This window comes from Sylvia atricapilla, chromosome Z, assembly GCF_009819655.1.
Source record: "Sylvia atricapilla isolate bSylAtr1 chromosome Z, bSylAtr1.pri, whole genome shotgun sequence".
Lineage (NCBI taxonomy): Eukaryota > Metazoa > Chordata > Aves > Passeriformes > Sylviidae > Sylvia > Sylvia atricapilla.
In genome coordinates, this window is record NC_089174.1 from 53340973 (window position 1) to 53474260 (window position 133288).

The 133288-nt window shown below is 38.8% G+C and overlaps 2 protein-coding genes across 4 annotated transcripts; both read right to left on the reverse strand.

The window, feature by feature from the left end:
- Positions 1-62258: 62258 nt before the first annotated feature.
- PSAT1 (phosphoserine aminotransferase 1) lies at positions 62259-78055 on the reverse strand. 2 transcript variants are annotated; one of them, XM_066339082.1, is made up of 9 exons: positions 77842-78054; positions 75610-75670; positions 75024-75093; positions 73733-73938; positions 72085-72257; positions 70894-71063; positions 67150-67278; positions 64534-64671; positions 62259-63921 (listed from the first exon to the last, which is right to left on the reverse strand). In XM_066339082.1, exons 1-9 carry the CDS (start codon positions 78016-78018, stop codon positions 63816-63818), a joined length of 1230 nt encoding a protein of 409 aa, XP_066195179.1. In that variant the 5' UTR covers positions 78019-78054; the 3' UTR covers positions 62259-63815. The 2 variants fall into 2 exon arrangements, with proteins under 2 accessions (XP_066195179.1, XP_066195180.1); XM_066339083.1 differs by lacking the exon at positions 67150-67278 and having other exon boundaries at positions 77842-78055.
- Positions 78056-82761: 4706 nt separating this feature from the next.
- Positions 82762-107484, reverse strand: CEP78 (centrosomal protein 78). 2 transcript variants are annotated; one of them, XM_066339079.1, is made up of 17 exons: positions 107450-107484; positions 104871-105147; positions 104483-104658; positions 103834-103906; positions 103213-103316; positions 102278-102452; positions 100379-100492; positions 100061-100125; positions 97269-97377; positions 96634-96651; positions 95532-95667; positions 94577-94622; positions 93409-93552; positions 88660-88737; positions 86723-86889; positions 84852-85005; positions 82762-83586 (listed from the first exon to the last, which is right to left on the reverse strand). In XM_066339079.1, the coding sequence occupies exons 2-17, from the start codon at positions 105121-105123 to the stop codon at positions 83059-83061; spliced, it is 2340 nt and encodes a 779-aa protein (XP_066195176.1). In that variant the 5' UTR covers positions 105124-105147; positions 107450-107484; the 3' UTR covers positions 82762-83058. The 2 variants fall into 2 exon arrangements, with proteins under 2 accessions (XP_066195176.1, XP_066195177.1); XM_066339080.1 differs by lacking the exon at positions 96634-96651.
- Positions 107485-133288: the final 25804 nt, after the last annotated feature.

Below are 133288 nucleotides of genomic sequence, written 5' to 3' on the forward strand. Positions count from 1 at the left end.
ACCTTTTACAAAAAGAAGACAGGAGAGTTCTGCTCTTTTCTTTTTCATAGCAATCATATTTCCAGAACCTTACACTGCTTAAGTTGTTTTGAAGCCGTATATCACAGTCAGCAGCAAAGTTGCCATTCCTCCGGTGCTTACACTATTATGCACGTGCAATTCATAAAATATTTACATACGTTGCCTCTTTTCTTGGTTTTGGAAAGCAAAATATGGATAAACCATAAATTTCCTCAGCAGCATGTGCAGGCAGAAACACATATGTGAGGTAGGGTAATTAGTTTATCTTTTATCACCTTGTTGGTAAATTAGGGGCCCTCTCACTACATCTTGATTATGTCTGCAATTATCTGATACCAAATGCTGCTTCCACCGCCTCTCCACTACTTTTATTCTCTTTTTCTTCTCTTGCTGTCTGCTCTCCTTCTTTCCTTAGCTTTTTAATAGCTTATAACCATTCTTTGTAGCATACTGGCTCAGAGAGCTCTTTCAAGTCCCAGGTGCAAATCAGTAAGTTATAGTGATTCATAAAAATAAGACTGTTATCATTATTGTTCAATTATTGCTGTGTCTGAGGAAAGCTTCTTCAAGTGCTGGAGTTGTCTTCACTAATATTTATAATCTGCACTGAAAAGTGTTAATGAATGAGTGGGTGTACATTCTGCTGAAATGCAGTGGTATTTGATTTATACTAAGTCCAGGTCTGATTGTTAAAGCTAAATCCATTAAACTGTCTCTTAGATCTGCTTTAATGTACTTCTCTGCATACAATAGAGTTTAAACATTACTTAGCTTTTCATTATAGGTTGAATATTTTTCTTTATTAGATCATCCTATGATAAATGGGACTTGGGATATTTTGGAAAATAGCAGTTTATTAAAGCTTCACTTTTCAGAAAAAAAAAATTATCAGCATGTTTGCTAAAAAATAATCAGTTGATGCTGAAAGTCTAAGAAGAAATTCAAAATATTCAACCCTAGTTCATAAAACCAAGATGTTCAAGGAAGAAATTTACACTTCATCTTGGGGAAAAGAAATTCACAAACAGTTTTCTTTTGGAAAGAAAAAATATACTTTGTTTACCTAAGCTGTCACCTTCTAAGTGCCTCCAAGGGGGGAGATTTTTCTCTAGCTCAAAATTGCTCTCTTCTTTAAAAAAAAATTAAACAAAAGTGTAAATGGGAAATTCAGGGTAGGGAGAACATGGAGAACATGTAGGAAATCATCAGCTTCCAGCTCAGGTTAGGCATATCTGCAAAGGCCATTGAGTATTAAACACACAGACTTGACTACAGCATTTCTTCTCATCTACAAGAGTTTTCCATTCACAGTACATACAAAGCCAGCCCAGGACTGACAAGTCAGCCTGTGTTGTATTTCTGATACTGTCTCCAAGCAACACTTCAGTTTTTCTTATTCTTAGCTACAATCAGAAAGAGTTTCTCTGTCACTATTAATCTATTCTTTTCAACTCATTTTGCTCAGGAAGTAAAGCATCAGTAAAGCTTTGTAGGTTTGATTCTATCTTAAGAGGAGTGGTCAGCCATTTCATAGAATGTAGCTCATCTACAAGTTGATAATCCTTTGGTGGAGGTGGAAACAACGTAGCCTTCCTTCTTATATTTCCACTATTCTTCTAGACAAATATTTAAGTCCCAAAATTTCTATCAAGCCAATAGTGCCATCCTCTTCTCAAACATCTTTGGGCCCTGATATTGTAGCCTTCTCCTCTCTGCATTTTCTTGTTTAAACTCATATTACAGAGCTTCTTCACCAACTACCAAACAGTTTTGTACAGAGGGTGAGGGCTCATGCATAGTTATACCTTATTACCTGCCTGCCACATGCATTAAACAAACCAATTTCAAATCTAGTACTGTCACTGCTGTGTATGACATGTTAGAGTCAAAGCTGTGACTTTACATCAATGCAAGATCACTAGAAGCACAAGTTTATCAGCTCTCTGAGGGTTTCATCTTTCTATGCATTCACAAAACCCACATAGTATATGGAACATTAGAGCTAAAAGCTGTCAGTCTCTGAGGATAGAGTTAGACCTGGAAGTCCAATGCCCATGACAAACCCTGGACACATGTCAAAAGGCAGCTCCTGTGCCTCAGAAAGGATAAATCTCTTGAGCAATTTTTATACTGTCCCTCACTTGGAACTCTGCCTAGAAATGCAGTATAGATCCAATTGTATAAATTGCTGTAAATTACAGAATCACTAGGTTGGAAGAGATCTTCAAGATCATCAAGTCCAACCCATGCATGCCCTAACACCTCAACTAAACCATGGCACTGTGCCACATCCAATCTTTTTTTTAGTCACCATGCAGGGAGGGTGACTCTACCACATCCCCAGGCAGACCATTACAATACTTTATCCCTCTTTCTGTAAAAAACTTCTTTCTAATATCCAACCTACATTTCTTTTGGCACAGCTTAAGACTGTGTCCTCTCATTCTGTCAGTTGCTGCCTGGAGAAAGAGACCAACCCCCAGCTGACTACAGTCACCTTTCAAGAGGTTGTAGAGAGTGAAAAGGTCACCTCTGAGTCTTCTTTTCTCCAGGCTAAACACCCCCAGCTCCCTCAGTCATTCCTCACAGGATTTGTGTTCCCAGCCCCTCACCAGCCTCATTGCCTTCTCTGAACATGTTCAAGTGTCTCAACATTCTTCCTAAACTGAGGGCCCAGAGCTGGACACAGCACTCGAGGTGTGGCCTCACCAGGGCCCAGTACAGAGGAGGAATGACCTCCCTGCTCCTGCTGCCCACACCATTCCTGATCCAGGCCAGGATGCCATTGGCCCTCTTGGCCACCAGGGCACACTGCTGGCTCCTGTTCAGCTGCTGTCACCAGAACCCTCAGCTCCCTTTCCTGCTGGGCACTGTCCAGCCACACTGTGCCCAGCCTATAACACTGCAGGGGGTTATTGTGGCCAAAATGCAGGACCTGACACTTGAACTTACTAAACAACATCTTATTAGACTCTGCCCATCCATCCAACCATTCCAAGTCTCTCTGCAGAGCCCTCCCACCTTCCAACAGATCATCACACACTCCCAGCTCAGTGTCATCTGCAAATGTACTAATGAAAGACTCAATACCCTCATCCATGTCATCAATAAAGGTATTGAACAGAACTGGCCTCAGCACAGACCCCTGAGGGACACCAGTGGTGACTGTCCCCAGCTGGATGCAGCACTGTTCACCACCACTCTCTGGGCTCAGCCATCCAGCCAGTTCCTAACCCAGCAAAGAGTGCCCCTGTCCAAGCCTTAGGCTCCCAGCTTTTCCAGGAGCGTGCTGTGGGAGACAGTGTCAAAGGCCTTGCTGAAGACCAGGTACACAACATCCACAGCCTTTCCTGCATCCACCAGGTGGGTCACTGGTCATAAAAGGAGACCTGGCTGGTCAAACATGACCCACCCCTGCTAAACCCATGCTGGCTGGGTCTGATTCCCTGGCCATCCTGTAGGTGCTGCGTGATGACACTCAGTATAAACTGCTCCATTACCTTACCAGGTACTGAGCTCAGGCCAACTGGCCTATAATTACCAGGATCCTCCTTCCCACCCTTTTTTGTGAATGGACATCACACCAGCCAGCTTCCAGTCATCTGGAACCTCAACAGTGAGCCAGGACTGTTGGTAAATGATGGAGAGTGACTTCACAAACTCATCTGCCAATTCCCTCATCATCTCGGGATGGATCCAATCTGGTCCTACAGATTTATGACCATTCAAGCAGCTCAGCTGTTCTCTCACTGCCTCCTCCTGGATAACAGGAGCACCATTCTGCTCCCTGACATCATCTACCAACCCAGGAGGACAGTTGTCCTGAGGACAAGCTATCTTCCCACTAAAGACTGAGGCAAAGGCATTAAGCACTTCCACTTCCTCATCTGCAGTTACTAAGTTCCCACCCATATCCAACAGAGAACAAATGTTGGTCTAACCCTTCCTTATATTTGTAAGAACATTTCTTATTATTCTTTACAAAAGTTGCCAAATTAAGTTCAAACTGAGCTTGGCCTCCCTAATTTTTTTCCTACATGCTCTTGCAACCCCCTTAAATACTTCCTGATAGATCTGACCTTCCTTCCAAAGATGATGCATCCTCTTTTCATTCCTAGGTTCCTTCAAAACCTCCCTGCCCATCCAGGCCAGATGTTTACCTCATCAACTCATCTTTCAGCACATAAGGACAGTCTGTTATGGTGCCCTCAAGATCTCAGTTTTGAAGCACACCTACCTTTCCTGAACTCCTTTGTTTTTAAGGGCTGCTTCCCAAGGAATCTCTGCATAAGTCTCCTAAATAGGTCAGAGTCTGCCCTCCAGAAGTCCAGTGTAAAAGTCTTATTGATGTTCCTCCTGATTTGACCAAACATCAAAAACTCTGTAATATCATGATTACTCTGTCCCAGACAGCCTCCAACCACCACATCTCCCACCAGCCCATCTCTATTTGCAAACAACAGATCTAACATAGCCCCTCCCCTTGTGGGCTCACTCATCAGCTGTGGCAAAAAGCTGTCCTCCACACAGTCCAAAAGTTTCCTGGACTGCCTCTTTTCTGCTGTATTAAGTTCCCTGCAGATGTCTGGTGGGTTAAAGTCACCTACCAGAACAAAGGCTGATGATCCTGAAACATCCTCTAGCTGCTTGTAGAATAAGTTGTCCACCTCTCCTTCCTGGTTGGGCGGATGATAACAGGCTCCCAGTAGGATGTCAGCCTTGTTGGCTTTCCCCTTAATTCTTACCCATAGGCAGTCAACTTCATCTTCATTAGTTCCAATATCCATGGCGTCAACAGCTTCCTTAATATAAAGGGCCAACCCTCCACCTGTTGACCCTTTCCTGACTCTTCTGAAGAGCTTGTAGTCATCCAGTGCAGTGCTCCAGTTATGTGAGTCATCCCACCACGTGTCTGTGATGACAACTACATCATAGCCCTGCTGCTGCACCATGGCCTCCAGCTCTTCTTGTTTGTTTCCCATGCTGCGTGCATTGGTACACATGCACTTCAGCTGGGCTGCTGATTTCACCCCTAGTTCAGGCTTATCACCCGAGGGCCTGCTTGCAGACAGCCCAGCTGCATCCCCTTCCCCCTTCAAACCTAGTTTAAAGCCTTCTCAATGAGTTCCACAAATTCATGAGCTAAAATCTTTCTGCCCTTAACAGAGAGATGGAGCCCGTCTGGTTCCAGCAGGCCAGGTGCCGTAGATGTTGCCCCATGATCAAAGAACCCAAAATTCTGCTGATGACACCAACCTTTGAGCCATTTCTTGTTAATGTGAGCTCTCCTATTCCTTTCACCATTTTTCTCAGGCACCAAAAAACTGAGGAAAAGACTACTGTGCCCCTGTCCTATCAACTGCTTGTCTCAGTGCCCTAATTAAAGTCCCTTTTAATTGCCTGGTGCTCTTCTTTTCAATCTCATCACTGCCAGCCTGAAGTAGCAGCAATGGGTAATAATCAGAGGGCTGAATCAGCCCAGGAAGTCTCTCAGTGATATCCCATACCAGGCCCCAGGGAGGCAGCAGGCCTCTCTGTGGGATGGGTCCAGCTGACATACGGGGCCCTCTGCTTCCCTCAGAAGGGAGTCACTCACCACCACTACCCTTCTTTTCTCCTTGATTTTAGAGGTGGTGATCTGCCTGACAGATGAATCATAATTGGGAGGCTCATTGGACAGATAACTTTCTTCTAAATCATCTGGCTGACTCTCTAGATCCTGGGGCTCATGCCTATTCTAAAGTGACACCTGGCTAGGAGATGGGAGTCTGGAGGAGTTTTTACTTTTATCACCCCAAGCAGGGACCCATTTCCACTCCCCTTCATCTACCAGGTGTCCTTCCATTGCTTGACAGTGGGAGGCATAGGCGTCCTCTGGCTCCTAGTGGGCTTCCCTCAAGGATGGAAGAGCTGAACTCCACCAATCTATTTCCCTTTCACTTTCCCTGATACTTCTTTTTTTTTAACTTCCTCCCTAAGCTCAGCCACAGTGAAAGGAGATCATTCACCTGTTCACACCACAGGCAGGTCTCCTCCACAGCACCCCTTGAAACCACTGATAAGCTCAAACACTCTGCACAGGAATGGGTGTGTACAGACACATCCTTTTTGGAGGGCTCCATTTGGTTACGTGCACTTGTACTAACTGCAGTCTTGGATAGCGTAAAAACAAAAAAACTCAAAAACCAACCAACAGAAACACAAAAAACAACAGAAACACAACTAAAAACCTGCACAAGCAGGAGGAAACCTTCAACGGTGCCTGCTTGCCCTGCCTGCGAGAACTGCCAGGCAAACTGCTGTGCCACACCCTCAGAGATGTACCACCCCTTAGAGATGTGTCACGCCCTCAGGGCTATGCCACACCCCTGTTTGCCATGCTCTAGACCTTCTTTTAATCAACCCACCCTCACTGGAGGAAAACAGCTATTACAGCATATTTGGTGAAGATTTATGAAAGTTCCACAGATTAATTTTGCATTAAGTTTTCAGAATTTCATTCTTCTGTATTGTTATATTCTGATCTCTTTGGAGCCCAAGAACAGAACTCAGTTTTGTACACGTGGGCCTGTCAGCACAGGCAGCCAGGGTATTTTCCCTTTGTAATGCTGGACTTCGTCAACATGGAAATATGTCACTTTGGACTGGCAAAAACCTTTGGATATATTTGAACTAATTTTTTTCCTAAACCTAGTAGGGAACTTCCTTTAAATCTGTACCTTAAAGCTGCTCGGGATATAAAGGGCTTTGAAATTACTTGTCTTTCTTACTATAAAGAGATTTTCCATTCTTTTTGTGTGTTTCCTTCTCTAGGTCTCACAAAATCAGACCATCTTCAGAGGGGACATCTTGTTTTCCTAGCTGGAACAGGCTTTGCTGGCTCTCAGAACTAGGTGAAAGGAATTTCCAAGTGATACAGGTCATTTATTGAAAGCACTTGAAGCTTTTTGCAGATGAATTTTAGTTCTTGATAGTACCATGAACCCTGCTGTAGTCTGTCTCCCAGAGAAGACTCCAAATTCTGCAAAACATTGTTGTGTCTGTTTAGTGGCAACTTAGTGGATAGAACTGATAACTGAATGTAGATTACTGAAGGTCAGTTCAGGTCACAAAAATTAGCTATATGCAATTCTGAAAATGTGATAAAATCCCATTAAAACCTCATGCTTTCATAACTCATGCTACTGAGACCTGCTGGTATACTTTTCTTTTGATTCACTTCTTTGACAGAGTTTACAGAAATACTTATCACAAAAACTAAATAATATAGGTGGCTAGAAGAACATGAACAGAAATCTACAAACATACTTTTTTTTCCATTGTTTTGATTTTATGTCAGCATTTTCAGGCTTTTAGACAAAACAATGAAAATAAAATAGAAAAATATTAAAAAACACTTCATCTCCCACTAGTTTCTAAGACAGGTAATAACTAATTAACTTTTGGGTTGTTGGTTGGTTGTTTGGTTGGTTTCTCTTGTTTTGTTACAAAGAATGATATTTCCTGAGCTCATTCCATTTAGGAGTGGAGGAGAAAAATAATGTCCATATCATAAAAAAACCACAGTAGATGCTGACCTTGGACTTTTGGGAATACCACCATTTTTTTTCCATGCTTGTCTGACGAGGTTTTAGTAGTGGAAGAGGCTACAGGGGTGAGTTCTGTGAGAAGCTGCCAGAAGCTTCCCCCATGTTGATCAGAGCCAAAGCCAAATGGCTCCAGGATGGACTTGCTGCTGGCCAAGGCTGAGACAGACCCCCCATCAGTGGCAGTGGTAGTACCTCTAGAAGAACATATTTGAGTGAGGGGAAAAGACTATTGTGCAGCAGTAGCCAAAAGAGTGAGAATATGTGAAAGGGACAAGTGTGTGGACACCAAGGTCAGTGCAGAAGGAGGGGCTAGAAGTACTCCAGGTGCTGAAGCTGAGATTCCCCTGCAGCTGTGGAGCAATCTGTGGAGGTCCATGGGGTGCACAGCCCCTGGAGAACCCCACACAGGAGCAGGTGAGGCAATGAGGAGGAGGGAGCGGCAGAGACAATGTGTGATGAACTCAACACAACCACTGTTCTCTGTGCCTCTGTGTAGCTAGAAGGAAGGACGCAAAGAATTCATGAGTGACATTGAGCCCAGGAAGAAGTGAGGAGTGGTGAAAGGGTGTTTTATCTCTTATTACCCTATTCTGACTTGACTGATAAAAATTCAGCTTTCTTTCCATGCATTTGTTTTGTCCATCACAGTAATTGCTGAGTGTTCTCTCCCTATTTTTACCCCAATCCATGAGTCTTTTGTTGTATTTTCTCTCCCCTGCCCAGTGGAGGAGGGGAGAAATAGAGCTGGTTTGGTATGGACCTGCTGTTCAGATGGGGTTAAACCACCACGCTTTGCTACCTCTGATTGCTGACTTCCTGCATCTTGCTTTTCAGTAGTTAGAACAGAAATGTCACACCAAATATGCCAGGTGATTTTGATGTTCCCATGGCATATTTTTGCCCTGCTGAACATGCCCCACGTGCCACATCAACTTTGCTTAGGTAGTAATTATGTTGCATGGTCATTCCAGCCTACCCAAATTTACCAGATCATCTGTTAATGGATATGACTAAGAAATTCTCCTCTGAGCAGAGACCAGATTTTAGAGTTCCACAATGCCATTCTAATTCCCAATTTTAGGGTTATTACTACACCTGTTAAAAAGCAGAGGTATCTGTATGTCTCCTCTTTCAGACATACTGATAGCCAGTGCCTAGTGTGAGAAAAATCAGGTATCTCTTATTACAAGATTTGTGATAGCACTTATTAAACAAATTGTACCTTTATGAAATTAACCTATTAATAGCAATAATTTAGATCTGTTTGCAGTACTGTGAATAGAAAAAAGCAAAAGCACAAATGTCAAGAATTAAAATCAAAGACAAAAAACTATATAAAACCTGTATTATTCTCTCACTCTTGTACAAAATTCCTCCAAGGGAATGTCAAGGTTCATTAATGAAACAGTGGAAGAAACTTGTCATGACAAGTTATTTTGCCCACAATTAACTTGCACAGGGAGCTGTCTTTGACTTTGGCTGTGCTAATTCCCAGAGAGGTCATGAGTTCCTCATCCCTGGAGGTGTTCAAGACCAGGCTGAATGGAGCAGCTTGGTGTCATGGAAGATGTCACTGCCTATGGAGCTTGATGATCGTTAAGGTCCCTTCCAACCCTAACCATTCTATGATTCTATGGTCCCATGAATTTGCAGTTATCAATTTGCTGCTCCCACCTAGTGTGCTTCTGTAAGGTCCTTTAAGGTCATGAGCATAAATACGCTGATGCTTCCATATCAGGGAGGTGTTTAAAAAAGGAAACATCTTTCTATTGGGTTTTAAAAAAGGAAACATCTTTCTATTAGGTGTGGGCTTTCTAGCTGAACATATATTTGCCATCTTACGGCTTGATTTGGTTTCCAGTGAAGGTTAATAATCTTCCTATTTCAATGGTAGACAGAACAGAATTTTAATTATCTTTCTATGGAAAAGAAAACTCTTGAGGCTAGTGAGTAATAGGAATACCTTGTACTTATGTGTGTCCTAGAAATCCCACTACAGTAAACCACCACAATTTGTGTTTTCCATGGTAAAACTCTGTAAAGTGGTTTTGTTTGCTTGGTGTTACTGTGCACCTTTAGAGTCTTGACACAACCAAGAGATAAGCATATTATTTAAAAAGTACTACAGGTAAGAAACAATAGGCAAGGAAACTATCCCATTAAAAGACTCATAATACATTCTGGAAGCCAAGCTTTTAGTAATAAATGTGCTTATTTTAGCTGAATAACTCTTTAAAATTCAACATTTTGGTAACAAGAGGGAATGGTTAATTTGCACTAGAGTTGCACTTCTCAGCCCAGGCAATAAAAAATTAGTGATTAAAGTATTAAAGAATACAAACAAACATGGAGAACATACCAGACTTGAGAAATAAATGGACTGTGCCAGTATGTAGTATTTATCACCTTTAAAAAAACCCATACATTCTAGGAAAAACAATCAGTAATATATTTTTTGTAGCATATATTTCTCCTAGTATATATTTCTGCACAGCTGAAGACAAAAAAGTAGCCCTCGAGAATATACCCATTCTCACCAGACACCATATTTTGATAAAAATTTAGAAATCAGGTCCTGATGGAGGGGACAGCTGGCAAAGAGTAACGGCCTAATTAGGAATTATGGGCACAGAGCAAGACAAAGAAAAACAGGAGTTGATCCAATATTTCCTATCATAAACTTGTCAATAAATCAACAAGTTACTGAATGGTTGGCTTTCCTTTTGCTGAATTCAGTCCCTCAGGTCCAAGAGCTTTCAAGGAGAATTCAATCCTAAAAATGTAAAGGGACAAACTTCCTCATGTAGGCTGCGAATTAGCCCATTAAGTCAGTGGGACCAACAGACCAGTGCCTTAGACAGTATTATTTATTTCTCATCATTTGTCTGTAGTTCTATATAACTTTATAAGGAAAACAGGTAGTTTGTCACCAGAAGTCCTTTTTGGTTATATACACAGTCACTTTGCTTGCAGCAATGCTTTATCAGTGTTGTACAACTGTCCTTATACACTGCTTTAATAATTTAGTATGCTGTGAATTAGATTGGGAAAATACTCATTAGAAGTGTCTCCAAGTATTATATCCAAGTCTGAAAAATAGATCTGAATTTACATGCCCTGTGTGTTAGTTCTTGCACAGCATCTAACAAATAAACCTAGCTGTATTCTCCCTTATATTTTATCTTGGTGTAACTCAGCTAATTTAATTAGCTAATGGAATGTCTGTTAGTATGTGTGTAGTGTTAAACATTAATTTTTCCTCAGAGGTACAGAATGAGTTTGAACAAGAGACCAGACTCACTGAAACAGGAAGCCCAAGGGTCATTTGGGACAACACCTGCAAAAACAGATTTCTAGTTCCTGCTAGGTCACTGAATCTCAGTGTCTTCAGTTAAAACTGGCCATTTAAACACTTCTGTGTTTTGGTGCCACATCAGCTGCAAGAACACACAAATTTTCACTATGGTCAACAAAGCTTTGTTAGCCCAGTGCTTGTAAAACCTGTTCCAGTAGCATTTTACTTGCATGTCTGCATACACCCAAAGACATCGGGGGGTGTGTGTGTATGTGTGTATGTATGTATGTATGTATGTATGTATGTATCTATCTATCTATCTATCTATCTATCTATCTATCTATCTATCTATCTATCTCTGTGTGTGCATAAATATATATATGCACAAGTGTCAAAATATGGCTTGATGTACCCACCTGTTAATTTTCATAATCCTGACCTATGATATTCTGCATGCATGAGACACAGGACTGACACAAAAAGAAGACAGTAAGGTTTAATCTTTTAAAAGTTACATCTGTGATTAATACTGCATCCAAAATGATAAAAGTTTGCTGGGCTCCTCTTTCTGTTGAAGTTATTGGCAGGACTATTCACAAAGCATCGTATTTTAAGAAAATAGTGCACTGAATTTGCAGTGAACTGACTCAAAACTTGTAGAGAAAGCCCTGCTCCCAGAAGTCTACTACCCTTCTCCCCAGTTCACCCCTTTTCATAGTATGCTATAAGATACTCCAGGTGTTTTGAATACATTCTGCATTATCATCACCCCCCTGACTCCCCTATAAAAGGAAAGTAAAAGGAAAAAATAAAACAGCTGTCATTAACTTATGGTTGACCATGAATTTGAAGCAAAATGTTGAAACCATAAGGTGCTCCTGAATGTCTCTGGTATAAGACAGAAGTTTGACAGGAAACCCCTATAAGTGTCAGTTCCCCAAAGCAATGAAGCAGAAAATAAAAGTGCTCCCAAACACATTTAAAATGATTCATCTCACTGTTTCACTTTGAAATTAGGAACAAAAATGGAAGCACTCCTATTCCCTATTGAAAGTAATCACAGTTTTATATCCTGCAGTATTTACATAGGGAGAGCTGTTTATTTAGAATCCTTGGTGATAAGGACATGGCAAGCTCATAACTTATTATATATTCTCTTTTCATTCTGTCTTTTTTGGGGCTAGAATTATGTATATTTTATGATAACCCAAAATGACTTATACATAAAAAATACAGACTTTAAAGATAAAAAGGATTAGTAGCAGGTAATGCATTTTCCATGAGTGGCTATAGGGCTCTCAGTTCCAGAATGTACAGGCTGCATACAAATGAATTGATAAAAGTCTGAGGCTGCGGATGGGTAGAAAGCCTCATGCTTTGCTGGAGATGATTCTTAAAGTTACAATAAATCAGACAGACAGTGTCGGCCTTTGAGGATAAACCTGTGATGGCTTGTTGTGCCTCTTTGAATCGCCTCAGAGGCCCAGGGACTAAAAAGTGCCTAGATGTCACATTAAATCTACCAGGAGGATGGAGCACTTCAAAGAGGAACGCAATCAGATCTGATGGAAAATACATTTTCTGAAAGCTACTGACAAAAAAGTAATCTTTGATGTGGATGTTGAATAACAATTGATATTGTCTTTCCTGACATTTTTCATTATTGCTGTCTTATACAGCCTACTTCATGTATTAAAGCAATATTAACTGTTTGACAGGGACAAATCCTCAAACTATCACATAAGCAATTGTTTCTGAATTGTCTTAGCCCACTGCCTGTAAAAGCTGTCCCAATAACTGCTTTTAAATATGACGGTATACTCCTCTCCTTGACTACCTAGACAGTGTCTGAGCCTTGGTATAATACAATAGATTCTAGGGGATATTAAAAATGGTTAGGTGGTTATGAGGTGTCATTTGATTATAAGTAAGGTGCAGCAGTGTTTTCTGAAGGTGACTTTTAATGAGAGGTCTATAAAAATTGAGTCCTTATTACTCCCTCTCGACAATACACATTTATAGCAAGTATGTCTACCCAGAAATTTTGAATCTCCTACAATTCTTGCAGCTTAAAAGAAGAAAAATAGAAATGCACAGGAGATATTTGTTATTTATGCAAAGGAATAAAAACTCTGTGGATATACAAAATGCTACAAATATAATGCCAATAAATCACCCAGTTTTTACTGGAGAGAAATTCAGGCAGATCTAAAATGTCACTTCAAAGGGCTGGAGCCCTCCTGAGGTTTGATGTCTTAACTCCCTACTGTAACAATGTGCTGTTTTATCAAAGATCGTTATAAATCTAGAGCCCCTAATTCCTAGATGACCTCAAGCTATTGATGAAGTAGATGGAAAGGCAGCTGTAGTTCTAATCAAGTTGGTATACATGGGTTAATTGCACTAGCACCAGGAAAAGGCATATGCACAGAAATCCTGAATCTGAGAAGAAATTACAACAGTGAGGTAATCAACTGCTCTCAGGCTGTCACATGTTACTGGCATTTCTGTTGTACCATAAAACAGTGAAGCTGTGGATGTCCCTGTTTATTTCCAATATTCTTGACAGTCTTCATTTTTTCATGCACCTGGAGGGTGGTTTCACCGGCTTTTCTCTCCCTTATCATGACTACGAGTATCAAAGCCACCACCAGAAGCCTGCTGCACTCATTTCAGATGATTGATTTTTTTTTTATGGAAGGGTCCCGTGGTAAGGTTTCCTGTTGAGTCCCACCCCAGGGCAAGTGTTTGATGGTTTACCGTTAAACAGTTGTATAGAATAAACAGAAAATAGAATAGTTTTTTTAAAGGATCCATGGAGAAATTGAAATAATATCTCTAGCAGGAGAGAGTAAGCAGCATCACTGACAAACTGCACAGTGCACAGCTGTAATGCATTAAATATTATAACTGAGCAAAAGTGTTTGAAAGAGAGTTCAGCTACACCTCTCTGCTACGCAAAAAACACAGTTCTGTTGCCCTTTGACAGGGAGGACAGCTTTCATTTACCACTCTTCTGCATCATTCTTTGCCTTGCCAGTGTGTAAGCTCTGGAAGGCAGTCATCCCTAGGAGGACAAGGATAAGTCATGCTGCCACTAACATTTCTGCCAAAACCCAGGTGATATGTGGCTGGTGCCAAGTTCCCAGATTTCCTGATTAACATACTTTGTTTCTGTCCAGAAGGCAGTTGCTGTCTTCTTATGAATCAGACACAATGAAACCTTCTTCTCTTGGATGACTTGCAATTGATGAATGACTCTACTCCCATCCAATAAATATATACATACATACATACATACATACATACATACATACATAGGAAAAAAGACATTCTCAACACCTTCCAAGGTTATTCTCTTATCTCCAAAGCCTGACTCTTGCCTTATTATTTCCAAGTTGGCTGAGGCAAAAAACATCCTATATATACTTCAATCTGAAGTCCTCATTGGCCCCTTTAGGACTCCAGATCCTTGACACTTCAACTGCAGTTACACCAGGAGGGATTTCTTTTCTTTCATGCTCTCCATTGCTCTATCCCTGGTGGGAAGTCATCCACTCCCAGGTTTCCTAACACCTTTCTTCTGAGTTATTGAAATGAGGCTGCTTGGCCAGCTGAAACTTCTTTGAAGTCAGGGAATACTTCAGATGTCAAGTCATGAAATTTCATCTCTCTTTACTTTAGACTGCTGCCTGTGTTTGTAAAAATCTATGAACTACTACCCATTAAAGTTCCATACACAGAGAACTCTTGGCACTAATTTTGTAGTCCTACAGTAAATGGGGAAAAGAAAACCACAGAAATTACTCTGTGGAAATATGAGAAGGATAATTGTTGTTGGGGGGTGGGAAAATAAAGACCCATTAGCTGGTTGGCAAAAATGTGTAAAAAGCTTTTAGTTTTGCTTTTATGTTATTGAGGTCAAGCTAACAATACTCCCTCTGCACAGATCATGGTTTGACAATAGAGGAAGTCTGGCTGGCACCGTTTTAGAAGTACTGTAGCCACACATTATAATGTAGCCAACCAGTAAGAACTCATGCCATTGCTTCACATTTGTCCACAGTTTTCTGATTGGTATTTCCTGGGCATGCAGTCTTTACAACAGACACACCATTGTCTATCTCCCTACAGCCAGCAGACATTTCATCCCACATGCTCTGACACTGACAGAAGCACTTGCATGTGCCCTCACGTCACTTGTGCTGCTGCTCAGTCTGGCAGAGTCTCAGAGCACACAGTTCTGACACTAAACATGGGGAAGCTGCCACTTCGCTTGCTAGTTTGGGGCTTAATTATATAAAGCACAAAAATAGATTGTGCTACTGCTAAGTTCAATAAATGACAGTAAGGAGCAATCAGCAGGTCAGTGTGTGAAAGAAATCCAGTTTTACACTAATGAGGACAAAGCAGCTGTGAGACAGCTGATTTCAAAGGCAAGCAGCCAGAGTGGTTGTCTGGGGCTCCAGCCTCATGGCGACCTTCTCAAAGATGAAATTTGGCCACACTGAAGAGTCAGGAAAAGGAGGAAGATCCAAGTTGTGACTTCTTCCCATGGTTTCCATAAGCAGCCAAGTTTCTCCTGCTGGGTAGCCAACATCCCACACAGCATCAGTACATCAACCACTATGGTTCAACCCAGTTCCATGTGGAAACCATAGTCCTCCACTTAAGCTGATCATTTTCATATGGAAAAGAACGGGAGTGCCATAACACCTTAGAGGCTTTGAATCACTGCTGCCAGAGAGGAGGGGCCCAAATATAGCACTTCATTTTGCTTATGCATTGGTTCAACTTCTGCACACACACCTCTGCATATTGAGCTGGGCTTAGAGATCCACAGCTTTCCTGAGCAGATCTGTGAAAGGATGCAAATTGCTCCATAATTACTCAGATGCCTTACGGAGGCCTGTGCACTCAATGTCCAATTTATAACCAATCAGCCCTGTACAACAAGCACCTCCACGTACAATAACAGCTGATTCTGTCTGGCTCTCAATTCTTAGAAGTTACAGCCCTGCAGGATGTAACAAGACAGTTTTATAAAGCTGTGCAAGTAAAAAGAATCATCAAGGTCACCATTTTCAAAAGCACCCAGAGCTGAAATGAAAGGCTAAGCAGATGGTGTGTGGCACAGAGTCAAACCTCTCCTAACTATGGTCTTTTTTTTTTTTTTTTTTTTTCCCAGCTTCTCTGAAAAAAAAGGGTGTGCAAAAGTTGTCTACATAAAATCAGCTCTGACTTTCAATATTTTACCTTTAGATCATTAAACCAATATCTAATATACTGTCATATTTTCAGAAACAATCTGATGAGCAATTCTTTGTTGTACCCTTGAACTGGTAAGAGCTTATAGATAAGTAGATATTTCTATGGCAGAGAGTTCTAGAATTCAAGATTCTGGATTTCTTATTTCTTTTTGAAAAATACTGATTTAAAGAGCAGAACTATTACAGGAACCCAAAGTATCATCTTCACACTGGTTATACCAGGATCAGTACTCTTCAGAACTCATTCTATTTCCTGTATCATCACTAACTTACTCTTTGTCTACTCTGTGGTTTTGGGTGTGGGTTTCATTTGTAAATTAAAGGAATTGCATAACTAGCAGTTAATTAACTACAGGGTAACAAATCCACTGCATGAACAATGTGGGTTGGCTCCAGCCATCAGCCAAACAGCGCTCCAGCCACTCCCTCGCTCCCCTCTTCTGCCACATAGGAATGAAATACAAGGAAAGGGAGAAGACTCATGAATGAGTTTAACCTGTGAAGCAAAAGCTGCACACGCAGGCAAGGCAGAGCAAGGGATTCCCCTGGGCAAGCGAATGTCGGGCCACTCCCCAGGAAGCAGGGCCTCAGTGCACCTAACACTGGCTTGGTAACACAGATGCCACAAGCCCAACTGTTCCTGTGCCATCCGTGTCCCCTTCCAGGCACCTGTCCACCCAGATCCTGCTCACTTGGAGGGCAAGGGGAGGATGAGAAACAGAGAAAGCCTCGGCACTGCGCAGGCACTGTTTGCCAGGAGCTGAAGCTCTCAGGATTATGTTATCAGGATTGTTTTCAGCACAAGTCAGCAAAGCAGCACTTTCTGGGCTGCTCTGAAGAAAATGAACTCCATCTCAGCCAGAAGCAGTGCAACGAGAAATGGAAATGAAAATGGAATTGGGATTTTTCATTTCTCAAGCTGCAAGGAGCAGTCATATTCTAGCAGAGCTGCACTAGCCCCAGATAAAAGTGGAGAATCTGGGTAGTATTCTGGCATCCAGAAGTGGCATTTTTTTAGTATTCTCCCAGGAGACTAAAGCAAGCATTTTTCCATTGCTAATATATTTCAAAGGTTGTTCTGCCCAGCAGATTTTCTTGATGGTATGTTCTTTCCCATATGCCTTTCCTCCTAATTTATTCCTCACACCTGATGGGATCTTCATGAAACTCTCCATTGAGGCCTCCATTGCCTATCCAGGTGGGGTAGAGAAGACACTACCTAGATGTACAAAGAGCTGTATCTTTTCTCCTCCTGAGGCAAACAGAGACTTGGAAAACACTGAGACTTATGCCCCAATAACATCCTGACATCTGTCAGCTGGGGAATATAAGACCCAGTTTTGATTTTTTATTTCAGATTCATGTAAATGGTTCTTCTGCTCTGTAATTACTCTGCTGATAATTACACAATTACTCTCATTTACAGTAATCATTTAAAAATGAATTGATGTTAGCCTAGTTTAATTTGCAAAATAAATTAAGCAAATTATTACTTGATTTTAAATCCAGTAAATCTACCCCTCCATTCAGTTTGCCTGCATGGTGCCATAGCCCACGGTGCTGCTGCTGGACATTACTGGCACTCATGACAGATGCCATTGTTGCAGTCTCACTATAATGCAGTAGGGGGAAGACTAGGGGGTGTAGCTGCCTCCAGTTGTGTGGCATTTTGCTCTTCCTGAACTCCTGCATAAGCTGGCCACTTTGATCTTTCTCATTATGAAGATTTATACCATCATCTAGTGGAACTCCCCTTAAACTACAACCTGTTAACTCTTCTGCTCTGCATTTTACACGCAGCCTGAGAAGGGAAGAGCAGGCAATGAGGTTCTTGTACTCAGGTTACTGAATATACGAGGATTTTTTGACATCTCCCACAGCAGGAAAATTTGCCATAACTACTGTAATTAAAATCTTGCTCAGTATTTGACTAATGTCACATTAAATCCATATACTGCTGCTGCTCCCCCTTCCCACCTATCTCTCAGTGCTATACTTTAGAATCTAGAGACAAAAGTACAGCAGTAACCACAGCTAAGTTTGTTGTACAGAGAGGAAAAATCCTAATTAGAAAAGCACATTATAAACCAAGACAATAAACTTGCAGCCTATGCACTCCACATCAGATGATAAACTGTCTGAATGAAAAAGGTATTTCATCCTAATTTCTCATCACATTTGAATAGATAGCATTTCCTCTTCTCTTGTGGCAATCACTCTTGTGTAGCAATACACATATGCTTTTATCAGGCATAGAAATGGGTTGCCATTCTCACAGAGCAATTCTCTCAGCTCTGAAAAAGAGCATCAAAGATATTTCCTTGTTTAATTCAGGAGTTCTCCCAGACATCTTCCAAATGAATTTGTCCTTCCTAATCCAGAAAAAAACAGGGACTCACCTGTAGTCCCATACTGCTTCAGGGCATCTAGAGGAGCTTCACATTGGCAGAAGAGGCACATTAATTCCATGGCATGGAGCTGATTAAGAGACTATATTAGAGGTAGTGTGCCTTTACCTGAGTGCATCAGTCAGGAGGTATATTTCCTGTTCAAGGCTCATGCCTCACACACTGGCTCCTGGCAGTGTCTCTCTCTCTCTGTAGCAGTTGACAGAATGCAGCAGACACCTCTCCACAAACCTGGGCAAGCTGACTAGGAAGCTGTTTGCCCCTCAAGCTCATGAAGAGCACATGGTGAGGTGCACACTGACTGCTCACCCACATATTGCTTATTTCTGATTTAGCTGTGGCTGTTGGACCATAAAGATCCATGGAGTAATTGCAATGACTATCCCAATACCAATGGCCCGTGAGGGCAGGCCCCATATCATGCCAGCATCTGTACCAGTGTCCTCTTCCCGTTTCCATTTCGTGATGCTACCCAGCGAGCAGCTACACCAGTGCTAGCACTGCTACCCCAGAGCTGGAGCAGCACCTTCTATTTCTTTTTTATACACACGGTTATCTCCCCACAAAATCTTTTGTTTCCTTTCTACTGTTGCAGCAGTAGCCAGTTGATTCTGCTGAGAGCCTTTCTGGGGAAAAGTGCTGACCATGCATCCATGCTGTGGATTAGTTTGCCTTGACTCTGATTTAACACTAACATAATTTTCTGTGACCAAGTGTCTGATGCCTCTCTCTCCCCAAAGGCATGATTATACCCCTTCAAGCCCTGGTGTACAAATTTCACAACAGTCAAAAGACAATGTAAAGGAGAATAGTAATCCAGTGTAACAGCACTTGTTTTATAATCGAGTGTACAAGAGAGCTCCAGTACAGCTGTTTCATCTAATCTGAAGCATGTGCAGTTCATATTAATAGTTAATTTAATCTGCTTTTAAATCACAGCAAGGTGAACATCAACAAAAAGGCGTGACCTGTCTTTCCTGGAGGAGCAGAGTCACGTTTCTCTCCTATTTCTCCATGTAAAAGAGCAGTGCTACAATTAAAGCACAATAATGTGCTTGTTATTCAAGTCAGGCATTAGTTCTAGTAATGGGGTGCTTGGTGGTGAGATGGATTTCCTTGTTAGGAGCTAAGCAGAGGATTAGCTGAATTCTCCATGGAGAAATCTTGATTTGTTCAAGGTCTTTCATGTTTTCTACAGAGAAGGGATTATGTCTACTTAAAGAGGGGGCTTGCTTAAAAAGCTACAAAGTATAAGAAAAGGATTTAGGGCAGTCGGGCCTGTGGTTAAGTAGCTGAGGGGTAGAGGGAGTTTTAAAGCAGTGGATTATTTAAAGCGATAAAGTTCAAAAAATAATTGGTTTAACACTACTGGGTCAATGCAGAGTAACATGCTGGAAAGGCAGTTAAGCATAAGCTAATATTCATTTTACTTCAGCTAATTATTGCAAGGATTCAGAGTAGAGGGTGAAAGAAGAAATGTTCTAGGACTTTTCTTTGGGGCCCAACCATGCAGCATAGTTCTGTACTCCTTTGCTTTGCTATAGATATATGTTGTGACATGCCTTACCCACCCAGCACAAGAATTGCAGGGGGCTCTTTCTGAAGCTCTAACACCATTCTCTTAATGAGGCCATGAAGCAAACCATTAAAAGCCTTATAGAATAATTGTAAAATTCACAGTCTTCCTGCAAGCCTCGTGTCTCAAAGGCAGCTCTGCTGCCTCTTCCTCCCCTCTTCTTCAATATCCTCTGGCAATATCATTAGTTCACTTTGACTACAATCAGACTTTTATGATCATCAGTGCCTCTGAAAAATCTAAGCAGAAGCATCCTGCCCTCCAGCCTGTTCAGGGAAGGGGCACAGCCCTTGGGGGCCTTGCCAAAAGCCTGACAATGCAGGAGGCACAGGGAACTACCACATTTCAGTAGAGAGCTCTACTGAGCGTCCTTGGCACTGAGGGAAGAGGTCCAGGCTGAAGTTCACCTTTTACTGTCACCTTAGTCATGCTGTGGGTTCTCAGCAGAGATCTGACGACAGCAGAAGCAAATCCCAGTGCAGCTGGAGACAGAGCCTCAGGTTCTCCTAGACGGACATGACAATCCTAATGGATTAAAGCAACTAGAGATATTACTTCCAAAGTTAGCATAGCAGAATGAGTCATGGCAATCTGAGGACAGAACAAGCACACAGAAAAAATGGATGGATGGTTGGAAGCAGCTGTTTAAAGCTGTTCAGGATGGACAACAGCTCAGTAAACAGACAGCAGTGAGAAAGAAGGTCTTTAGTAATTCACTGGGAGCAGTTCAGTGAGTTTAATGAAAGATAATGAAGAGATGTAAGCATTCACTGGGGTGGTGGTAGATATACTCTGCAGGCAGAAATACTCTGGGTTGGTTGTGTGGGACAGAGAAGAGGTAGAAGGTGGTAATGTAGAGTTCATTATGATAACAAAGCAATGAAAAGAAGAAAGCGCCTGGATTTGGGTGTCACATGAGGAAACTGGAATGGGCCTGTCTTTGCCTTGTATAATTTTCATATATTCACATTTGGCACACTGCATTCAGTCTACAGACCAAAATATGTTGACAAACAGGTGGGGAGTTTACACCACAGCTTCCCAAAAGCTGAGGTTCCACAGGTGAATAAAGAGGCAGAATTATAGGAGCTAATTCTGCATGATAGCCTGGCTAAGTGACACCCCAGTGCATAGTGGGAAGACTTAATAGGAGATGTTAAATATTCTAAAGCTAGAAAAACATAAGTAATAAATGGAGTTATTTAGAGAATGCATAAAATATAATTTTATTAATGGATACAGAAGATTAGAAAAATATGTTAAGAATGAGTGTCAGAAAATTTAATAAAGTAGCAAATATTCTCCCCAAGGGAAATTGCAAACTTGATTAGTCTGGAAGAGTAAAATGCGCACAAATTTAAGATTAAGAAATGTATATTAGAGAAATGCCACAGGTGGGAAAAAGGAGTAAATTTTTGTGTCTCATATGCACAATATAAGTCAAAGTACATTGGGATCTGGACAAAGTAAGATATTTGGCAAACATATGCAGTGTTTATTTTGGTAGATTCACCTAAGCACCTGAAATCCATTAATATCCATAAAGTCATCCTTGTAAGGGTTCAGCAAGGTAAGAGAACACATTTATTAGTATTCTGTGGGTCTCAAATCGACACAGAGGCTAAGAACTAAATCCCCAATGAGATCAGGCATTGCCACACTCATAGTTAGAGACCTGACCTAGCTCAAACTATGAGTAGGGTGTTCGCCAATAGAGTCAACATATGTTTACTTTTATTGTACTATCAATGCAGAAACATCTGCAGTAAACTGGTGAGTTTTCATCCTCTGCCATGGCCAGTAGACTAGATTCTTTAGACATTTGTCCTCTGCATGATTTCATTTCCAAAAACCAGTAAACAGAACTTTTATTTTATGATAATCCAGGTTCCTGGCTCTTAGTACAAGTTGCCTAAGTCAGACTTTCAAGAAAATGTTCCTCATTTTGTCTTGACCTAGTCCCCCTTCAAAGTGAAATATCAACATTTGCAAACACTGTATCATGAGGGGAACTAATTTTTTTTTTCCCTAAGTGCTTTGGATAAAAAGCAAGATAAAATTCAAAATACTGTTTTTTCTTGCAAGTTCCATGCCATTGAAGAAGTGAAAAGGTTCCTTTGAACAAAAGCCGTTGATTTATCCACATTTAAGTGGCTTCTTTTGTTCCCTGAAACTGCATATTTAAACTTTGCTATGCAGGAATTTATTACATATACCGGAGGGCAGAGCAGTCTTTTTTAATTCAACTGCTCTGCTCAGACCAAAGTTTTAGGATGAAGTAAAATTGAATCCAAATTATAGATAATTGCTTTTTTCTGTTTCAACTTTTTTATGAATTTAGAATAAATACAAACAAACATAAAAAGAACCATTCAAATGGAAGTACCAACTACAGTCATTGTTATTAAGACTGAGGTAAGAATATCTACCCCACATTTATTACCTTTTTCCTGGTAAGAATAATTCATGAGTATCTGACAACACTGTAAATTCCTGCTTTGCTAGCTCAACACAATAATTTGCCACCACTGCCTTCTTGCATCACACATGGCATCTCTTCTGCATGAATACCCAGCAGCTGTACTAGAGATGCCAACAAGTAGTCATTACTGGCATGGCAAAGAAGCATTTGACTGTCATAACTCCCAGTTCTCAAACCAAGCACACATTTTTCATACCCTGATTCATCTTCAGAAGTGAAAGTGACTGTGTGAGGGACTGCAAATAAGCAAAAGCATTCATACTGGTAATGACTTATAAGTACTTTGACAGATGGGTGGTTTTGTGATAAATTGAAAATCGCGTGGTGGTAGTATTTGTTATTAATTTTGATGCTTCGTTTTTTAACTTCAAATCAAAACAAGACTGGAAGGAACAACTTGGGTCATATAGTCACTATTTAGTCTGGTGTACAGAACACCAATTCTGCACAATGCTACTCACTAAGTGCTTTTGGAATCCTTTAGCAAACTAACACGCGCTGATACAGACTACAAGGGCCCAAAGAGAGTGACACAGGATGCCAAGCAAGCAGAACCCACCTCACTTTCAAGCACAGCCCTTCCTGTTCCTGGTGAGGTGTCTGAATGAGAAAATGCCTGTAGCCTTTTCCTCAGGTGTCTGGATGCCAGCCTGTCTCAGAAGCAATGTGGTGCCTGCTCCACAGAAACCTCACAGCCCTGCAATCCTTCTCACTGGAAAAACAGCTTGAAGAGACAGCCAGAACAAATCTTGTGTAGCCATGGTGACTAAATCCAGCTGGTATCTATCAGAGGGTTCATCCTCTTTCCCTTACATCTATAAGTACATAGCCTATATAATACATTTGACACTGTTAGGTATTCCTGTCTTTATGATTTTATCCTTCCTGGTTTAAACTGCCTTGGTTCTCATGTCGTCTTTGGTACTTAATTAACATTTAGACTTTCCAGAGCACTACCTCCATTGTCTCTGGAAAGGGACAGCATCCACGGAGAGGGACAGCAAAGGAATAAGGTGTTAGAAGGGTGTTTGAAGAAGGAAGACTAAAGTTTAAATCTGAATGCTGTTCAGCTGATTTAAAGAAACAAAAGCAATCAAATATCTCTGATCCACCTGTGTACCTCTGAAGAACAGGTACCACGAAAATTATAACAGGAAAAGAAACGTGCTCATTTGTAAGAATCAGTTGAATTTTACTGTACCATGTAGACAATGTCTGCATTTCATGGAATATCCAGGAAGAGATTCATCTCGAATCTTTGTCCTATCATTTCAACCATGTTCAAACTGCCTTTTTCTGTAAGTAGGCATCTGTGCCTGACGTATATATTTTTAACTGGACTGATATGGCACAATAGAGACATCCAGTGGTTTTTACATTATTAAATTCAGGACTGTCACTGAAGATATAGTACAGAGCTATTTCCATTAGATAATGGTAATTTTAATTTCACTTCAAATACAAATTTAAGATTTTATATTAATCAGCCCTAATTTGGGAACCTGCAGCAATTTGACATCAGTTATTTCATTTAATTTGCCACACATCTAACTAGTTTCAAGTGATTTATGTTAAACACAAGCTGAATTTATACCAAGGTGTGAATTCAGTCATAGTCAAAGTAAAGTTTTTGAAGTCAGTGGAGTATTGTCACGTTACTGTCAGAGGATATGGGCCTATCTATTTTAGAGAATCAGAAAGGCATGCAAAAAGAGAGTTGAAGATTCTTTAGAAGAACATACCAGTTTGGCTTGTACTTATTGTGGTCTCCATGTAGGAATGCTGGTAGACAGAAAAAGAGTGTGGGCTTACCCATCTTTGTTAACTCACTAAATAGCAGTAAATACATTATGGCACTTCAGGATGGAAAGAAGATTGCTGGGAGCCAGCAAAGATCTGGCAGTTGAGAGGAAGAAGGCAGCCCAATAGACAGAGACAGAGATTTAGCAGCTGAGTGATGGGGCCAGAGCTCTGGAAACACAGAAATAAAAGAGAAATGAAATTTTGAAAGCAGATGATGGGAAGAGACAAGCTAGCATGACAGTGAACTTTGGATCAGAAAAAATGATATCAGAGAATATGAGTCAGTTCTGACTTACAATCTGTAAAACTCTATTTAGGTTCAGTGAGGCTGTACAGAACATAAGTCAGCATCGCTTGGGTAGAATAAGATCCTTAAAAAACAAAGAGAACCCTAAAGCCAGCAGGCCGTAGAGAAGCACAAAGGTATGCAGCCTGTCAAAGAGGTTGCAAGACTGATTTATTAGAGTGCTGCCATTGCTAAGAGCTTGATGTTAAACACGTTTAACCCAGTAGGAGCCTTTCCATGGACTCCAGATCAGGCTCTGAAATTGCTTTACTGGTTGATAAAGTGAATAAGAGCACATATGTTTTGTATTGACAAAAGTGAGGAGGAATTTTTAAATTGCTTTAGTTGAGACAAGTTATTTACAAACAAAAAGCAAAGCTAGTGAATGCACAGTGCCCTGTTAGAAGGAGACAGAGGGAAGTTAACACTTCAGTGTTAGGTGGCATGAATGCAGCAGAAAAATTTAAATGAAATGCTGATTATATTTATGATTCTTACTGTTTTTTCACCCTTGTAATAGATACACATGCATGCAGTAGAGAAGTGAACACTAGTTTAAACCAGTGTCCTGTTCCTTGTGGTGACTACAAGTATTCAGCCAGGGAGGAGTAAGAAAAGGACAAGCATATACCTATGTCCCATTCTACCACATATTTGTTGGTCACTACGTACCTCCACATGAAACAAATTTTTAATACAACTGAACTGGGAATAAGCAGCACAGTTTCAGAGAGCAAAAAGCAGTACATTACATTGTGCCAGAAACATTCTCAGTCTGATCCTCTTCTTGCAGTTAGACCCACATGTAGATCTCTCAAGACCCTCTTATTCTGCAGATGAAGGAAAATTGCAAGGTTTTTTATATGCTTTGGAAAGCTACATATCAGGAGAAACTGTAAAGCATTTCTGCAATGTAAGAATTTGGCTTCATTCTCAGCCTTGATGTGCTACTATTCAACTGCTTGCAAGACCTTAATTTCTGCACTTGATTCCTTAAACCCAGAACTTTTCACTCAGACTTGTTAGCATAAGCCAAGAATTTCTCCACCCCTATCAGAAGTGCATTCACAGATCTGAATTTGAGGGCAAGGTAAATGGAGAGATAATTTCTTCAACTGCACAAAATAGCTCTGCCTGTACTACTGCTCTTTAATGTCTGCAAAGTGAGGCCAAACTTCAGTAGTTGACAGAGCATTGTGTTGACAGAGTCACAGGGCAATAATTTAATTTTTTATTGAAACACTTTTAAAAAATTCACTATGGGCACAAATTATAAGCTAACATTCACAGTGAAAAATAGATCACCAGGTTTCCAGCACAATTAGCATCCACCACACTCTTCTCAGGATACAACTGAAATATTACAGGTGACATTCAGCAGAAGTTTTTCTTCAGTGTCTAATAGGTCAAGAATCTATCACTTTTTTTAAAAAATTAAAACCTCTTCTCAGGCAAAATAAAAACACAAAACAAAACAAAATACAAACTAAACAAAACAAAGCCACCACAGCCTTCCTCAAGCTGCCAACCAGCTTCTCTGTATCAGCTTGGCAACACCAGTTTTAGGGACACTTTAATATTCAGTCTCCATGCTTATTCACACATTGCAGTTCTTTGGATCCCATGATTATGTGGCAAACTATTCTCTTTTCTGTCACCCTTATTATTGTGGGGAACAGAACTGTCTTATGTTTTCTGGCTCATTTCGCATAAATATCAAATGAAATATTGTTCAAGTAGGTACTGCTGAAGAAATCATTTGCACCTTTATTAAAAGTTAACAGAAGCTGCCAGCACAGGAATGCACTTATGTAACTAACTTTGTACATGGTCAGTAAAAACAAGTACTTGAACCCCTCACAGCTCAGAGTTTCATTACAATATGTATTTCTCTGAAAGCTCAGAATTTTTTCTTTTAAGGTGTCTTCTCACAGGCTGTTGACCAGAATAGAGAAATGGAGTCACTTCACAGGCTAGATATTTTCTTGGTTTCCATTTCCATTCTCTTAGATTTCAACATATGCTACACAAAAGAAACTCTGAATTCAGTAATAAAATTAGGTATTAAATGCTGAGTTAAATCTGAATACATTTAATTATTCTGATCCCTTGGGAACTGAAAATCTATTACTCATGACACAGACCAGAAGATTTAAGACAGAATTGTATTGCTGATGGGCTTTAATCCATAAAAGTAAAGACAGAGAAACAGTCTTTACAGAAACAGTTACTTGACCAGAGATACTTTCACCTCAGGCTGAGCTGGCCAGTCCTTATTTTAGCCCAGTCTTCACAGCATCTGTTTTGTGTAACATTTTAAACAGATTTCTGCTACATCTTCTTAGAAAAATTATTTTTAACATGTTTTCTTTGTTTTGATGGCTGGGCAAGAAATCACTATTGTTAGATTGCCAGGGTTTATGAAGATTTTATTAACATTAGAGTCCATTTAAAAGTAAAATTTCATATTGGTGAGAGAAGAAAATTTGCTGTAATCTATGCATTTATCATGAAAACCTCAGAAGGGAAACAACCCTTTTAAATAGAAGTCCTTTCATTCTATGCCAGAAGATGCTTACAAAAAAAACCCAGCAGTTGAATACATATGAAATACCATTCTCTTCCCTCATTCAGACTATAGGGCAGCCCAGAATACAGTTGGGGCAGCAGGAGAGTGCAACTAGCTTCTTTTCTGAGCTCATGGGTCATTTTCAAATATCCAGGGCTTTGAACCAGATTGTTCTATCTCTTGAAAGATCTTTAACCACTTCTCTTCTTCATAATTGTCAGTCCCATCATAAAATATAATCCTCTGGATACTTACTTGGATCCTTTAAATTATATGTAGTACAGTGGGTGGTATAGGAAAGTTGTATCCTTTGCACATTGTACCCCAAAAGGCACAATCCAGGCTGAAGTCTACCAGCATATATCTGACAGACTTTCATCAGCTCAGAAGCTGAGCACTCACTAGTGAGTCATTAGTGGTGCAGGACCCTTAAAGCAAAGAGAAATTCTTCTTTTGCAAATGAGGAGCCTTGAGCAGAGAGAGTGTAAGTGATTTCCCCAGGTCACAGGGAATCATGACACTCTGCCAAGAGCTCTCTCCGAGTCTCCTCAGATTTCAGTTCAGGGCACTGAGGTCGTTCCAGCTGTGCTCTTAATAGCCACCTCTATGGGACACTTGCAGTCTTTCTGGGTTTTGATTAATATGTGGCTAGTTAAGAAAAAGGCTAGAGGATTTTTCAAAGAATTAAATCTGCAACATATCCAGAGTCCTTTCAAAAAGCCTGCTTTGAATGGAATAGACAGCTACATCAGAAGATATATGCGATGATGAGTCGAAGAATGCAGGGCTCAGATGATTAACTTGTCATCCTAATTGCCTCTGGAAACAGAGGTAAAAAGGTATTTTATTTTAAAATTTTCATCTAAGTACCATCTAGTACCATCATGAAGAATGTTTACATTGTCTTTCACTCTATGTGTGAGTGGAAGAAAATTAATGTGAGGTTTTCATGTTTTCTGTGTGACAGAAAAATACAGAATCAAAAAAGTGGGTTTGAATCTATATGCAGGTGATCAAGTATTTATCACAGGATTTACATTTTGAAATTGATATAGAAGAGCAAACACTGACTGGAACTTTTCCCTAAAACCAAACCTAATTTTGATATTTGAAGGAAACTCTTTTGGTTCTGAAGGACAGAAGAGAAACAAGCAGATTCCCTGCTCCTTTCTGCTCCTGAATAGGTCTATATCAGTAATTACTTTTCATTCTGCCAGCTTTCACAGAAGTCTCAGGCCCATGTTTCAGAATTAAGAATTACACATAGTTATGAGACTTATTTGAATTAGTCCAAAACTTAAAAACAGACGGGAGTAGAACACCTTGACAGGTGTGGCACTGAAGAAAGAAGTCCTAAAAGTTTTAAAAAAAAAAAAAAAAAAAAAAAAAAAAAAAAAAAAGTTAAAAAAAAAAAAAGGTGCCAAATAGGGGAAATACCGGGAGCAATTATTTACCAAAAGTACTCATCTCAACCTTTTTTCTAACTAAATATAACCAAGAGCTCAGGGCTACACTGACTATGTGTGAGGAGCCAGGTTGTTTGTCTGAACCCTGGCTGTCTGTGGGGGAGGGATTGCACCGGTGCCATGTCCACGAGGCAGCCAGGAGAAGATGGAGGAAAGCTTTGTCCCTGGGAAAACTTTGCCTGGCCACCAGTCCGTGTCTGACACGGGACAGGCAGTCAGCAGGGGAACACCGAAGACACGGAACCCCAGAGACACTCTCCAGTCGGACGGCAAAAGGTCTCCAGGAATGGGTGCACTGGGACATTGGACAGGGCCGGAGGTCTCCTGCCAGCAGGGTGACTTGGAGAGGAGCCAGGGGCACAAAAAATAACTGCACCCCAAGGTACGGGGGCTGCTCTGTCCCTTGCCTTTTGACTCTTCGGGGGCTTTTCGAACTTGCTTTTGGAATCCTGCCTTTTGGCTCTCCTGCCCTCACTGGCTCTTGCTCGCCCTCACGTCGGCGCTGCCGCCCTGGTGTGTCCCCGACCAGCGCCCTGCCCGCTTCCTCCCAGCTCCCGGTCCCTAGGGCCAGCCCAGCCCGCCTCCGCGCCAGCCCACGGCCCGTCCCCGCCGCCGCCCTGCCCCGGCCCCTGGAGCTCCTGCCCGAGCCCCTGCCCCCGTGTCCGGCCGCCCGCGACAGCGACGGTCCCCGCTGGCCTCTGTGCCCTCCGCCTCCTCCCTCTGCCCCTCCCATTTTTATTCCTCCTGCTCTGTCTTCTCTAGCTCTCCTTAATAGGGTAATTTCTTTTTATTTTGTCTTTTGGTTTTAGGAGGGGTTTTTGGGGTTGTTGTTGTGTTTCTGGGGTTTTTGGGGGAGTGGTTCTCTTTTGTTTCGTGGTTTGGTTTGGTTTTGGTTACCAATAAATGGTTCTCAGATACAATGTTTGCCTTTTTTGGCTTAATTTCATTCCCAACCATCTATTTTTGAAATAACTCACAGTGGAACATGAGAAGTTGGTACTGTAAAGTTGACTGTAAAGTTATGTCAAGTAATACAATTCAGTTTGAACTCACACAGCATGACCATCAAAGCAATAGCACTTATGGAACAAGCAGTTACAAAACAGTTACTTGATGCTGGAATGATAATTTTATCTAATCTAACTTGATGAGATTGCTAAACTTGTGTTCTTGCTCAGCAATATTTCTTATAGAAAACTGACAGAAATATGCTTATATTATTAGCAAGTTATACCAGACTTTTCTGCCTCAGTCCACTCATGCACCCCTCTGCCCTGGTTTCAGCCCTTTCACAATTTCAGCCCCTTTTGCTTCCATATACATCCACTGCCACTTGAACCTTGTGCTTCTCAAACCCCCTGTCTGCAAAATCAATTCAAACCCATCCTGGATGCAGAAGAGCTATCACTTGTAGGGAGTTTTATGCCCTATTTCCCTGCTCACCAATGTGAAGACATCTGCCCTCCTCTGACTGTTGTCGTTCCCACCAGCTAGCCCCAGCTGCCAGAGAAAACCTGTCCACTTTGGGAACAGAAAGGGAAACCATTCTCTAGCCAACCGCTCTTCATCACTGCGTTAATAACCGTGTCCCCATCTGTCCTCCACATCCATCTGCTGTCCTCTGTCTTACACTGGGCTTGGAAGGTCCTTGGTGAATGCACAGCCCTTGGTGACTATACTTCTGTCATACTTCCGAAAAACTAATTAGATTTAGCCTTGATCCATGCATAACAGATAATTTAAGAGAAGGAGAAGGAGAAGTATTGTTATACATAGACATTCATCACCAGCACACCACACTACAGTCCTGGAAGGGCCACCAACTGTCAGCTCCTGTTCTGAGAAGCGTGCAGGAAATGGGGGATCTCACCTATCCCACTCCATCTGAGAACTGAACTAAAGACCTGCAGCCAGCTGATGGGATGTAAGTGGATTTTAGGGACTCTGAAGTCAGCCAAGGAGGGCATAAAATGGCAAACCAAAACACACATCTGAAAAGAAAGAGAATCTTTTGTATGAAAACAGTGTGGGATCCATTGAGGATTTGCATGTTTTCCTGGGGAGGGGGGGATGAAGTTGTAATTGATTTCTTTTTAGGGATCAGTGAATGTGGCAAAAGCAAGGACATATGTTCTAATGATAGCCAACATACTTAGTACCAAGTATCAGTGTGCTGGAAGTGTTTAGATTCAGGGGTATCTTTTCTGCCTACTTCAGTAATGGTGTATAAGTCTTTAGATTAATAAATTATAAGACCCTGATACCACAGTTTTAACAATATTTTGTGTTTCAGCTCTTTCAGCATAGTCACAGGACAGAGTGATATTTGCAGGACAGTGACCATGAACCATTGGAAATTCTCAGGATGACATCCTAATTTCCATGATTCCAAAAAAAATTTCTGTCATTCAAAAAAGATGTACCAGGAAAAAGGAAATACTTTTTCTCTCTGTTAATTTATTCTGATGAAGTCATCCAGTTGTAATATTCTCTTACTATTTCTGAAACCTGGAAATATCACAAAATGCACAAAGACAATCACATGAAATACAAAAATCAAAGGCACAGTATTGTGTTGCTGAACCCATTGGAATCTGTCACTGAACAAAGGAATCAGAAAAAAAGAAAAATAAGAAGACCCACTATGTTGGAAGAATAAATGTTCATGCAGACACACAAACCAATAAAAGCAAGGAAGTTCTGAATCCAGGTCACTGTGGAGTCTTAAACACAAGCCTATTGTGTTTTGATTCAGCAGATGCCCATATGGTCTTCCATTAAAAGGTCTCAATGCAATGGGCAGTGTTACCATACCATATGTGCTGATTTGAGTTACTGTGATGATTTATGCTAGCAAGCATAAGGATTTTTTTGCCTTCCCATTTTTTTTCTTGTTCTGTTAGCAGAAGCCTAGAAATGGACAACTTCATCATTGGGGGTTTCCAGCATTAATACTAAATTTGTATTAATGAAAAAAAAAAAAAAAAAAAAAAAAAAAAGGGAGCAAAAAAAATAAAAGACAAACAGAGCAGGACTTCATGTTTAAAAGTGAGGTTTTTACCCTGTAACTACAATTTTCCACCAAATGAAAGATCCCAGTTTCTATTTCTGCTTCACACTGCTTCTAATCAATTCCCTTCTAATCAATTCAAAAAAGTCAGTGGCCAAAAATGAACCTTATGGAAATTTAGCTCTCAGGAACTGAGCCCCACAATGCAGGTTTATTTCTCAATTTCACTTTTTAAAACAAAGCAACTGGAAAGAAAACCAAACATTAAAAATATCAGTGAGTTTAAAAATATCTTGCTTTCTGGGAGAAAGGAACAGTAATGTAGCTAAACATACACGCAATAAAAAACCAAGCATCATGTCTCTTTTCCTTCATAGTACAAACCAGAGCTATCCATGACTTTTCTACCACGGATCAGTTCTGAGTAGAAAGTCACCACAGAACACCCAACAAGCATGCCACTCATCCTGTTCTGCTGGGTGTTGCATGCTTTGGTGAAAGATTATAAGAAAGACAAAATAGCCCACTAAACAGAGGAGCAGATTTCTTTCTCCTTTCCATGCTGTTACAGCTCTAACTACCCCACCCCACCAAATGTCATTGTCAAGTGTAACTGCCTTGTGAAGACACAGGTTGTTATCTACAGACTAAACCAGTTGAATGATTAATTCAGCTGACAATTGTTGCTTTTCCATATTTATAAAATGTCAAGATAAAAATGGCTTATGAGGAAATTTCAACAGCAGAAAGACAGGAGGTATTCAATACCTTATAAAATCTTGGGCAGCTGCCAAACAGCCATAGCAATTGTTCTCCTCCAACTCAATGTGATCTTGCAACTCTATTTTCCTTACACCTTTTTCTAAATCTCAGAGAAACACCAGATGCTCCAATGTCAGATGGTGCTCTGAGCTGTTGATTTAAGAACATGGCGGGGGTGGGAATTGAGGTAACTCACCCAGTTCTATGTACATAGCTTTGTGTGTAGAGATGCATATGGACTGTGTATACAAACACACTGACATAAGGTTCTGGTAATTTTACAGATTCTTTCTTTATCATCAGAACATTTGCAATTGCCTATACACCGTGGGAATTAAATTAGAAATCAAAGAAATTGTCCAGATATTTTATAGAGTTGACTAGATAAAGCAAGGCACACTCTGCCAAAAAGCCAATTACAAGAAGGGTCCACGTAATGCACCCAAGGAAAGCCAGTGGAGGTTTCTGTTAGGGCCAGGCGAACTGAGCTGCACAAAGCAGAACAGATAGCAATTGAAGAAAGAGGGTAAAGCCAGAAAATATGTAGTTGCCCAGAAACATATGCAAAAATAAGTGCGTAGGGCCAAAGTGCTGGCTAGAAAGTCAGCTTGCTTATAACAAGCAGAAAAGCAGACTCATCTCATCCATTAAATGTAAATGATATCATTCCACTAAGTTACACTGAATCTATCAAATAGTGATCTTAACAGAATTGTTAATCATTGTCTTTTGAAGTTGTTTAAATCCTAAATCTATCAACTTCAGAGTGCCAAATCTCAGGAAGGACAGAGCTCTGTTTTGGTAGAGGGGATGACAGGGCCAGACAAATCCAATGTACTCAACAGAAATAGCAGAGCATCTTCATCCTGGAGTGAAATCCCTCCCACTGTAAATAACAATCAGTTATTTCACACCTGAAGAACCTGAACATACATAAGTCCATGGGACCTCATGAGCTTCACCCCAGAGTCCTGAGAGAATTCACTGGTATAGTTTCTAGGCCATTCACCATAATACTTTAAAGGTCATGGCAGTTAGGTGAAGTCCCAGGGGATTGGATAAAAAGGAAACATTGTGCCCATCTTTAAAAACGATAGGAGGACCCTGGTAACTACCACCCTGTCAGCCTCCCCTCTGTGCCTGGGAAGATCCTGAAACAGATCTTCTTCAAAGCTGTGCTGAGGCACAGGGAGGACAGGGAGGTGATTCAGGACAGCTGTCAAGGCTTCATCAGGAGAAAATCCTGCTTGCCAAACCCAGTGGCCTTCTGTGATGGGGTGACTACATCAGTGGAAAAGGGGAGGGCTACAGTTATCATTGATCTGAATTTCTGCAGAGTTTTTGACACAATCCACCAAAACATCCTTCTCTCTAAATGAGAAAGAGTCATCTTCAACTGTTAGATGGATAAGAAATAAGGCTGGTCACATCCAAAGGGTAGCAGTCAGTGTCTCAGAGTCCTGATGGACATCAGTGACAAGTGGTGTCCCTCACAGGTCCCTGCTGGTGCTGCTGCATTTTCCCACCTAGAAATGAAACTCAAGATAATTTTAATATGCGAGGTAATATAAAAGTAGATCTTTATTGAAAGCCTTCAGGAGCAATTATGGAAACTTATCCATAAAAGCCACATGGGGTGAATACAGTTTTTATATGTTTAGCAAATGAGCATAACTGACAGAAAAGCACGAGTTAGGAGGCCAAGTGAGGATGGAATTTCTCCCCACGTCAAGATCCTTCTCTCGAGCTCCTCACCTTGGTGCTAGCTTTACTTTTTTTATGAAGATGTAACTTGAAGGGTTGTTCTCAGCCTTCATTCCCAGGAAGAACCAAAATATGATAAGGGCTTTGTTCCCCTAGGGCTTGGTGCTCTCTCTGGAATTTGTTTTGTCTTTCTGCCTAGAGAAAAACCATGGGAAATTACTGAGAAAACTCGGCACTAATACAACAGGCTACAGAGCTACAAATATACATGTGAAGAGTAGAGAGAACATATAAAAGGAAAAAGGGCAAACCAAAACAGCATCACTACCGGTGCTATTTAATGTCTTCATTAATTATTTAAGTAAAGGTACTGAGTGCACCTTCAGCAAATTTGCTGGTGACACCAAGGCAATTGGTGCTATTGCTACATCTGAAAGACAAATGCCATCCAGGGGGACCTGGACAAGATCAAGAAGTGTGCCCATGGCAATCTCATGAGGTTTAAGAAGACCAAGAGCAAGGTGCTGCACCTGGGTTGGAGCAATTATCAGTTTCAACACAGGCTGTGGGATGAACAGATCAGAGCAGCCCTGCTGAGAAGAACTTGGGAGTGCTGGTGGATGAGGAGAGGCTGGACACGACCCAGCCATGGGCACTCACAGCCCAGAAAGCCAAACATGTCCTGGGCTTCATCCAAAGCAGTATGAGCAGCAGAGCCAGGGAGGGGATTCTGCCCCTCTCCTCTGCTCTGGTGAGACCCCACCTGCAGTGCTGCATCCAGCTCTGGGGTCCCAGCACAGGAAGGACATGGACCTGCTGGAGAGAGTCCAGAGGAAGCTACAAAATTATTTAAGGGAAGGACTACCTCTCCTGTGAGGAAAGGCTGAGATAACTGGGATTGTTCAGCCTAGGGAAGAGAAAGTGACCCAATTGCAGCCTTCCAGTATCTGAAGGAAGCTGTAAGAAAGATGGAGAGAGACTGTTTACAGGAGCATGTAGTGACAGGACAAGGGGGAATGGATTCAAACTGAAAGTGGGTAGGTTCAGATCAGAAAAACTTTTTCTCTGTGAGGATGGTGTGGCACAGGAACATGTTTCCTAGAGAAGTTTGGATACCCCATCCCTGTGAGTGTCCAGGCTGAGCACTGAGCCACACGGTGTATTGCAAGGAATGCCTGTCTTGGCAGGGGGTTGGAACTCCATGATCTTTAAGACCCCTTTTAACCCAAGCCATTCTAGTATTCTAAGGTTCTATTATTCCATAACTCATTAAGCAAGTCCTTTATTTGGCTACCAAATCATGGTGGTATATTTGGGATGTTGGGGTGGATGGATGGATGTCAGTTGCCCACCAAGCTTCCCCATCACTCCTGTCCTCCACAGACACAGGGGAGAAAATAACATGGAGTAAAAAAAAAAAATGTGGGTTGAGATAAAGGCAGTTTAACAAAGCAAAAACAAAGGTTGTGCATGCAAGCAAAGGAAAGGCTAAGTTTTATTCTTTATTTCCCATCAGCAGACAATGTCCAATTGCTTTCCAGGAAGTAGGGCTTCTAGATGCACAGTGGTGGCACTAAAAGACAAAAAAAAAGTAATAACAAATGCCTGCTTCCCTCTTCCCTCTTTCTCTTAGGTTACATTGCTAAGCAGATGCCATATGGTCAGTTTGGGACAGCTGCCCTGGCTGCTTTCTCCCAACATCTCGCCCATCCTCACTGGTGAGGGCAAATGTTGGAGAGCCTGTACTGATGCTGTGCCAGCACTGCTCAACAGTAGCTAAAACACTGGTATGTTATCAACACCTTTCTTGCCACCAGAGCATGGCATTACAAGGGCTACTGTGGGGAAAATTAGCTTCATCTCATCCAGAGCAAATAAAGTGTATCAGTCCAGCCATAGATTACTTCTTTCATTCATGTTTTTATTATGGCAGAATGCCTCACAGGGAAGCCTAAATAACTCCATTTTATCATTCTTAAAATAGAGTCAAATGTCATGCAGAACTTAATGAACTTGGAAAAGAACAGTAATCAAGCTGCAAAAAAATCTGATTTTTTAAATCCCTTTTTATTTGATCCTAATCACTCTGTGCTATAGGCGGTCAGTAGACACAGGATTGGAAGATAAATAAATGCACCCTGGCAGTTGCCTCAGCTGCCACTGCAAGTCCTTTCTGACACATAATTAGAAAACAAATGGAAGATTAGCTTAATAATATTCATTAGCATCTAGTGAAACCGAGAGTGTCTCATGTTCAAAGCATGTTGGGCTTTTAGATGAGTTTAAGAAAAGTCTGTATTTCCACCCTTCAGTTATGAGAAGACTGGGGGATGGGGGAAGAAGGGGAGGGAGGAGGGTTGAGGAGAGAGGGGGAGCAGGAACGAGGGAGAGAGAGAGAGAGCTTGCATAGGGTTAACCCCTTTCTCTCTTGCCCATGCTATTTATTGATGTGGTTTTTTTCCATAAGTCTTTCTCCTAATCTTCAGGGCAGGAAGAGTTAACAGAAAAGCAGGGCCTCCTTTCAGACATTGTTGTTTTTCCATGCTCCCCTTCTTTTTTTTTTTTTCCCTCAAATTATCCTAAGTAAGGATTTTAATGATATTCAGAAATCATGGCTGTCTTGCTGAATCGCTGTAGGACTGACCTCCCTTGACAGTTCTTAAATTATTCAGCTATCAAGGGCCTGCTAAACATTAAATTAAGCATCCTCTCTCCCCTGTCCTAAACCATTAAGTTATGCAAATGCACAGATAATGGGGCATATGACAGCTGGAGGCATTAATCAGGCAGCTCTGTCTCTGGGCTGTTGTTATGTAGAAACCGCATCTGCCAACAGACAGAAGAGACACAATTAGATCTCACTTAATGGAATAAGAAGAAACTACCGAGCTCTCTACACTCCTGTTAGGTTGTAGACCTGGGAGGGAATAAGGCACTTGGGAAATCTCACTAGCTTTCTGTTTCTCTTGCTCTCCTATTTTTTAATATCTGTTCTTCCAATTGAAATGAAAAATTACCTGTAATTGTTATCATTTGCAAACAAAGCCTGTCAGAAGACCCACCCGCTGTTTACAATGGATGTTTTTCTTGTTCTGTGCTAAACTTCTTTGGGGAATTTACTTTCATTTGTTTTTTTAACTAATGCTCTGTCTTTTGCTGGAGCAGGGTAGAGGGGAAAAGGAAGCAAATAAATGGGTCTCCCTTTACACCATTCAAATTACTGCTTTGAAAATGAACTAGCCTGCTCAATCACAGCGAAGAAGCATATTGCTGAGGCATGACTCAGTTTGCCATTTGTACATATGTCATGATTTCTTCCTTACTACTTGCTAATTATTGGAGACCAGTATTTGCATGCAGATATTTCTGGCACTTTTAGCACATTTTCCCCCACAAAATTTTTCCTCCTCTCTAATGAGGTAGGTGGGAATGGTGCCCAGAAGTTTTGAGAAGTCCTATGAATTTCTTAAAGAGGTATGGAAAAGAGTCTAAATAATTTAATGCAGCTTACTTTAAGGGCGACTTTAAAAATCCTTGTTCTAAATTTGGGCTGTGATGGAACATGGATTAAAAAGATACTGAATAAGTGGGTAAGTGTGCACACATGAGTCTCTGTTTTAGAAAAGAACTTTTTCATATACAAACTGACCTTATGTTGTCTGCTGGAATTTCTCATTATTAATTAAGTATCTGATGGAATTTTCTTACCACAAAGATCTTCTTTTATCCATGCTAAGCACTCCCCTTCTCTCTGAAAGAATATCTACTAAAACAACTTCATTAAATCTTTTAGACAAAATCTTTAATATAGGTATTTTCCCATGGAGAAAGCCCATGGAGAGGCTGGGCTGAATTAAAAATTCAGATAATGTGGTAATTTGTTTAATGAAAGCAAAGAATACCAGTCTTTACTGATACCTACTTTGATTTTTGGAAAGCAATGACTTTTTTTCTGGGACTTATGTTGAAAATGTTCCTTGAAGTAGTGGAACAAGTTAGTGACCATACATCAGTTTGTATACTGCTACTCAAATAAGCCCCTTACATGCAATCAGTAACACAGATCCTTTTCTTCTCAGCTGCCATGATCAGCTCTTCTGCCAAAGGTTTTACAAGCCAAACTGCTACCTAAACCTATTGGCTGAATATCTAAAGTTGATGTCTACCCCCACACACAAAATAGCCAACACCTCTTTCACTACGGAAAACCTGAGACCTTATGAGATTAACTGTCACCTACAGGTGAGTAAAGCTAGAACCCTATCTCTACGTAGGAGGAGAACAAATCTCAGAATCCAAAAATACTACATCTTCCTTAGCAATCCACTTAGGGGAAAAAAAAAGGAAGCACTAGGATAAACATTCTAGGTGGTCACAGCTGCCAGATTTCCACATTTAAAAGAAGAGAGAATGATAGAAAATGCAAGCTGCTTCTCTTATTTCTGTGACTGCATCTCTGACAAGCATCTGGAGATCTAAGACCTTAAAACAGTAGATCATGAAGCAGTACTACATTAATGATGTAGTTTTCTAACGACTTCCATTCATTTTGTTTTTCTTTGTTCTTTTTGCCTCAGGAGAACTGGGAACTTAGGCCAGTATCTTTTATCTCTATCTCCACTTTTTATGCAGGGGACAACTTTTCCTACTGGTCCAACAACCTTCAAGGTAGGAAAAATAGAAGCCAGGTAGAACATAACACCACCAAATCTTATTCCTTTCACTTTAATTTTTGATAATCACAGTATTTCAAACATGATTTAAGCTGCACAGATTGGTTGATGTGTTTGCTCACAATGATTATATAGATCATATAGACATATAGATCATATCATATATGATATCATATAGATATCATTTCTCATGTTTACTAAGTCGTCCCAGAGATCTGGATTGTGAAGGTCTTCGTAAACTTCACGGTACCAAGAATGACATGCCAGCTAAATAGCAGTTTCTTCATTATTGGGCTGTTGGATGGTTTCTGATTTGGGCTTGCAAATCTTCATTGGGATATTTTACTTTGAAATCAAGTGATATACAAGTAACATCTTAGCTTTTCTGTATGTCTAGAAGAATTGTGTCAAATCAACAATATGTGTATAAATCATTGTACACAAATTCTATGTATATAAATTGCATAAATTTCTGAAACCTTCACTGGAGAGGATGGGACAGATGCAGATAATCAAACCCACTGTTTGTCCCATACTGTATGCTTTGTGACATTTAACTACTTTCTAGTGCCAGTTCCAAAATTGTGCTGACTATGAAGCAGCAATCCATTAATATTAAATACAGTTATTTATTAAATTCCTCCATGCCTATGCATACTAAATTTTGTAATTCTTCATCAGTTTTAAGTTGTATTTTTCACAAGAACCTAAATAGAGGTATCTGACCAATCTGAGTGCTTGTTCTGCATTATGGTAAGATAGACATACATGGCATTGTAATTAAATACCTCTGTAAAAATTCCTGAATAATGCATATGTATAGAGCATTTACAACTGTTCCAAAATTTATCTAAGGTAGTCTTGGTCTAAGTACTACTTACACTCTGACTACAAATTTATGGTAGCCCGAGTGTAAGTAGTATACTAATTTATAGCCCTTTTCTGGCCACTGGTTTTATTTTGACAAACATAGGTGGGAATCACTTCCTGGGTGATCTTTTGTTGCAGATGAACTGCCCCAAGACATATGTGTATACATATTTATATATATATACATAGAATTCTATTAGCAGAGATTGGGCATATGAAGAGGCAAAATATTTCATGATGCAGATAATTTTTTCTTGCATGATGGCATTATACAGACACTACAGATCACAGCATACATCTGTGTTTTAAATAAGAAAGTGCATGTACAATTCTTATTGTTACAACAAAACAAACAATATTTTTTATTGGTTGTTCTCAATTTAATAAAATTTAATATAAAATTTTAAATAGGTTGCAGAAACCATCCGTGTAATCACCTTGGTGTTCATTCATCTCTGACAGAGTTGCAACCATGCAATGCTCTCAGGCTGCTTTAGAAAGGAGCATAGCAGTGCTATCTTCACAGTCTCTCAGGGGAAGGTGTATGTTCAGCAAGACTTCCTTAAGTGAGACTTGACAGTGAAGAGAGCAGCACTGAAATTGTTGATTTGTGGAACAGATATCTCACTCCTGTTCAAAAAAGCTTGCCCTCCAATATTATTTTAAATTGGTTTCTAAGCACTATAATTGGTAAGCACCATTATAATACGGTATTCTACCAATATGTGTAAACATTTGGCATTTTTTCTATTTGGAATAAAAAAAAAAAAAACTGTACTGTCATCTTCATATATGTTTTACACTGCATATGTAGGTATATTTATTCTGAGATGAACTGAAAGTTTAAAATGCTTAAAATGTACAAGAGCAGATAGTCCTATGCTAAATTTCTAAATTTGAAAACAGAATTTGCAACATGTTCTTCTTCTTGAATCTACAAATGCTTTTTCATGTATGCTGAGCAGTAATGTATATCAAGCTAGGATTGAATATGTGGATTACTTTTTGAATGCGACTTGACTATAAAGAACACAGTTCCTATTATGCATACATATGTACAAATATGCTCTTTGTGTTTCCCTGTTACAGTGTAATGACTGGACTGTTGTTATCAGACACAATTTTTTGCTACTTTATTACATGGGACAGAGCCCAGGCTGGGATGTTTCTCTGAGATTTAGTGCTTATTTTTAGAAATTCGAACCTTTTTCACATCTTTGCCAACAATTTCATGACAATAGGACTGTATTTAGTGTAGTAATTTAGCACAAAATTACATTGGTTTAGCCTATTAAGGCCGTAAACAACAACTTTCACTATCATAGGATAAGAAACAGGCACAAATACCTAGCAATTAAGGCTTATGTTCTAATTTAGGTCATCTACATCAGCAGAATTACTATATTGGTCTTCCATGCTAAGCTTATTTCTGATATTAGCTAGCTTGTACTCACTGACTCCAAAGCATAACTTGATAATTTCCTGCTCTGATGCTTTCATTGTTTGATCTGACTATTCAGTACAACTTTTTTTCCTCAAAATGTAAGAACTATCTCTATGTCTTTACTCATTTCATATGTTTTCAGGTCTGGGACATGATAGTTTTCAAGCTGCATTCATTTTCTATTGAAGGATATTATATGCATGTCAACATTTCATACAGATTCCTGTCTCTATTAGTAATCTCTGGTATGTTTGGGTTTTATTGTTCTGAAAGGAAGTGCATGGTTTTGCCCAGTTCTGCTCATGTCATCTGTCTGTGGACACCATTAGACCTTCCTTATGGTTGCTCAGATAATATATTTTCTTTTCAGGTCTGCTTTTTGCTTGGTTTTACAAAAGTCTGTTGTTGAGTTGCTGGTCTCTGATGACTTTTGCCTACACTTTGATAAAAGTTTTTCTCTCTGTCACTTACAAGTTGCCTGAATTTCCCTTGCCACAGCTCATCTTTATCCTCACTTTTACACATTCTGTCAATGATTGTATTTCCAAAGCTATAGGGATGACTGGCCACCTTTCTCCATTTACTCTCCTTTGGGAGTCAGCCTCCACCTGAGTACTCGTAACCCACCTGCTTCCAAGTGCATCCAAAGATCAAGCAGATCTGCAGTTTATTGTCCACGGAAAGATAATATTGAGCAATTTCCAGTCTGGTCCAGAAGAACAAAATCATAATTTTTGCTCACAGTCTATACACATAGGCAAACATTGTCAGCAGGTTTGCCTCAAGACTTCCTCAGTGTGACAGCTTCCTGGACACTTACCAGCAGAATTCCCATCACATCAAGAGAGGCATCCTTCTCAAACCTGTGTCAGACTGCTTCTGATCGTTCTGCATTTCACTGTCATCAGTCAATAGAAATTAATGCAAATTTACTGGTCTTCCACACATTGATGAGCTTTGATCAGTTGTTCAGATCCTTCCCAATAGATCAAGCACAACCAGCTTCTAATCAGGAAACAAATTTGGCTCTGTAATTAACAAAACTTTTCTATACCTAATTTCACCATGACAAGTGAGTTTTTTCCATTTTCTGCAGAGTACCATGGTACTGTCTTTTGTATGATTCCTCACGCTGCACTGCACTGAGAACTCTTACCCTGCACACCCTGGACTGCAGGGGATTTTCAAAAGTCTGTCAGTCTACTAAAAGTGTAATTTTCTAGGATGTGATCTGTGTGTCTTTTAGTAGTTGGCATGTGAATATGAACAGAATCATTTTCAGGGTTTACAGGTTTTGTATGAAATTTTTACAAATTTGTTAAACCATCCATTGGTCATTCACTTTCTATTTTCACATGTCTGATTGATTTTATAATACCCCAGGGAGCAACAGATTTCCAGTAAAAGCAAACTGGGTTACATAATTTATTTCACACACTTCCACCAGACCACTTACTGGTTTCTTTCCTCAAATTGTTTTATTTCTGATATTAGACATTGAGATTTTTTTCCCCTGTTTTTTCAGCCTGTGTTCAGTTCATAATCACTGCAATCTATTATCTATATAGTCTGTATATACAGGGAGATATAAAATATTCACATAATAAGATTTATGAGATAAAATATACCTTCTTTGCATTTTGTATAAAATCATCAGATATATACTTCTATTATGTATCTCATATATAATACATTTTTATATCTTGACACCCACATTAATTATAGATATCAGCACTTCCTGTGTGGAGAGAAGTTGAACTCTGAGCCCTCAGGCCTGCCTAAGTCCTGGGGCATACTGAAAATGATAATAACACATGGTTTGTTTTGCCATATTACTTAATTAATCCAGCTGCTCTTGAATTGCATTCTTCTTTCACTGGATATTAAACCAACTTGTCAATTGTAATTGCAGGGCTCCTTTTTCCCTTTTTATCTCATTCAGGCCAGTCCTACTGAGTCTGTCTTTTCTTGCATGATATTGCTTCAGTTCAGTCATTTTTAGTCTAAAGAAAATACATGGTATAAAGAGTTGAAATTTAAAAAAAGGCCCGGAAGTTCATGAAATAATACTTGTAATTCATACATAGACTTAATCAATATTTCAAAATATTTTAATTATAAAGCTGTATCTGTAGAAACATGAAACAACTTGTATAGATTATTCTAATACATCAGTAGTCAATAGCTTCAAGTTTTTAGTAAGTTTCCACTCTGATGTGTTAAAGGTGCATCAGTCTGTTAAAATGGGCTCACAGTGCAACTCTGCCACTTGTACAGGAAAACAAGTACTTTGAAGGAATATCAGATGGTAACATTCAGTACTTGCAAAGTTGCTTCTTTCTCTGTGCACAAGCACACAAAATTACTTTTATAAATTAGGTACATAGCTTTCTTGTCGTAATTTAATTTTTGCCTTCCCTCTTCTATTGACACTGAACAGGAAAACATGCAAATACAAAGAAAACATGAGCAAAGCGTTAACAACTTAAGGTAAATTAATGACATTATCTCCATCACCACTTGAACCACAGGAACCACCTGACATGGATATTCCTGGCCTTCAGAGAGACATGACATCATTAGCGTTATTTTGCTCACCAAATATTCTAGAATCAAGACATTAGAACAGCTCCCTTAAGAACACAGAACTTCAACATTTATCATAACTGTAAGCATGATCAGGCTCAAATAAGCAAACAGATGTGTAGTCACACAGTTTTGCCAGCTAGAGACCATAAATGAGCCTTATCCTTTTTTGTCCTTCTTACAGAATAGTCTCCATTTTTACTCCTTCTTGAAAGATAAGGTCCTCACAAGTCTATATGTCTAACACCAGTAAATGTTTGTTCATAAGCCAGGGAGCTGAAACCTAAAAACTACTGAATCAATGCTAACACATGATATGCTCATCTTGTTTATCTCTCTGTGCATGTGTTTTATTTATTTTCTAAAGCCTATTTAGTGTGCAGTCTCTGTGTGGAGTATTGTATATTTCTAAATAATGCAATATTGCTGACAGGGTTTACATGATGGAATTATTGATATTGATGTGACAGCCTTAATGTCTCTCTGCTTATTATTAAGAATTATCTTTGCTGTGATACAGAAAGTAGTATTCTTAATCCCCTCTTCACTCATCATGATTAGTTGTGCTGCCCTAAAACAAAATGTAATTCATTCTGAATAGTGACAGTGATCTTGACAATCAGTAACACTCATCCTCAGTGTGATATCCATTCACCAACTATTCCTTTTGTTCCCCTTTCTGTGAGGCAAAGCCCAGACCAGGCAGAAACCTCCATTACTCCCTTGAATCATCCCCCATGAATGCCCATGAACCGCAGCAGCTCAGTGAACATGTTTCCACATGGCACCAAAGATACTCCTACAGATGAGAAAAGGAGACTTAAGGATCAGTAAAGGGAGAAACTGAAATGCTAATGTTACCCAAAGTGAGGTTTTTTTTAATGTTTCTCAAGTGTTGTCTCAGCTAGAGCTCAGAATCATCATTTCATCCAGGCAGGCAGGAAGTGTCTACAGTTACCTTTTCTTAAAATTTCCCACTGGTGCAATGGTTTTCTCAGAGCTCTGCCTGCCTGTTTATGGCTAAGTTTTTTTGGCTGCTCAGAACCCAGCTGTCTAAAACTCCAGCAGATTGTGCTATGCTAATCACCATTGCCAGCAAAGATCTAATGCAGATCTGACATAGCAGTTGCTTCATTTTAGAAAACGGACTGTCGAGAGAATGGTACTGCCTCTGCCACATAGGCAAGTACCTATTCCCAGACTGCCTGAGAGCTCATTTTGCTATATATATTAAAGGTATGAGTACTGTTACAGCAACAACAGTTATTAAAAAATTCAACTGATCCACCACCAATTTACAATCAATATTGTTCTTATTTAAGAAACAATTCCCAATGCTGCTTCTCTTACCCAGAGTCACTGTGGATTCCCCATCACTGGAAGTGTTCAGCGTCTTGGATGGGGCTCTGAACACCCTTTCTCATGGCAGGAGGGTTGAAACTAGACCATCTTTATGTCCCTTCCAGCCCAAACCATTCAATGATTCTATGATTTTTAATTTTATGATTCTGCTAGACTACAATGAATTTCTCTACACTAAAAAACATTACTTTTAGTTTGTTTTGTTGATCTAAAGTCACAGAGATGCTGCATCTGTGTGGTCCAAACACAAACTTACACTAAACATCTGACTTGCATTTTCTTTTAAATAACATGGAAGTTAGCCATGTTTCAAGAGGTTTTAATTGTCCAGCAGAGTAATCCTTTATTTCTGTATATTTATTGTCACTATGAATTACTTTCACATGTGGAAGTAAGACAGCTCTTTGATGCAGTTTGGAAATTTTGATTTCCTAGTTACAATTCATAAGAACACAAAGAAGGCTGCGTGATTATGGATCTGAGAGCAGGATATAAAATCATCCAGAACTGAATTTATATCTTGAATACAGACTAGTACTGACCAATTTACCCAAATCATCCTCCCCTGAATTTAATTGTACAAATAAGTCTTTGGAATTATTTTTGCACATTTTTAGTACACCAAAATGTAAGGATTAATAATTGTTTTTATTTTAAAATGTTGTAAGCAGGCATAAAGCATAGAAGCAATATTTCATGGACAAGGTAACCAACTTGGTAGAGCCCACATAGAAAACTACCATTCAAAATTTTGTCCACATTATCCCTTTGTTGCCTTATCATATCCAGCTCTTTTCCACCATCTCTAAATCAATTGATAGGATTCACTTCCAGTCAGTTTTGTTTTCTTTACTATATGACTGCAATGAAAACTCCATCCTCTGACTCTTTGCTGGCCACTGTAAGCAGTCTCAGTTCACCTCTCAGCAAGTAGGAAACTACATCAGCAGTTAGAAAGATGAGCTGACCTTCAATCTCAGCAGACAGGCCTTGTGTGTACAAGGAAAATGAATTCTGGATAGGCTTCTTCAGAGATATGGCTAGCTCACAGCAGCAAAGCCAGGCATACTGTTGTACTTCTGCTGTAGGGAGAGAGGGCTTTGTTTCCCAGCTATCAAAATCCAGCGAGTTTTGTCAGTTCTGATCTCACTGCAAACTACAGAAGGCCATAAAAGTTGTGCAGTCATGGTTTGCTAATTTTTTTATGCTATGATGTTTTGGAAGAAAACAGTTTTAAAAATCTTTCTTTATCATATCAACTCTTTGCTGAGAGTTCTCAAACAACAGAAACCACTGCAAAACATTACATGCACATGGAAAATGATGGTCAATTAAAAAAAAGAAAAAGAGAAGAATAAGTACAACTTACTTCAGATATTAGTGATACAATCTGCAGAGACAATATAACTTCTATGTGATTCAAGGTAATTTTTCTATTGGCAAAAATTCTGCAGTATCAGCTATAGGCACAGACAAGGGAAGTCTATCTATGGTATCAGTTCCAGAAATAAGGTAAAAAATTATCATGTTTGAAGCAATTAATAAGGGAAAAAGAAGTAGGGTAAACTATTTCTCACCAAGTAATATTAGAGGGCAATTTAGAAAGCAATATGGTATATGATAAAAATAATTTTTAAATCAAACATAATACTTGTAAATCACCAGCTGTGGTTCTGCCCACTTCTTTCCTGAAGCTTAGCTTTTAAACATAGCTCTGCATCTATCTTAACCAAGTCTTTGTCTCCCTCCTGTGTTCAGACTGTTGTTAACATGAATTTGCCAGAAATTAAGATCTCTTTCAAATATTATAGTCACTGCTTTAAAATCTTTTTTTCAACACAAGTCATATGTAAAGCAACCTTAATGTTTCTCAGATAATGTAAATACTTCCCAGATAAAGGCTAATTCATATCTGATAAAAGCAGGTTAGAAAAAATTGGAAACAACAAAGTCAGTGTGGTCCCTTTGTGATTTTTGATTAATTATTTTTTTCCTGCTAAGATACTGAGTCTAAATTTTCTTGGTACTTGCAATATACTAATTTTCAAAAACTTATCCAAGACTCCAAACCTTTCTTTTTACTATCAGAGTACTGAATTTACATTATGTCATCAAACAATGACTTTCAAAAGCATTAATGTTGGAAGGGGGAGAAATGATTCATGCATAGAAGAAACATATCATTAAATCTTAAACTAATCAATTATTAAATTCTGCAATATCTTAGTAAAGTTGCCTGGGTTTATTTCCAAAAGGATTATATGGAGCTAAGGTGGATATATCATGCATTTTTGATGCACACACACCTCTGTGCTTCACTCATTAAGTAGTGTAAGCCTGCTTTAAAAGAACTATACTGATACATGGGAAAGACCCTCAAACATGTAATATAAAATCTACCCATTTATTTTTCCTTCATTTCCCTTTTATTTTCCTTTTTCTCATGTTTGCAACAGCCAAGACAACTGTCTTTGTGAAATTACCAGTATGTGGTCTGTTGTATTTTTGCAAATTTTAGTGCTGAAATGTGTTCCCCTTTTTAAGAGAATCTGTAGAGCAGAGTCTTTCTCTTTTGCTGTAAGGGAAAAATTTTTGAAATAAGGTCACATTATTTGGAAGGCACTCCATCTGATATTTTAATATTTGAACCTCCAGGGCTAGAAAAGTGTTTCCAAATAATAGACACCTTTTTGTGTGAACTGTAAGAATTTTGTAGAGGAATATTCCAAATATTTTATATATATATATATATATATATATATATATATATATATATACACATGGACAGCTACTGTTCATGTATTTGGCATAAAAATATTTTAAAGAAAAGTCATCATTTCAATCTAATGGAAATCTAGGATAAAACACGACACCTGTTGAGTTACATGTCTCTTACTCACTGTAAGTCTATTCCATCAGCAATGGCTTGTAATCTTCCACTTCTCCTTACTGCTATGTGTCTATCCCCTTCCAAAAGGACAATAAAACCTTAGATCAAACACTTTATTCGTATGTGCTTTAGCCACACACTCACCTCAAAGTCAAGCCTGGTAAATTCCTTTCCAATAAGCTGAGGCAGATGATCCAATTCAAAAAGTATTTAAAGCATTTAAAAAATGTCTTTCTAAATGAAAACTACTTTTGTAGCCCTTTTGTAGATCTTGAATATATTTTCTACCATTTCTGTTCCCACCTCCTGCCTGCTCAAGAGATCACAAAAATCTTCCAGATAATTCTTGCTTTGGTTTGGTACAATAAGAAGGAACTGAACAAAAAGATCTTCAGGCAAAAAATCTTTTATTTCAACCATCAGACTGCAAATAATTCGGTATAACATAGCCAATAGCTATCTAAAATTTGCACACTCTTATTATTATTATGAATTACTTAGCATATATTAAATCATTACCAGCCGTTCGGGGATTTTAATCTAAAATGCTACCTGATGCTTACATCTTTGACCCAAAGGAAGAGTCAAAATTTTTCTCCAGTGTCTAACTCTCAGTTGCTCAAATAGAAAATATTAGCAGTTTTCAAATTCTTCTATTCTTTCAGTCACTGGAATTCTCTCTTATTCAACAGTCTGTGATCTGATTTCTATCAACCTGTACCTTCATTGACTTCTGCAGAATGGCACAATCTCTCTGAAATTGTAACCCATCACCCTGGTATGTTATCACCATTCCTGTTTCAAGGATAAATGAAATAGTGTTGTTAGTTTTATGGCTTTGAAAATCCCTCCAATAGGGAGATAGGAGTACATTGAAGTATTTCTCACGATAACCTTTTCTTACCTAGCTAAAGAGAAAGGCAGTGTAGTAGAACTAGAATAAAGCATGTTTTATTTTACAGATTTTTCAGCACTTATCTTCTATAGCATACCTGAAATTGAATATATTTTATCTCCCTGAATCTTTGCTTTCCTCCTTTTCTGTTTTCTACTATTCAGAAGGCAAATGGAACCACAATAATGTGTAACCCATCCCAAGGGGGTGAATGCTAAGTAGGTTATGAGAAGAACAGGTACGGATGGGTGATTCACCTTTGGGGTGAGGAAGACCTCCCACACTTCTGTCACACACGTTGTCTAATGCAATGTGATAGAATGATCTTAGACAAAATGTAGAGTCAAGTAAGCTTCTCTTTGGCCTTCAGAGATGATTTTGCTCAAGTATTTAGGTACTTAGCCCACCACTCAATAACAATTTTGAGTAGTAACATTACCTTTGAAATAAGCAGTAATATGAGAGCTTTGTTTGGCAATATATGTTGCATGAATTCAGCTGCAGTTAGACAAGCCAAACTTTCAATTACTGCAGACACCATGGTGGAAAGAGGACCAGCATGTGGGCAGTAATTTTCATTGTTGTCTTTACTCTTGTATCCTTTGATAGCCAGCTGGTGATGGATGGGAAGCAGTGTAATGATGCAGACTCTCTCTTCTGAAAACCGTTTTGTACAGCAATCCAGATACTAATAAAACCCCATGAAATACCACATTTTTACGAACTGCTAAAGTGATATGACTGTTATACGTTGATAATGATAAATTGAAGGAGTAATTGGCAATAATTTATTACCCTTTTCCTTGAGAGAAAATTACTCATACAGCTAAATGATACCAATATATTATGAAAATTAAGTCATTCTCTTCCCAGGCTACTCCTCTTACAGCCAAAGCCATGTGTGCTGTTTTTGCATCTTTCACCACCATTCAGTTCTGAACTCCATGCAAAAAGGACTGCTCTTTCTCTTCTTTTTGTGGCATGATCCAGACAAGAATTACAAGATTAAAATCTTTTAACAGAAATAATAGCACAGAAATATTTTTGTAGCCTAAGGAGATTGAAAGGAAACATTTCTTTATACAGTATATAATGATACATCCTATAATGATGCAGCCTAATTTCCTGAACAAGTAACTGATTCAAGATAGTAAAGTAACAAATATCCTACTGAGAAAAAAGTTCAAAATTAATTAGAGGCAGAAAGAAAATATCTGAATAATTAAAAAGACATCTCTATTTGTTAAGTGTACAGGAATTTCTCTTTAGTTCTCATCTCTGAAGACAGATCAAAGATCACCTCCTTGAGATGAAAAAGAAATTTATTAGATCCTTACTTATTCAGTGGAATCATTCACCTCAATAAAATTTGTCTTCAGTCAAGTTTGCAATTGCAGAGATGTAATAAATACACAAATAGCATGGAATAGCTTTCAAAGAGCCAATGGAAAGCTTTTGATAGCCACACTGAGAGTGGCATGAGGTCTTCTGAGCATTCTTTTTAATAGGAAATGTTTAATTGCTTTTTATTGAGCAAAACCTTCTCTTTTGCTTGTAAAAGAAATTATTGCTTTCTCCCTCTGGTTCAGTCATAGGAAGTTAATAGTCCCTGTTTCCTCTGGCAACAGACACAGTTAATGACTGGAAGACTATCATAAACAGGCTTTATTGCCCAAATTACAATCCAGTTTCTAACCAGCCTTCTCATTTCAAATTGTCCTCCTGGCATTTTGGTGATTCTCTGTCTTTTTATCTGGTTCACAAAGACAGTTCTCTGATATTTAAAAACTTTACACACACACACACATCTTTTTTTTTTTTTTTTTTTTTTTTGTAGTAGTAGTAGTAGTAGTAGTAGTAGTAGTATTCACAGTGCTGAAAATGGTTAAGTTCAGTGCAAAAGGTATATTTATTGACTTCATGACACCAAAGTGCTTCTCAGCAGAAGTGATTCTTTAGTGTGCAGCAAAACCTGTGTGCAAATTGAAAAAATAAATAATTCCTTCTCTGCCCTGAAGCTGTTCCTTTTGGTGTAATATCTAAGTGTTATTATTAAGGTATTTGTATAAAACATATATAGGGAAATATTTGTGAAAACATAAAGGTAAGAAAATAATAGAATACTACATGCATGATAATTCTTACTATGACATCATAAATGCACAGTAAGATACGCAGTTAAACTAAGATCCCTGCTTTATAGTGCCATCAAAGAAGTTAAACATATTGACTAGGTGTTGCTGGTATTATGGTTGGAACACATCTTGAAATGAGGAGACTTGAAGAAAAATTAAAACAGATTTTCTCTAATTACTTAGCAATTAGCAATAAGAAGTGTTCAAAGCAAAACCTAAAAATTGTGTTTCTTTGAAGGGAGATTTCAGAAAGGAAGATTTTGAGATTGCAGACTAGAGAATTTCATTGCTATTGCACTTCATAACTTAGGTGTCCAATTTTCTAAATAGATACATCCAAGACAGACACTAACTCAGAGTGAAATACAGTAACAAGAAATGCAAAAGCCACATTCCTACAAGGACATAATTATAAGCACTTCAAAAACCTTATCAGTAAGTTGTATTGTCACAGATTGTCAGAGGTAACAAAGGTCTACAAAGAACATAGATTTGAAATGTGATCCAGTTTCGCCATGAGCTCCAGAAGCCATCACTGCATCATATTAAACAAGTCTCCAGAATTTTATGTAAATAAAAAATAACAAAACCAAGACAAATAGGACAGGGGAAAAAATCTTAAATCATTGGAAGTGGGAGAAAACAGATTACTTTTAATTATACCATCCACTCCTTAAAGCTCTGAAGCATCTGAAGACTTCCAGCTCTATGAGGCCACTTCAGTGATTCTGTCCTCTATAATTCAGACTGGTGATCTTTTAAATTTAAGTGTTGTATAATCATCAGTAGTATAACTACTGGTATTGTAATTCTGAAAATATATACTATCACTGCATCAGGATTTTTACATCTCATATTGGCATTTTTATACTCAATATAAATAATAATATATTATATCTTTAAAATTTTCATTGAACAAAATGCAGCTTCTATAAAGGATTTCAAGACTGACAGAAAAAAACCCATTTATGTAGAGTAGAGATAACATCTAGTTTGCTTATGACTAAGGACTCATTCAAGGGTATATCTATGTCTCTGTTGCAACAGGCACAATAAATATAGTAAATATTTTGTACAATCAGGCTGATTTATTAGAATGTCTAATTAATACTTATAGAGCATTTCAAAATCATTGACTATGGCATGCTACAGTATTGAATTAGAAATCAACAGCAGCAACTGACAGAAGACTGTGTACTCAGAGAAAAAATGGCGAGTCTTCCAAATTTGTTTATTTTTAGCTATAGTAAAGATCGTATAAATAAATTTGTTATTTCTAAAAAGCAAAGACTGAAGAACACAATTTTGTTTAAGTTTAGTTTCAGCCTCACTTTCCTTTCTGTGTCAGTATTCTCTTTGGCTCAGAAGTTCATTTTGTGCAGGGCAAGATACAGAACAATAATGCAAAAGATTGCATCTGATGAAAAATCCCTTAATATTTTTATTTCATGTTATTGCTGTGAAGTACAATAGGTGATTTCCTGAGTCTGGTACCACACCAGGGAGTCAGGGACCATAGTACACATACATGTTCTCCAAAAGAGCTGTCCGTCTTCCCAGTTTCTGCCAGGGAATTGGAAGCTCTTCTACAACATCAGCAACAACTGCACCACAAACATAATACAAGAGTTACATCAATCTGTGAGAAAAAGCCACTCTAAATTAGCCCTGCTGAGAAGCACCACTTTGAAGAGAGCTCTCCTTCTAATACAAGCCATCAGACATGAAATTTGTCACTCTGCGTCTTTCAGAAATCAAGGGCCATCATTTCACTTTGACAGCAGAGAAAGGAATTAGTCTCTATAAAAAAATATTAAAAAGACATATCTTGAGTAGTACATGAAAGTGAAGTTGAGGGCTAGGTTGTTGTCTGCAGCAGGTGCTTATTTCAACAATTCCAGCAATGGAAGAGAAAAAAGATATCTGAAACCAAACCACAGCCTTTTAACAGTGATGGAATGGCCACTCCAGCATTTCTACTCCAACATGTCCATCTTAAGATTCTCAGTCTCTATTTCAATCTGACTAAATCCTGAATGTCTTCACTGAGTGACAAGTAGACAATCAGCAGATTTGGAAATCAGAGCCTAACATGGGAAGAAGCATGGTATAAAGATAGCAGCTTGCAGAGCACCCCTTAAGACAAAACTGCACTCTGATTTTTTCAGATCCCACAGTCTAAGCATAACACTTGTTCAGCCCCATCCTATGTCTGCCCTACTAACAAAAAATGTCCCAGCACTCCATGCCCTGAAATGCAGGCAATCTGATAACTGTCAGCACAAACCTGCAAAGAGTAGATGGGTAACCTGAGGTTGTGGGAAAACAGGATAACTTGAGGTTGGTCTCTTTAAGAGGAGATAGCCCCTAGAAGAGATCACTTCTACTTGCTGTGGCACTTGAGCTCCCTCCTCTGGTCTGGAACACAACAGACTGGCATTACAGTAAACTCGGTAGCCTGTAGCTCTGTTGGAAAGTTTTAGACACGTGTTACAAGTCCAATGCTGTACAATTACTTTACACATACCTGTTAATGGGACCTTTATTTTTTTTAAGTGAAACAAAATCAAAACAGATTAATCTGAGCTCTCAGTCTTATAGCTAACATATGTTGGATGAGAAGATAACTGGTTTGGAGTTCCAAGAGTCATAGAAATTCAATTTATATCTACTTATTCCTGAACTAAAAGGGTATGTCCAGTAAGATATTACAAAGTATGGTCTAATGGACTATTAACAGAAGCATGGTATAACTGTGCGGCAGATAGCCTTTACTTTCTATCACTAAACACTTCATTAATGACCAATTAAAGAATCCCCCTGAACTAGCTCAGTTGGTGCTAGAGGTAAGTTCTTAAACAATATTTTAGAAAACTATGTTGTTATCGTGCAGCATATTGGAAAACATGGTGCATCAGAAAGTTCTACACCACTATAGATGCATGTCAATAAAAGTCCATTATCATTCACTCAGTTACACCTCCAGCAGTACTCAACATTACTGCAGAAAAATCAGATCTGGAACATTATAAACACTCCTCTTAGAGTAAGTGACAGGAGTGGTGCAGCTGCAGGTAACAGGGACACCATAGAGCAGGCTGTTACTATCTGTTATAAAGAAGGAACTGAAATGACTTTCAGCAACTCTAACAAAACACACTGCCTTGTCTAGAACCTCGCTTCACTGAAATATTTGCAGATATCTTACATCAGTATGCTTACTCTCAAGACTTTGGGTGATTTCTCAATAATCGTGCAAGAGGAAAAAGTACAAGATGGGCATCACAGGACACAAAGATTTATCCAACTCTCCACACAATAACAGCAGCCACAGCCATAAAAGGCCCTCAGCTGCCAAGCTAAGCTATCTGCCCTTTGGTCAGTTTATCCCCAGTTGTCACATATTAGGAAAGAATTAAGAAAACAAAAGAAAAAATGCATGTATCAGTGAAAGAATAATCAGGTCATTTGCTCCACTTGCCAAAAGTGCCACCAGGATGCAGGGCTATAGACTTCTGGAGAGCAGGTTTTTCACAGGAGGTCCCTCAGCCTGCTGCTCCCTGAGCCGTGGAGGGGCTGGTGGAAAGCATGTAGCTGGAGCCTGTTTCTCACCCCCTGACTGTTGGCAGATTCCCCATCTTAATACAGCTCTATGAAGAAACATACCTAAATTTTTGGCCTTTAAAGCAGCACCTCTCCAAGTGCACTGAACTTGTGAGCACCAGGTTGAACAATCAGCAGCAGGAACAGCATTTGCTAACACTGGTACCCAAGCCATGACTTCTCACCCACCCCACTCATTCCTTCTCTTTTGTATTTATGCAGTCTCTGTGTTCCCACACTGCAGCCACCCAGCCTTGTATCTCCTACACCATTTTGATCTATCTCCTTGCAAAGGGCAGACTCTCTGGGGACCTAAGCCACCAATGTGATTTCTGAAAAATTCATAGCACTCCTTCTAGGGAAGGAGCTCAAGCACCTCATTGTAAGGACTTTTAAAATTTCTGCACCAGAATATGGGAACTTGCCAGTTATCTCTTCTTCCTTACTGCCAACAGATCTACTTTCTTTCTGGAATTCAGAAACAGCTGAACAATTCCTCTCATCTTTGCTCCTATTTCCAGCTCAGTTTCTGGATCCCTTATTTTCTCTTGCTCAGAATGTTGTCTTGTTATAAATTACTAGAAGCAAATTCAAAATTAAAAAAAAATTATTTAGCCATTTTTCCAAGATCAAATTGAAAGGCCGCAATAAAATCAGACAACATTGATCGAATGCTGAGTGGGCAGAGTGACAGTAACAACGGTACCATCCAGCCTTGACCACACACACTGTGTCTCAGTGTATGGTTTTTATACAGTTTATTTATCCCGAGGCTAAGTCCATTGAGAGTCCCAATATTCATGTATCTCTTTATTTCCAAGTGAGATTTTGAAAGGGGTTCCCGTAAGTATGAAAAGATGATTTGATAGTCTTCCCAGATTTCTCCTTTGGGGTGTTGATTTGATCATCCTCCAGATCCCCACCAAAATTGATATCAGATGTTGAGCAGCTGTGAAATGGAGGCCCATCCTTCATGAATGGGCTATCTCCAGTCCAGCCCTGTCATTTCTGCTGCAAATGTTGTGGTTTCACAGCTTGCACAGTAGGCCTTGGAATCTCAGAGACGCCCTTGAGTAGCATTTTAATAGACCAAATTTTTGATACAATATTATATACATGTATGTATTTTTTTGATACAATATTATATAAATGTAATTTATCCATTACATTTACCATAGTCTCAAGTGTGAATCCTAACTACCTTAAATACCTGATATTGAATAATGTTTTTTGTAATAGGATAATAAAACAGTGCACCATATTTTGTCATAGGCAGTACAGCTGTAATTTATAGCATGTTTTATGCTTATTGTCCCTCAAACAATGGAAATTACATTTCCTTCTCCTTTACCCTAGCATGGGACATAGTGTGTGACCAGCCAAGTTCTGATTGTTTTGCTCTCCCTTAATTAATCTATCCCCATGCATTCCACTCAGTAGAACCAAAAGTGGCAGCAGATGTTCTGGGAGCAGCTGCAAGGCTTTTGCAAGCATTATTATCTCTGTACTGAATTGCAAAGTATTCTGCAATATACTGTAATCAGTAGCACACCACCTTCAGCCAGATAACCTGTCTGACTAAAGGTGTGAATGGGGAAAGAGATTCAAGAAGTGCCATGACTGAGAATATGCCTGGAATAGGACCTACCAAGGCCAACTGCCAGTGAAGTTTCTGGCTTCTCCACTAGAACTTCACATCTTGTTGCTAAAACTAATGATCTGGTATCAGTTCTCTTTAATAGCAATGTAAAAAAGAAGTAATCCCAATCATTTAAATGAGCATAAGTAATGGAATGAGGGTCATAAAATCCTCTTTTATCCTACATTTTAATAGTAATTATATTCTTCTAGAATAATAACCACTTTCTAGATTTGAGCTTTTAATACTATGGCAGTAATTTAATATAGGAACTGGAATTTTTGAGACTTCATTTTGAGACAACATACCCCTTACAGATAAAAAAATCATAAGGTAAGCATCACTCTAAGAATAAACTCAAAGCAACCCCCACACTCAGCAGTCTGAGACATTTCAGCTCCTCAGCTCTCTTGTATCACAGATTTTTGAGATGGGTTGCTAGATTAATATCTTTTGTAAAACAGGCTAAAGATAATCCAAATATAATCAGTCAGACACATAACAACCAATTCACTACCCTTTAAATACTTAAATGAAATAAATTTCTCTTTCAGTTCTATGCTGCAGTACCAGGAGCTCATGACTTCTCAGGGATGTACAAGTCTCTCAGCAACTTATCCCCTAATTAACCAGTGATGATTGGAATCTTCCCTATTTGTGAGCCAGACTGGTTTACTCAGGCAAGAGATTTAGACCTCACAAGTCACATCAGAGCTGTGGCCATCTTTGGTGATGCCTTGATTCAAAATCCTGCTCATCTGGCATTTCACTCTTGTGCAACTTATGAACTCTCTTTTATAGTCTGGGACCTCTGCTCTACACAAAGCTGAACTTGGCTAAGCTATTAATTGTCCACAAAACAGATTTCTTCCAACCTGAACTACAATTTGCTCTACAACATGTAAGTTTATTAAGACTTGAAATGTGCATTCTTTAATATTTTATTACATTGTCTGGAACTGACTTTTCCAAATTCACTCACTCCTAAACACTGATCATTTGCTTTATACTGAATAGGGCTTCATCCAATGTCTTCTGCATAGACAGGTACACAAAGCATTTGCAAGCACTTCAGCAGAGAGCAAGGAGAAGCACGATGGTATAAATTATCAACCCTCTTCTGCTCTTGTGGACCTTTCCCATCAATATCTCCTGAGGCAAAGAACTTCCCAGACTTTCACATTTTCTAAATGGTTAGCCTGTTTCTTTGATTTAATCTGACTGAGATCAGACTAATATACAAGGTTTTTCTTTGTATGTAAAAGACATTAGACAAGGAGACTTTCGCATTCTCTACGGATTAACACAGAGGGTAATTGGTATCAGCACTCCAGATTGTTTAGAAAGACTCCATGCTGTCTTTCTAGCATCTTCCTCTGTAAATACACTTTTATTATTCTACAGACACCATAGTTTCTGTCTACTTCTGGCTCAGTCTTATTTCCAAACTAAATTACTTTAAAAGATTCCTTTTTGCAAAATATTCCATTCACAGACATGGGGAAAGCCACACAAAGTGTGTGCTGCTTCATATCCACAGACATCTGATCCTTTAAGTAAATTCCTCAATGCTTTTCATTCTGCATGACCATTCTTAATATAATAAGCTCTGTATTTTCTACAATCAGGAATGAGAATCTTAAGTGAATTTTCTAAAAGCTTTTAGGAAAGTGAGAACTGGAAGCAAATATACTGGACACAACAGTTTCCCACTGCTGTTCATTTTCTTTCAGTAAGGATTTACAACAAAATGCTCAGCAGCATTTTGGCTCAAGATCTTCTTTATATTCAAATGGAAGGTCCTGTGCATCCTTTTGTGCCCATTACCTCTTGTCTTACTGCTCAGCACCACCAAGCAGAGCCTGGATCCATCCTCTTGATGCCCTCCCTTCAGGTAGTTATTGACATTGATCAGGTCCCCTCTCAGTCATCTCTTCTCTGGGCTGAACAGACCCAGGTCCCTCAGTTTTGCCTTGTAAGAGATATGCTCCAGTGCCCTCATCACCATTGTGGGCATCCACTGAACTTGCTGCAGCAGGTCCATGTCTTTGTTGTGCTCAGAAGTTCAAAAGAGTACACAGCACTCCAAATGTGCCTCACTTAGGCTGAGCAGAAGAGCAGGATGATCTCCCTTGACCTCGGTGGCAATGGTCTTCTCTTGTGCACCACAAGACACCATTGGCCCTCCTGGCCACAATGGCAAACTATTTGGGCTTTTCCATTCAGGTGCTGTTGAGAGCATCTACCAACCAGCACTGAGATGTCATCCCAATCAAAACTTGGCAGAGAGCTACCATCAGATTTCCAGATGTGGTTGTCTTCTCTGTGTCAGATGCAGTAGGAATAGAAATAATATTCTGCCTTACTTTACATATAAAAATGTATGAATTCTGCATGAAAATGCTAAAGGTTTGGTGGCAATATAGTGGATTATTTTTCACTTGTTGAAATGCACACCCTACTGCCTGTTAAAGATTCTGACTAGTGGTGTCAAACATGCAATTTGATTTCAAAGTAATGCTGTAATTAAAACTACTGCTAGAGGGCATCTGGAACACAATGGGACTGCTTCTCTGATTGTAACAGAGATGTAAAGAAGTAATTGAATACAGAATTTTGTTCATGCGCAGCTATTGCTGCAATACGGATCAAGTAAATTATGCATTGGGGATACATTGTGTGGTTGTGCAGGGAAAGTGAGAGTGCAGTTCAATCCTGATGTTTAACTGATATAATATAATCCTGATAAGGTGTGTTCTGCCTTGCTTCCCAGTCTAGCCACATTACAGCCCTTATGGTGATAGTAGTAGTCATAGAGTAGTAGTCATACAAAATAAGCAGTTTTCCTTGGGGGTAAAGAGGATAGGGAAGCAAGACAGAGGGCCACCTCTTCAAAGTGGTTCTAACTGGTACACCAGTAGGTGACAAAATAACAACTTAATGTTCTACTATGTTCCTAATGTTTTTCTTGTTTCTATTCCTCTCCTTTAGATTTACACAAATGAACATACATCTTGCAATATATCCTCCTATTCACCAGCTATCACCAGCTGCCCATACCTCACCACTAACTTGGTCCAATGCTTCCTTCAGAAGTCACAGAGCTCTGGTGTCAGCGTCTATCACCCTTTCTCTTGCCACACCTGAGGACACCTCACAGCACCAGAGCAACATCCTGTCTTGCACCAAACTACTTCACATCACCAGATAGATTTAGGAAACTGAAGACAAGCTTCCATGACCTACCAAACAGGAAGAGGTTCCTTTTAGGTGGCTTAGTGAAATACCTCCACAGACAAAACTCTCTATTTCAATACTGAGAGGCCAGACCTGACAATACAACTCAGTACTGTGACATCAGGCAAAGCATAATCACAACTGAGTCAAGCATTAACATGTCTAGCAACAAGGCCAGACATGTGTCTTCACAATAAAAATGTGCCCAAAACTAGTATGACTGGGGCTGTCCTGGAAAGAAAGAAAAACCACAAGCCAGTGTGACTGTATACTGACAGGGCACTACCAGCCCAGAAGTTTTCCAGCTTTTATAATTCTTTAGTCTGTTTTGTCAAGCTTCAAAACTGAGCACTAGAATTTGAAACTTCCATACAGTTGTTTCAATTCCAAAGACTACTGCTTACCTTATGGAAGAATATTCACTAAGTTTTACAGTAGAGAGTTTGTTACAACCATCCTTATTTTAGCAATACATCTCTCATATCTCTTCAGGTTACATCATGGAACTACAACACAGAATCATACCCAGACTGGCTCATTATATTAAAAATTCTAAGCAGTTTAATGGCAATTTCTCTTATAATAGTTCAGCAATTTTCCACTTTCTCAAGATTTCTTTACATCTCTATTGTAATTAATCAATTTGCCAAAATATACAATTTTTTCCTTTTATGCATAGTGTGAAGGTAGGAGAAAGAATTCCAATTTTCTTTGATTTCAGAAACTGTACAGCTTTTGGTTTGTTACATCAAATACACATTTATTCTTCAGCTACTTATAAAAACCAAATCTATCCTTGCACCTCTTTGATCACTCTACTCCAATCATTCAGTAATCCATCAGTAATTACAACTTCTTTGTTTCTCTAGCCTAAAAGGGTGGTATTTATCACAGATTGTCATGAATTCTGGTTTTAAATTATCAAGAGTCCAACTGCTGACTCGAATGGGGAATCTTCTTTCCAATTAAATGGACTGATTTAATGTAAAAACTTGCAACATTTCACTTTTTAATTAGATACATCATTATAAAGTACAATAAGGTTCATCCTAATTTTATTTTGTATCCAGAGAATGAAATATGGTGAAAATTAAACATACACCAATACAGTGCCAGACCTAGTAAAACTTTCAGCATATTTTTGCAACTATTAATACATTACTATATGATGTCTTTTATTCCTGTTTCATTCCAAACACTTGCTTGAATGTCAGGAATAGGCTTAAGCTTTTTACATCCAAACATTCCTCGGTATATCGAAAAATACTAAATCATTTACAAGTTGAAAAGAAAAAAATTAATTCATTTAAATAGAAACAGGAAAACATTTTAAAATATAGAGCATCAGCTGACACAAGAGCAGGACTTCCTACACTGCTGCCTGTATGAATCATTTCTCTCCACCAGAATTACTAGTTAAATAAGGATACGGCAATCCAGACTTCGAATTCTTATTTTAGTCTTGCTTGGCTTGCAGTTAGTAACTACCATAGGAAGTTCTAATTGTAGAGAACTGACAGGAATCTCTGGGACATGGTACCTTCCTGAAGGACAGTTGGCACCTGGGCTAAAGAATGTCTCACACAGCAGAAACAGATGGAGCATGCAGCTTTCTCCTTTCAGGCCAGAGACTATAACCTTTTATTCTACAAAGGACAATGCTAGAACATGCTTCTGTGAAATCAAACACAAGATCTAGGAGATGATTCACTAGTAAAGGGATTGAAAGGAATGTTCATTGAAAAAAGCTTTTCTTATGATTCCCTCTCCATATGGACCAACACAGGTGAGACCACTATTTGCTTTATTTTTAACACCTTTTAATGTCTCCAGAGTATTCATATCACACAAGAGCCCTACTTCCAAACACTGACCCAGCTTGCAAGTATTGCAAGGAGTCTCAGCAACAGGTTGCTGGAATTCCTGCTATCAATCTGATGTGGGGAAATCAGGATTTCACTGTCCCCAAAGGCTCAAAACCCCAAATACAAATGAACAGCTTGGAAGGTTAGAATTGCTGCATGGATTAGTCTGAAACAAACCTCCAGTAAATAATTTATTCAGGACATGCTTCCGTATTCCCAGAATTCCTGTATGCCACTCACCTGATATTCAGTCAACCATTATCTGCTTAATGCAGTCTTCACTCTGTATTTTAATTCCACCTGATTTTTTCCTTACTGGCTTAAAAAAAATTGACAAGATGTTAGGCATAATTCAGTAGCAGCAAGAGATTCCGTGTTGGACTCATGAATCAGCTGCACAAATCAGCGCAAGCTGTTTTGTAAACACACAAAAAAGCATGCTAGCTAAGAGGAATGCAAGCCTACTATAAAATAGAAAGCTATTTTTTGGCTTTATTTTTTGGAAGGAGATAAGCTAAAGCTACAGTTGAATAAAGCTGCGTAAAAAGAAATTTATAAAGTTAAAAAGCTTAAAATGGAATCCAAATTAGGACTGGATAAATGGGAGGGCAAAAAGGCTTCTTTAAGCATTCATAATAATACTTTTGTTTCCATGGCTCCTATGGGAAAGACTCTTCTTGGAAAGAAATAAAACATACATGAGGAAAGTTTGCTTTTTATGGAAAAGGAGTATACCAGAATCTAAAATTCTAACACACGTAAGTCTTGATTTTCATCCTGAAAGCAACAAAATCAAAAAGTTTCAAACACAACGGTACTTCACATCATGAAATGATTAAATTTTATTTTTTTCACATAATTTACATACCTGGAGTTACACTAAGTTGACAAAAGTCTCCCAACAGTAATGATGATTTTTCAGATAGAAATGTAAATCAACCCTACAACATTCCACTGACTTGCTCTGAGGTTCCATCAACAAAGGGATTCTATATCATTATAATTAATAAACTGTTAGCACTGTACTGGTGTTACACAAAAATTAAAGAAAAAAAAAAAGAAATCCCCATTGTGTGCCAAAGAGTTTAGTTGAAACCAGCTGCAGTAATGCTAAACACTCTGACAGTAGCAGATAGCTGTTACACAAGTTAAAATAGGAGATTAGGGCCAATATATTGGCATTGGCGGTAGTCAATGTCACAAGGTAAGGTAAGAGTCACAAGGTAAGAAAAAAAAGTAACTCAAGGGTTCTATAACAGGAGATCTTCTGAAGATCTTTGCATAACCACAGTGACCTCTCTAGCCTAGTGTATCAATGTCTGCAGCAAGCTAGAAGGGCCAAGTGAGAAAGTGGGATCAAAAGTACACTGTAGTGTCAGGAAAAGGCAGAGAAGACTGTTTTTTACTCCAGCTGGACAAAGTTCCACATACAAAAGGACACAGAACTCAAAGAATAAAAAGGCAGAACAAACACCAGAGCAAGTAGAAAGGGAAAACATTCTCTAAGCAAGGAAGTCTGCTGCACTTTGGCCTCAAAGTCAGTGCACAGAAAGCCACAGGCCCATTGAGTGGACTATAGAAATCCAGTCTGGCACAAGGTTAACAAATGGAAAGCAAATTTTTTGCAGCAGCAAATATGCATGCTCCAAAATAAGAATGTAATATTAATAACCTAGGAGTTTAATACACAAAATGCATAGAGAAGTGAAAAGCATCTTAGAAATTTATTTAATTAGACTCATGAATCTTAGCCTTTAACTATTAATTGTTAATAGGAAGAAAAGCCCAGTCCAGCAGACTTTAACCATAATTACTTGCAATAGTTATGATAGTACTTCTAGCATTGGAGCAGTAGTTTGAAGGCCAGATCCTCAAGTTAGGAACACTAGTGTTAACTCCTAAATACTACTGGTGGTACATTGTTGGAATATACCCCAAAACCCAACTAGATGTCCCTAGAAACCATGTTAGTTTACCTTCATTATGCAGTCACAGAGTGTTTATAAAGCAATACAGAGAGCTTGTGACAAATTTTGCTCCCTGAATTTTACTAAAAAGAAGGCATTGCTGAAGTCACTTGTAACTAGAAGTGAGAAACAGACTCAGATCCATAGCATCTTACAATCTTATTCATGTTTTAACTACACATTTTCAAATTTTGGAATCAATCACAATCAGTCTGGGGATCCTCACATTCAGCAAAGCCAAAGTTGCCACATCAAGGCAAGACTAGGCCTGTGTCCCATTCAGTTAATTAAAATTGCTACTGGAACTAAAATAAAATAAAACTCGTGTACTACAGCCATGCAGTACCACAGTAATGTTAACACCCTTTAGCTTTTATTTCTTAGATGTGCAGTGTGTCTCTAACCCATTTATGACTGATTCATCTGCATGAAGCTTCTCATGAACGTTGCAAGCTTCTGAACATCTTCTACAGTCACTGCATTATATAAAGAGGCACGGATTCCTCCCACAGATCTGAATTGAAAATGGAGAGGAGAAAAAAAAATAGAAAAGTTTTGTATATTCTAAAAAAGACATTAGTAGCAGTCAATGACATTTAAATCTATTCCTACTCTAAAATTATAAATTTCAATTTATGTGCATGAGAAGCAATATTTAATTCTTCAAGACAGGCTTGCAATCCAGAGAAGTTTAGTATTTATTAGTTATTTGCAGCTCCAAAGCTGTAGCCCAATGACATAAAAGAAGTAATCCCACAAACAGTACTGAACATGGGAAAGAACTCTTGCAACCAGGTAGACAAGTCATTAGAAAGGCTTTATACACTGATACAATCTGACCTCAAAATATATCTTCTTTGGCATCTGCCAGAGGCAAATTTGCAGAAGAAAGGAGAATTACAGATAAAGCTCTCTGAAGCCCACCACTTCGCCGAAGCAGTAGCTGAGCAACCAACAATATTTGATTCTAATCTCTAGACTGCTTTTCTCAAGTGTTGCCCAACCAGTATGAGGAACAGCTTATGTGTGAGAAAGGCTAGTAAGTTAATGCACAATGCCTGATGCTGTAACACTGTAGTAATAGTTTATTCTGCACAGGACAGAGAATCACTTGACTAATACTCACCGATGTCCTTTTAGAGATATCATGTTAAGTTCCACAGCCTTCTCAAGGAATTTCTTTTCCAGGGCTTCATCACCCTTGACACTGCCAATGCGGAAAGGTACATTCATTCTGCTTCGGTTCTTTCTCTCCACTGGACATCTAGAAAGGTTGCAGAATGTAATGCTTAACCCACTTTGTGCTAAATTTGTATTTCAGCTATATGCAGTCTGAGAAAGTGAATAATCATGCCTGTTTAGAACCAAAGTCAATTCTTTGGAATCGAAATTGTCATTAAAAAAGGAAGGTTGCTTTCTTTCACAGAAAATAATCATGTATAATAATGGAAGTGGTAAAGTGGAAGGCTTATTAATCCTTCCTGACACACTCAAAATTGTGCCAGAGAAACAGACACAAGGCTTGTATACAGACCAATTTAAAGAAAAAAGAAAAGACAAATAAATAAAGAAAACAATTACTTAGGATAGGTGAGGTAGTTACAGGGAAATTTGACTAAGTCTAAAGCAGTTTCTTCTCTTTCTCTTGGAAGATTGACACTTCTCAACTGGTCAAAAGTGCTACCAAAATTACACTTAGCTAAACAGAACTAAAGGAAGCATAAGAACACAGTGTAAGTAAATTTGCATAGACATTAGAAACTTCTGTTAGTGATTTCAGCCAATCTTCTAAAATAGCGTTACTTGGAATCATGAAGTAGAGAAGAGGTATCTGTAGAACAAAACTTACATAGCATACATGGTCACAGCATTACATGAGATGCATCACAGCTCCTTAATATCTTAAAATCCCATTTAATCTGAAGTGGAAAACTCAAGATATATGTAATTTCTCTTCAACTATTTTGTGAAGGTCAGAAATGGTGAGGGAGGAAGAAAAGATTTAAATATCTCTTTTTAGTGTCTCTACTTATGAAGGACATATAAAACCTTCAGATTTTTTTTTCTAAGGCTGTGATGTAGATTCTTGCAGGCATTCAATATAAATGAATTTTCATAAACTGTATGTGAATTTCATATTTATTATTATGCTATTTGGAAAAGAGTGAGTATCATTCTTTTTAGTTCCTCGCTTGTTCCTTGGTCCAGATGTCTCCATGATGAAAAAAAAAAAGATCCATCATAACAACTGCCTGTGAAAATCTTCTACAAGTTCAACCAGGAATAAAATGTTCAGAAAGGCCTGTGCTTCTGAGCAATCATATACCTGAATTACTGCAGACATGCTTTAGTTTTTAGAATATCCAGTTGCTACTAGGCCATCTGTTGTAACTCAGTGCACAGATGTTGAAAAACAAACTACAAATGGCACAGAGCACTTCACGGAAGAAAGCCTCCATTTGCTAAATGGCTTGTCACATGCCTTTCTCAGGGAAGCATGCCACAGATTAAGTGCCATGTTACAGCTGGGAAGGCAGCTTCAAATTAAGTCTTCCTTTTAGTTATAGATACAATTAAAAAATTCACAGTCTTAACTGCATTGCTTAGGAAGCTGCATACAGCTCAGTTAGTGAAGCTTGGTCTGCTTTCCCAACTGACTATTTACCATCCAATTTGCACTGCATTTCCCACTCCCTGCCTTACAGACCAACTTTCCAGATACAGACTTGTGACTGTTTGTCACAAAATGTTTTTTTCAAGGCTTCATTTGCTTTCTGACGTTTATGAAAAACCCCCAGGATTTCCCTGGAGTAGGATCACAATCCTGATCATGGTGATGCTAAAGGCCAAGCTGTTCTCATTAACTAAATGGATAAGAAGAATGTATTAAATATCATGATGAAACTTTATCTCTGCCAATTATGATTGTAGACAGCTTTAATTTAAAATCCAAATTTAATTTGCTCTATTCTAACTTTGACTTGAAAGTAAATTAGGTCTCCACACTGTTGCTTTTACAATGAAGGTGAAGGAAAATATTTTGCAGTTTCATTGTCAATTAATAGTCTGAGTTTCACAAATATTAAAATTATTACAGTATCAGCTTTTAACTATGCATAGGTCCTGTGAGCTTAAAAATACCTTGCAACTCTCTTGTAAAAGTCAAGAAGGTTAAATCTGCTTCAGAAAACCAGCAAAATAACTGACAAAAATAAACTGTATGTAAAGTACATAAAGAAAATGTATTCCATTTTGAGGCCTGATCTTTCTATTTTATTTGAGGAAGTATTTCAGAACTTAGCATAATTAGCTAAAAAAATGCTCTGCTTGACAGAGAAAAAGAAGAGTCTGACTCCTGGAAGGTGATAAAGAAAACAGTGCAAAGGGGTCCCTATAATTTCTTACACACAATTTTCTCTGTTTTGGTTTATATTTCCCAAAGAGATTTAGTAAGCATACAAACCAGAATGCGCTTATCTGTTTTTTGTATACTCTTCTCCCACATTCCTGTTCTATTAAGTTTAGAATATGTTTTTGTAGGGTTCACTACTGATCTATACAAGATAAGTTGAAATAACTTCCTACTAGAATGAGACTTATCCTTGGACAGCTACCAAGTAAATAGTATCTGTAGGAGTCCTCAAAAAAGGTGACTTCAAAAATACAATTAAACTCTTGGAAGTTATGAATGTTTGGCTATGTAGCAAATATTGAAGAAAAGGGGAAAAGCTTAGCAACTTACGCATAAAATCCATTAGATTTGTCTATAATATCATAAATCATCTGTGACTTGATTAAACTAAGTTTATTCATAGCTGCAGCTCCACCATTATTCTTTATCCATTCCAGTACCAATCCCATGATATAAATACTGCAAAAAGAAACAACATTTTTCAGTGAAATTTTTGAAACAGGAAAAAACTTAAGTCTTGTCTAATAGTTTACAAAATGTTTCAGCAACAAAATGCCATGTTTGATTTAAGGGCACTTAAGATTAACAAATAAAAATCTAGACTACTTCACAAGTTATGACAACTCTAAACAGACAGCATTTTCCATACATAGATGAAATATCCTGAAAGTCAAATGCCACACATATCTGTTGGACCCAGCTTAATCCTTTGTACCACAGAAGGACATGTCCTGCAGGCCTCCTGCAGCCCTGCAGGACTCCCAAAGCCATCCCCAGACATGCTGCATGCACTGCCAATTCACTGCCCACACAACTGCCAGTCAGGTCTGCCTACAAGGACTACATAACTGCCTAGAAGGAGCCAGATTTAGCAAAAAAGTTAATAGCATTTGCTCTGTGCAGCTGCTCTAGTGAAAATACAGGAGTAAATCTCAACTACATGTGCATTAATCTCCCAGAAATTTAACCATATTTTCACAACTGTTAAAAATAAGAACTCTAATCCCATTTCCATCTACAAACTACCTTTTGCCCACATGAACAGTGAAGTTTGGCAAAAACAAATTATGATGTATCACACTTAATTATTCGTCACCAGTCAAGTTCTTAGTGGAGATCTGGAAGCCTACTGGGATCACATGGCTTGAGACCAAGATTTTCAATGCTAGTTACTAAGTGCAACATGAAAAAATCCTTGAGGCCTTTTGCCTTTGTGCTTTTGCTACAAAACTCAGCTTGTTCAAGTTCAGACATTTCCCACCACTACAACAATTTACACAGAAACCTGCTCACAAGTTTTTATGGCCTATATCCAACAAGTTCATTCATGTGAATCCCTTCATTATTGATTCCAAGGGAGTGCTCAGACAACATTACCCTACAAGTTTCCCTAACACATATCTAGCAGAAGGCTGTTTTAAATTTTGCTGCTTTTTATTTTTAAAGAGGTATTAGTACCAAATCCTTGAACACTTCAGGCTGCAGAATAACTAAAGTTACAGACTGCCATTTATAGGAAGTACCTTACAGCTCTGACAGCATAATCTTGCCACCATGATAGCACACTATCAACTACTCTACTGTAAAGGATTTAAGTGAAATATAGATTATGCCCTTGGCAAATATACAGGGCTATATTCACCCATTGCCCTCACTTCCTTGAGCAAAACTTTTAGGACAAGTGAACTTCAAAGGTAGCCTTAGAGTCATTCACAAAAACCCAGACAGCTTAAACCTTTTATCCTTCTTTTACACCAATCAAAAAAATGTTTCTGGAACAATTTTATGTGGAAAATGCATTTCATCTTGCAAATGAGATTTTTATAGCAAATTCATTGTTAATTTTTGCTAAATAGTTAGGGTCAAAGAGTCAACTATGTAGTGCCATGAGGTTAAAGCCATTAGCATCACCTTAATTTAATTTAACATCTTTCTGAAATAGCTTTTTGCAAATTCAGTTAATATTTCCTGCCTGTCTGCCAGCAAACCATTAACAAGTGCAAAGAAAAGAGCAGAGAAAAAGAGAACTAAGAAGCTTTGCCAGTTCCTTAAACTGGAACAGGCAGTTAGGGCCAAGCCAAACAGATGTGCCTCCTGCCAACATTTCAGCCTGTTACATTCTGGATTCTGGAGTGTACTCCAATGTGAGCCAGTAGCATGAAGTGAAATCCAGCAAGACAGTTATGAGAAAGGAGAAAGACTATTAGTTCAACTTTATTTCCAGTTCCCTTAACCACCCACTACTCTGTTAAAGGCTACTGTCAGATACTGAGTAACAGCTAAAGCAGCACCTTCTTTTCAGAAGTTTTTTGCAACCGCTAAAATAAGGCTGCAGAATTTGATTTGTTTTGCTTTTCAAATCAGAGGAACAACACTTTGTCCAAGTACTGAGACTGAGTAGAACTTCAGTTTTTCAAATGGAAATAGCTTTCTATTTGGAAAACATGAATGGCTGGATTTAAAACCGAGCATATTCAAGTATACAGTGTCCAAAAACAGTATATGTGACTTGGCAGTGAGGCAAATAATCGATCATAAAATAGAGGTTTCATCAAGCACTGGAAAAGAAAGACATGCATACTGCCTATGTTACAAAGCTACATTGTGAAAACCAAAATCTGGAAACATTGTCTAGCTAATTCTTACTGGGTGTGCCCAGCCAATAGGTCAGACAGGCTGCCAGTAAGAATACATAATTAAAGCACTACATATGGTACACTATGAACACAACTTGGGGGAACTAGTTCTGCACTGTAAAATCTGGCATAAACAAATGTTCACAAGATTTTCTGTTCTGTTGATAAAGATAGCTGCTCCTATGCCATTGCAATAGTACACTCTGCAGTGACAATCAGCAGATTCAGATATACTTAAATTCAGTAAAATTTGAAATGATACTAATTGTAATGATGGAATTAAGTCATAGGGTTTATATACAGGAATCACTGAACTTTACGCCTGTAGATTCCATATGTGTGGAAGATCATTAAGCAACTTAACTTTGCAATTCTGGAACATACAAACTACAAGAGCTGAGATTAAACATCAGTAAAAAATCACATTATCAAATTACCTGAATGAAAAGGAAATCTTTATTTTCAAGGTAATTTTAAAAGCTTCTGGGAAAATAAAGATACCTATATTGAAGATTTTTTTTAAATAATCATTTCAGAAGACACTGGTATAAAAATTCTTTAAGTTAAGAATGGGTAGAAACTACTCAACATCTAAAAATTCTAGTAGCAAAGCACTACTTCACTAGTTATCAGAAGCTACAAGAAAGCAATTTTTAAAAAGTAAGCTGTAGTCTGATATGCTTCTTGCATAATGGAATCATCAGATACATGGAAATTTTATGATTTTGACTGCTAGCAATGATTACAAAGCTAGATCAATTTTATCTTTGATACCAAACTAAATACTGAGATGGCAAAGAATTAGGGAAAACTCTCTTGTAGAGTAAAGCAAAGCAACTACTAAAATGCCTTTTAAAAAATTATTCCACGGTTTCATTTCAAAACCAACAGTAGTGAAAAAACTAGAAATATTTTTAAAGATTAAAGGAATACATATAATATCTTATAATATTTAAAACTTTAATCATAATAATATTTGCCATTTTCCAATAAAGAATGTCAGTGGGGATCTGGAGGTTCAAATGCTTAGAACAAAGTCAGGAAGAAATTAAATCAAACTGTATTTAGTGATCAAGAAGCAAGGCTAAGTGCCAAATTACCTCCTTGCAATGAGTGAAGCATCATCACTGAATTGATTAGAGCTGTGCTCATGTAAACCAGAACTGCATCCTGAAACTTCTACAATGGAGCTATGATATATAATATTTATTTTGAAAAAGACTACATGCTCCATGGCTGAGTCACACTAGGCAATGCAAAGCCTGCTGATTACAGGGCTGGACACTTCCCATGTTTTCCCAGGCATCACAATAAACACTCCAACGTGTCAGTGGCTTGAGGATAAATACGCAACTTTGGAAGCTTTTCTAGATGAGAGCAGCAGATGGCAGTGCGGCAGCTTTCAGAGTAAGAGACATCACACAGCAGGGTGAGTTACCTGTAGCATGGTGGAGTGTTATACAATGAGCTGTTCGCTGCCTGTGTTTTGTAATCCAGCACAACAGGGCATTCCTTCAGTGCAAATCCCAGTAAGTCATTGCGAACTATTACAACAGTAACACCAGCACAGCCAACATTCTTCTGAGCGCCAGCGAAAATCACACCAAACTTTCAAAGGAAGAAGAAAATAACTTGGTACATGTATTCACTTGTAGATTCTATTACTAAGTAATACCCCAGGCATACTAGTCAGCTGAACAGAATAGAGAATATGTTGAAAATTATCAGGTTGTAGGTTAAAAGAAGAGTAAGCAGAAGTTCTGATTTCAAAGTGCACTTACAGCTACTCAGCAGAGGAAGATAATCACAAAAAATTTCATTGTCGTTTGCTAAATGTTTATTTAATAGTTGCAAATAATTCTCAGTGCAGCTGTTGCAACTTCAAACTACTCCAAGCAAATTTACTAAAAACAAATTCCTACACAGTTCACAGTATTTTCATCCCACCTCTTATTTCAGAACAATCATCATAAAATCCACCTGTTCAAAGAGGCACATTAGGAAAGGCCAAGTTGAATGCATCAACAACTACTCCTTTTTGCTACACACAGGAAAGAACGGTCAAACATGCTGCTTCACTAGTCAGTAACATCTCTACTCAGTGTATACAAACATAGTAACTGCCTATGTTTGCCTCTGTACTATCTATGAAACAGACAGCATAATCGTGAGGCAGAGGAAGCTTTAGGAGCCTAAAAAAGAGGTTACAAATTTTTCATGTAAGAGGCAGGATTAAAAAACTGATTCACAGTATCTTGCTGTAGCTGTATCTACTATCTACAGAACAAATACGATTTAGAAGGTATTTATTTTAGCTGTTATTTTCTTCTAGCAGGTGTTTTCTTCATCAGTGTATATCAGTAACTAAATAATCTTGGGCAGATACTACCATGAACAATTTCAACATAGTTAAGTATGATTTCACAAGAAAAAGGAAAAGAAATAGACATTGAAACCTCAGACCTGAAATCTCAACACTCTTATCCATCATCAGACATTCAATTAACAAAACAGGACTTCCTTAATTTCACTGCTCAGCATCTCTAGCCATCCAGACATTTCAAAGTGCTTCACAATATGCTTAAAATTTTGAAAATGCTTTGTGTGGTCATTGTATCCAATTGTTTACCTTGGAAACATCCACAGGTTTGGACAGGAAGTTTGACGACATATCACAAACCAAGACTGCTCCTTTGACATCAGGTACAAAGTCAAACTCCACACCATGAACAGTTTCATTAGCACAATAATACACATAAGATGCATCTGGATTAAGATTCCAAGTGCTTGGGTCAGGAATGCCTGAGAGACAAAAAAGAAACCCAGAGATCACTGGAGACAAGTAATTTTCTTGGCAGGCAGTTTTACCTGAACATGAAACTTTAGTGCAAACCAAGAACAATTTTGCCATATAGATTATTAATCATGTTGTTACCAGGAAGATAATGTCAATTATCAAAGCCAATACACCAGTGCATTCCCAAAATTTTCTGGTGAGCCATCACTAAGTTTGCAAAACCTTTTGATTTTCACCCCTTATTCTTCATTATTTTCAAATTATTTTCATCCAGTTTGCAATTCCAGACTACAAACTACTGCCCCAGGGGTTCAAAACAGCATTTCGGAGGAATTCGGATACTGAGCCCAAGAATCTTCCCGCTGCCTTTGGAACCACTGAAACATCCAAATTATCACCAGCAAAGTTCTCTAAAGCTCTGTTTCTGTGCAATCCCAGATGCATTTAAGTCTTGCCCAAGCTGAACAAACACAAGATTACCTACCTTTCTCCCATTTTAAGCTTTGCAACTGATTTACAAAACTAAGATTTCGTCTGTCAACAGGCAATATACAGGCATGTCCTGACAGCACAGAACAGGTTTGGCATAGAACAAATAGTTGCTCTCCCTTCCTTTTCTTCCCCAGGACCTGATGGGAGGTGGAGGGAGAGGTGGGAGATGGTGCTATTGCCTCCATTATTATTTACTGCCTCTTCTCTTATCTACAGCTATGAAATGGTGAATTATGCTCCCCCAGACTGCAAAGTTGTAGGTTCAATTCCTTCCTGTGCCTCACAGTTAAGTATAAACTTATTTTCCAAGTTAGTGCCCTAATCCTCAGTTAACACACTAACTTACATGGAGTTACTCTTTGTCTTTCTTGTTGCCACTCTTTTTAGTTCAAGCCTTGTAATTCCGACCAGAGAGAAGAAAAGTGAGCAAAACTAGCAGGAATAGAAACTAGATCTCATGTATTCCTGCTCCAAGAGTTATTTATGTATATTCAGTGACACACTGGTGAGAAAGATAAAAATTTCAGAATCTTTAAAAGCAGGTAACACAACTCAGGTCTCCTACATCCTGGGTCAATAAGGTTAAAATCTCAGACCTGCTTCTGAATTTTAGAGCAATCTCATTACCAAGTATACATGAAATTGAAATACCTCACAATATCCCTGTGACTAGCTTAAGATCTCAGTTAAATATAAAAAAACCTGAGACAGCCCAGAGTGTTTCCTTACTTAGACACTTGTTTCTTGCCACTTATTTTCTGGCATCTGCTCAGCCACATCCCACCATTTTTTTCCTGGTGGAAACCGTTAGGCCACTTAACAAATCTCACAGTGGTGAACAAGGAGAGATGTGCCAGACATTCTTTTGAGTGCTGGGCAGTCAATTCTAGTTAACGTTCAACTGGATGAACATCAGCAACACTGGATCCATTTTGAGAGCAAGTCAAAACCAAAACATTTACACTGACAGATGCAGTCATCAACTTACTTGTATAGGCTCCTAGTTTGGGATGAACAATATTTACTTTGGCATACTTCTCTGCTTCTTTAGCTGCTTTTGCCGACCAGCCTCCAGTAACCACATAATCTGCCTGTCTTCCCTCCTTTAAACCAATAAGGTTAAGTGGGACTGCACTGAACTGAGCAGATCCACCTCCTTGAAGGAAAAGAACTTTATAGTTGTCTGGTATATTTCTGCATAAAAGAAATAACCATTTATGTTATTCCCAGGTGACACTGGATGCATACAACTTGATATAATGCATTTAACTATGACTGAGGAAAAACATTGCCATTTTAGAAGGCTCTTTGCCTAGAGCTTAGGTCCAGTCCCACTAACTTATCTCTGGTCTTGAGAAACAATTTAAATACAGAAGAGTAAATGCTATGAATTTTAGTCTTAAAAATTTGCTGGAAAAAACTTTCCCTCCCCAGCACTGCATTAAACAAACTCATTCCTGAGTAGCCATACATACAAACTCAAGACATATTCCCTCACAATTAATGCTGACTTTAATTTATCTATTGCTAGCTTCATGACTTTTCTGTCAGGCTAAGAACACCAAAGTGTTTACAGTAGCACTCAGCTTTGAGACCCTTCAACTTGAAAGTGCAACAGTACACTAAAGAGTACATGCAGAGCAATTGAATAAAGAGTTTCTCATACAATCACAAAAAACTACATATTCAATTCATTAAAATACCTTTGTCAATGACTCTGGCTGTCACTGAGGGTCAAGTGTTTGTGTTAAATGACCAACATTATTAACTACTACGAGAACAGCAATTGTAATCCATCGTATATTTATTTTAATTTTTTTAAAATGTGTCATTCTACAAATTGGAAAAGGGCTGTTGACCAGTGATTCTAACACTGATTCCCAGAGGTTTTGTCAATGAAATAGGACTTATGAACAACGTGCAGACCACATTTACAACACTAGAGAACTGACTTTTATTGTTTACACTTATTTCTTTTAGTTCACATCCTTCTATGAAGGAATTCCATGAAGGTGATAAAAATCAAAATTTCAAAACTAACTCAGCTAGACAGATAAAAAAATCTGAACCTAATAAGAACACTTTGTCACATTCAAAAATAGAAGCATCAAACAGAAGATCAGTGTTCTCCCCAAGGTTATTACTCTATGATACATAGTACCCACACATAATAAACCACACCAAAGAGGTGCTTTGAAGAAAGATCTTCACATTAGACATTACTGATGCAACAGTAATAAGCACAGAACATAAAAATAAGCAAGAAGTAATTCACTTACAGCAATTCACGCATGAGATTTTCAGTCGTATTTAAAATTTTTGTGAAATCTGAGGACCGATGGCTCATTTCTTTGGTGGAATAGAGAGAAGACATAACATGAAACAAGATGGCAATACATTAATTTGATTTTAAAATTGTATTAAGCTTTAAATCTTTTACACTACAGATCCAAAATCCCTGAAGGTTGGCCTTCCTAGTTCCTACTCCTTTTTAAGTACTTAAATACTTCTAAATATTAAATATTACTCTGAATTGTTCAGAGACAGCTGCACATTCTACTTTTAGCAACTGATCAGATTTATAGACTAATAAAATGTTCACTGTCTCCATGTATAAATCTTTTGTGCAACGAGGGCTGAAAAGCCAGCTACTCACATGGCACAGGAGACACTTCCTCCTTATTGCAGGAGAGCAGTACCTTCCTAATGGGAAGTATGCTGTGCATCTACATAGTACCTATACACATCTATACAGACACACAGGTATTAGAAATAGAGCCAAACCACCAAGATCAGAAAGTCTTATTAAACAATTCAGTTAAACACTAAAATCATGAAAAATATAGATGTTTTCTTAAGTCTTACCAAGAACACTTATACCAAGTCCTTTGTAGTCCACCAATTCTTTCTGCGCTTCTAATAATACCTATCAAAAGAAAAAAAAAAAGTCCAGGAATAAATTAAGGGGATTTTCCACTATCTGGAGTCTCTGATGCATCATACGTATGCCAGCTGCCCCATAGTGTAATAACCTGATACTTGTCAAGTGAGATTAACAGAAGTATAGTAGCCAATACAATTTTGTTGTACCTAGAAGCTTTAGGCTTTTCATAAGATAGCAAACTTAAATCATATGCTTGTTTTGGAGACCATATTTTAAGTTATTATTTCAAATGCTACATTTCCAGATTTCTGAATGATTTCTAGGAGTTGAATGGAACTCTCAACTTTTACAGAACATCTAATGTTTGCATATGTACTCTTTCTAAGCAAGCATTCTAAATACCCACTCCCACCACTCCGTCCCGTGCCCTTTCACTTGACTTGTGCAAATAGGGCGACCAAAGTATTGAAGAAAACATATGAAGGATCAATTTGGGGAATCGGATACCTTAAACTGAGTCAACATGACAATGACTGGTTTCATAAAATTAAGTCCCACACCTTTTGAAGATGAGCCTTTAATTTATTGAGAGTTAAGAAAGAAATTAGGCAAATTTTTGAAACAACTGAAAAAAACAGTTCACTAAAAGTCCTAGCCAAATAGTGCTTCAGCCATCCCTCATTTTTTTTTCTGCTTTCTTCCCAAGCTCTTGAGTATCAACAAAGTGGCATGAGATTCTAACCACTGGATCTGCAGCTTCTGATTTTGGCAAATTCTTGTCTGAGAGCCAGAACACTCTTGGCTGCTCCTAAAGAAAGCAGGAGTAGAGGGAGCCCCAGCAGAACAGTCACCAAACTAATGCTGCATGCATGCACCCTAGGATCTCACAAGAAACTTCAGACTCTGGGCAATTTCAGGAATAAGAAATCTATCTTGCTGACAACGTATCTGCGTGGCCTGTCAACTGTAACAGCTGGCTACCAACAGGTCAGCTAAAAGATTGTGAAGTTTTAACCACTACACTTTCCAAACAAACTTATCCATGCCAGGGAAGGAGGCAAAAAAAGTAAGGGAGAACACAGAGACTATTAGAGTAGTGCTTGCTAAACTGTTTGATAAAACTCAATTCTGTTACTAACATTCTTCATCTGAAAAATCTGCACAAAAATCATCTACGACACTCATTATAATCTATGAATTGTTCCATCTTCTTGTTTCACCAAGTTTGAGTGCTCAATGGGCAGCATCAGCCCACAATCAAGAGAAACAAACCACTGAGGTGATACAGCAGTCCACACAAAAGCACTACATTTTCAAGAGGGTAAACAGATTAATAACAGCGAGCTCAGCTGTGCCCACCTGCACTCCTCAAACCTTAAATCCAGTTTGCAGCCATTTTTGTCAGAGAGCTGGGTACTGAGGCCGTGAGAGCCCCTTCTGGAATCTAGAGCTCGACAGAAACAGATTTCTTTGCAACCTTATCCACAAAGGACATTTTCTCGAGAAAAGAGATGGGAGGAGAAAGAAACCCAAACAAATAAAACCAAGAAAGTTGCTCTGTAGCAAATCTGTTTATCTCAAGATTTTTTTAAAGGAAGTAACACATAAAAATAACGAACAATACTACAAATGGAACTAAGAAAAGAACAACAACAACAAAAATCCACAGTAGATAACCCTTAAACTGAAAGTCAGCTACGTACAGTTCGGCAGAAAACCACCTCTCTCCATATGTAAATGGATAATCCATGGCTGCTGATGCAACTTTCCAGAGAGTTGAGTGTGCAACACATTCACTATAACTTCTGATAAAAAGGCGTCTCAGGGAATTATCATGTTATTTATCAACTGACAAATCTCACACTGCACAGAGCCATCCTTGTGTGCTTAGGTCCTACTTCCCATCCCAAAACTAAATACATAGGTGCTGGTGCCATATCATCCAACAGGGAAAAAAAAAAAAAAAAATCACCACACAACCGCCACACCTAGAAAGTATTCCAAGAACCTCACTCCAGCTCGCTTCCAAAAACCCAAGCTTATTATTGCAGTTCGCTGGAGAAAGGGAGAAGACGGGTTTTCCGCGTTGTGCGGGTAAACTCCCGTAATTACTATTTACTAGAGTTTCCCCAGCCCTCGCTTTGCAGCTGGAATCCCACGGGGAGCCGGGGGGACACTCCGCCCCGCCATGCCCCAGCCCGGCCCCTACTCACGGAGCGCGGCAGCTTCGCCGGCCCGGCGCCGAAGTTCGCAACCTGCCGCCCGCCCTCCATCGCTGCGACGCTGCCTGCTTCTCCGACGGCTTCTGCTGCAGCCCCGCCGCCAACTCCGCCGCTATAAGCCCGCGGCAGCCGGGGCCCGGCACCGTCCCCCCTGTCCCGGCCGCCCATTGGAAGCGCGGCCGCGGGGAGGCGGTGTGAGGGCCGGGCCGGGCGGAGTGAAGGGCGGGCAAGGCCAGGCGGGGTGAGAAGGGGCCCGCCCGCCCGGCCGCGGCGCTCCGCGGGGCTCTCGCAGCGGGGAGCCGACGGGCCGTAGCGGCTGCAGCCCGCAGGAGCCGCCGGCGGGTGGGCGTGCGGGCAGACACACGCACACGGCGAATCCGCGTCCTACTCTAACTTTCTGCCGGTGCTTTTCCCCCACGCGGGTGCTGCATTAGCGCTGGGATGCTTGTTCCAAAAGCAGTCTGCATGAATGAGAGAGAACTTAAAAGCAGCGACCCACATTTACACTGAATTTTAGGAGATCCTTCATATCTCCTATGAAGTGACAAGAAGCAACGGTCAGAAACTGATGCACAGGAAGTTTCACCTGAATATGAGGAAGAATTTAACTGGGCAAGTGACCGTGCCCTAGAACACGTTGCCCAGAGAGGCTGTGGAGTCTCCCTCGCTGGAGCACTTAAAAACCATCCAGGTGCAATCCGGGGCCATGTATTCTAGTACGCCCCCGATAAGGCTGTGAAGCTGGAGCAGATCACCTGCTGTATCAAACCAGACCGTTTCTGTTGATTCACCTTGAATGAGGGGGGTTTACAGCACCCAGATGTTTTAATACTTTGTGTGAAAGACTTACACCGTAGACGAGGATCCCTGCCTTCTTTAAGCCAAGAACTGCCTGCATATTGTGCTGTTTCCCAAAAAGTCTGTTGCAGGCAAATTGCTATTTGAATTTCATCGAAGAGAAAAAAAACAGGAGAGCTGTGAAACTTCATCACCTTCACATAATGGATAGCATAGCCTGGACCTGAGACGTGCCAAATTCTAGGCTAATATCCCTGAATACTAAAGCATTCCTTCCACAGATACCTTGGTTCATCGAAAACACAGAGGTAGTACAACAAAACTGTTCTGAGAGACTTTAGCTCATTCAATTTTTTTCTGATTGTTTCAGAGAGAGACAGTCTGCCCAAGTCAGTTTTCAGAAGTTATTTTAAAGGCAGTAGCAGTAAACCAATTTTGACCAAGCAAGCCATGAAGTATGACTGAAAACAGATGGGCATCACAGAGTCTTGGACAAGATTCACAATTCTCATACACAGGTGTATAAAGCACAGCTCTAGAACACATTAGCTTGCCCCGTGTTTCCTCTAATGCTGGCCCCACGTTAGTCTCATGGGTGTTCACCAAACTTATCATCAACATAAATATCTGTATAGAAACATGGTTTTAGGAAATGAAAGTATCAATGTCCGTTATTTTTTGTGAATACTGAGATGTATATAAAATACCATTTTTCATTACCATTTTATACCAATTATTTCACTGAAGAAATACTGATTACTCGAATTTGTTCCTTTTCTTGTCAAGCCAGGTGATACCTGGAACCACAAAAAGAATTTACAGACCACAGCCTGATCTGGTATTTAGTTGAAAGATCTTCATATTAAGGATTTTTGTAAAAATTGTAAACAGATACATTGGTGTCAGAGCAAAGATAACTTTCATTTCAATGATAGCTACAGCTTAACAAAAACCTACCAAACTTGCTTTCAGACACTGGAAACCTCCTCAATTCTTAAGAGATAAGTAGCAAACTTCACAGACATAACAGGCTGGATACATTATCTTCAAAACGGCTATTTTTCAAGTATGTCTCACACCACAATACCCAGAACTAACTTACTTCTGGTTATTAGAATTAGTTTTAATTAACTAGAAACGTCTACTGAAATGCTTAGTAACACCATAGATGTGACTAAAAAACATTTTTACTGGTGTCTCAAGTAGAAATAAGATCAAAAGATACAGGCTTTTCATATGGGCTTTTTCCAGTATCAAATCTAAAGCACCTATGTAGGCCCAGAGAGGCAACTTCAAACTCCAGTTGGATTAGGAAAATGGTATCCAAAGTAGTAAGGGGTAGTTGGAAGCAGTCAGAAATAGGGTAGGTTGGGGAATCAGGTCAGGAAGCCCCCCTGCTACTACAGTAAGTGCTTCAACATCCAACCAGCATCAGTCTCAAATCCTACTTGTGTGGCACAAACCACAAGGGAAATTAAAACTTCGAAGTTAAAAATGTACTTCAAATGCTGGCACAAAGAGCTAGAACACAAAAATAGAAACGAGGCAAGCTGGAGCTGGTGTCAGCTCAAGCACTGGTGTAAATACGAGGTATTGGAGCTTTCAGTTCATAGAAGTCTCATCCTGACCAGCAGGGTCAAAAATAGCAGGTCCCACAAGATCACAGGACAACTCTGCTGGAAGCCTCGTCATCTAGAAGCTTTAAAAAATCCTCTTCATATTGTGCACTGATGGAAGTATGTAAAATTGGAAAGAATCATTATGCTTTTGCAGATGGAAAGAGAAAAGAGAAATAGTATAGGTTACATTACAGTTTTGTTCGTATTGGATTGAGATTTCTCCTATTTTAATATTTTGCTAGCAGCAGTGACGATTTATTGTTTTAATTACATCAAAAACATGAACTCCATCATGAAATCATACCATGTATTCATAGTCAGCCAATATAAACTTTCAAACCCATTATTTCCAGGAATGCTTCTGAATTTGACAGAGAATTTGACCCTTCAAGTGCCACAAGTGAGTCCCTGCAGATGAACGTGGATTTGCCTAATTGACACAAAAGCAAAAAGCTGTATTTACTATTTACTATGATGCATATGTGGAAAAACAGACAGATGAAAAGATAAAGTTTAAATAAAGTTTCAGAGTTTTCCATTAACGTTTATTAGGTTCATTTTGACTTCACATTATGCTGGACAGCAAAACCTTGATTGACTACTGCTGGAAAAGAATCAGCTCACTCAAGGAGAGCATGTGTACACAAGTCTTCTGTCTGGTACTACAGCTGACAAACGGACGTCATTAAAAGACAAATAACACTGACTACATAGCGACCTGGCAAGCGTTTCAGGAGGCAGCTGGGATGTCTGGTCTAGCAAACTAGTGAGAGGAGCAAATTTTGGTGAAATCTAGCACTTAGGTGGTTCAAACAAAGGTTCGGGGCTATTTTGTTTTTCAGAGATCGAAGTTCTGAACTGTGAAGAGTAGGTCTTGGGAAGACTAAGTGAAAAGAGAAAAAAATTATTGAGTTTTATATGTAAACAGTAACATGTTCTCTAGTAAAGAGCTGGCCTATTGATTTCAGGCTTTTATGTCAAGAACACAGACAATTACATAAAATATTAACTAATAGCAAGAGAATGAAACAGTTTATACTCAGACTCAGGGTAGAAAATGGTTTCCTAATAATTTAAAGTAAAAGTATTTTTACTTTTTATTAGAATACTTTACTGTTAAATATATATAGAAACTATATGTTTATATGTGTAAAATACCTCTTGTAAATGAGTTTTAAAATCGTTATTAAAAACCTTGAAACTTCTGATGTATTCATGATAGCCTTAAAAGAATACTTCTCCCCTAGTAGCTTCAATCCATTGTCTCTGCCAGTTTCAGATCCAACGATATATAAAGCATGCACTACAGATTCTTACAGTAGAGTGCAATACCATAGCACTCTTAAAAAAAAGTTAAGTATTAATCCACTGAAAAAAAGTATGTCCATCTAAATTGCAAACTGCCTGTTCAATTTTGTTTTAAAAGATTATTTTTGATGTAATTCATACTCTAAATGCAAATATTGAAAAGCAAGTATTTAAACATGAAAGATATTTACTATCACCTGCTTTTGGGCATGTAATACATGAATTATTTTATTCATAGTATTTCTAGGGACAAGTAACAGACTCCTAACTCCTAACCCCACAAATAAAACACTTCTGAATTTATAATCTTATCAAGCATTTCTCAGTGATTAGCTTTAGAATTTTAGATTTAAAAAACGGAATAGGTAGGCTTCTACTGCTGAATATACAGATTGCACATAACTGTTCAGTCAAACCAAAATCACAAAGAACAACTGAAGAATCAGACAAGCAGTTGGCAAAGCAAAATATGTAAAAATAACAGAGATTAATGTATTACTTTCTAATATTCTGAAGTGACAAAGTCTGTACAAAGAACATACTTTCATTGTGCAATTACTTGTGCAATATTGCAATAGCTAAGGTAATCTTGCACTATTTGCTCTGTAGGATTGAATTTGAGGGTTCATGAGTTTTTCCTATTTGTCAAGCAACTGGAATCAGGAATTTCTACAGATCCTATGTGTTCCAGAAATCACATACCAGATGACTGAGTAAAAAAATAGTTACAGGCTGTTTTTTACCCCAGTTCAGCCTAAATGATTCTGCCTAGTTCCTGTATGTAGTAAGTATATTCTAGTTCAGAAGCTGCAAACCAGCTGCCTGAGCACAAGGACAAGAACGAGATGCCAGAGGTAAAACCCAGGAGTTTTAAAACAACAATAATTCTCTTAGTTTTACATTTTCACATTTCTCTAGGTCCTGAGAGCAATTTGAGTTAGACTATACATCCTCCAGAGGCCTCTTCCAACATGTATTATTCTATGATCTGCAGTCATAGCACTAACAATGTTTGTATTTAAAAGTTTCTTAAAGGGATGTTTCTGGGCTCATTTTTGCCTCTGAAACTCACACTAATTTTCGGAATGTCATACCTACACATTGTTATGCAGGAATTGATATTTGCCCCAAAACCACTTCTGCACTCCCAATGGAATACACTGAAAATAAATGCTAGAAAAAAACCTGTACTCAAATTAACTTTATTAGCTGAAAAAAATCTGTGATAATGAAATCCATATGTCAAAGAGTCCTTTATATGTAGTACAAACTGATGGGTACCATTTTAGGTGTATCACATTTTCAAAACTAAAAATCTAGTGACAAGGAATGCAAACATGAAACAGGAATACTGAGAAGTATGCAATGCTTTAAAAAGTCATTAAGTCTACAAAACTTTACCAAAAATTCACTAATTATACTGAGACATCCAAAACCTAGTCTTGCAAAGTGTAAAGAACAGTTCAAACGTTTTAGAACTATTTCAAATGCTGCTAACACTTTGTATACTTTCCTGTATTTCAGAGCCAGATCCTAGAGTATCAGTTCCAGAGCTAACATTTACTACCTGCAGCCTACTTCTGTCTCCTCTCACACCATTACTTGGAGTTGCTGTTTCATTTGCTATGGGGATGTATTTCTTAGAGGAATTATTTTTGCTTTTTTCACCAGAAATACAATTGGATATTCTGCTATCATCACTTTTGATTTGTACACTGGAATCAGCAAATGAATGCAGACTGGTAGCCAACTGCCTTGCTGAGTGACGTTCTCTTGCTTGTTCATTTTGTTTGACTCTCCTCTCAGATAATAATGGAGTACTACTTCGAGGCTTATCGTCTTTATTTTGGTTAATTGTTTGAGCTTCATTTTCCTTCCACAAACCTGGCAGATACTGCTGTCCAGCAGCCTGAAGTTCTCTTATTTCTCTAAGTGATGAAAATCCATTATTCACAACCATCTGGGATTGAAATGTGCCAGAAAGAGGAAGTTGGATGTCCCCAGCTCTGTTCTGAAACAAAAGATTCCAATAAGAAACAAACTGAAGCAACTAGAGAAAAAAATAAAAAGCCAGTTTTGCAACTGCAATGTATACTGGAGTCTGCCAAGCAAAATACAGTCTTTACCTAATATCAGTAAGATGCAGAAGTAATAATAGCAATTGCACTATCCTCATCACCTTTCAAAACAGGTTTCTGAAGATTGCTAGGGTGATAATGACAGAGCAGGCATATTACAGTTTCACAACTAGCCTGAAATTTATACTACAGAGACGTGTCAGTTACACAAAAGCAGCCAAAATTTAATCCCATCTATCATTCTGAAACACCTGCAATTCCTTATGTTTACTAGCAGTTCACAGCAACATAGTCTCAACACTCTATACCACAACACCTAGCTGCTACAAGAAGCCAAACTCATTACCAATACTAGGAGATAAGAACAAGAGTCTTCAAACTTCAAACTGGAAATTCTCTCCACACTGTTAAAACAATCCTCAAATTTTTAACACTATATTTAAGGAGCTCATGTGTTGAGGAAATTAGAACAGTTAGAGGGGAAGACATTGGATATAAGAAACATACTGGAATGAAGAGTTATTCTTGGTATGACAGTTTTATTCAGCTTGGACATAGCTATAAGGCCACCAGTATATAAATTTTTAACATCCTTTAAAACAGCCTGGTTGGGTTTTTTCCCATATGTTACAGGAATTTTAATATCTCCTTTGAAAAACGAAGAATGTTTACTATTAATTCACCGGGCAGAACCTAAAGCCTTATGCAATATTTACAAACACTACAAAATTGTAGTTGCCTGAAACTCATGTTATGGTCACAGAGAAATCTATCAGGACTGGACATATACACTGCAATTACTTACAAGATAATTTATGATTTTCAGAAGGTACATTGTATAGCCTCTCCTGTAAGACTAGGTTTCTTGAAAACACTGTATTTCATTATTAAATGTTTCTAAAAAACCCAATCATGATATTTTTCAATTTGAATGGATGCATACCACTATCGGAACTTCTTATTTCAGACTAGGAAACAACACCAAAGGTTAACATATTACAAAACACTGCAGTTTGTAATCCAAGTGGTAAACACTTTAAAAACTTACATTAATCACTGAATTACTATAGTCTGTATAATGCAGCTACAGCAAAGGGTTGCAGTAATAACTACATGAATCAGAGGAGAATTAACAGCTGGAAAGTACATCAAGGAGTATCACGTAGAATTGCCCCTAGCATTCCTTCTAAAGACTTACTTTGCTATTCTGGGTGTGCTCCTGTCTTTCTTCTTCAAATGACTTCTCCTCTACCACGTTCACAGGCTTACTGATAGTCGAATTTACTTGTAGATGTCCCAAAATGCCAAAATCTGATTGGTCTATCCCAGCTAATACAGCAAGTTGTCCAAGCCTGTAAGAGAAAGTCACACAAACTATTCTGACTCTTTGAAAGACTAAACATTCAAAATCAAAAGTAGAATCTGTTTAAAGCTTTGAACGTAGTTTTTCATTATTTTATGTGAAGCTCAAAGTATCTTAACCAAGATGAAAACAAGTTGCTGAAGGTATTTTCTTGTCTTTGCACAAATTAGCCTGCAGATTCAAAACAAGCGTTACAAGGCTGAGAACAAAGTTCTCCTATTTAGCACTGAATTCAGCAGCATACTGGCAATGACATTCCATGTCAGGCAGAACAAAGATTAAAACACGTGTCATTCAAGCAGAAACTGGCGCACATCTCCAAATAGTATAACCTCTAACATGACAATGACAAGCCTCACAAATACAATTATGTTAGGTCCCCTGCCAACTCGGAAGCTGGCCAAACCAATCACATGTGGGTTTTAAGCCTCAGTAAAAACTTAGAAGTTGTAGTCATTAACTGACAGCATAGCATATGATATATAGAAGCTTACTGAGAAGAGCATTCTTCATGACTGGAATTCTGTAACTTTCAGAGCAGCTCCTTATTACTATGAACAGACATAGGGCCCATATGAAGAAATTTTTTCATGTAGTGAAAATGCATTTTTCCCTTCCTGAGAAGTTTGAACCTCCTGTAGTAATGGCAACTCTATAAAGTGATTGTCACAAAATTAGAACACTGCCTCAGGGCTTTACAGTAAGTTAGAATCATTGAATCATGGAATCATTAAGGTTGAAGAAGACCTCTTTAGATCATCAAGTCTTGCCATTAATCTAACACTGCTAGGTTCATCACTAAACCATGTCCCCTAAGCACCATATCCAGGTGTTTTCTGGACACTTCCACGGCAGCCTGTTCCAATGTCTGACTACACTTGTAGAGATTTTTATTTTTTTTTTAATATCCCATCTAAACTTCACCTGGCACAACTTGAGGCCTGAGTCCTATTACTACAATTATATCACTACAATATGGAAATGGGAGACAGAGAGAGCAATAAAATCTTCTGTGATCTTCTCTGAATACACAGAGTACACTACAACATATGTTCATACCATGCCCTTCTTGTGGACGAGACTGTCATGCTTGGTCATACAAGCTTTACAAATCTGGTTCAAGCTGAAATTTTTCAAAAAATGGGAAGGATGAACCATCCTGAAAAATTGCAAGTACAGTGGTAATATAAACTTTAATCAACACTCTCTGAAATAACTCTAGTAGTAGTACTACTACTAATAATAACAGTAACAATAAATACAGACTTTAAATACAAAGGCTGGAGACTCATCCACCTAGATTTCCATACTTCAATTACTGAATGGAGAGCACAAGACAACAGGACACTTTCTGAAGGCAATTCAACAGCATTTTGAGCCTTTCATACTGCGGGAACAGTAAGAGCCAAAGATAATTCACTAAATAATTGGAAACATGCTTTAACGGAAGCTTTCAAATCTTTTGGAATAGGCTTCTTGAAAGCCTTTCCCAAAGACAGCTGTATGAAGTCAGCTGAACAGTGCTTAGATCATGCTTTTGCCACTAGGAAAAGACTAAACAATAGGTACACAGCTATTTATTTTCCTTTGCTCTCTGAGAGTACAGACTCAGGAATCTCGCAGGGCAACAGGCAAGCGTACCTAATAGTGAGGATAATTTTGGAAAGATCTCAGGAAAAACAGCAAGATTTAAAATGACAACCTACCCAGCATCTTTAAGAAGGTCTAAAAAAGCATGAAACTTTTGAAAAGAGTTCTCAATGCTGCCTAGAACACCTTCATCTTCCAAAATCATGCTGGTTACTGACTGTGCATGAAGAACCTCGGATAGGGAGATATTTAGACTCCTTAATCTTGCATTTTCAATTTCCAGCTATGCAAGGGGAAAAAAAAGAAAAGAAATTTCTTTCATTTTCAGTTTAAAAGACCCCAAAATAGCAAACCTCACTTCTGTGTGCCTAAGCAGAAGCATCACGAAGAGGAGTATCTGAAATAACTGACATACCAAGATGCAGAATTTGCTGCACCACACATTTTCAAGGCACTGTTACATGAGCTCTGTGCAGGTCTGCTTATCTGGAACTGCTGTTCTATGCCACCATAGATGCTCCTGCAGGCACTCAAAAACACTGGTTCAGCAGTGTCCTCAGTACATACAGGATGTTACAGAGCAAGTACAAGCAGAAAAATTTAGCTTTCATATCATTTTACTTTGCATGTATCATATGACATGTTAACACCAAAGACTTTATTTTACTAGCAAAAACCTTAATGAAGGCCAATGTCTGTCCTTCTTATATTCAGTCCTCTGTACTAGGGGAATGCATACTACTGTTATCTCTCCCCTGCACCATGCATCCCAAAACTGAAAGTTTAACATGATTCAATTTTTTTTTTCACATCAACCATTAATCAAATCAATGAGGAAACTAAAAACTGCCTGATAACTGCAGGACATACAAGGTTTTGTGTTTGAGGGAAGCATTAACTCACTCATTTAAGAATACAGCTGCGCAATCAAGTACTATCACATTTCCATGTTACATTTTTTATGACAGGACAAAAAAAATTATAAATTGGGAAATGCACTGTAGGTGATAAATAAGCAACAAAAACCCCCAATTTTAGAGATTAATGCTTGGTTTATTCCATCTCCTGGGACAGGGTGCTAAGTCCAACCAGCCTAGCCTTCATAGAGAAAGATTTCTTGAAGGGGGTGTTTTGCCTAAAACGCATATAAGGATCTAAACAACAGACACCCAGCAGGGGAGCCCACTGGTGCACATCACATTACAGGAAGATGGGGATAGTTACACAAGACAGCTACAATCTGTCATTAAGAAGTGCAGAGTCCTTTGTGGATATCTGTTCCCTGTACTGTGGGCTATCACTTGTTGCTAATATTTCAAAGGCTATCACCATTTTTATTCCCCTCCAAATGACATTTAAGGACCAATCCATTTTTTTTACACTACCTTACCTCAATACATTTATTTGTTTACCTTACGCTCAACTAGATTACAAGAAATTCTGCTTATTCATGCAGAAGAATATTTTTAGGTCAGCAACAGCAGAGCAGAAACAAACCTTGCAATTTAACTGTGATAAGTTGTTCAGTTTTGTCAAAGCTGAACTGCACTTAGCAACAAGTGACATGCAGAAAACCATCCAATATGGTTATTGCCTCCAGAAATAAAACTTAAAAATCAAAGGTACAGAATAAACCAAACTGAACAACAATTGCAACAAACAGCTTTTCAGCACAAGTCATGGTAAGTGAGTAGGGAGACAAAGAACTATCCATGTGTACATACTGCAAACAGATTTAATCACTTTCTTGAGAAAAAAAAAGGTATCAGGGTGCCCAAGATCATAAGTGTTTCAGAAAATTAATAAAACACATTGTAAGAGAAGCTTGAGCTGGAGTTCAAGGCTCTGGAACAGAATTCGTAGAACAAACATTACTAAACACAGATTTCATCACTGCCCTTAAGACCAGTAAACAATCCACGTGACTTTGAACTGAAACTCTGGAAGCTACCCACATTAGCGGTCATTGATAACTAGTCCTAATTAAGTAAGTGTATTTTCTGAGCAGTGCCTCCTTTAAAAGTAAAGATCATTAAAATTTAAATACCTTTACCTCTAATAACCGTTCCTCAGCCTTTACTCTAGCTTTCTGTTCTTCCTTTAACTTTTCCATGCATTCTTCCAGCTCCAACTATCAAAACACAAGACAAACTATCATGAAATTTATCTCAAAATGTCAGACTAACATGCAATTAAAAAAACTCAACAACTTAACAACTAGCAAATGACATTTCAAACATATCTTCTTCAAAAATATAAGACAAAAGGTCTACCAACACATAACTCCAGGATGCAAAATATTAAGACAGAGAAGTAGAAATAACTGTGATTCACTTAAAAGATTTGTAAGATTGCAACTGCTCACAAGAAATTACAGCCCAAGTCTCTTTGGCCTATGACATAACCATCAAGAATGTATGTTCTTCTCTACTTCCCCTTCAGTTTTTCAAGGATCATTTTTAATTAAATATATCTACATCATCAAAAGCTCTAATAAGAAATCCTTGGCAGCCATATCTAGATTTTCCAACTATTTTCTTTATCCAGGATTTTATTCCTTCTTACAGCTGTAAGAATACAAAATTCTAAAGCGTAAGAACTGTACTCTTTATAATTCACTTAAGTTCTTCATAAAAAGTTTTTCACAATTCCAAGTTTAGTGTTGAATTAACAAGAATAAAAACAAACCCGAAAAACCTAATAAATATATTGTAGTCTTACTCCTGAGATTCCTAAATTTGTATTTTAATTATTAGTTCTAAGTAGTAAATCTCAGTTTCAGTAAGAGTAGTCAGATTTGCAATACCACATTTTCTTGCAAGCCAGCAGAGCATTATCATCTTTAATTACAGCATCTGAACTGGAAAAACAAGCAAGAATTTTTGTTCTTCACACCTTAATAATCTTCTGGTTCAAAAGGTGAAAAGTGTTCAAATCATGAAGCTATTCTATTTTTCAGACATTAGACTATAAAAATTCACAGTATACAAAACTTCTCCCTTTCACTTTGTATAAAGGCACATATATGTAAAAGGACACTTCTTTTTGTACACACCATATCAACCAGTTCTAAAGAGAATCAAAGATTCAAGTAATACTGAAATAGTTCGTTTACTAGCAAAAGCTTATTCAAGGGCATACTACTGCACTTCATATAAGCAATCTACTGAGAAGACTGGCATGCAAGAATGCATGGCAAAAGTAAATCTTATACAAATGCAAAGGTGTTGTAAGTTGCAAGGTACTTTTGCAACTGATTCCAAGATGCAGGTTCTAGAATACTCTTTGTATAAAGCCCTTCTAAGTGGCAATCACTCAAAGTGATGATTTAGGAGTGGGCTTCACTCTAGTGAAGCCCACTCCTAAAATCCCTAGTCTAGCATCAACCCATCAAATGCCGCAAGTAGAAGCTAGCCATATCTTTATTGTCCTCCTATTTGAGCATTGAAACAGATTTAGCATTATCTAACCTGCAGGCATAGGGTGGGAGGCAAACATCTAAGGAGAATCACCCACAAATACCACAATCTTACTGCCATCTACCTTTGAACATGTGCAAGTAATGGAAGCTATAAAACCTGTAACAGACACAGAAGCACAGCACAGAAAGCAGAAACCATAATGTTCTGCACTGACAACCTGACATGTGACCTGGCTCTCCCTCAGGATTCCAGCTTTAAAGATCAGTAACAGATATCACAGACTTCTTAGTCTCACAGCTGTCACAGTCTTCTTAGAATTCTTACCTTTCCATTTACAGTGCAGGTGTATACATATTATTATTTGTATCTTGAAGTTTCTAGGATGTATGCTAGGAACTCTACTTTAGAAACCATAGTTTTATAGTATTTTTGCTGTGGAGAGATTTTAGATAATTTTAAAGATGAAAGCACTGACCTTTTTCTTCAAATTGCTGGTTTGTAATGTCAAAGGTCAATGGTTTAGATAGTAATCAAACTATTATGATTTTTTAAACAGAAATGTAGATGTTTTGCGATAATGCTTGAACTTGATTTATTGCACTCTACATGAACATAGTACTTCATGGTTATCAGCTGAGTTCATAACAAAACTGAACACTGCAGTGGCATCTCCTCACAAGCAGCATCAAAGCCAGCATTTAAAGAAACTAATTTGTCACCATATTACAAGTATATGTATACTTTAATCTTTGATTTACTTCTAAGTTCACTAGTTGACACAATGCCCTGGTGTCTGTGCAAAAAAAAGATTATTAAAAAATATCAGGGTTAAAATGTGAGTACATCCAAGCTACAAGACTAGGCCTTCAAGTATTACAGCTCAGAAAGACAGCACTGATAGACTTTAAGATGAAACTGAACACCAAAATACAGGTAGCCCTCAGAATTACTGTAGGCAGTATATCTGTTCAATACTAGACAGAGGTTATAACACTGCTGTTTAAAAAATTAAATTATATTTAAAAAAAATTAGTAACTAACCAGCCAGATAGCCAGGTACTTCTACTTCACTGCACCAGACTTCAAAAAAAAAAACCAACCAAAACAAAACAGTTGTACTGCAATTTCTACTTCTTTGTAATTCATAAAGTAGTGAGATGTAGAAAGAGTTGCCCTGTTAACTAGATTAAGAGTGAGGTTTACCATTTAAATCCCTAGTTAAAATTTAAAAGTATGGAAGTTACCTCAACTACACACTTCATCAAAATCAACTCTGACATTTGATTCCCTCTAGTGGAAGGAAAGAGTATTTATCAGTTCTTATTTTTCATTTAAGTAGAAATTAGGCTTTCTCCAGTCAAGGATTATTTTTTTATGAAAACACAACTAAGTACTCCTTGTTTCATTAAGAATATGCTTAAAGCCCCTTTCTGAGCAGAAGGATGTAGAGAAGCTCTCCAAGACTTGCATACTTGAGTGAAAGTCTGGTGATTCAATCACATCAAGAGATGCTTGGAGAGCTTTTTTTGACAAAGCAGCAGTTTAAGGAATTCCCACCTCTTACTACTTATTCCCACTCTGCATTCCCATAATTGTTCTAACACAACAGGTTGTCCCATTTATTGAAAGGCCTGCTACCACCAAATACACTGGACTGCTTTTCAGTTGGATCAGTTCCTCAAAGCCCCTCCCCTTGCAAGCTGCTGTGCAGTAACAGCTATTTACTGACAGTCTTAGGATGAGACAAACATGAAAAAGGGCAAAATAGAAAAAGACTGAAACAAGAAATGAACAGGGACTAAATGACAGAGGGGAAATAGACAATTCAGTGGTGCCAATTTGGTAGTTTGGTTCTGCCATAATGACAAACCTGCTTTGTGTCAAGGTAACAGAAACAATGGGTGAGGCAGAGAATCAGTGGAGATTGCTTAAATGGTGCTATCTGATAAGCAACCATGGCCTAAGAAAGTATTTTGGTTTTCAAATTCAGAAAGTCAGGAAAATCTGGACCTTTACAAGCACAGAAAAATCAAAATTTGGGGGTAGGTTACCAGAATTTGTGAGTTTCCGTTCAAGGAGGTTCAAATTAATCACAAATTATCTATTCCTTATAGCAGCCCTGCATGTAGTGGTACAGCTATCACTGTACTGACATAATAGATCAGTATGACAACCCTTCCCCAAAGCACAAAACACTGCCTGCCTCTGCTGTGTGTCCTGAATATAATATTTTTCCCTCTCCAAATACCAAGAACAAATACATCAAAAGCTTTCTGCAAGCACAGTAGTTCCTACATAAAGGTTTTCGGAGCAATTTGCACATGACATGGAATTCTATGATTTCAGACACAGTGCTCTTGGTAAGAGTGATGAAGCCACCACACAGCGCAATGTCAATACATTGCACACTAAGAGTAAAAGCTGCTATAAAACTTTAAGTTCCAACAACATGTGAAAACCTCGAAATCTTCCTGAACGAAAGTTATAAAGAGGAAAGGGTCTAAAGAAAAAGTATACATCAGCTGAAAAGGCTGGTAGTTATTATGCAGTATTTGTACAGTACTTTTGCTTTCCACAACTATATCCCACTCTAAACATTCCTGCTACTGATAAATCTACATCAAGTTAAAACTTAACTTCACTCCTCTTACACAAAGACCAACATACAGTCCAACATTTACACATATGAACAGCAAATTCAGCCAGTGTGGTGCTCTGACAACAACCAGCAAGCCCAAACTGACTGTAGATCTTATTTACAGAAGTAATCATTGGTTTCTCCAAACAGAATTCAAATCTTAACACTTCTAAAACAACTAAGTTATTCTGCCTGAGGGTTATTCTGCACTTTATAATAGTGCTAGATTACCTCAACAGCATTATTGAGCCATTGACATATAACTTTTTTCCACCCCTTTCTTTTATAAGAACATTCCCAGTCAAGACATTTGCAGAAACAGTCTGCTTCACTAGTGCTAAGTTTTTTAAGTACCAAAGAAGTAGAAGGAATAATAAAAAGTAACTGAAAAAAGTTTACTAGGCTCAGTTATAAAACGGAACTCAAACTCTTTTAGCTATTTTTATAATTATTTTTACACAACATTCTTTACTATATTTTAGCTCTTAGAAATAACATGAGAATACTTTTATAAAGGAAATACTTGAAAGAAAATACTACAGGCAATAACACTGATCAAAAGACCTGTGCACTATGGTTCAAGATTGGAACAGAAATTATGTATACTGTAGCTGTATTAGGTTATTCTGAAATCCTGCTCCAAAATTGGTTATTTGTTTAATTACAATTTTCTGAATTAACCATGGTTTAATTGACACAATTTGCCTTTATGGAGACTAAGGCATTGAACATTGTTTCTTACCTCCAACTGTTGATAATGAACTACATCAGTCTTATCTAATGATTTTGCCAAATCAGGTTGCTGGACAACATCCTCTAGATCTTCTGTGTCTTCAGTTTCAGATGTAGAAGCACTTTCTAGTGTCACTTTCACAGGAACACCCGTCTAGTTACACCAGAAAAGAAAAACATGCCCACTCATAGCATAACAATATGTAGCAAAAATCAAAGATTATATCATATCAAAAGCTTAATTTAAATACAGTTATTCCCCAGCATCCCTTACGCTGTATACATATTGCCCAGCCATACAACTTTGAAATAAATTTGCATAAAACAATATTAAAAAACCATTCCTATGTATGCCTATGTTGAGCATTTATGGTGAGGATTTAGCAGCAGTCAGGCCTCGCAAGGCACAGTCAAGGCTGACCCATGCAGGACATAGCCAGTCCCAGCTGACACACTGCAAGGCAAAAAATGCCCGACAGGCACAAGAGGTGGAAACAAAGAGTGAGAAATAGCAGAGGCAATATCAGGCTGGGAGCAGGAAGAAATGTTCTATGGTAGCACCAATATACCCCCATTCCAGCCAGGGAAGAGCAGAGGGATGGGTCAAAGGAGCTGCTGCCACAGGCATCCTGTGCCAGCCCCTGTTTTCCCAAAGGACTGCAGTCCATGGGAGGCCTACACCAGAGCAGAGTATAATTGGAGACTTCTGCAGCATTCAGATCCATCTGTGATGGAAACAAGATACAAAGCAGAAGGAGTGAAGACAGGGTCCTTCTTCTCCTCCTGGTAGGTTTACTAGAGCAGCTCACTGACAGTCTGAAAACAACTATATTGTCCAAATCCAAGACATCAAAAATGGTGCAGAAAGCCTTCAGAGAAAAATGCTGTTAGTTATTGTCTATGGATGGATTGTGCCTATATTCCAACTCGGCTAGCTCTTAAGACTAGGAAACCAAAAGATACAGAGATAGAAGTGGAAGTAAACTAAGTATCAAAGAAGCTTCAACCAAATGCTGATGGTAAACTACTTTTTTTCAGTTCCATGAGCGAGAGTCTTTAAAAGTATGTCCCAAAAAGTATCTTATCTTTCAGAAAATGAGATCCTGTTGAGAACACTTTCCCCTTTTTTCAGACATCTACCCACTAAAAACAAAACCACTATGTGAGAGAAACAGTACCTGAATCTTCACTGGCAATTCTCCAGCACAATCCACTGCCCCACCTCTAAACTCAGGAGGAAAAAAAAAAAAAAAAAACAAACTTTTGAGGAAACTCAGTTTACAATGTTCCAAACACAACATTCTAGAACAGATGAAGCAGTAACAGTAAGCATCAGACACTGCACTATATCCCTTCAGGCCTCATAATATTCTCATTTTGATTAGTACACCCTACTTAATCATGATTTGACACAACACTACTGGATGCTAACACTAGTATCTTCAATAGGCATCTTATCGATTATTTTGAACTAAAGTCAGTGGGAGAATTTGGTGTTCAGCATTTTGAAAAACAAGCTTAATAACTGTCGTTGCAATAGCGCATTAAGTAATTTTCCTGTTAAAACAGTTATATAGTCTCCATTTTGAGAGGCCAAGATTTAGGGAATAAATTAAAAAAACAAAAACCAAACAAAAACTGTTTCAAAAGATGGTTTCTATGAGTAAGTTTTTTCAGTTTTATTTTAATTTACAGGTCTTCAATGCTCACAATAATTATGCCGGTATTGGGTAAGGTGAAGCAGAAAAAAGAGGCAGGAAAATACCTAAGCACTTTGAACTCGACCTCAAAACAACTACACTACAAGTTCAGAACACTAACTTGCCTCTTTAGCTATGATAAATCTGATAAATCATTACTAACAAAACAATATGCAGAAAAGGTAGGTTTGGTTGTAGTGGGGTTTCTTGCTGCATATGAATATTCCTATGACTATCATGTAATTTTGTGTATTTTAAATACTTACTAGAGAAGAATTTATGTAAAATCTTCAAAATTTATATAAACAGAAAAAATTACTATGACATTTTGTACCTTTCAAATCATATTTTAAAAAGCTAACATTGTTCTCTACTACATTTATCATCCAAGTTTTCTTGTTTAGTATTTTCCCTCGTACCATGAAAACCTCACCTGCATCTCCTTGCGCGTTCTGCAGTCCGCCAAGGAAGGAAGCCTTTTGTGCCTGGTGGTAGTGGTTTTGGTGAGTAACTCTCTCGCACAGTGAAATTTTTTTTCCCAGGACTTACAGATTTTTTAGATGACAATCCTGGATTGAAGATCAAAATCAAAAGAAAAGAGAATTCATTACACATTATTCACATACAAACTCATCACGTACCATTCATAAAATTTCCTAATAATAAGGACTGCAGGAAATTCAGTCTAATTTTGCTTAAGTGTCAAAAAACTTTTGATTATAAACTGGTATAATTAACTGCTGTTACGCTGATGCAAGACAAGCTGGTTTTCAAAAAAGGAGGTAAAGCTTTGCAGCAGAAGAGGTTTACTCACATTTCTGATTTCAGATACTTAATTCCATTGTCTCACATCAGAATTTAAACCATCCACACAGACAATAAAGGCACCAACCTATGTACTTCCAATTGCTCTCTAGTGGCTTTAAAGTGAAGAACATTATTTTGTTCATGGGCAAAATAGTTAAAAAAAAACTAGTACTCATGCAAATCTCTTTTACAGGACACCAGCAATCTCTTCCCTTCACTAACAGGAAAAATCAGGGTTCACTGGTCTGGTCTTTTGTTGTTGTTTAAATCATACAGCACCAAAGTAGATACAGCAAAGAAACCTAATATGGATGATCACTCTACCTCACATTCTCTCTAATCCAGAAACTGGTAAGTCTAGAAAACTAATCACCTAATATTTCCTACAGTTAAACTAATGAGAACTAAGGTAAGTTATTGTTTCTCTGAGATAATAAAATAACTGGTTTTGTAATGGTATAGAAATACGTAACTTAGTCAACAGGATCTAAAATCTCAATTCATTCAGAACATCATAAACAGCAGTTTTCACCTTGATCCCCTCCTTCTCTTAAAAAAAAAACCCAAAACACATAAAAAACCCACACACAATGAGCAACTCAAAACAGAAAAAAAGCCAAATAAACAGAAAACTCTCCACAATCACATTTGCCAAGCATTTCTTCTCTCACCACCACCCTGATCACCATAGTTTATTTGTACAAAGACTTCCTTTGATTTATGCTTACCTCTCTGCTTCCAGATAACTAGAGCAAAGATGAGAGACAGTGAAATGTATTACAGTGAAATTTTTAGCAGCTTATTGCAGCTTTAATATTTAATATATTTAATATTGCAGCTATCAGTACTTAATTATAAATATTCAAGATCCCTATGTTATTTTAAACATACTATTTATAATACGTCTACATGAAGTTAAAAAAGAAATCTTAGAACATTTTGTACATCAGTTAAAAAATGATTGATTGTTCTGGCAGAAGACAACCTGCTACAGAAAGGTCACAACAGCAGGAGAACTAGACAACTTACTACTACCAGGCTTTGCAGAAGTGAAAGCTTGAGGAGACACAGAATAAATACGTGCAATGCTTCCACACATTTTAAAGTCAGCATATCCTACCATTTTTCCAGCCATACATCTAGCAGCACTAAAAACAAAAGCAAGTTTCCTACAAATACCAATGATGATAGAAGATGCATTATATAATTAGGAAGAAAGAGATTTTTTTTATTTTTTGGAGACAAGCGTTCTGTAAAACATTAACATTTAGACACATCATACATTTTCTAATTTAAGCTCTTATGCATTAAGATACACTTTTCTGGACAATATTTACTATAGCCAGAAAAAACAAAGAATTACCTATACGAATAGTAGCTTTTCCTTTCCGACCACTTCCTAGGATAACGGTTCTTTTCTTTGGCTTAGTTTTCAAAGCATCTTTGGAAGACGGAGACATCAGCCACTTAAACTGGAATTTAGTGGGGTTTTTTTAAAGAGAAACAAATCAGTTAAGTAACAGTTATTTAAGTGCTTACTTAAAATTAGAGGTAGCTGTCAGATATAGAGAACACTGCTACTTACAGAAAACTTTGTAAGCTGTAAAATCAAGAAAAAACTGAAGTCTCACAAAGCCCAAATTCAAACACAGATGATAGTCTACATTACCAGAAAGTGTTCCCAAAACATTACTACAATATCCCATCCAATAGTATTCTTTCTCTTGTGCAAAACAGTCCCCCTTCTATAGCAAAAAAAAACCCCAGCATCAATCCTATAAAGAAGCAACCCTGGTTTCTGCACTTCATTCCCTGAAAACTGGCTTGACATGAATGACTGGCTCAGGCCAAAGCTCTCCAGAGTAATAAAAGCATCCCTAATGTGATTTTGTATTACTGATAAAGTCAGTATTTTAAAAAACAAAGTTTACTTTTACTGCCTGTAATGAAAATTCATCCTTACAAAGTAGAACCCCTGAAATAAAATTAAGACACAGCAATGATCAAAGGCCACAGCTGTACTTCAAACTTCATTTCCTTACAGCAACAGCTCTATTCCTAAAGGCTCCCCTTGCCCTCATAAAAAGTTTAATTACTCCTGCTAGATATTCCAAAATCACCTTACACATACTTTTCAGTGTGCATCACTAGTACAGGGTCTAGGACTGAAGCAGTCATTGAAGAAAATACAGATGACATTAACACAAAGCTTGTCTCACACAGACCTAAATCCCACATAAGAGTACTAGGAACAGTATGCCGGAGCTATTACCATCTAAAGTATCAGAATGATCAAAATGCCATTACTGTACTCTAACTAATGAAGTTTAATCCAAATTTATCATCGTCAAGAAAAACCTTTTCTTTTCACTTTGGACTCAATTAATCCTTGTATAAACTTTACTGTGTCTCCAGCTGGATATAGTATCTGTGCAAGCAAATTGATAATTTTAAATTAAAACATACCCAGAAAGAGTAAAATTATATTGCAAGCTTCTAAGAGCAAAAGTAATTTTAATTTTATTTTACTAGACACCTAAAAAGAGCAGGTTTACTAGGTTAAACCTGTAGTTCATCCAGCCAATAGCCTGTCTCAGGTGGGTGCCTACTGCTGTTCTTGTACAACACCTAAGCAACTATGAAGACAGCAAAATACAAAAACAATGTTTTGAAAGCATCCTGTTTTGTAGACACCTTCAATGGATTTTACCTTAAGCTATTCAGTTTCTCAGAAACCACACAAATTTTCACCACCTATTACACTTGGTCATATCTGTGATTACAGTTCATTATACTGCTACACAATGCTGAAAAAATATATAGTTTTGTTTTAGCAAAGGCGTCAATTAGCAGTAGACAATTCTTCTCACAAATCTAGAAAAATAGCCCAGAAGGGAATCAACTACATGCTACTGAAAAAAAACCAACCACTTTTTACACAAAGCAGGATGGAAGTAAAGAGAGCTGTAACTGGCAAAGAAGCAGCAAAGCTACTTAGCAAGGCGGTGGTCATTATTTCTTCATCCATGTTGTTAATGAAGTATGAAGAATTACTAGCACTGCCAACAAAACTTAAGACACCACAGTAACTGGTTGAATATAAAACTAATGTGTTGAATCCAAAAGTGATATTTCAGCAGATGGGAGATTTCCCAGAGTTGCTTCTTTCCATGGTTTGACTTTCCAATTTTCTTCAGCATTTCCAAGCAGATGTTTTTTTTCACGTGATCCCTGTGACATTTTGCAAGTTTTGATTGCATCTGCCAAGCAGAAAGAGCACTTCCTCACAACCAGCCTCTCAAAAAAGTTATTCTAGAGATTGAAGTGGGAAACTGTATTAATCCTCCAGAAATCCTATACTCAAATTTTCAGCTTATTAGACAGTCCCTACACATCTTCATGTCTGTTTTTATTTAGTCTCTTCAAAAACCAAAAAAGGATTAAATTACAACACAAGAACTAGGATTACTGGGACTCCTTTGAGAACTGAATCAGATTTCTGCATATTTCAACAGTATACCTACTCATAAATGGTCTAGATATTCAGCTTATGCATATTACTGTGAACTCTGTGTGCACTGTTAAGATAAAGATGAAAGGGGGTACTGTACTTTAACTGGACTCTGTTTTCATAGATGGTTTGCATTGGAAGGGACAGCCTTGAGCAACTTAAAAAAATTTTAGTTACAGAAGTTAGAGACAAGAAATAAGTTTAAAAAATTAAGTGCTAAATTTTAAAATATGATTTCCTTTACTTTTTAATTAGAAGTTATTATTACCATGTTGACAAGGACATGTGTAGTAGAAACCCCTACAGCAGTTCTGGAGCAGTATTTAGCCAACAGTCTGTGGTAATGCTGAAATACACACATATTTCTATTTTTCTTTCCATTAAATGTATATTCAGGTTTATTACATGTGACAACTTTAATTATGTACGAAATTATACAGAAAGCCCAATACAGTAACATGTTCATCACAGTGGGTTTAGGTTTTCCCCTAGCGCTTTTTCATTTGTACTAAGTCAAACTTCTGTTTAGAACTAGAATAGCTGTTTTAGATTCATTTTGAAAAAAGTCACACTTTTAAAAAAAATCAATGCAATGGAAGCAACAAAGAAAACCCCCAACTAATTCCAAAATGTGTAAAACATACCTCTGAATCAGCACTGTTACCATTCTTAAGAACTCTTTCAATAATGTTTTTCATCAGAACATGATCTAGAATTAATTAAAACACCTTGTTAAGAATTTTCTGTAAGAGATAACTCTTCATGTGAACAAACAGATCATTGAATAGCAATTACACATTACCTATCCTGCTTGTTTTCCTGCTTTAAAAATGTTTAGCAAATTACTGTGGCATGTTCTTTTTTTCTTGAAAGCAGTTTATCTTTCCCCATATAGTGACTGAAGAGGAAAAAAAAGAAACAACCACCACACAAAGAAGATAAATGCAGACACAGATACATACCAATTAATGGATTTTTTCTTATGTCAAGTACCACTAATGTTGTATTAGTTTGAAGAGCGTCTAATAATGACCTTGCTCCCTCATTGGATATTCCACACTGTTGCAAATCAAGCGCTAGAATGTTTAAGGATGCAAAAAAAAAAAAAGGATAAAACATCAGTGGAGATAGTACTGCTTTACTGCTTTTAGTTAGTAATTTAATAGTTGATATTTAAAAAAATTAATCCTGCTGAAAACCACCATTTCATAGAACACAAAGCATGAGAAATAAGGACGTGATGATAACAGTCGTGTATAAACAGGAGTATTACTTTCAAGAAGACAAGTAGAACTTTTCAACATTAAGAAATTACTGCATATTTACTGAAACATCTGCAGAGGAGGTAATTTAAATCACTCTACAACCACTGTGGGCACCCAGTGCCAGTGTTCAGTCACCCTCAAAGTAAGAGGGTTTCATCATGTTGATGAAAAACCTCCGCTGTTTTCATCTCCACCTAATCCATCTTGCCTTGTCACCAGGCACCATTGGAAAGAGTCTGTCTCCATCTCCTTTACATCCTCCTTTCAGATATTTGTACACCTTGATCCCACTCCGAGCCTTCTCCAAGCCAAAGAGTCCCAGCTTCCTCCACCTTTTGTGATATCAGAGCTGCTTTATCTCTTCATCTTAGTGGCACTTCATTGGACTCCCTCCTGTACCACAGATTCCATGGCGTTACTTGTGCTGACTAAAAAGGAAGAATCACCTCCCCTCAACCTGCTCACAAAGTCTCTGCCTGATGCTACCCAAACATCACTGGCCCTCTTTGCAACAGAGGCACTTCACTGTCTCATGGACAGCTTGTTGATCACCAGGATCTGCAGCACCCTTGCTGCAAAGCTGCTTTCCAGCCACACAGCTCCAGCATGTTCTAGTGCACAGGATTATTCTTATCCAAGTGCAGGACTTTGCACTTCCTTTTCTTAAACTCCATGCAGTTCCCATCAGCTCATTTCTCCAGCCTGCTGAGGTCCTTCTGGATGGCAGAACATCTTTGCCTTTCCAGAGATCCAAGAAAGACTGACTGGTTTGTAGTTTCCCAGGTCCTCCTTCCCAGACTTCTTGAAAATAGGCATGACATTAGCTATCCTTCTCCAGTCCTCATACACCCCCTACCAACCACCATGATCTTTCAAAAACTCCTGAGAGTGGCCTCAACATTACATGAGCCAGCTCCCTCAGCACTTGTGAATGCATCCCATTAGGGCTGATGGACTGCTCTTTGTCCAGTTTGTTTAAATGTTCTCTAATCTTATTCTCTTTAGTCAGTATGGATGTTACCTGTAGACCTGCCTCAAACTGTAAAACAAAACTATAAATCAGGTATTTTATTCCACATACAGAATGCTATGATTTACACCAGCACCATTAGTAATTTTGTGTAATTACTAGATATAGTAATAGATACACTGTAGAACAAAATCAATCTCAAAAATACTGAAGGACAATACTAGATAACAGTATTCAGTTAATTCAAGAGAGGAAGAGAGATTTCCTTGGAAAAAAGAGTACTGCTCCCAAGCTACATAGTAAGTTGCTCCTCTGGCTGCAACTGTTATAACTGACAATTTTAAGTCTTCCGCCTGCCACTACTGTATTTTAAAAGATGCAGTAGTGAGACATGGAGATAGCAGAAAAGACAATAGTAGAGATACAGAGATAGAGAGATCTTGCAGAGAAATCCTTACAGCAATTAGTAATTACCAGACGTGAAGTATACAGAGAATTTGCTGGTATAGGCAAAGTTCTATATTATATGGAATATCTCAGTACATATACATCATTATGTCTACAGTTACTATATAAGGAAACTCCTGAATTACTCTGCTGTTCATTAGTAGAAGACTTTTTAATACCTTTTAGCCAAAGGTCCTCTCCTAGACAGTCTGCAAAGGCACTTGCTCCTCTGTCTCCAACAAGCATGTTGCAGTTCAAAGTAATCCGCCTCAAACCTGTCATATATTCAAGGTCAGGTCTCCTGTAACGTAGGCTTTTAGCCCAAGCTTCACCATGTCTTCTTAATGCCTGATACTTTGCAAACAAAGAAGCTGTTACCAGATGTAATGGCAAAGCCAGAATTGATGACATGGTCACAAGCTACCTTTTTTTGTAAACCACATTCAATGGCTTGAATGCTGGTATAAGGAATATACTCTGATATAAGTATACCATTCCTGAGTTCAAGAAACATAAATAATTTTTAAACCTTGCCAGTAACTCATATTAGTTGCGACTGCCCAGTTTGCAAAACATATTATTAGATTTGCTGCAAAGTATTTTATCACCTTCTTTCGACAGACACTTTCAAGGCACGTTGTATAGGAAATAAATACATACTACAAAATTTTGTGCTTTCACAGAAATCACAATTAATATTGGTTAAAACATAGTACTAGGCAGAAGCCTACTGATCAATTAATCAGTAGCTTCTAAACAGTAAATTTGATTATTATTATGACATTTTTTCAAAATTACTGACAATGAAAGAAGCACGCCCAAAACAGGTGTCAGATGTTTACAGGCCTAGTCCTCATTTAAAGAAAATACTTTCCTCTATTATTTATGTTTGTTTTTTTTTTCCTCAGAAATAGCAAAATTAAATCCCACACCAGTAAACTAAGCTACTTTTTTCATACAAAGGCACAGCTTTCATAAGAATGCACACTTAATTTTGGTATTCACACAAGCTCCTCATGAAGCGCCTTAATAGATTTTGGGCTTTAAAGCAAAAGAAAAAAATTAAATTTATTACATTCTTACAAACACTCCATTCTAAGAAAGACTGAATTACCTTTACTACATTTGCTATATGTTCCGCCCCTCGCCATGTGAGGCTACATGCCGTGAAGTTTACAAATCTGATAGTAGCTGTATTCTTTATACTCTTACAGATTGCTGAAGAAAACAAAAGCATGCATGTTATCTATACACAGCACTTAAATCAGAACACACTTTTTCGGTGGCCTATTAGGAGGCTGCTTTAACAACCAAAAGCTTTGACAAAGAACTAGTGCTGAAATACAGAGTATATTTTAAATACACTTAATCTGTTCTAAGTTTATACATTTCTAGAGCCAAAGTTCAGCAAAGAATATCTGAACAAGCTAGAACATATATGATTTGAGTTTACTTATAGAAACATAAGCAAATCAGGAAAGAGTAGAGAAATATAAATGCTGTTTTATTTAAAAGTAGAAGCTTCACTATAAAGTAGTACAGTTATTTACTAGCCTGAAGTGAAGAAATTCAAGTCCTTAAACACTACTGAGTTATGCAGAATAAAATGAAGATTGTTCTTTTAATCGCCACAGACTAATTTAAAACAGGGATGGAAATACCTGAAAAATGTGCTTACCTATTTGGAAACTGAAAAAGAGAAAAGTATATTTACAGGTTTTGATTCTGAACTTACCTTCCAACCCATCATCTCCAATTGGACAGTGGGCTAAAGAGACACTCTCTAGAGACGAAGCTGTCGCCAAGCCCTTAAGATCAAAAAGAAAAGAAAAGAAAAAAACCACCCAAAGTCACCTAAACTGCTCCAACTCTTCCTTACAAGAAACTCTGGGGGATTCAGACAAAGGTCAAAACAAGCAAACCTTCATGTTTAGTTTAAGTGAATTCATTTCTTTAGTGCAGAGGAAGCTTGCCCGTGAGCAACCAGCAGCAACCTCCTTTCCTAGAAGCCACTCACAAGTAAACTGGAGCTTTTCAATAATACATCTGAACAACAGTTTTTATCTCCTTGGTATCCCACAACTTCCCTTCTATCACATACATGCACAGTGGTTTCAGTCATGAGCGTATGTCATATGCCTCAAGGACATGGCAGAGATGTTGCTAAGATTTTTCTAGCAAGCCTTGTGATTCTGAGACATTTAGTTAAGACTAGGTTATACTAAATCTCTCAGCAGAATAATTGTAGTTGTATATGTAAAGACTACATAAATATCTTGGAAGAGAAATATCCCTGTCTGCAACAAATACTTGCAAAGATTAGTTGCTACTATTGTTTATTCTGGGCATATTTTCCATTTATTTGTATAATATTATTTTCTCACCTTTGTTAAAAGTGCTAGGTCTCTTTCCCTCAGAAGCAAACCCTGCAGTTCTAAGTTTTTTAGTACATCTGATATACTGAGACAGCCTTTCACAGCTTTGCACAGTTGGCCAGTCAAGTCTTTTGACAGTGTTGCTGGAATTCTCCTTCTAAAGTAAGTTTTGTATCTTTCAACACCTAGTAAAAAATGAAAACTACACATCAGTAAAATCCAGTCCCTATTGGCTTAAAAGCAATTATAATCATACCTTCCTTTTTTTGTGTACTTCCTTAAATTAAAATAATTCTTTAAACATAACAATTCTTCTCCCCATGTATTCAATCACACAGAAGTTTTATGCAACAAATTCTAACACACATACATAAACATACTTATCTTTTATACAGACCTGAATCTTCAAGACCATATTGATGTAAACTTCTTATTCCAATAGAAGTCAGAGTCTTACTATGCCTGAGAGCATTCAGAAGCGGCACCCAATCAGTAGCTTTGATGTGATCTACAATTAGATCAACAGCATCACGAGTCCCGTTAGCCTTCACAGCTTTCAGTGGGAAAGAACCTTGAAGTTCACAAAGATGTTCATAATGCGAGTAGAAATCCAGCATGCACTGTCTTCTTAATTTGACCGACTCAATCATTTCTTTTATGTGATAAATTTCTCTCTAAAATAAGAAAGGGGAAAAAGATATAAACTTTTTTCAACATATAACTATCTTGCATCACAGTGCCAATTCAACACACATACCCAAAACATGGAAATGTTCCTAAATATTGTATAGAATTTACACATCTTTAGTGTGTAACTAGAAACCTTATTTCTTATGCTCATTACCTGTGCAAATAGTTGAATTAGTAAAGGGCTGGGGTAAAAAAACCCAAACACCAAAAAGAACTGATCTGCATTTTTATTCCCCCCACACTAACAAGTATATCAAGAACACAAAGGCCCTGATCTTTAAGCACTGACTGTTGTAAAGATCTTGTTTTCATCTTCAGATTTGACTTTGTAACATCAAGGTCTGCCCAAAAGCCTTGGACACTCCCTGACCCAGCATCAAGGGAAACACACAGAACTAGTTGTGAGGATCTCTGCTACTTCAGTTAGAAGTCTAAATTCTCATCATACATAACAAAATTTGATTCCCTAAATATTTTTGCTATTGTATGCTGGATATACATATCCCAGTAAAATCCAGTAAGCATTTTTCAGGCATAAGGTTTTGCTATACTGTAGTACCCACACAGAAAAACACTACTAACTTCCAAGCACAATCTCTAAATACTGCTATGACATAGCTATTAAGAGTTAAGTAATTCTATAGTATCAATAGGGACGTTTGTCAGTATATTTAGAAGATATTCATTTATTTATTTATTCTCAAGATGGCATTAAGTTTGCCACACGGGATATCAAACATTGTTCACATTGCAAACTTTTTTCTTATTTGTCACAGACTAGAAAGCTTTAACTAATCTTCTCAAATATTCTGTATGTCAAATTAAGACAAATTACTGGACAGATAAAAGTATGTGATGACAGTAATTTGTAAAAGCATAATTTAGAAAAAAATATTGTTGGCTTCTAAATGACAGGAAATGTAATAATAGTAAGATATAAACTTTAATAATACAGTTCTTCCACACCTTTTAACCTTTTTTTTTAGTTCTGATCTACTGATTACATTTAATGACCACACTGTGGCCACAGTAATGGAAATTATTGAATTATTATCCAACACTTCATGTTCAGAAAATGACCATCAGTTTTATGGCACGAATGTGGAACATAATAGCCTTTTTTCTCAGGAGTTTAAGCAACATCCTTTTCATGGGGGCTTTCACTGTAACAATACCACACCTCTAACTGAAGAAAGGAGCTCCTGGCTCTACCACTTAAGTTTAACCTACTTGTAGGAAGAGATAAAAAGGGACAAACAAATCAGACCTACAACGCTTTCCAAATGGAAAAGTACATAAACTTTTAACTCTTCTGCACTGAAGGTAGTGCTATCACCTTAACCTATCTTGATTGGCTCTGAGAATGCATGCAGACGATAATTATTCACTCAATACAGATTCAAGAAGACATCACACTAGCTAGCAACAAATTACAAGAAATACACAGCACACAGTAAAACTGAAAAATCCAGGTCCACGCAAGGAGTATTCAGGACGCTATGAGTTTGTAGCGATTAAAATAACCAGCCGCCTAAATGTACAGCGCGGGCAAACAGCCGGCACCCAAGAGCAGCGCCAGCAGCAGCCACGGCCACAAGCCAACCTGGGGGGCCCACGGGGAAGCCGAGCCGCGCTCACTCTGGGTGGGCGCGTCCTGTGAAGCGCGGCCTGGCTATCTGCCGGGGCCAGGCACTCTTTGCTGGACCTGCTGCACAACTGTGTTTAAGGATGTAACACAGCGCCCAGCTACCGACAGCTCCGGTTAGCACCTGGCTGAAAATAGCGCGACTTTTATGCGGCACCCACTCAAGACGGACACCGACTCAGGAACCAACTTCAGATCGCACGCCAGTGAGCAGGCATCAGCAGGGGGCTGCGCTGTCCGCCACCACTGCTCGGGCTCGCGAGAAATTCCCGGCGGCCGGGAGCAGGCATCAGACGGTGGTTCCCGCACCCACAACGGCCCCGCCGTCGCTGTCCCCGACGGCCCCATCTTCCCGGAACCGACTACGGCAAGCTCTGCGAGCCCTCCGCTTCCCCTCCGTGCCGCGGGCCCGCCGTTACTGCTGTTAGGCGCCGCTAACTGGCATTGAGTTACCGGCTACTCGTGCTACCCGCCGTCACCCGCCACTGCCCTGCGCTGCATTATCGTTGTTACCCGGCACTACCCGCCGTCACCCGGCACTGCCCTGCGCTGCATTATCGTTGTTACCCGGCACTACCCGCCGTCACCCGGCACTGCCCTGCGCTGCATTATCGCAGTTAGCCGCCACCGCCCTGCATTACCGTTGTTACCGCCGCTCCCTCGCCCCGCGCCTGGGCCCGGCGCCTCGGCGCGGCCGCCGCCTGGCGCGCGAGGCTGGCCCCCGATTGGCCGCCGCCTCACCGCCCTCCGCCCGCCTTCAAAATGGCCGCGCCAGGCCTCGCCGCTGCGGGGGTGTCACATAGCAGCAGCGCCGCTCCAGAGAACTACTGCTTCCCTTTCCTGAAGAAAAACAAACAAGGAAAAAAGGCAAAAACCCACCCCCAAAACACACATACAAAAAACCCCCCAAAAATCCCAAACCGAAACAAAACATAAAACGAAACAAACAAAACCAAACAAACAAAGAAACAAAAACCTCAAAAAACCACAAAACAAACCACAAAGAAAACCCACAGAACAAACCAAAAGCCAACAGTACAGAGCCAGAAGAAAACAGGCACTGCTTCAGCTTTCGCATGTAAGGAGCTGCATAGGTACGGAAACGTTTTGTTATACAGCAGTAGCCACAGCCAAGTCGCCTGAGCTGTCCAAAAAGGTAACGAACTCGTATTTCACAGCTGTGTTTCCCATTAGGTTGCTAGGTTAGTTTACATAAAAGGGATCACAGAGTTTTCATTAACATTCACTACAGTGCATTACAGGTGTGACATTTAAGGCAGAATAACTCGAAATGGAGTCCAGGTGCTGCTCCTAGAACTTGCAGTTCATTAATGGATAGGAGTACCAGCAAATTATGAAAAATTATTACTGTTCGTTGATGACTAAGAGCAATTTGCTTATTTAAAAAAATTATGTTTCTAGTCTGCTGGTAGGCAGCAAGATTTAAACTCTAAAGGTGAACAAACCCCAAAAAGCTTTCCAGAGTAACTAGGCAGGCCACTAAAACATTCAGAGGATACTGTTTACGTAGATGCAGTCTTTGACTGACATCAGAAGCAACTGACTACCTTAAGTGCTATCAAGTGTACCAGAACAAGAGGTATTTCAGTATGTCTGATATCACTTTCTGTACAAATTGTTTTACTGTGACATCTGGGGAATTCAATGTAGAAGACAAGAAACACAGGACCATTATCAGTGAAATTGCAAAACCAATCACAAAAACTGTGACTGTAAGACAAAATATTTTCTGTGCTCAAGAAACCAAACTCAAGCAATATAAAACTCATATATTGTCAAGAATCTTTACTTTTAATGGTTCATGTTATTTACTTACACAGATATCTCCAAAACTGAAATTCAAAATCTTGCTGAGAAACTTCATCAAGTTGCTCCCTTGATTTGTTAAAAAAAATATGGATATTGATCTAATACCAATATCCAACTATGACGGACAAAGACTCTAACAGTTTGAATTTAGAAAGTGTATGTTTATTACGACACCGGGCAGCGTGCGAGATAGCTCCCAAATACACGCGCGCAATTTACAGATGATCACAGGGTCTTTTTATGTACAAAAGTGTTAAATACTCAAAACACAAATTCATATTCATGACTCTGGTCCATCCCATTCTCCGCTTCGTATGGTAATTAGCCAAAAAGCAATTAAGCATGCGTAGTTTGTTCTTTGAAATGGGACGGTGGTCCTTTTTAGGGGGTGGGGTCTCAAAATGATGAAGTAAGATGCGTCTTCCTCGCTTTGCCTTTTTAACCTTTTAGTGTTGGTGACACCTGGATCCTGTTTTCTCAAGACTATCTGATTTATGATAACATTGTGTTCTTGGAGTATATTGATTAAGTTGACAGGTCTCCTGATTTATCGGTTCCTTAAGTCCGGCTTATGTTAAAAAAAGGAAGTTTCAATGTCTAGTTAGTAAAAGGGGAGTCTATGTCAGCAATGTCTAGTTGAACTAAAGTCCTTTATTCTTCAAAATGTAAAGGGAAGTCTACGTCAGCAAGTCCACGTCTACTTTAACTAAAGTCCTTAATTCTTTAAAATTAATATCTCACCCTACCAAACTTGGTTTTCTTAAAAAATAATGCTAAGTGTCCCTTTCCTCAGCATTTGATTTAGAGCTTCAGATTTGCATTCTATTTCCAACTATAAATTGTTTGGTTTGGTTTGGTTTGATAGTGGTTTGGGTGCGGTTTTTTGGAGAATTGTTCTTCTTGGTTGGCTGGTGGGTTTTGGTTTTGTTAGTTTGGGAGGGTGTGGTTTTGTTTGGGTTTGCTTATTTGTTTGTTTGTTTGTTTGGGTTGAGGAGGTTTTGCTACACTGAATTTTGGTACTCGTGACACAGAGCTACCTTCCAAAAGGGCAGATTACTGAGGAAGTGTCAAAAGTGTTCTGTGTATATAATCATTGGGTAGACCCTAAACAAAGGCTTTATGTGGTACTTGTGATGATGTCTTGTTCTGCATTCTGGTCTCTCATGTGTACACCTTTTGCAGCCCACAGACATGTTGTAGAACACACCTAGTGCAGGTAGCTTGGAGTGCAAGTTGCAGGTTGTGCCCCGGCTGGTGGGAAACAGTGGCAGCACCAAACAATGAGCTGTGACTGCCCTTCTGCCTGTTATAGATGGGTAATATGATGGTTGGCTCTTGCAATCAAGGGATGAGTATTGTGTATACATTAAGAAATGTTTTATTGATGTATGGTTATGTTATTGTGGTTCATTGTTTGGACACCCTCTGTTCTCCCCACAGTACCCTTCTACTTCTTTGGCCACTTCTTCGTTCTCCTCAAGCACCCGTAAGTACTCAGTAATTAGTTTCCTGGCCACTTTTGGGAAAAAATTCTCTAAGTAAAAACCCAAATCTAACCCCCAACAACTTTTTTAGAGCTTCAAAAACATGAAGTAATTTGGTGATATACCAGATGTCTCTGTAGAGAACACTCCTAAACAGACCCAATTCTGTCACTTTGACAAATTGTATCTTCTTCACCAGTCATCGTTTTGCTGAATTTGTTGAAGCACCTTTTGTTCTCACTGTTTTCTTACTATATCTTTCTAAGCCATATGCTCTTTGGAGTTTTTTGGGGTTTTTTTGTTAATGTATACTCCTTTAATTTTTTAATGTGAGTCAACCGTACGAGGATTTCTCAGTTGCACACCATAACCAATGTTAGCTTTTTTAGAAGCATCAGGAGATGAAAAAAGGGCTGTGAACTCTACCCTGTTAGTGGGTGGGCAGCAGATGTTTTCTCTTGACTTTATGTGGATGTCTGGAAGGTGTCCTACTTGACTGGTGTTGTTCCACATTATTGTTTACTGCCTAGTAAGGATAGGTTACAGGAACAACTTCACATTTTGTCCCTTCCTTTTTTTTTTTTTTTTAACTCCTCTATCTAGCCTTTTAAAGCCTGCCTCCAAGACTAAATAGCTGTCTGATTCCAAAACTAAATAGTAAAAAAATATTATAAATTTTGCAGAAACTGTTTTGAAGGTTTTACTTAGGAAAACTATCTCACAAAACCAGGTGTGTTAATTGCTGTCAAAGGGGGATCTCATCGAAGTTTCTAAAGAGTATCTAATCTCAAATCAATACATGCCAAATTGAATGTGTGTTTTTGACTTAGATAGAAATAAATCCTATAGTGTGTGTATCTTTCAGAGTTCTCCTAAAATAGTGAAGGAAAATCTTCTAGAACAGCAAGAATTCACTGTCCTCCTGCCCCAGGAACAGGCTGAGCAGAGGATCTCCCCAGTAGAAAACCTTCAATATGATAAGACGCTAACATCAAAATATTTAGTAAGTTAAGAAGTTAAAAATACCCCATAAATACCTTAATAGAAAAGAAAGAAGTAAAGAGGTAAAAGTACTTTCTTTTTTTTACACCCTGTAGTTTAAGGGTTTTTTTGTTTTTCTCTTTAAGTTTCCTTTTTACCTGTCCCTCAGTCCTGGTTACAGTTAAAAAGGTAGAAACTTTCAAAAATTAAATAGTACCAGAAATGATTCCTAGGGAAGAAAATGACACCCTAATTTCAGTAAAATGATCATGAGAATCACAATACATTAAATAGCTAACTCGAAGGTGCAGTTATTTTAGTTTTACTCGAAGTGCAGTCTAGCCAGCATGGTTAACTATCAGTTCTAAAAAGGCTTTGTAACTGGCCTTTAAGATTAAAAAACTTTACTGCTTTTTAATGATGCACGTATACATATATCCTGGTGAATGGAAATTACTAGTGCCTGTTGAATGGGAGATGCCCGAGTTAACACAGAAGAACATCAGTTGAAAAGTATCAGAAACTATTTACTTGAAAATGCACAGTGTGACAAGAAAACAACAGGGCAAAAACCAGTCACGACCACTGTATTTCACCACTGAAAAGAGTCATAAAACTGGCTGTAGGATGCACCTCTACTGGCCTAGTCAAGTGGGAATATAAGTCAAAAACCTAAACCTCTATTCTGTCACTCATTCATATGTCTTCCAAAGATATTGCCAAAATCATGACACAAGTGCTACCAAAAACTGTAAACTCAAGGGGTTTTTTTGATTTTTCCTATGTCAGCATTCACTATTATAACCCATCCAAATTACATACTTTCATATGTGTAGAATTGAGACCAATACTAGAATTTTTAAAAATTAATTATCTATTTGGCTAATATCATTGGTGTAGTCCAAAATAAGCAAATGTTGGCAATGTCTATGAATCCTAAAATAACTGCATCTAAACAAATAAAATAATATAGAAGACCCCTCTGAAGAAGCAAAATTGATCTGTAAAAAATTAGCAAATAATGGAGGCTAGAAAGCAAGGCTTATGGCTCAATGAATTATAAAAGAAAGAGGGGGGGATATTTTTATAAATGCATATTATATAGCTGGTCTTTCGCAAATATTAAAACGAATACTATATGTATAATGTGGGAATATTGTACTGTATTATCTTTTATTAATAGAGTTTAGAAAGGTGATGAATATATTTTCTGATTGTAACATAGTGTTAACAGTAAAAAGACTAGGTTTTTTTCTCTTTGTAATACCTAAACTGACCAAACCAGGAGGTAAAGAGAGTCACTCTGCATTCCTGCATAAAGACTGATGAACTTCTGTTTCTTATCCAAATGAAGGTAACCAAGAAGCTCAGGAAAAAAATTTATGAGAACCACATTACCAGAAGGAGTGGAGCCAGCTACAGATGGATCTACCAGATAAAATGATTTGAGATAGTTAAAACTGATCAAACCCAAAGAGAATGTTTGAATCATGCATTAGAGTCTATTGAATATGTAACACAGAGGTCCTTAAAACATAGAATCTGAAAGGGTAAAGGTGTGCTGTTGGCTGGCTTGATGCCAGGCACCCTTGGCCGAAAAACTTTTGCTTTTCTGTCTCCTAATTCTCTATTTTTTAACTTTTTATTAAACTTGTGATTTTTTCTAAGAAAGTGAACCTCATTTTTCACATACTAGAAGGTCACAATTAAGTCACTCCATAGGCTTCTCTTGTTCAGGATGAACAGTACCAATTTTCTCAGCTTTTCCTCACAGAAGTGTTCAATCCCTCTGATCATCTTGTTGACTCTCCTCTGGACTCTCTCCAGCAGGTCCATGTCCTTCCTGTGCTGAGACCCCAAAGCTGGATGCAGCACTGCAAGTGGGGTCTCACCAGAGCAGAGGGGAATAATCCCTTTCCTTGACCTGCTGGCCACAGTGCTTTGGATGCAACCCAGGATATGTCTGGCTTTCTGGGCTGTGAGTGCCCATGGCTGGGTCGTGTCCAGCCTCTCTTCCCCCAGCACTCCCAAGTCCTTCTCCCCAAGGCTGCTTTCCATCTGTTCATCCCATAGATGATGTTGGAACCAGCAGCTGCTCCAACACAGGTGCAGCACCTTGCACTTTATCTTGTTAAACCTCATGAGATTGCCATGAATCCACTCCTCGAGCTTGTCCAGGTCCTTCTGGATGGCATCTTGTCTTTCAGATGTAGCAACAGCACCACTTGGCTTGGTGTCAACAGCAAATTTGCTGAGGTAACAATCCCTTCATCTATGTCATTAATGAAGGTTTTAAATAACACTGCCCCAATAAGGACCCATGAGGGACACTACTTCTCACTGATGTCCATCAGGACTGTGAGCCATTGACCACTAACTATGCTTTGGATGCAATCATCCAACCCTAAAAGGCTGCCCTCAGGGACAAGGATGTTGAATAGAGCTGGCAGATCATGAAGGAATAAATCCACAGAGCACAAAAAACTAGCAATCCCCAGGAGTAAAAAAGTATGCAAGGAAGGCAGGAGACTTGCATGGTTGAGTAGGAAACTGCTGGTCAAAGTAAAGGAAATGCACACAGTAGAAACAAGAATAGGTGACCTCAGAAGCATATAAAGTTTGGTTGTGTAGGGATGGGTTGAGGGAGGCCAAGGCAAAGCTAGAATTGAATCTATCAATGGACTCAAAGAATAACAAGAGGTCTTCTTTGGACACATTAGGCAAAAAACAAAGATCAGAGAACAAGTACCCTGCAGAGAAGTTTTTAGAAGAAAGAGGCCACAATTTATTGATAGAAGGATTGAACAGTCCCTGCTATCAGGGAACAGTATGACGTCTTGTACTGTGCCTGCTGCGTGCTGTGCTGTTCTTTCTTTGCCTTGAATTAGCAAAAAAGTAGCAAGTGTACTAACTAGTTGAGCCGTTTCCAGGATGCCTCTTCACAGAAGCTGAAGACATGTAACAAGTTACTGTAACTTCTTATAGATGCTTATGGACAGAAATGCTATTATAAGACAAGACAAAGAAGAACTTGCTGCCAGAAGACATGAACCAATGAGCAATTATTTAAAGTGCTTGCACATAAGATTTTAACCAATCATAAGTTGTTTAGCTGTGACTGCTTTTACATGTAACCACATAAATGTAGGGAATAAATAATAAACGAGAGATCAAAACATAATCATATTGGTGGCGTTTTGATACTTGGCTCCATCTTTGCAACAAATTGGTGACCTCACTGACGTGATGAAGAATCAGCAGTGAAGCTTCGCAACTCTGGACACAGAGACGGGAGCTCCAGGGAAGGAGACGAAGATGTGGCCCCATCAACAGAGAGACGTAGGAGCTGGATTCTGAGAAGCACGCCTCAGACTTCTGCAAGGTAAGAATTGCAAGCAAATGGAACTAGATGCTGCAGTTCAACTGCTGGAAAATATTCTCTAAGAGAGGCAAAGCAGCAGAAGCAAAGCACCTTCAGGATTTAGTGAAGTGGGCACAGAAGCAAGGGCATTTACAGGAAACCCTTTGCTGTTTAGCCCTGGGGAATGGCAAGGACTTGGAGAATGTCTCTGGCAGAAAGTAATTGAAGGAGGGAAAGTAGGAAAAGAAGCTCAGAGCTTTGGGGACATTTGGAAACTGGTGACTGAAGCACTGCGGGAAATGAAAGCTGAACAACATGTAGCAATGATTGTTTCCCAAGCCCGGAGCCCAGAGCCCTCTGTGAGTGCTGAAAAAACAAAATCTAAATGAATTGCAAATCTTTTTGGCACTGGATATCCATGCAGCCCATGAGAGGCATGGTTGCTGTGCCTGAAAGTTCCATTGGAGAAATGAAAAGTCATGTAACAAATCAAGAAAAAGTGTCTGAAATCATGCCAACAACTTCTCAGCCAGAGACTCAGCAGAAAACAGAAGTTTGCTGTGACTCTCAGAGAAGTTATCCACAGCTACCATCTAGCAGGCCAAGCAGTTCAAGTCAGTCAGAAAATAACATTCCAGTGTCACAGCAGCCTGACAAAGAAAACATAGAAGATATGATAAAAAGGGTTTTGGAAAAATTAGAAATCTTACTGTGGAACAACAAAGAAAAGACAAACATCAAGTAAAGCCTACAGCTCCTTCTTTGTCAACTTGTACACAGCAGTGTCAGAATGCATTGGAGCTCAGACAATGTGATGTGGAAGACAGACCTCCACCAAATGCCCCACAATTGAATTCTATGCAAGTGCAGCGAAATTCATCCTCCCAGTGGTCAGGAGTCATTCGTGATGCCATGCTTGAAGGAGAGTGGCAAGCAGCATTATCCATTGCTTCCCCAGTTATAACTGATCATGCAAATCAACTGGTTGAACGGAGACCACATGACTGGAAGATTCTACAACAAGCAAAGCAATCTGTGACTCAGCATGGACTGAAATCTGAAGCTGCAAAATCTATTATAACATGAATTTTTTCAGCAGATGTCATGGCTCCAGTCGACTGTCAGAATTTAGCAAGATTGTTGTTGACTCCATCTGAATTTTTAATGTGGGAAAATGAATGGTATCAGAAAGCAGAAATGGAAGCAAACAAGCAGAGACCCCAAGGACATGACTTATATGGAATGACTGCAGACATGATTACAGGAAGAAGAAATTATGCATCTACATCAACTCAATTATCATATCCTCTAGCCTTGCATCATTTGGCTGCTCAGCTTGCTCAAGAAGCCTTCTTCAGTATACCACAAGACAAGAAGACTCCAAGTTTTTCCAACACAAAGCAAAGACTGAATGAAAATTATCCTCATTTTGTCAATCGACAGTGGGAATCACTCAAAGAGAATTCAGATTTACCAACTGAAATGAAAGATCATCTTTTTCGAGTACTTGCATTTGACAATGCAAACAGCAAAACAAAGTCTATCCTAGTGAATTTACCACAAGTTTCCCCTGTTGATGAAATGCTTTTGCATGTCAGCAGAGCAGAGCAACAATCTCAGACTGCTATGGTAGCTGAAGTCGTGAAAGAAGCAATAGGATCACCAAATTTATAGCAGCTGCTTTTAAAGCAGGAGAGCGACATTCAACAACTGTTTGACCCAAAAAGAAGCAAAGAGGAATTATAGGACCATGTTATCGGTGTGTACAGTCAGAACATTTAAGAACAAATTGTAGTCAGACTGTCTGGTGTGATAAGTGTCAAGTTGATAATCATGCTACTGTAGCTTGTCGAAAATCAGGAAAAGGAATCAAGAGCACGAAAGGAGAGTGCGCGAAGTCAACCGTAGCCCCCGCATGGGCTTCCTACACCAACAAAAGCCAGCCACCAGAGGGAGCCTCAGAGTGGATGTGGAAACAACAGTAGACGTTACCTTAACTAATACTGCTGTTCAGAAAATTCCATCAAATGCTACAGTCAAGATAGTATTCTTGGAGGAATTCTAGTTGGAAGATCATCAGCTGGTATAAAAGGACTCATTGTAATTCCAGGTGTCATTGATTGGGACAAATATATATTATGGCTTATACTTGAAATCCGCCAATGTTTGTACCCAAAGGGAGAAAGATAGTTCAAATAGTTGCTATTTTTAACAATCGACCACATTTTGCTTTTCAGAAAGACTTACAGGAAGGAGAATTTTCAAAGAAACGAGAAACTGGGTGATTTGAATCCACAGGACCTGAAGTTTGCTTTACACGAACAATGTCACAAAGGCCCATGCTAACTTCTAATAACACATGTATGGGGAAAACAGAAAAGATTACTGCAATGCTTGACTTGGGAGTAGACGTATCTATATTGAGTAAACACAGATGGCCTGCTGAATGGCCACTCCAGACACCACCAGGACAAGTGTTAGGTGTGGGTGGTGCAACTGCTCCTCATCTCAGTGTGCATCCAGTGACATTTTATTTTCTTGAAGGACAATCAGTTTCTCTGTGACCTTATGTGATGCCTTTGACAGGAGATTTAGAAGGATTGATTGGATGAGATGTCTAGTCACAAACTGGAGTTATTCTCACCACAACACCACTTCAACCTTTTTAGGACAGGCCACTGAAGAGCAGTCTCCAATTCCAGCCCTCAGATGGCTCACAGAAAAACTAGTGTGGGTGGATCAGTGGCCAATGATAATTGAGAGGCTGCAAATTGCACAACAATTAGTAGCAGAACAATTAGCCGCTGGACACATCAAGTCATCAGCCCAGGGAATGCGCTAATTTTTGTGATTCCCAAGAAGTCAGGAAAATGGAGATTGTTGCATGATTTGCATCAAGTCAATTCACAGATGCAAACGATGGGAGCTTTGCAACCAGGTTTACCATCGCCAGTCATGTTGCCACAAAAATGGCCTTTTGTTGCTGTTTCTTATTCAGCAACTGTGGAGGCTTGGTTTTTAGGATTGACAGCACGGCATGTACATTTTGCTGGTACTGCCGGGCTTAGTAACAAACGCTAACACCAACGTGGCAGACGGTTACAGAGGCGTTTCTTAAGTAAAAAATGCAGTTTATATACTCTGGGGTCTTTACTACGTCAGAAAGGATATTGCCACACTTCCTGGGTTAGAAGACGGAGTGGAAAAGTACTGGCACATGTTAGTAAGGGTCTACATTCCTTTAGAGATAGCTTATCTTAGGGGAGGTTGGGGTATGCTCTTTCCTTCCCGTTACAACCGAGATCTTCTGCTTCGCCTGTCCCTGTCCAACCACAGCCTTTACTAATTCTTGATTTAAAAGACTCTTTTTTCACTATTCCACTTTGCTCTCAAGATACTCAATGATTTGCTTTCTGTGCCATCTGTGAACAAAGGAGAACTGGCTCAGCGGTTTGAGTGGGTCATGCTTCCCCAAGGAATGCGCAGCTCCCCCACTCTCTGTCGACTTTATGTCGCTTGGGCCCTGAAACCAGTTCAACGGCGTTTTCATGACGCTGTTTTCATTTATCATTACATGGAAGACATTTTATTTGCACGACAGCAAGCATTCAGCAATCAAGAGCTCACAGACATTTGTGCCTTATTGGCTAACAAAGGACTGCTTGTAGCTCCTTGAAAAAATTCAACAAACAGCACCATGGAAGTATTTAGGATGGAACATCTCTGACTCTCAGATAAGCCCACAAAAAATTGTTCTCTCCACAAACATCTGTAATCTACGAGATGCTCAACAACTTTTAGGAGATTTGCAATGGGTTTGGACCATTGGGGGAATTACAAATTAAGATCTTCACCCATTGTTTCCACTTTTAAAAGGTCATGATGCTTATCACCCTTGTCAACTATCTGATCAACAGTGAGAGTGCCTGTTCATGTTAAGTCAGAAACTTCTAATCAGGTTGGACCTCTCAATGACTTCCAGAAGTACCTTTGTCTCTCTTGTTGTCAATTCAGAAGACAGTCCTTTTGCAGTCATCTGTCAATGGCAAAAGAAAAAGGGGGAATGTGACCCAGGATTAGATGCCATTGACGCCATTGACATTGACAACACGAAGCAAAACAAGAAGAAACCTGAGTTTTTGATTTTAGAGTGGATTTTTCTGCCCACCTCTCCACTCATCAGTATTTATACTCGAATAGAAGCTATTGGAGCTGTCATTCGAAAAGGGCGGAACAGAATTGTAGAAATCTCGGGAACAGAACCTGTAGACATCAGTACACCTGTCTGAGCAGAAGACCCCGCATGGCAGCTTCAACATGCATGTCCATTGCAAGAAGCACTTTTAGAATATTCAGGTGTGGTGCACTCTGAACAACCAAAAGGATCTCTATGGCAGATAATTAATAAAAATCAGTGGATTGAATGACCAAAGAGTGTACAACAACCTGTGAAAGGAAGAACTGTATTTACTGATGCTGGAAGAACCTCACACAAAGCAGTTCATGTTTGGAAAGAAAGAGCTATCTGGAGATCTCAACACCTTCAAGGAAGTGCTGAAGATTCGCTTCAGACCTTGGAACTCGCAGTGTGTTGGGCCATATCTACCTGGCATCAAGAGCCTCTGAATGTGGCGTCAGATTCTCTTTATGTTGTTGGAGTAGCACAATGAATTGAAAACGCTTTGCTAAAAGAAACAAAATATCCAAGATTAGGGCCGTTGTTTATAGAACTCAGAAGTGAAGTTAAAATTCAAACAGAACCATATTGTATCATTCACATTCGAAGTCATCAATGGGATCAAGGTTTAGGAGAAGGAAATGCTCATGCTGATGCACTTGCGAGTTAGGCATATGCCTCCTCAAGATCAGTTTGGTTAAGTGCAAAACAGTCATGATGTATTCCACCAAAATGCAAGAGCCTGGAAAAGACAATTTGGACTTTCACATGCTGAAGCACATGGAATTGTTCGTGCTTGCCCACAGTGTAGTCATCAAAGACCTGGTCTTGGCCTTGGTGTCAACCCCAAAGGTCTTAAAGCCTTAGAGATCTGGCAAATGGATGTTACACATGTAGCAGAGTTTGGAAGACTAAAGTATGTACATGTGTCAGTGGACACATATTCAAAAATGGTGTGGGCCACTGCTCAAGCAGGAGAAAAAGGAAAGCATGTATGCAAGCAACTCACTGCCTGCTGTGCTGTTACAGGTGTTCCAGAAACTGTGAATACAGATAATGGTCCTGCCTATGTTGGTGAAACTGTCAAGGTATTTATGAGGCAATGGGGTATGAAACACATCACTGACATTCCACACTCTCCCACTGGTCAAGCTGTGATTGAATGCACCCATAAAGTTTTGCAAAGCTATTTGAAAAAGCAGAAAGGAGACGAAAAAGATCCTCATCAGAGGTTTAATAAAGTCCTGTTCAGAATGAACTTTTTATGTCTCACAGAAGGGCGAGAAGAACCTTCTGTTGTTATTCATCATTGGACTGTAAAAAGTGGATGGCCACAGAGTCTTCCTAACTTACTTGTGACCTACCAGAACCCTAAAACAGGGATCTGGGAAGGTCCTGCACCAGTTCTTTTTAATGGTTGTGGTTACATGTGTGTTTCCACAGGTGAAGGCCCGTTGTAGGTGCCCAGCAGATCTACACGACCTGCATGGCCAAAGAAGAATTCAGATGAGAGTGGAGATGAAGACTGTGTCTCTGTGAACCAACTGCACAACTGATCCACTTATTCCATTTCAAGAACTTAGTCCTGAAACCATAGCATTTCAAATTATTAGAGGACAACTTGGAAAAATAGCATTAGCATGAGAATTAAGAAAGTATATCTGTTTGCCTTGTCCTAGTTGCTGTATTCCAGTAACCTTAACTTTATGCTGTGGTCATTGCTCTAACCATTTTTATAGATACAGCACAGCACTTCTTACATATCATTGCGTTTGTTTCAATTGTATTGGAGAGTTTAGTCAGCAGACATTTGAATGACATTGTAGAGAATATATGAGGCTTGATGATCAACAGCCCATAGAGCCTTGCTAGAAAATAGAGAAGAGGTTAACCTAGCTGTGCTAAAATGGGCACTCAACAAAGCTCATGGTATTGCAGAATCAAGCCTGAAAATGATAGCGTTGGCATGGTCATGTGTCTATTGTGGTGCCGAACAAGCTGCCTCCTCCACCAGATAGATGTGCGCCAAAATATGTGGGTCACATGGGCAAATGAGACAGGTCAGAGTTCTTTCTGTTTGTCCATGACCTCTGCAGGAAACCCTTTTTAATAGGGATTCCTGGGATAAATATTTCAGAGTTCAAAGCACAGGAAAATGTAAAAAAGAGACATCAGATGCTCATTGTATGGCTGAACTGATTTCTAAATTGACAAAACCATTGCCATGGGATCCACAAGAACTAGACCTATTGGGATCTCAACCCATTGGCAATTCCTCAAAAAGTTGGCCACAAACATGTTTTGGATTTGGTGGATCTTCATTTGCAGGCATTCAATTCAAAAATTTACGTAATTGGTCAGGATGGACAAATGTGACTTCTCAGTCACCGTGGTACACGTTCAAAGGCACAAGCAGCTATTGTGGAAGTAACACTAGCTCTTAATCATCCCAAGGTTTTGGATATCTTGGTATGGAAACTGTTAAAAATCAGATAAGGCTTTGGAACAATGGTACTCCAAAAGCTCTTCCTCCAAATGTGTTCTTAATTTGTGGAGATTGTGCCTGGCAAAGAATTTCTTCAATGTATTGGGAGGTCCTTGTTACTTGGGAAAACTAACTCTGTTAGCCCCTTCAATGAGACAATGACTTGACATGACCATTGCTGATAATGTGCAAAGGCAGAAAAGATCATTAGGATTAACACCAAAGTGTAATGATAGGGTTGAATTGATGAGTGTTACAGCTAGAACTGTTTTAGCTATATTTACACCTGTTGCAGCTGCTGGAAGTGCTTTGAAAAATTAAGTGCATTTAGCGTGTTGGGCTGAAAAGCAAACAAATGCAACTACCATGGTAATAGAAGAATTGTTAATGGATCAAAATAGTTTAAGGCATGCAATTTTGCAAAACAGAGCTTCTACTTATTTTTTATTGCTGGCACAGGGACATGGATGTGAAGACCTCGAAGGGATATGTTGTATGAATTTGAGTGATCACAGTGAATCAATACATAAGAAATTGCAGTATCTATGACAGCACATTCAGAGTATCCAACAAGAACAAGGCCCGTTAGCTGGTTGACCAGTTGGTTTGGTAACATTCCAAATTGGCTGAAAGACCTGATTATAGAAGGTCTGCGATTTTGTGGATATTTCCTGATATTTGTTCTTGTTGGATGTTTGATGCTGTCTTATGTCAAGAAAGGCCTTGAGAAGGAAGTAAATCAAGCATGGATTGTTCATAAAGAAAGAGGGGAAATTGTAGAGGATTTATGGATAGAAGGATTGAACAATCTCTGCTATCAGGGAACAGTGCGAGGTCTTGTACTGTGCCTGCTGCGTGCTGTGCTGTTCTTTCTTTGCCTTGAATTAGCAAAAAAGTAGCAAATGTAATAACTAGTTGGGCCCTTTTGAGGATGCCTCCTCAGGGAAGCTGAAGACATGTAACAAGTTACTGTACCTTCTCACAGATGCATATAGACAGAAATGCTATTCATAAGACAAGACAAAGAACTTGCTGCCAGAAGACTTGAACTTTCTCAAGATGATAATCATATAGAAAATTGGAAGATTGGGAATTTAGCAATTAACTGAAATGTATATATGGTTGATAGCATTTAGAAAATACAGAACAACAACCCATTTCCCCAAAAAAGTAATATTTTTCAGAACTGTAGGCAAGGACAAACCCATTTTCACAGCAGTGACATGTTAAATTACTTAAAACATTTGCCCAGCTCAGAAAAAGAAGCACTCTGGCACCCAGCCAATATTAGGGTAATTGTTTGAAAAATGTTTAAGGACAAAATCCAGCATCACATTCAGTGCATTTGGAGGTAGGAGGGGACATAAATGAAGGAGTGGGAGTATATGGAAGACTAGGAGTATAGAAATATAGGAGTAAATTGAATAAAGTGTCCTTGTTCAAAGCTGGTATTTATTTGATGGCATCTAAGAATTGCCTAAACAGATTTTTTGATCAACAAGTAAGAGATTTTTCCCCCTGGATTTTACTGCCAATAATGTTACAATCTGGAAGTAGACTGTTCTTTTCTCACTCATTTTTCCACTGTTCTGCTCAACATCATTTCATGGCCTTTTTCCGCTGCTTTCAGCTTCAACACCCAGTTTTAGTTTTGTCTAGAGAAGTCATAAATAAATCTTTGTACTGGCAGAAAAAAGTATCAATAAGGAATCCAATCCAGTGCAATCCTTAGAGCCAATACAGGCTGGGCAGAGAATGGATCAAGACTAGCCCTGCCAAGAAGGATTTAGGAGTGCTGGTGAACGAAGAGCTGGATAGAACCCAGCAATGTGCACTAGCAGCCATGTCCATCCCTTCCAACCCAAACCATTTTATGATTCTGTAATTCTAGGAATGGCATTTCTGTGTGTTCTCCAATAAATGTTAACCACTGAATATAAATTCACTGTAAGAAAAACCATTTGGTGTATTTTATGTAACATTATATGTAGATCACTTTCTTTACATTATTGAGCACTGATAGCCTGCAAATTCAGGTCTCTAACTTGCAAGAACACTACAGGTACAAACCATACTGACATTATTTCCGATGCAGTTTAATGGTATAATGAACATGGCAATGATGGAATTTTTAGCCATTATTTAAATTGTTTAGTTGTTGGATATAGTGCCTGCTAATTTTACACTATTACATGACAAAAGCTCTAGTTTTTCTGTGGCATGTGGGCTAATGCCACAGGCTGTATGTGGTGTGATGATCTTGGCTGGCTGCTGGACACCCACCCAGCCCAGGTGCTCTTCCACTACTCTTCCACATAATGGAAAATAAAATAAGATTGAAAAGCTCATAGGCTGAGATAAAGACAGAGTGACAGCTTACTAATTATTATCATAGGTAAAACTTGTCTTGGGAAAGAATAATTGTCTTGGTGGTAAAAATCAAAGACATTAACCTACTCCTTTTTGTCCCAGCTTCAACTTCTCTCCTTCATTTCCAGCTCCCCTTCCTCCTCCCGTGTCAAGTTATGTGAAGCACTACCAGTGGGTGTATGATTATTGGGAAAATGTAAGTCATACAGGATTCTCAGTCTTGAAAGATTTTGAAGTTTCCAAAAGCTAAGAACAAATTCAAAAATACAGTTTCTAACCAGCTATTGTTCTGTTTCTTGCAAGCACAGGATTAAATTTTGCAGTAGCCAGGAGGAGCATGGCTAGGACACAGTTATTCTCTATCACCTGATATCACTGACAGAGCAGGGTGAAGGGACTCTCTTCTGGCAAGATGAGGTTTCTTCCAGTCGAGAAAATGTAGCAGAAGGTACCCTGTGCTGTTTATTGTCACAGGGTCTGCAGTGACCATTTTTGCATGTGAATCACTCTCTTCTGTACATTTCTATTATTAATATTGTTGCTGTTACTGTTCATTTTCTTATCTCATTGCTCTACTGTAAATCGTTCTTAATCCATGATCTTTGCTTTTAGTGCCTCCAGTTGGATGGAAGGGAAGGGGAGAAACATATGTTGGGGGTTTTTTTAGTGGGAATACCAAGTTGAGAAATACTACCTCTAAGCCAGGACTGCCATATATCTTTAAAGATAACTTATTACCTGTATAACAGATGCAAATGGCTATCTGCTGCAACAGCATGCCCAAAGACAGTATAGAACAATTGGTAGTGAAAGTCAATATTGCCCACTGTATTTCCAGCCAGGTCAGAGGAGCAAAGCAAACTTAGAAATAGAGCGAATGAAACATATACAAAGTAAACAGCAGTAACAGCCTGATTTTTTTTATATAAAATCTTTTTGGACATGGTACATGAGGTACATACATGCCATCACAGTTGTAAGAGATCATGCTGTTAATAACTCAGTAGCTAACAATATGACATCATTCCACTGTTGCATGACATCATTCTGAAGACTACACTTATGCTGTCTGACCCAAGATCAAATGTTCTCCTCTGACATTTTTCAAAAACTCCAAGAGAAGGCATGCCTATTTGGAACCATATTTGCTTAATGATCTTCCATCAAATTTCAGTCTTTGTTTGCAGGTAGGTTTTCTTCCCAACTTTAGGTTTTACAAATCAAACTAATTGACCGACTAATTCAATTTTGTGGAAAATCTAAGGGAGGTAATAAAAACTGTTCAACTTTCTTTTTTTTTCTCATGTCTGATAATGAGAGATATTCCTTTTTTGACTCAAATTGATCAAAGTTATTACCCATATTGATGATGCTATTGTAATTTACTGTACTGAGAAAATGCCTTTTTATACTACCAAAATAGGAATGCAAGCACTTAACAAAGTCACTGTGCTCAGCTGTGTTCATCCATTTTCTTCAACAGCAGAAAGACGCTGAATTGAGGGGTTTAGACAATATTTAGCTAATACTGGATAGCTAATTCTATTGATCCAATTAACTATCTAGGTTCCAAGAAAATAAATATGTATTAAAAGTTCTGATAAAGTACCTTAGAAATGGATTCTAAAGAATCTTCTAAAGAAGACAGGGACCTGGGGGAGAGTCCTGACGAATTCCTGTTTCCCTTACACGGTGAATAAACAGCCCATGAGCAAACACATTACGCTGGAACATCAAAAAAGCCCCAGACCATTCAAGCAGCCGGATATTAGATTCTCCTTCCAGCAGCGGAAGCAAAAACGGTTTCCTACAAATTGGAGCACCATGTATTTACGAAGGTAGTTACTCTGAATCTTCAAAAGAATTGCACAAAGCTTAGGAATTTGCTTTGGGAGTGGACAGGGTGAGTTCAAATCCCGGGTCAGAGTCTGCGGCTAGAAGCTTTATTCTCAGCGGTTTTTTTTCCTAAGAACATGAGGTGTGTATCTTCCAATGAAGGCATGCACATAACCCGTGACTCTGTGTTAGATTTGGTATTAAAACACTGACATTCCCTGACAGGCAAGAGAACGCCTCTTATCATGGATTAACTCGACACTGTACAGAAATCTGGTTGATCCAGAAATTAGAAGGAGGAGGGGCGTGGCTTCACTTTGGTAGCCTAGAAAGTGAATTAACAGAATTATTATCAGTACTTCGTTCTTAGAGAGAATGGCAAGAATTAAGCTATGCAGAGCTATTTGCAACATTCTTAAACAGATCAGAGGCACACGAACCAGAAAAAGGGAGCTTTGCGATGGTTTTAAGAGCGAAGACAAAGAATAAGAAGGAGGAGCCTCTCGCTAGCCCGGTTTGTGTTGGTAAGTCCGACATGACTGACGTGGATATCGTGGCGCCCGCTCTGCGAGGGAAGGAGGAGCAGTACCCTTCCTTTCCGCCCCCATTGTTCCCCCCCGGGCTGGCGGGACACCTGACACCGCCATCTCTGCCCGCCGTGCCTGTGGCGACAGGAGCGGCGACACGGCCACCGGGGCCACTGCCCCCGACCGCCCCCGACGACGGTGACGGAGCGCAGACGGGGCGAGGCCCCGGGCGGCGCTCCGCCGAGGGAGCGCCCAGTGCCTGCGGAACTGTCCCGACTGGAAGTGAACAGGGTGGTTCCCGTCCAGGTAACTCCTCAGGTGATGAAACCGAGGACAAAGCTGCTGCAGCCACTGCAGTGAGAAGGAAGAGGGGGAAAAGCAGCCCGAGAGGTCATAGAAGCACCCGACCTAGTGGCAAAACTTACCAGATCTAAAAAGGAGGAATCAGAAAGGGAGGAGCCTGCCCTACAAACACCTTTATGCCAAAGCTGTTGGGAATCAAGGTGTGATTTACATAAAAACACCATTTTCCCTCGTAGAATTCTAGCAGTGGAAAGCCACAGTTGAACAATATAAACACAATCCAGACAAGGTAGGGGCTATTAAGACATAAAACCCAGACTGGAATGATCTGAATGTAATGCTAGACACATTACTAGATGAAAGAAAAAAAGAGATGGTTAATAAGGCTGCTATATCTTCTATGGAGACTCTAATTAGAGCTGGAAATCTTCAAGGGTCAGTTAATGATATTTTTCCCTTTAACTGACCCAGGGTGGGACCCTAATTGTTATGAGGGAGGCTAAGAATTAATTCATGCTTGTAATAATATTTTATATAAAGTGCTGAAAGTTAAATATAGTAGATATATGAAGCACCCCTTTTGTAAAATTCAGACTGAAAAAACTAAAACTCAGGGAGAGACTTCATTTGCATTTGAAGGCACAGGGCGAAATAACATTTTTTCTTGGAACGAGACAAGAAGCGATAATCGCTGTCTGACCAAACACCCACGCCACCTGGACATCATCACCGGGCCGGAGGGAAAGACAAAAGGACTTCAGTAAATAACTATGCAATGCAAAAGATAACACTATATCGGATGGGCTGAAAAGATTTACATCCTGGGTCTAGCCTGAGGGCACAAAAACTGTATAAAAATCTAAGCTCCAGCAGCAATCTCTTGTGAGCAAGGGGAGGACTGTCCGCTGGTCCGACCTCGTTCACCAGGTGCCAAATCCCAGGCTTGGTGTCTTCAATTTTTTTTGATTTAGTTTGGTGGTGGACTTTTTATTTCTTTGTAACCGAATTGACTTTAATAAATTTCTTTATATAAAACAATTCGGCTATTTTGCCTATAACACTAATGTGGCAGAACAAATGGCAAAGTTAAAATGTTACCTGAATTGGGTAGTACTTGGCCTAAAACATGCCATCCCTAATCCAGTGAATTGGTCCAAGTTATATGAAGGCACAAATCCCCAGAAATTAACCCCCTACAGACATTTTGAATAGGTTTAAAGAGGCTGCTCAAAAATAGACACATCTGAACCTCAAGGCACCTGCAGAGCAGACCCACCTAGCTTATTTTTTTATAGGCCAATCTGCAGATGACATAAAGTAAAAGCTGCCAAAGATGGTCGAGATGCATGGCATAGGTAAATTGTTGAACATAGCCTGGAAGGTATATCAAAATAGAAATTCAACAGACAGGGATAGATGCCAGCAGAATAAAAGGGGTGATCAGAGAAAGTCATCTAACAGGTTGAAGCTCCTCGAGACAAAGATCAATGTGCTATTTGCAAGAGAAAGGGAGACTGGAAGAACAGGTGTTGTGGGTGAAAAGGACCGCACCCCCAGTATCTGAATTAGCCACGAATGGGAACTGATGGGGGATCAAATGAACTATCCCTTTCCTGCAGAACCTTCGCTTGTAGCTAAACTGGGGAAAGATAATGTTGAATTTCTGGTAAATATGGGGGAACATATTCTGTGTTAAATACTTTAAAAGGGAAACTGAGTCAAGATACTAAAATGTCATCAGTGCCACAGGGCCATCACAGGGTCAGTGAAACAAGGCTTTTCTTCCCACCTTTAAAATTTAAGTTAGGATAACACTGGGTGACTCAGCAATTCTTTTATATGCCAAACTCCCCATAGGCTCTATTTGGGATTTATTGGAGAAATTAGAAGCAGAAATCACATTTTCCAAAAAAGAGGGAATGAAAGTTATAATTCCTGAAGCTAATTTTGTCAAAGCAGCTGTTATTTTCATACAGGAGAATTATGACCAAATTCCCAAAGAAGTTGAAGATGCTGTCACTCCAATAGTATGAGCCAATTATTTTCCTGGAAGACCCAAAAGAGCTGAGCTTGTGAGTATTACACTCAAATTAGGGGCTACGCCAGTAAGGCAAAAACAATACCCTTTGAAGTTATAAGGCCTTCAACAGAAGACCTTCAATAGGGGATTGGCATCTGTAATTGAGAAGTTCCTTAAATTTGGGTTATTAATGGAATATGAATCTAGATACAACACACCCATCCTTCCAGTAAAGAAGGCTGATGGTAAGAATTATCAATTAGTGCAGGATTTAAGAGAAATTAACAAAATAACAGAAGATATATACCCAGCTGTAGCAAACCCCTACATTCTTTTGACCATGTTGACAGATGAATTAGGGCAGTTCACTGTTTTAGATGTCAAGGATGACTTTTTCTGTATTCCTGTGCATAAGAATAGCCAAGAACGCTTTGCTTTTGAGTGAGATAATCCAGAGACAGGGAGGAAAACCTAGCTTACCTGGAAGTTCTACCCCAGGGATTCAAAAAAAATCCAGCAATGTTCAGAAACTAGCTGACAAAGGAACTGGAGGACTGGAACTGGAACTGGAAGACAAGGGGTGGAGGGGTTATTCTTCAATATATTGATTATATCTGAATTGCAGCTAGAACGTGAGGTGACTGCATCCAACTTACTGTAAATCCATTTAACTTTTTGGGACTAACTGGGGATAGTCTCGAAAGAGAAGGCACAGGTTGCCAGGGAAACAGTCGTCTGCTTGGGGCTAGAAATCTTCTGTGGACATTGACAACGCATCAGAGAACAGAAAGAAGTCACCTGCCATCTTCCAGGGCCCCACACTGTGAGAGAGATGCAAGCCTTCCTGGGAATGGTAGGTTGGTGCCTCTTACAGAGACCAAATTATGGACTACTGGTAAAACCTCTGTATGGAGCCCTTAAGACAGCTGAGAAGGGAACCATCATGTGGACAGAGAATGCAAGGGCTGCATTTAAACAGCTGAAGTGTTCCTTGATGCCAGCCCCAGTTCTGGGGCTACCTGACTTAATTAAACCTTTTGAACTCTACATACAAGCAGCTGAATGTTGCTCTGGGGGTACTGGTGCAGCACCTTGGAGATCAGCAAAAGGCCTGCTCTTCAAAACAGCTAGACAGTGTTAGTCAGGGTGGCCTGCATGTTTGAAAGCTCTGGCGGCTACTGTCATCCTGATATAAGAGGCCCATAAATTCACCCTTGGACAGCACAAAGCTGAGTATGTGCCCCACGCACTGATGAATGTACTGAAACAAAAGGGAAGACACTGGCTATCACTGGCTATTACCTAGCAGAATGCTGAAGTATTACTCTGTGTGTTGAAATGGGATGATGTTACCCTAAAAACAGCATCTGTTGTAAATCCTGTAATGTTTTTGTCATCTACATTAATTTACAACATGCCTGAGCATCACTGTTTACAGACAATAGAAGAGGCCTATTCCAGCAGACCAGAAGGATGTGCCTCTGGAGAATCCAGACTGGGAACTGTATACAGATGGAAGTAGCTTCATGAGAAATGGTAAGCAAATGACAGGCATGCAGTGACAGCCGTGGATAAGGTGATTTAGGCAATGTCCTGAGGTGACTTTATGATGCTTGTATCCCCAGTCATCTGTTCCGTTTATGTTGGATATTGTGTTCTGTACCTTTAAGACTGGTTCTGAGAGTGAAGTGAGTAGGAAGAGAAGTGTGGAGTTTGCAGAAATTGCACTCCTCCACACTCTGCTCCTGGACAGTGCTGTCTGCAGTATGGACAGGCTGCGGGAGAGAGCTCTCCTTTGCTTTTAATTGGTTTTAGCTAGCTGAGGCAGAGAAGTTCCCTGGACTATTTTTTTTTCTTTTCTTGGAACTGCTTAAACCTGCTCTAGACTGAAACCCCCCGAAAACAGGAGCTTGCACCTGTGGCCCACTGGGGCCCAGGACATGGCATTTTCCAGCATGGGAGGGATTGATAAGAGACTCAGTGAGCTGAGCTACACTCGACGACAAGGAATTCCCGGGTTTGACATCTCTTCAGACAGTGAGAGGTTTTATTGGTTTTTTGTTGTTGTTGTTGGGGTGTGGGTTTTGGTGTTTTTTTGTTTTTTTTTTTTTTTTTTTGGTTGTTTTTTTTTGTTGTTGTTGTTGGGGGTTTTTTGTTTTTTGTTTTTTGGTGGGTTTTGTGTGTTTGTTTTTTGTGCTTGTGGATACTTTGATTGTTAAATAAATAGTTTTTTCCACTTTTCTCTAAGGAAGTTTTTTTCCTGAATCATTTGGGGGAGAGACCACTTCAATTTGCTATTCTGGACAGATCCCATTCAGAGGTCTTCTACCAAATTTGTCCTAAACAGGACAGGTAAAAGCCTTGCCATCAGAGGTATCATCACAGAAGGCTGAACTCATTGCACTTACAAGAGCTCTAGAACTGTGTGAGGGAAAGAAGGTGAATATGTGGACTAATTCCAAATATGCCTTTAGTGTCGTCCATGGCCATGGAGCCATTTGGAAGGAGAGAGGGCTACTAACTGCCCAGGGTAATGAAATTAAGTGTGATGAACAGATCCTTGCACTCCTGCAGATTATTTGGAACCTTCAGAGGTAGCTATTACGCATTGAAGAGGTCATTAAAAAGGGAAAACAAGTCCCCAGCTGGAAAATTGCTTTGCTGATGAAACTGTGACTCAGGGTTCCCCCACAATTTGCATGGGACTTTAGTCCAAAATGCATCCAGAGCTCTAAATAAGAACAATTACTGCATTTGTACTCAATTGCCACCTTTAGATGGGAGTAGTAACTGGCAACTGATTGGTGTTTTACTGGAAGCAAACCATACCAAAAGCTGGGACCAAGTCAATAACACTCTTCTTCCTCCTATACCCAAGTGGCCTAGTAGATCACAGGAATGATATGGTTCCTGCATAGTTGTAAATGCCACAGAAAAGGCCATTCTTCCTTCATACTACCATAAGACCAGATTCATGGAAAGAATAAGCCCAAGAACTGTGAGGGAAAATGGAATTGACATCATGGAGACTATTCAACCACTCGAGACAGACTGGTATTGGATATGTGATAATAAGGCCTGGAAAATTCTGCTTGTAGATAAAGCTCAGCTTTGTGCCCTTGGGGTTGTAATTCCAAATATAACAGTATTTGATCATATTGAAAATCCAAATGGGAGAAGGAAAAGATCTATTAATCTCCTCATTGAATGCTGTTGAATGTTTTCACATAGTATAATCAGAACTCTCATTCCCTCTTTCAGAACAGTCAGGCTGGAGAGGGCAGTTATAAACATCTCAGCCATTACTGAACATGTTGAGTGGCAGACTGTAGATGGAGTTTCGGCCTTACAGGAAGAAGTCCATGGTCTGTCTCATGGTTATGCAGAACAGAATGGCCCTCAGTGTCATACTGGCTGCACAAGGATGTATATGCACTGTTACTAATATCACTTGTTCTTGTGTGGACCAAAGTGGGAGAATTAAGAAGGGCTTGGCTGAAATTTGGAAGCAGACTCAAATTTTACATGAAGTAGCTTTCAGAAATAACACCTTAAACTTTGAATAATCTTCAACACTCTTACCTCATGGTTACCAAACTGGGCCTGGATAAAAGAAGTGTTCATAGTAGCTGTAGTTATAGTTGGCATCTGTATTATATAGCTGGCATCTGTATAATATCTAGTGGGATAGCCAGCTGTGTATGCTTGTGGTTAAAGAGAGGAGAGACTAGACAAGGTGGAGTCTTGTTAGTGTCTTAAAAAGGGGGGAAATTATGCCATCTTAATTTTTGCCATTTTTTCTTCTATATGTTCTCTGTATTCTTTACACAAATACTTGTAGCTCTGTAGTTTTTTACTGTAACTTCAGTATTTTCCTAGGCAGAAGGACAAAACACATTCCAAGACCCCTATGCTATCTTGGCTCTCCCTAGAAACCAAGAATGAGTCCACCTCTTCAAGATATCTTTTTTATAAACAGAGTTTAGGCCTCATCTGGGGAAAGAGGATTTAGAAGGTACTAGAGCTGGGGGACATGACTTCACTGAGCATGAAATCTAACTGGGGATTCTTGCCAGATACGCTAATTTGCAAAATCTATGAAAATTGTACACACATTATGCAGGGTGTGCATCTTCAGCATTTTCCAGCTGATGAATTGTGTAGCTAAGTATCCTTATATAAAGGTAACCCCTTTTTATCACCCTGTGTCTGACTCATATTTCTAGGACCAGAGAAAAAGGCATCAGTAGATGCTGAAAGGATACCCCCCAAAAAATGGATAGCCAGAAGCAAAATATATCCCAAATATTCACTGAGGAAACAATGTCCTGAATCAAACAAGTCATATTTGCTTAGTAACAAGGGAACTGATAGCTGATGGTGACCTTTTACTCACAGTGATACATGTAAATGTGAAATGAGTTACTCTTTTAAGGGAAGTGTGGCTGATGTTTTTTCCAAACTGATTTCTACTCCTTTCTAGGTGGTCTACATGAATAAAGGGAAGAATTTGATATGGCAGAGGGAAGGAAACATAGCTGTAGAGAGAACATCTGTGGTTGAAACACCTGTATTAGCACACAGGGCTTTGCATATGAATTTCTCTTACAACTACTGTCCATTAGGACTGGAATCCCAATGGTCTGGATACCAAATAGAATTATAGGAAAAAGGAGATATACTTCTAAACTGTTTATGCTTGTGGTCTATCCATATGCATGACAAAACAGATCTGGTACTAAAGCATAAAAATACATAACATGAACAAAGCAGTCTAATAGGACAATGGAGACAAAATGGGAATGTAACAGATTAAACAAAGAGTAGGATATACATTTTGTAATGTAGAATTCTAGCACCAAATAATACACTCAGCTCACTGCTAGAACTGGCTCTTCTCAGCATAAAGTATTATACCTAATGTAAGCCGCCATGTAGGACTTGATAAATCTTTGGTGAAGACCATGGAGCTGTTTTTTTCAATCCAGAAAAGAAAAGACAGAGCAATCATTAAGGTAAAAGAAGATTAACTGAGCATGTAAACAGCAGGAAGATAGAATCAAAACTGCAGTTAAATTGAACTTCAATTTATCACAGAATCAATTA

What these genes read in the sequence shown, in the direction of transcription:
- PSAT1 (XM_066339082.1), bottom strand. Translation starts at nt 78,018, where the DNA reads ATGGGCGGCCGGGACAGGGGGGACGGTGCCGGGCCCCGGCTGCCGCGG. An exon ending in CGGCGAAGCTGCCGCGCTCC is followed by an intron (nt 75,671 to 77,841) that starts GTGAGTAGGGGC and finishes TTCTTTTGATAG; the next exon opens with GTATTATTAGAAGCGCAGAA. An exon ending in AAATCTAATGGATTTTATGC is followed by an intron (nt 64,672 to 67,149) that starts GTAAGTTGCTAA and finishes CAACCTTTCTAG; the next exon opens with ATGTCCAGTGGAGAGAAAGA.
- CEP78 (XM_066339079.1), bottom strand. Translation starts at nt 105,123, where the DNA reads ATGATTGAGTCGGTCAAATTAAGAAGACAGTGCATGCTGGATTTCTAC. An exon ending in GAACGCGCAAGGAGATGCAG is followed by an intron (nt 94,623 to 95,531) that starts GTGAGGTTTTCA and finishes TCCTGAGTTTAG; the next exon opens with AGGTGGGGCAGTGGATTGTG. An exon ending in TTCATTATCAACAGTTGGAG is followed by an intron (nt 88,738 to 93,408) that starts GTAAGAAACAAT and finishes GTGTTTTGATAG; the next exon opens with TTGGAGCTGGAAGAATGCAT.